The following is a 120,256-nucleotide window of genomic DNA, read 5'->3' as shown; positions in this document are numbered from 1 at the left end:
ATTTCACCGTGGCAGAATACTGATGTGAGCTGGCGGTTCTGTTGTCTGGACTTGTTTCGTTTTACCTCCTTTCTTTAGCAGTGATGCATTTGCATAGTTTTTCAGGCTTACAGCAACAGTAGGAAAAGATGAGGTTGAAACCCAGTTAAAGCCACCCAAATACATTCCAGGCTTGTATTTTTCAGTGCTCAGACCCTGTGACTGTGCTCTGTACAGCCGGATTGCAGACTGTACCTTCTGTGATGGAAGACAAGTTTTCAGCACTGATAATAGCACTTTCATCTGCAGAAGTCACAGTCAGAAAGGGACAAAGCAAAGTGATGTGCAACTCAGATGCCCAGCACCGGCATGAACAGGGTTGTGCTATTTCATCTTTCTGAGTTTTACAGTGAAATTTAGGTGCAAGCAGGTAAGGAATCAAGGCAAGAGACACAGGCCAAGGTTTCTGAATATAGGTGTGAGCAGCCTACAAAGTTGCTTTAAAATATCTCTTTGTTCCCCAGGTCACTTGATTGTCAGGATAATGTGAGTATAAATTGAAGCAGCTGCACAATTCCCAGCAATACCTATGCAGGCTGTATTCTTCCATGGGAGTGCCAACCAGGAGGTGGTTTGGGAGACATTTTAGTTGGTGGCTTCACTCTGCTTGGAGATTCCCACACTTGCAACAAAGGAGTTTTGAACTTGCTCCATGTTTTCAGAGCACTGTGGTGAAGCTCAGTGATGCAGGACTGAGGATTTAGATCTCTTGCTTTCATAAAAATCTGTTTATAATCAGTAATGTTCAGTCTGAGCGGCTACTAATGTGGTTTCTGAAGGCTGACAGCTCAACTTAAAGAATAGAAGAAAGCGTTGAAGGAGTTCATACCATGTCAAAATACCTGCAGGATTTACCTTAAATGATCTTATGTCTGAGCATGTGCATGTGTGTATACATAAATATGTATTAGTATCCAATAGCAAGGTAGTGAAGAAAGAGAGAACCCATCTCAGGTTTTCTTAACTCTTCATCAAGAAATACAGAAAATACAGAGTGGTTTATTTAATAGGTTTGGATTTTTGGGAGGTTGTAGGTTTCTTGGTTGGTTTTTGGTTGTGTTGGGTTGGGTTGGGGTTTTTTTCTGTTGTTGAGGGAGAATGCAAACTGGAAAATACAACTAAAGCCATAATTGAAGAGAGATGCACAAATAAATATTACAGGCAAATGAGAGCGAAAGGGATAGAATACTAATGAGCATAGAATTCATGTGAATCCTGTGTCATCTACATAAGGGTAAACCAGGTTTATGTTAAGTTAGTGCCTATTTCCTATATCAGAGCTATATGGCTTTACTATAGATTGTACATTAAAAGATGTTTTCCTTATAGTATCAAGACCTGAAGCTTTCTTTTCTTGAAGCAAATTCATAGAATCGAAGTGTCACGCAATGGTTGGGGTTGCTTAAGCAGCGTCAGCTAGCACAGGTTGACCAGGGCTGCGTCCAGCTGAGTTTTGAATATCTCCAAGGGTGGAGACTCCACAACCTCTCTGGCTAACCTGTGCCAGTGTTCGATCACTCCCACAGTAAAAAAAGTGTGTTCTTTCGTTCAGATGGAATTTCATGTGTTTCAATTTGTGCTTACCGCCTCTTCTCCTGTCTCTGGGCACTACTGAGAAGAGCCAGCTTCCCTTTTCCTTATTCCCTCCCATCAGGTATTTGTACACATGGGTAAGATCACCCTGCACCTCCTTTTCTCTAGGGTGAACAGTCCCAGCTCTCCTGTACTAGAGAGTCCAGAACTGGACACAGCACTTCAGGTGTGGCCTCTCCAGGGCTGAGCAGAGGGAAAGGATCGCTTCCCTTGCCCAATGCTCCTCCTGCTGCAGTCCAGGATGCTGTTGGCATGCTGCTTTCTGGGCGCAGTGCTGCATGCCTGCATTCCCACCTGCCTGGGAGGACTGAGTCCACCAGATCACTTGAGCCCAGGAGTTGAGGCTATGCCGAGCAGGTGGCTGCACTAAAGCCAGCATCAGTATGGTGATGCTGTTATATGTTTATATGTTTGTATGTTCAGCTAACTAAATAGTAGCTATTAACTTTCAAAACTAGTTTTCTAAGCTTTATCTCTTAGGTCAGAACAGGATGTAACACCCTACTACCCTGCCATTGACACAAGGGAGCAGAGGTGACTAGTTTAGGTGGGATACCTCGTGCTCAGGTAATAGAGCTAGCTAAGAGTAAGACAACTCCCTGACCTCCTACCTCACACACCCACATACACACACAGAGAGACACAGTGGTTTGGCAATGTAATTAGCACTGAACCAAGCACATTTGTCAGACCCATACCTCTTCCCAAGCCTGCAGAGCTGGGCAGCAACACAGTACTGCTGTGGCTGTACTTGCTCAAGGTAAGGCTGGGCACTGCTGCATTGACTTCAGTGTCAGCCCGTATGGTTGGGGTGACAGTGACAACAGTGACCTTTGGGACACTGTTGTTTCCCACGGGCATACCACACCGTTCAGGAAACTTTTGCAGCTGCTCTTCTGGGCTTCAAGTGGGTCAAGTCACTCAGGTTGCAAAATGGGCTGCACAACAAACTGCATGCCTCATCACACCTTCACCAGGGAGTATTTCCGTGAGCGCCATTCATTGCCAACTACACAGACCACTTTAGCATTTAGGATGGAGTCTGCTTTTAGGACGTGTCTATCAAGACCAACATCAACTCCAGGAATGTAGACATAGACATGTCTGAGAAAGCAAGCAGCAAGTTATGGTTGTTTTCAAGCCTCTTCTGAGGCAAGAGGAGGCCTCAGGGGCACGTCTCAAAGTGTAAAAGAGTGACCAGATTAAAGGAGATTTAAAGCACAGATTAAAGGAGCCCTTATTAGAGTACACATTAGAAGAAGTAGGACAACTAGAACATTTTCTCAGGATGCGTTCAGAACCACACAGGAATCATTTCAAAGAGCAGTGGCTTATGACTAAAAGAGACAGTTTAAAGTGTTTTTGGACATCATATGTCTCTCATCTTTACCACAGGTTTAGCCTTGCGTGGGCAAACAGTCCAATTCCAGCAGAAGGGGGATTTAAGCTCTGATTAAACAATGCTATTTGAATGCTGGCAGTTTGAAGCAATGGTACAATGCTAGATTTTTATGCTCTGACTCTTAGGACCCCTCTTCTCCACCCATTTTGTGTTGAAAGTCCACTGGAGCTAACCTGCACACATTGGCTGGGTGGGAGCATGACCTGTGGTCAAATAATACTACTGGTTCCAGTGCTTATTTTTCTAAGCAATCTTATTGTCTCCAGTTGGGCTATTTCCACTGATAAAGACCATTCTTGTAGTACAGGAACGTACTATTAGACTTTTTTATGTGTAACTGACAAGTGGGTGGCCTTTTAGCTGGCGATATCCCTAAAGGGTTATGTAGCTGTATGACTAGGATAAGATTTACGTGAAGAAACTTACACATTCAAGCTGATTTCGCCTTTAAACTTAAATGTCAGAGTTCCCTGTCTCTGAAATATCTAACTCCCACTGATTCCAGTGAAATAGATACTAATTACCCTTTGAGGATCTAAACCTGGAGCGTAACAGAAGGCAAAATATAACTCACCGAAATGCATAATAGAAAAATAATTATGGTATTATAAAAGTAACCTGTAGTGCTGCTGTTGTGAATAATCTGCACTTAGATGTTTCCTTTAGAAGGATTTGCAAGATTTATAAATCTCGTTCTACAACGTTGTAGACTTCAAATCTGACATAGACCGTGTCCTTTAAATTGCAACAACCACATAAGTTTCCTTTAAATTGGTTCAACTTGCAAGAATAGGTATGATTTTTTCAAGAGGCTCTGTTTTCTCCCCTATGTATTTGATAATGTAAGCTACAGAATCACGCAGCTGTTCCTATAAGACTATCCTTCTGCAAAGTTCTAAACCCAGGCTCTCAAATCAGCTTACCGCAGTGTCTGTTCGAGACAACAAGCTATATGGTCTGTCACTAGCAGCAAGATACGTATCAAGCCTTGATGTTAGCTACCATCTGTGGGCAACATCAAGAAAAATTCACAATAGTCAGCATTTAGCTCTGTGACAGGAAATGCCAGCTGTGAGGCTACTCCCAAAATCCAGCTGGGTTTGGCCCACTAAGTCAGATTTTCATTTGTAGGTCCAAACCACTGCAGTTCTAAACAGCCAGTTTAAACCTGCAGGTAGACATTGAACTATCCGGTTGCCTAGATGACACATAACATCTTTCGTGTGCTTTTGAGTGACATGCTTTTAGATGTACTGAACCCAGCTAGCCTTACCTTGGGTTCAACGGAGCCTAACAGGTTTTCAGGTGCCTTGTGGTCTCACTTTGTGAAATGAAAGCATTCAGGTAGCTTTCCACACTGTTCATCATACATTTCATATCACTTATCAACTTGCTCAAGGCTATATATTATAATCCTTGGAAAGATTGATATGCCTCATATTCCTCAGAATCTCCTCAGGCCACCCAGGTAAAATTTAGATGGTAAATGGAGATTGGTCAGAGTCACTGCAGTGCCATCTAGTGCTGCTCTACTGATCCTTGCGTTCCCTGTACAGCATTTCCAAGGACATTGTTCTGGATTCGTTACTTCCAGCTCTAAACACTCCGAAATCCTGAAAATGCAACTAACTTCCTTGGGAACATTTTTTTTCCAGGCAAGTGATAGTATAGATTATATACATTTCTGTAACAGACTTCCCAGCTATGCAGTAACATTGGCTCTGAGCAGCGTGACTGGGAACTGGAGATTATCTTGCAAAGAGCATGTGTTCCCCTATCTTTAAAATGTGGAATAGGAATGCAGAAGTTGCCTAGAGAAGGGGCCTGATGCCTTCCAGTGTGGCCAGTCTGGGTGCGGGGCTAGAGAGCAGCAGCAAGGGAGGGGAGGTATCCTCGGTTGCAAAGATGATTCTGAAGCATCAAGCTAAACAGTGAATAAACTTTTCCCTGTATATATGGGGTGCTGTCTCTGTTGAAAAATCCACAGGGATTAGCACACTCCAGGACATGAAAAAGACTTCCTATGCAATTCTGTTAACTAAAATGCACCTGGTTCATGTAGCAATTGCCCCTGGTCTCCTGTGTTCCCAGACTAGGAGCTCTACAGGACTTTGGTACGGACATGGGCCAGCTGCCCTAAAAGTAACTGTAGTTGAAAACCAGTTACCTAAGCAGCAGTGCCTGGCTTTTTGCAGCCTGAAGGAAGGCAGTGTGCCTTGAGACACCTAACGTACTGAAGTACTTTTAAAGTACTACTACAAAGACAGTCCCAGTGAGAATCCAGTGGGAAACAGGCACTTGGGGGCTTGTGAAAATCCCACTGGGTTCCTGCCTACATCTGCAGAAGCTTTTAAATCTGACCTCACCGCCTTGTGGTCAAGTAAAGGTGCTTTGCTAAATGTGACACTGATTTTCTGTGCTGTCCTGCAATGTAATGTGTGATTACAAGGAGCTGCTGTGGCCAGATGTTCCATGTGTCTCCCTAGGTGGCTTATTTAAAGTGCTGGCAGTACAACCAGTCCAGAACCCAGTGGGCCTAACAACTATATCTGTCTTCTTGGAGAGCTATAATGGAGAAGTGTTTACCTGAAGTGGTTTGAGGCCATGCCCATGATAACAACTTGGGGGTGAAAAAATTCAGATATATAGGAGGTTCCACTTAGACCAGTGAACTCCGTTCTATTTCTTTCCTCTCACAATCATTGTAGTTCAAGAACTATACTGGGCTTGCTCTTGAAAAGCCCTACTGACGGCCCCAGCATTCACATTTTCATCTCACCTTTAATGCTGATCTAAAATGACACTCTGTTCCTGAAACGAACACATTCATCTCAATACACAAGCTGCAAATTGAACAATAAATTCTTGCCTTACATACTTAGTGTAGAATTAGCTTGAGGTAAGATAGGAAGATTTACTTTTTGCCACAAACTTCCACACACTTGATAGAAGTGTCTAGACCTTATCTAGTTTGAGTGAATTCATGTCTGTTTAATAAGCACAATGCTGCCAACAACTTTATAGAAAGCCCCACGTTTTTTTTCCTCTGGAATGTCTCCAAGCAAGTCACACTCTTAAAAAGAAATGGTTTTGGCCCTCATCCTGCATCATTCATACACAAGACTTGTGGATGTGTCAAGTTTCAGATGCTGTGAAGAGCCTCATTGAGTTAAATGGAGCTGCTCACGGAATAAAACGTTCAGTATCTGTACAGATTTCACCAGGTTTAGGACTTCCATTTGAAATCAATTTATATGTTATTAACCTTCATTTTGAAAGGACCCCTCCCCACTGTTCAGTTTGAGCGTGTCCAACGCTTTCTGTAGCTGTTCTAGGACTACCCCAGCCTGAATTTGCTGGAACATCTTATGGGATCCTGCAAACTGTGCAGGAGGAAACTGCAGGTAGGACACCCACCATCTGTATCTTCTGCAGGTCAACAGGGCAATACATGAGCCTTTGGACAATATTAATAGAGTTAGTGACAGAAGAATTTGACCCAATAAGGTGTCTAAAATGCACTCAGCAGGAGTAAGGATGTCCCCTGTGAGTGCCAATAACTTTAATTAGTTAAAGAGTTTCTAGGTGCTGCTCCAGACAAAAACAATCAATGCGGTTTGCGAGTGACAGAACGGTGCCATCGCCCTGAGTCTGCACAAGAGCATTCCAGAGTCTCCTCTGCTGCCCAACACCTTCCCAAATCGCAAAGGAGTGAAAAACGCTGATGTGAGAAGGCAGTTTTCAGAACCTAATGTCTTCCTGAAGTCCTTGAGGTGACTGCCTAAGCTATTTCAGAGGTGTTCGCTGCCTATCTTGGATAGTGCTCAAGTCAGAGAACTGAAAGCAATGATTTATAATCACCATCTGACTGCCACCCGTTTGGAACATATCACAGGAACTGTGGGAAAGGCTGATACAGTTTAATTTAGGGATATTCTTACTGAGTTTTACTTTCCACTCTATGTTAGCTCTGATAAGAGTCTCAATTTTAGAACTGTGCTAAATGTGTCTTAGCGGTAACGTTTACCAAATGTGCAAGTGAACTGTCTGGGTTTCACTCTCTTTTAGAGGTCAGGATTACATTCCCATTGTACCTCAAGAACATTTCACGCATTTTGTGAGTACAGTGTGTTAAACATGAGCTGATCGACAGTGTCACAGCTAAAGACACTACACGACAGTCTCATTCTTCTACATGTCAAATAGATGTTCTGCTCTGGTGTACTTCTACCTGGTTATGAGATTTAGATATAACAGGCGTAGATCAGTTTTTCACTGTCAGGCAATAAATGTAACTTAAGGAACAATATAGATACAGAAGCCTTTAAATATAAATATCTATACAGGAGTTGTACAGAGGGTGTCAACATGTGACTTCTGAAGATACAGTGACATTTGGCTTCACGTTTTTACTACATGTGATCTGATATTTGGCATATAAAGTTCTCCTCTGTGATACTGTGCCTACTGCTAAACCTTTGACCTGGTCTGATGAGACTCTGGACCAGCAGTATCTGTCCCTTCCTTCCTGGATGCTACTTATATGTGGTATCAAGCAACAGAGTAGGGAACCCATCAGTGCTCCAATGCAAGCCCTTTCCAAAGAACAGGTACCAGTGTGAATAAATCCTCTCTCCACTCAACCGGATGAATGAAGGTAACTAACCACTGACCTCTGTATTAACCATGTCTTTCTGTAAGTAAGAGTCGCATAATGGGGGTGTGTGCATGTGCATGAAGGGAGAGGTCAGAACACACTGTTACAGAAGATACTGGTGTTGGATGTTAGAAAGTGATGCGGTGAAGCCCTGAGGTTTAAGAGGGTGAAGAAAAGGAGGAGCGAGTGTGTAGGAAGGAGGCTGCAAAGAGGAGGGCAAGAGTGAAAATCAAGATGGGCAGGGAGAGTGAGTGAATAAACTGAAGGAGAAGCAGCAAACAGCAGCAATGGACCAGATAAATGGAGGCTGGTGCAGACATGTCCCCTGGACCACAGATTTTGAAGCTCAGGGCATGGCTGCATCCAAGAGGAGCAGGTCCTTCCCAGCTGCTGCTCTGTATCACTTTAGACAATGGGAGAAAGGAAGGTGTTTGAAGGCTATGGCTTTTATTCCCTTAAATCAGCCTTGAATGGCTGCTTTGAGGAAGAATGAGATTTTCAGCTGCTGAGAGAGAGAGAGAAAGGAACAACACAGGAGATAGGAGTGGAGCCTCCATGTCACTTGTGATTTTATTTCGGGCTGCCTGCCAACACCTATTGTATTTTTTTTTCTGGTTACTGTTGGATAATATTAAGATATGTGTCAAGTTGTGACCTGTTAAAGGTGTTCAGACATAGGCAGAGAAAAGACTTTGACACTCCGCAGTTTAAATACTCGATATGGCCACCAGCTGTCTATGAGTGCAGTGGAGCATCCAGCTGGAGCAGAGTGGGGTGGAAATGGTCTCTCATAAACACAGGTGAGAGCAAACTGCAAACTGAGCTGTGCAGAAGGCTGTAAGTGTGAATGTCACCTGCACATTGAAAGAAAATACATGTATAATGAACCTCGTCAGCCTTAAGACTTCAAACTCTCACCCCAGACGATTCTTTATCCCTTATCCCATCATCTGTAAGAGTGAAGCAATTGGTGAATGCTCACAGGATGCTGTCACTGAGGGCTCCAGTGCAAAGGTGCTGCAGCACCCATCTCTCTGAGGCATGGGGTCCTCTATCAGCTTTCGCTACTACAGCAGCAGGGTCCCAGAATCAGTGCTCTAAAGCAGCTCAGCTGGCCAGCCTGTGGGGCAAGGGAAGGATGGAGGGAGTTATTTTACCCATTCATTCTCTGCTCCCTGCTGTCAAGCAATAGTGCATGGGCAAGTTGGCTTTCATAACTCAATACAGATGATCAGATAGTTAGTAAGAGTTTGCTTGGAAAAGAACTGACATGATTGCCAGCTCTGGAACCAGGCTCGTGAAGAGTATCCCATTTCTAACACACCCATCTCTCAGTGGCACCATTTCCCTTCCTCTCTATTTAATAGATTCATTTTCATTCTTTATTAGCATTCCTTTAGCTTTACACAGTTCACTGCTGTAACTCCAAATAATCTCCATCTGGAATATCACTTTGTCTCTCTTTTTTCATATTACTGGGAACTCATTTAGTTTTGTCAGCGTTTCAGTTTAACTCTGCCTTCAGGGTTTCATTATTTAAAAAAATAGATTTTGGTGGTTACTGGAAGGTTTCTGATTGCATTAGCTTCTCTTTCTGATTTAAAGGTACCACATGCTAACAGTTAGCAGGTCTGTGTTGTGTCACAGCAGAGATTTCACAGCTTTTTCAACAACCACCTTATAATACGCTTATAAGAAACTTCTTTTCTATCCTCCTAATGCTTGCAGTACACTTGTGATGGATACTATCAAGATAGTGAATTTAGATACGAACTTTCACAGCTGTTCAGTTGTGTTCCCAAACCTTTACCTTTACTTGTCTTTCTGTATTTTGGTTTCATTCTATTTTTTCCCTTTTATCCCTACAAACATAGGAAGTGGATTAGAACAGACTTGCCTCTTAATGTGCAGCCAGCAGTGCAGTTCTCTCATTGTCAGGAAGATGCTCGTTCCTATTAGTGTTCAAACTGTGTTTTCAGAATGTATACAAAGACGGTCATATCTTTTTGCAGTATACTCTGAACTTGCATTGCTGATTAAGGGGGCTTACAAAGTACTGCAGGAATTCATTACACTATGAATGAAGACAACTGATCTTTTCATTTTCCCTTCAATTTCCCTTCAAACTGAATGCACTTGAAATCTCTGACTTTCTCAGCCATCCTTTCACACAGTATAGAATTATGTTGCTATTGAAGCAGGTTAATACCTCCTGGTGCAGCACGACAGCTCTCTCTGATCTGAGGGATTATATGTAGATCTCTCTTAACATTTTTCCCCTTCCTTGGGCCTAAAGTTTGGCAGATTCATACTCTGCTCAGAGCGGTTTCTGTAATATGACCGAAATAGGTTTTATGATGAAGTGAGCCAAGAAAAGGGCTTAGAAATGATTCTTTTCTATCCACTTAGCACTGCTGCATGATTTGAGATTGTCTCGCAGAAAAATAAATGCTCAGTTTGCTGATGTGCCTTCTGTGATCTGCAGTAAGTATTGTTAAAATGGAGAAGTTTCAAGAGAAGTTTTCACTCTCCTCAGTTTTCAATAGTCTCCCCTTATCCAGCACTGTAGATCTCATTCTGGGCTTCTCCATGTAACTTAAGGAAATTCTGCCCCAATACATGGAGCTTTCCTTCAGCAAGAGGGACTCCAAGGGAAACCTTCCTTCTTTCCTATGCTTCTGCAAGTCACTCAGTTCACACAATGAAGTTCCCTTCTTTTGGGAGGCAAGAGCTCTTGGGCTTACCCTAAGGGCTGCAAGGAAATCGGAGAGGGCTGGCTTGCGGACCCGTAGGCATTTGCAATTTCAAAAGCCAGGATGGGATTCTTTCTACTGGTAGTGGTGGGCTTGATTTGTGAAACCCACCTGCCTCTGCTATGTTAGAGTAAGACAAGATGATCTGCGATGACTCGTTCTGGCTGCAGGGCTTATAAATAAATGAAGAGATGAAGAGGCAGAGAGAAAGAGCTCATGTTCTTGGGGAGCTCTCTTACACATAAGGAATAGTGAATACGTCCATATACACAAGAACTTAAGAGAGGCCTAAAAGACCTTCAAATTATCATTTCCCAAAATCCATGCACTTTGTGTTCTACTCTTCTTTAAAGTAAAGGTTTTCCACGGAATTCACCTACAGTTTGAACACACCTGACACCTCTATTGCTACAAGCAGGAGAGCTGAAAAGATCTAGTACTTTGTGTAGTAATTGCCTTCTGCTCCTGACAGAGCAGTACTGACGCAGCACTGTATCAGCACTGACACTGTGGGTGAGGGATTCCCATGTGTCATTCGCTCTGTTGCAACACATTGGCCTACCTCTGAAATTCTCTTCACCCCTTATTGACTGATCTCATCAATATGCTACCATAAAGAGACACTGAAAACCAGCTGCAGCTTCGGGCATGATATGTGGGCTTGCTAGAAAGATTTACTCTTTGTGTGAGGTATTTACTAATTAAAGTTGGTTTAGAAAACATACGAGTTGTGTTATTTCTGTTTAAAATTGCACTGATTTCAAGAAAGCATCTTTTTATAGCTTCTGGGCTCTTAAGGAACATAAGTTTTCCATAAAATAAGGCTTTATTTTTCAGAAAGAGTCGGTTTTCCTCCACATGCCAAAAGCTAAGACATTTGAGAATGAGAAAAACTTTCTATATTTTCATTGGCAAAGAATTCCCATTTCTTATGATATACGGCTTTACAGCTTTGTAAGGTGATCTGAGCCTCTATTATTGCTAACATTTATTTTGCTTCAGAGGAAAAATCAGCAGGGAAGAATACGGGGCTTTGCAAGAGACCAGAGAGCATTATAAGTACCTTAATTATTCTGGCACTTTTCATATTCCTTCAGATAAATTTGTCTTAGTGTTACAGCTCCATTACAGTTAAATGCCAGTCAGCTCTCCAGTGTCCTAACGTGATTTTCAGGCTTAGAATGGCACCATATGAAACTGTCTCTCAGCACACCATATATTTTTGCAATAAAGCTCATTGTTTAGAGAATTGTTTAACCTTATCTGTTCTTAATCATTTCCCTTTCATTAAAACAGACAAAAATCCAAGCCATTATTTGATGTCTGTTTAACTGACATATACATTTAATAGTTCTTTTTAGATGTACAGACTCTTGAGAATGACTTGGTGGCAATGTTTCAAGTGCACTGTTGTTGAATATGCCCAAAGCTTGCCTCCCATGTATTGTTCAGTCAGTTTCTGCAATGTGCTGATTCTGTGTGTGCTCCATCCCTCCTCTCCTTGCCTGTCCACACAATAAACTGAAGGCTCTTGGTCATGCAGTAACAGGGGCACTGGGGCAGTTTTTGCATGCAGCCACATGAGCATCTGGCCTTTATGTCATGTAAAGCAATTTCCACCTTGGACAGCTTAGGATCTAGGGCAAAGCTATGAATAAAATAGGAAGGTTCCATAAAAGAAATGAGCCTAGAGGCCCAGCTCTCACCTCCTTGACATTCATTCCGTAGCTACCAGCAAAGTCAGTCTTTCATACCGATTCAGGAGGGGCCAAAACAAAGCTCTGAGCCTGCAGAAGACTCCATATTTCTGCAGTAAACAATTCAACTGTCTCCAGTTCTCTTCCCTGTTGTCCTGCCCTGCACAACCTGTTATCCCCCTACCCCTCCTGCTCCCACTCTGTTCCTTCAGTAGGTCCTGCAATTTTGCATAGGTCCTTCTTTTTCCCTGAAGGAGAGAAGGAACTTTCTGTGACAAAAAGTGGATGCATGTGTTAAAAAAAGACAAGCCTGGTCATAAAGAAGCCATTCAATGCCTTATTTATGGACAAAATTTCATTGCACACTCAAAATCCACTTAGTTTCACTTAGAGGAGAACCCCACAAGTTGGATGTAGCGCGTGTGACTTGAGGCACAAGTAGACAAACCCGAGACTTGCTACTTCTGTCTTCTTCCCTCTATACATTGCTGTGTGAATCAGGGAATAGGGATGTGAAAGTCAGTTTTACAGAGTGAGTTTCCAGAGAAATGAAGGATGCAGAATTAGCTGTTCCTGGATACATCCATGGCTTTGAAGCTTGATCTCAAACCCGCTTTCAAGGTCAAAGTTGCTGTTTGTCCACAAGCTGACCAGAAGCCACTACACACTCAGACTGACTTGCTTTGCACTACAAAATGCAGTTTCATCCACAATTCAAGGAACTGCATACTAGATGTGTGTATGCCATATGCATCAATCTAGCTAAACTCTCAGCCTTCCCTGATACTACTATTCCAGGCATGTCCACCCAGTGCAACCATACTTATATCTGAGCACATCTAATGCCTCTTCTGGAAGGTAGAGAGAGAGCCTGGCTCCTCTGCTCCTGTTTCATTGGAAGGCACAGCCCATCAGAGTTTCTAAACACTGCATAGCAGTACATCTGTCTTTTCAGTTCCATCCTGAAGGTCAGTTCTGGGTAAGATTTTTCAGCTCTTACATATAAAAAAGCCAGATTTATCTTTTTTCTCAAGAGTTACATCCTCTTCTAGGACAAGGCTTGTCACAGTGTGTACCATAGTTCAAAGAACATTTGAGACATCACAAGGCATGCGGTCTTGCCTAATTCTTGGCTTTTTATTCCCCTAAGGCCAGCCGAGGTGGAAGGTTCTCAGCCCACAGAGGCTGGAGGAAGAAAATGAGGACAGATTGGGATCCCAGGGGGAAGGTGCTACAGCAAGTACCAGGGTGTACCCAAATTAGGTATTCCCAAGACAGCATTTGTCAAGTGTGACAAAACCCACCAAGCACAGAGGATGCTGTGTTACACAGGACATGAGGCTCGATGGAAAGCACAGAAAAGGTTGTGAAAGAACTGACCAAGCCTTTGGGTAATGGATGCTTCCCTGTGTCCATTTTTTCTAGTCCATACAGCAGAGAACCGAGAACCAACTCCTGAACTTCGAATAGATCCCTTCTGGTCCTAACTAATTTTTGCCAGCTATAATCGTGTTGGGTGGACAACTTGTAATAAAGTATATAAAAGATAACATGCAGCTACAATCAACCCTCTGTAATACTTCTGTATTTATTATTTTCACTCATGAACATTCAGATTGCCCGCACCATCCACAAAGCTATCCTAAATTCACTGAACGCAAACACTTCCCAGACAATTTGTGGGGTGAGGGGGAAGGCTACAGACATCTGTGGTTATGGTAACGGGAGTTAAGGACATTGCTCTGACTTCAGTTTCCTGATGACAGGAGTGGAAAACAATTACCATTTTCCCAACTGCATTCTGAGTTTATTGTCTTGGGAACATTCCTTGCAGATGACAGAAAGGGAAGAAAGTATCCTACCAGATGTACTTTTAGCTCTTCCACTACTTCTCTCTCCTGCCAATTTGGAAGCCTGTTTATTTGGTTTATTAATTATTACAGCTTACTATTGAAAATACCATACAGCAGGACTGGAACAGCTACCCACTTCGCTACCGTGTTCAGCTCTTATCTGACAAGGTTATCATTTAAAGAGCATAGGCACATACAACTTTCAAGACGCAATATGGCAATAAACTTCTCTTTTTAGTATTGGCTATAAAATCTGCAGGCTGACTGACAATTATAAACACCTTAGGAAGTGAGGTAAAAAATCCCTTTTAATAATGGATTCTGATATCTATATTCTGTGTTGGAGGCATGGCCTCTCTAGCAGGAAATGTGTAAGCAAATAAATGGAACCATATGAAATGTTTCATTCTTAAGACTCCATTGCATCTTCCTCTTACAAAAAGAACACTCACCATTAGTAACACACGCACACTTCTGTTTCTGCATCAGACAGAAAAAGCTTGCTATTGTCTTTCAGATATCTGGGCAGCTGGAGAACTTTGCAAGCACTTTACAATAAAGTGTAAATCCTGCCCCTGCACTCCCTCCATGGCACAATTCAGTGAGGAATGTACCACAGGACCTGACATTCTGCATTGGTCTGCACTTTAAAAATACATGGGATATAAACATCGAAACAGGTTCACTGCATTTAGTTTTCACTGGCTCTTCACTGACACCAAGGCACTACCTTGATTAACCCCCATGTCACGCCATTATCTGTGTGTGATACCATACAGAGTACACGTGCATGCTTCCAAATTAGCTCGGATTACCTTTGTTCGAATGAGAATGAGCGCAGCGATCCAGGATGGAAGTGAGAAATGCATGGAGGAAGGCAGCACAGTCCTCGTCCAAGACAAGTCCCAGGTTGGTAGTCAGCCACAATGGGGTTCCTGCCTCTACTGCAATTTGCACATGCAGAGGCAGCCAAGGAATGCAAGCTCTAGGCAGGGGGGAAGGGGGGGGAAGTAGGCATATCATTAAATTGATGGGAGAGGTCATATATATCTGTCACTGTGCCTGAGGCTTTCCTGAATTTTGACAGCATTAAGGGGACTTTAGAGATCTATAGCTGGAAGGGATTTCCTGGTATCATTTACACCATTCCCCATACACCAGAATGGCGTATATCAAGCTATTCCTGACAGATGCTTGGTTTTTAACAGCTCCCAGTGAAGGTGATTCTGCAACGACCGTGACCAGCATCCCCTCCTGCTACTGCACTGTCCTTCCTAACGAGGAATGCTTTTCTAATTGCTAATCCAAATCTCTCTGGATACAAATTAAGGTATCAATTCTTAACTTTGTGCCTGCACTGGACATAGCCAACACTTGAATCAACTTCATGACAACTGCAGACATACAGAGCAGACTGCTGTATTTCCCCTACCCTCAGTTCCCTCTTTCTTGTTCAGCCTAACTTCCTCCCGTCCTTTCGCAGAGCTCAGGATTTCAGAACTGTCTCTCATCTTGATTGCTTTCCTCTCAGCTCTCTCGGGTTTGGGGCCAAGCAGACCCCCAAAATTACCCTCTTTGGCTTTACACATCCTTGTTATTAACACTTCCTAGAAAACTCTTTGTGTTTTGCAGTTCTGCCACATAACTGACTCATGCTCAGCGTGTGACCCATGTAACGCTGATTTCTTCTCTGCAGCAAGGACTGTGGTGAGCCCTGTGTAGGGATCTTGAGCTGGTCATGTTCTGACAGCTGTGAGGAAGGAGAGCCTCAGGGCCTGTATCCACCAGGCACAGCCAGACTAGACACAACTCAAGTAAAGCGCTGTCAATTAGTTTGCACAGAGCCCTTGGTGCAATCAGTCCCAAAGAAGGGCTTGATTCTGCCCCTGGCTTTATGGTCTTTGCATTCATCAGATCATTTAAATCAGGAAAAATGGACTGAAACAAATGTAAATGGAGTACACAGGCAGAGGGCAGTGGGGAGCAGATGCCAAGCACATCTAGGTCGGTTTACATACATACAGAGCATGAGTCTCCGAACTGTCATGCCTACTACCTTTACCCTCAGTATGCAGAAGAAAGAACAGAGAAGAGAGTTCAAGCCAGTAATGGTGTGCTTTTTGTCAGATGTCTTCTTCTCACCTTGCTTCTACCTCCAACTTAGTAGAGGATTCATCTCACCTACCTGATCTAAAACTGGTGTTGTGTCTGAGCCCCTTTTGGTCCCCTCTGTAGTCTGGGAAAGGGAGAACTACCTTCTCAGCTCAGGATTCACCCCATTCCAACATAAATGCCAGAGAAACAAGGCATAAATCACCTCCAGAACATGCTGCCTCTCTCCCATGACCAGCGAGGGATTGACCAGGACAGCCTTAGGTCAGGTGTCCAGGTCTTAAACATCCATGGAAACGCAATCACAATTATTTCCTTAATGATGGGCCAGGCTTTCTAATCCTGCTGACTACTTTTCCAGTAAAGCACTCATAATCTGTTCCATGCATAACCAAACTCAGTCTATGTATGAGAATCCATAAAGTTCAGTTTAAACACTGAATATCCCCTCTGTTCTCTGTTTTCCACACATCCCCTGCCTCTAGCTCTAGTTATCTACAGCAGATTGTCTTTTCCCAGCTATTGCTGGCAATACCTCAATAACCAGCAGCTGGGTCACATTCATGGCATCACAAGAACAAGTCAAAGCTATCAGGTCAGCTGCTATCTCCTCTCCCTGGCTTTCATTAGGCCTGGCATAAACTGACAAAGGGACATCGTATTTTTTGCCTGACCACATTTCTCCTAGCATGCGGAAGGAAGCGTTATTTGCTATCACAGCAATTTTTCCCTTTCACACTTGGCTAACCACACTGCACATTTCACACAGATCTTTGCACTCAGCTGCTGCAAGCGATGGTCCCGAGGTACCAGAAACTTTGCTGTCTCAGCTCTGTTAGAAGCCATAAAACCCTCTGCTAAAACAAACGCTGCGGTGGCGAACGCATGAAATGCAAACTGTTGACAGAAAAGCTTTGCTGGTAGATTTCTGCTGAGCAGCACATGTAATTATACAGTACATATATATGTAATTGTGGTTCTGCTTCTGCAGAACTTCATGCAAGAGCTGGAAGGCCAACATCATTCCCTAGAAAGAGGGCTAATCAGCAGCTAAATGTGGGAGGGCTGCTGGTATGGTTGGGTCAGAAACTGGCACGAACTTAGAACAGGAGACGAAAATGATTTTCTCCATCCAAGCTGTGCTTGGATTTATCTAACACCACACTTTATTCCATGAAAAGTACTGTACATTTGCCAGTAGCAGACATACAGATGTCCACTTCTGACACTGATCTATTCGTTCCAGTGTAGCATCATGGGAGAGACAAGGGATAGGAAATCACGAGCATGGAACATATTTCCATATCCTGGTCTATTTGTAGTTTGTACCTGGAAAAATGTAATTGTGTGAAATTAATTAGCTGATGGTCCAGAGCACCACTTTTAGTATGGCTGAAACCTTCTGTAGTGGTGTTTCATGCTCAATGGTCTACATTTTTAGACACTAGATGGTGCCAAGGATCCACAGATAAAGAAAAACTGATCTTAAACCTACCCGTTCAGTTTAATGACAATACTGGCGTAGTTTGGTCTCTGTGTAGTTCTGTGAATGAATCCAGAATCTGCTGTTAAAGTATCTCATTACCCAGAAATCGACAGGAAAAAAAAACCCGTAGAAGCCAGCTGTAACCCAAGTAAAATAGCAGGGGATTTCGTGCTGGAGTCTACAGAGAGGACAGCAATTCAGAAATGAATGACATTTCAATACTGTGGCAAGCAGATCGTCATTTGAGTCCTAGCCTCAGTTTTGGCTTGAGTATCCAAACCTTGGAGGTTGGCTTAAGCTGTAGCATATGAAGGGAAACTCTGAAGAAAGGCATTTCAAGTAAAAACATTGGTTGTTCTTACTAGATATAAAAGAACGAACTGACCCGGTTTGTAACTTAGGTATGGACACTGACTGCAAGGTTAAACAATGCAAATGGCAGCAAACTGTACCTACATAATAACAATGGTGATAAAAATCTTTAACTTCCAGATTTAGTGCTTCCTTGAATAGAAAATGTCATATTTCCTCATCTGATACTGGTCTCAGCATATGATCAGACTCTAGGGAATGGGACAAAATTACCTTAACTTTAAAGCAGAAATGCATGACATCCAATGTGCAGTGCTTTGCTTATGAAACAAACGTAACTCCATAACCTCCCGTGCAGTTCCCCTGCAGATTAGCAGAGTGCACTGTGTTAGTTAGAGTCCATGCGTAGATCTGGCTCCTACAATGGGGTCATTTTCAATCTTATTTCGACACAGTTGCACTTTGTAAAAGTTAGATTAAATATTCTTAAAGAAAGAGAGGGCCAGTAACAGAAGATGAATCTATTACCCAGTCATTAGGGACTTTGGTTAAAAACCCTGTTCTGAGAATCAGCCACCTCAAGGTTCAAGTCATGTCCGTCAAGTCATGCTCAGACAGCTGCTCAGACACAATTGCTGTGACACCACTCCTGGAAATCCAAGGAAGTGAAGGGTAGGTAGGCAAGCACTGCTGACACTTGACTACAATGCATGTGATCTAGGGATGAGCACAAACTGAAGACTAGTAGTAGCATGTGTGGGGGCCAAATGCAGCCTGGTTGCCCAGACACTGAGTAGTCCTGCCTTAAGCATTCCTTAGCAGGCAGAGTCTCACTTCCTAACATTGTAATTGTAGATCATCTGCTGAAGTCTGATTAGCTTCAAAAGGCTAACTTCAATTTCTTGGTGTCCTTACAAAACCACCTGTGCAGCACCAACTCAAGCCCAAAGCCAGGTATCTGCAAACTAACTGATACTGCTGCAATGCTCAATAAGCAACCCTTCCCCACTAGCACGCAAGACATCAAATAAATGGTTTTAATTTAACCCCTCTTGACTGACGAGAAAAGGAAAAATAACATATCCACTAGATATGCCTGAATAGTACATAATGCACAAGACAAACACATCACTCCCAATATGAGGCTGGGGACAGACCCATCATAATTCTCCTCCAAAAGCTATCATGAACAGCTGAGATAAACAGCTGCTTCTCACAGTTTGATATTCAGGCGCAAAAGGGATGAACGGGCGGATGCATCAGCCTGTAGAAAGGATGCTCATTCTCTGAACTTGGCAAGCAGCTTACAAAATTAAAGCCATTTTTTGATACAGACCAAACCAGTATTTTCAACCTACAATACAGAACTATTATAGAGCATTAAAATGGCCACGGGTGTCAGAACTTACTAACTTTCTTTTCCAACTTAAAACTAAACTTGTTACGGGATACAGATCATGCCAGAATTCTCACCTCCAGAGTAAGAACAAAATGCAGGCTAAGGAATGATGAGATATTGAATCAGACCACAGCTCATCCACCAGTTTATAACCATTAACAAAGTTCATAAGTTAACCATATCTGAATTTTTCATTGAAAAAAAAACAGCAAATCTTAACATTTACATGCTCCAGGAGTAAATTACAAGGTTATCTATCACGAAGTTATAAGGTCTAACCTATTAAACTTCAAAGTGTGAGGCATCGTCAGCCAGAAGATGTTAAGAACAAATAAGATCTGAAAGTACAGCAAATGATCTGAACAAAAAACAGATTTGGGTAAATTAGTATGAGGAAAATACACACTGTTTCACTCTATTAAGATGAATGGCATTTTGCCTGGAGTATGAGTCATGGAGAACATTATATTCTGAGTGAAAGACATGGCTAGGCAAGAAGGAAAGGAGAACAGTAATCTGGAGGATAAACTGCAGGAAGAAATAAGTAGGAATACAGTGAAGTGATAGCAACACTGCATGAAGAACTGCTTTAAGACTAAAAGCTGAATTGTATCTTATCACCTTGAAAGCCATTCAAGTTAAATGGCTCAAGGATTGTGCTGAGGGAATGAATCAGATCTCAAAGCCCAGCACACAGTGCATGAGAGTGTAGAACAAAGCATTCTCAATCTGGGAGACCCAGCTCTGGTAAGAATTTTCAGTAGAGGTTAGATGAATCACAGTCTGAACTCTCATGAGTCACTGCAACACCTTCATTAACACTTGTAGACCCAAATAAACATTTACAATCCCAACTGAAACTCCCAGCTCTCCCACAGGGCAATGAGGGATTAGCAGATACAGCCTGGTCCAAAACAAAGCTTTGAAGAAAGTGATATGTGAGAACAGCCAGAGACTCCAAATTGAAACATTAATCACTGCTTCTATAAAGAATCCCCAGAATTAGTGATGCCGTTTCCATTCCTGTGGTCACATGTAGACATTTTATTGGTACTTAAGGCATTTTGGCAAAGTGACAGTAGCAGTGCTAACATCCATCCCCACACACAGCAGTTATCTCAGCTTGTGGTGGCAGCAGTTCCCATTTGCTCTTTTTTTGGTGGACTAGGGTCACTCAGACCTCATCTGGACTGGAACCATACAGTATTACTGTAGTCACCACCAGTAACTGTTCCAAAGTAAGGACACCAGAAAAACACAAAAGCATGGCAGGACTGAAAGGGGGGAAGCTGCAGGCACATCTGAGTGACAGCAGGACAAAGCAGACAAGCTGCCAGGGCACAATGACTACATTTTCTCTGTACTGTTTGACAAATGCAGTCCTATGCAGTGTCATTAAGAGAATCCAGCCTTAATAAATGTCATTTGTGTAGAGCATTTGCAGGCCCTGGTTTGACACATCTCTTACTGACATTACCTAAGTCCTGCTTTCAGTCATTTTCTATTGAATGTGCTGATACAGACTGCAGCCAGAGCTGCAGATACTACGTCCACAGGACTCTAGGAAAAATATTTCTTGCAGCAATAACCTGGTCAAAAGATGCACCTAGTGTTTTTTTACACATCATATAGACTAAAAATAGGCTTGATAATTTGAGTTTGATTTGCTGCTACATTTAGATCTACTCATTTATGCTTATAGCAACAACGCAATTCCCACACACACTCATTTCTATATGCTTTGCCTAGATTTTTGTATTGCTGTATTGCTGTGCACATGCCCTCTGAATTTTGGCTTAGCAATGTATGAAGTTTATCACCTAGGAGCTCTCTTGAAGCTATCAGTTTTATTCAGATTCCATTCAGATTTTACACTTACGGCTAGACTGATTTATCCCTGGCAGTGTTCAAGGCCAGGCTGGATGGGGCTTGGAGCAACCTGTTCTAGTGGAAGGTGTCCCTGTCCATGGAACTGGATGAGCTTTAAGGTCCCTTCCAACCCAAACTTTTCTATGATACTGTCTGGCTTGATGCAATGCCCAGTGAAGTCAATGGAAAGTTTCTATTGACCTAAAAGGAAGGTGATTGAGGCCCTTTTGTGTGCATGGTTTGATCTGACATTAAAGTCCTTTTCTTCCATTAGGTTCCCCATATTTAAATTGGGTTAGGGACTGACACAAGGTACTGAACTGTTTCCTGAGGGTCCGGCCCAGCTCCCATTGAAATCAGCAGAAGCCGTTTCATTTACTGTGGTGGAAGCTGAGCTAGAGCTCAACATCAGAACTACATTTATTCCAGGATTTATTCCAGAAAGTGAAAACCTAATGTTAAAACCATATGGTTTTGCCCTTTCTGGGTATTGAGTTGGAGACAGGGTAATATACCACTGCTGTTCACAACTGCATGAACTTCATGAAATGCAATCCATTGATTTAAGTTTCCAGAGTTCTGTGAAACTCTCAGCTTGCATCTTAAAAAAAGAACAAAAAGAAAGAAGTTAAATGCTCTTAAGACTGCAGAGAAAAGTGAAAAACCATAAATCTTAAGAGCTCAATAATAGGAAGGCCAAGTCCTTCTTCCCAGAATGATTTGTGGTAAAACGCTATGATTTTTAAATCAGCTTCATAGTTTGAAATCCTGATTCACTTTGAAATGCTTGGTATTGTTAATGTCTCTGTCTCACTGTGATGGATAATCACTCCCTGTGCCGTGACATTTCCCAAAGACTCCCAACAGAGTCAGCACTCCATCATGCCAGAGGCTGTCCCAAAAGCCAGGATTTAAAAAGGGGACAAGTCATGTAGCATGTCAGCAAAAGTGATTTTACCATAAGCTAACAGGCAAATGGATTAAAACATGCTGCTTAAACTAGAACACCACAGCCTGCCATGATCCTTGTATAAAATCAAACTGGAAGGGATTTAGAAGACCTGCAAAAATATCTAATCCATCAGGTTATTTTTTAACTAGAGGGAAACCTGTGTCATATACAGAATACAATATATCTGCCAAACATTTATCTATGCAAATGACTATACATATATGAACAGCTATATGAAATTCCAAGGCTCTGTTACTGGTACAAAAATGATTACTGACAGCACCACCTAACTCTGCTGCTCATCCACTGTATTCAAATTTCTTCAAGACAGAAACTATTGCAAAAGCAACTACATAACATACCGCTCATAAAATGTCTAAGTGCTTTACCGGCTCTGCATACCTAGTTATCTTATGCTACTCTGCTGTTCATAAACACACTGTTTGCTGCCTTAACAGGAATGGATTTGTGTTATCACCTGTGAATTTCCCCATGCACTCTGATCCATAAGGGGCATGCAGACTCTCCCACCAAATCAGCAGAATACAGATGAAATTTCAAGGAACTTCTTGTGTGTTACTTATTATTCTGTATCTGTCTGATTAACACCCAATCTACAAGTCATAATACAGTACTTTAGGTTCATCTTTGCTGGAAAACCTCGATACAACACTAGTAAGAACATGAACTTTTGCTTATGGCATGTAGCCTGTTTTGTGATAAGGGGATTTTCATTAGTATTTTCAGCTCAGAAGTTCAGAAGAAGTAACAGTCAACATGTTAGAAATCCACTCCAGCTGGTTTCACTGGCTGACATGATGACACATGGACAAAGTATGGCAGTACTATCTAAATATCCATCCATTACTTACTTTCATTTTCTGCACATCTCTCCCTACCATCTATACTCTAAAAGGCATCTGGTTTTATTTCTCAAGCTAAGCAGGGAATGAGAACGGAACGTGAGCTAAATTCACAGAGGGCATATAAAAGTTCAGTCTGAATGTTCCACTGAAACCCCAAGAACAGCTAGACATGAGTCAGGATGGATTGCTCTTCCCCTTGTGGGTTGGTAGGTCCTCCACATCTGTCTTTCGAACTGCTCTGCTCTAAGCACTTTCTTATGTTCTTCTTCATAAGGTGAAGCAGGAAGCTGTTTGGGTGTTAGGAAGGGGTCCTCCTGTAGGACTGAATGTGCTTATGGTTACTTGGTTAGAGTTTTGGGGTTGCTTTTTATGGAGCTGGTGGAACTTCCCCACTGTGGAGTAGTAACACTATTCCTGTTTTCTAAGTTTTATGAGATAGGAAAATTCTTTGTACCCAGCTTTAATCCTGTGTGGGTGGATCCAGGGCTGGAGGGGAACTTTGGGAGAACGAGAACAGTTTTGTTTTCCATAGTATGCCAACCAATTAAAACAAGAGCTTTGAGAAACCATTGTTAAAAGGATTATATTGAGTAAATGATAAAGCATCACATGCCAAAGAATAAAAAGGTATGGAGATTAAGATATAGCAAAGAGCATATCTACATCCATTCATACAAGAAAACATATGCAAGTAAACATAAATACAACTCTTACTGAGATAACAATCCTAGGTATATTTACCGTATCTTTTCTGGTGTATTACTTGTCATGATATTAATGATCTGCAGCACTGATTTTTGACTGCTCTCTAGACAATGATGCAGACAGATATATTATGTAGGACATTGTTATTTCAGACACTGCACAAACACAACGGTGACGTACCCTGCCTCAAAATGTTTTCTGTCTAAAAGATGTACTAGAATTACTGAAACGTAAGACTACAGGAGTTCAGGACATACTATCATCCAATGCCATGCACTAAAGCCAGCTGAAGTCTGTTCAGATAAAAACCACAAAGGTACTGGTCTATTTTCTTGAAAAGCTGCAGTGAAGGCAGTGAAGCATCCCTATACTACTTATTTTAGCACTCCATACAACCAAATGCTGAAAACAAATGAGCCTAATTTGCTGCAAGGAAGATATATGTTTAAAGTATGAAATATGTTACTGTTGTAAGGATGAAGAACAGCTGAGCACTACATAACATCCATTCATGCACTGGAAAATTGCTAAAATATCTACCTATAACCTTGTCTTTTTTCATGTGAACAAATTCCCTAAGCTTTGCTTTAAACTGTGCTTTCTGAAATCTGCCATCAGGATAAAGTTTTCCAACTGAGTCTTTGAAAGGATCAAGTAGAGCAGGATAATTACTTCCCTTGTTTAAAATACGACAGTCCTACTTATTCATCCCTGAATGACGCTGTTTAGTTGACTCATCTGTAGTTTGTAAAATATTTCTGTTCCAACATGCTTTCCTGCTGTACTGCTACATAGGTGTTTATTTTCTTTATATACATCTACAGTGTCTCCATTCCTTGCTAGGATAGTTGTCCTCTTAAAGAGGAAAATTACACTTGTTCATCTAATGACAGATTGGGTGGGTAGACATGTATCAGTGCCTTATCTCAGCTTTTACATACTCATTCTTTGGTGTTTTATGCCAAACCTCTCCAGGCTGATGAGCCTGTAATTTCTGACTTCACATCGGAGCTGAATGCAGACCACTTCTATTTTCCGGACTTTGTAGATACCTACAGGATGATTGCCAATGGTTCAGAGGTTCATTTCCACTAATTGCTCAAGTAAAAGGAAAATCAATAATGCCACATTTCAGATGGATGTCACTATCAGACAGCAACTGCCAATTATGTACTGCGTGATCCAGAGCCACTGCTACACCTAAAAAAGTTGTCTCAAGTTAACAGCTATGAACAGATTTTATCTTGTTCTGACTTGGCCCATACACAGACGTGGAACCCGCTTCCCTGCACACCAAGCGGGGAAGCCTGCCTTGTGCTTGCTGCTGTGAGCACAGCTCATGATGCTACTGGGAGCACAAGATTGATTTTGTGATAGCACGGGTTAAAATGCAAATTGGCATTAGGGAGGTGACAATGTGGATGGTTGGAGTGGCAAGATACATGAATCAAGACGTGGGAAAAACAGGCTTTTTATCATTGCTCAAAGGCAGCCTCAGGTGGGTGTGGGATGCAGAGGTGACTGGACCAGGGAAGCATGGGGCCTGTGGGTGCCAGGCAATGTGCAGCCAAGGCGAGAGGCAGGCTGCTGTGCTGTGCCACGCCGTGCTGAGCTGCACTGGGCCACAATGCCCCTGCTCATGCCATACTGGACTGTGCCATGTGATGCTGCGCTGGCATGTCCTGTACCAGGAGAGGCCATACCCAGCTGTGACAGATCATGGCATGCTGGCTCCTTCTATGCTATATGGGGTTGACAGCTGGGGGATGCCTGGGAGAGGCAGGGATATCCCAGGAATGTTAAACTGTGCTTCATGCAAAGGCATCTATGGGGTAGCATCACCCTTCCTCAGCAGCTGGCGAGCCTGTCCAGCTGGCACCATGTGTTCTTACCTCCACTGCTTTTTGCTCTCCCATTGGTGACTGAGCATTCCTCCTCTAGAGTTCCCTCTTCCTAATTTCTCCATCCTAGACAGTATTAGAAGAAAGTGCTACCCGTAATGGGAAATTAGTTGCTGAGAGTGTTTGGATTCTCCTGTCTGAAACTGCTGCAGATAAATAGAGCCAGGTTTCACTCAGTCAGGTCTGCACCATCTAATGAAGTTTTGAGAGAGCTCCCTTGCTGGTCAAACTGCTGTAAAGAGGGGTCTTTTTCCCTGTGAGAAGGTCCTAAACTTAAGGACATCCTGTTCTAGCAGGGCTGCAGAGGAGGGTTCTCAGAGACAGCTCCTGAGTTGGTTTTACTGTCAGATGCAAATTGGACTTAGCCATCTGGGGCTGCTGCTGCCATCACCTTGGTGATCCTCTAGCGCTCAGCAAGACATTCAGACCAGCTATAGCCCCATCGTGTAATGGAGCAGGAAGGCCCCTAGGCAGTCACTGTCATTTCCTAGCTATGAACCTCTTCAGGACCTGCCTCCCACAGCTCGTGAAATGTGCCCTACAGGTCTGAGCTGTAAGATCTTAGCACATGCCTCCCAAGGCCAGTTCCTGACACAAAGGATGCAGCCAGAGGCTGGCTGGTTTCCTCTTTCCTGAACAGCACTGTATTCCTACTTCTTGGGAAATCATTTTTACTTAATGAGATACCCTCTTGCTATAAAGGCCTGTTTGAACTCAGGGGTCTGACATGTCAGACGCATAAAGAATGTTTCTGATGGAAAAAAAGATGCTTCTTTTTCTAACTGCCTGAGGGTTTTATTTCCCTTCCTCCTGTGTTAATAACATGGATGAGAAACAATCTGAACTTTACTCCCACAGATTACATTTGTATGCTTTAAAAATGTTTATTTTCCTTTGGAAATCTACTGCACACATGAGTTCTGCTATTGCTATTGTTATTTTTTGGTTTAAGTTCTGGACATTCACATAGCAGTAGGTTAGAAAGTCCTTCTATTGAAGGTACGTCAAGGATCAGCCTTTTAGTGGGGACCTTTCACGAGTCAGTATTTAAAGACCTATTAAAACAGCTATCTTCATGCAAAGAGAAAAATCAGCAGGTAGGTACAAAGGTATTTGTCATAAATTGAATGAAAATAAGAACAAACACCAACATACACAATTTTATCTTCCCTTATGAGAATCTATTCCAGACCAACCTTTTAATACGCTTCCCCTGCAATTAAGCATGATAATTTGATACTAAACCCAAAGGCCAGATCTTGAGAGTGTTTACATGCATATATTAACTCTGCTCACCTGGAACCTGCCTGCACTGACATGATTAAAGTGATGCTGATGCCAAAGTGTTCACTGAACAGGGGGATGCCCAAAGGAGGCTGGACCCCATAGGAAGCCCATGCTTGAGTGGGTTTGCTGGCAGGAGCTGTGACCCCATGGGGGACCCACGCTGGAGCAGTCTATGAAGAACTGCAGCCTATGGAAAGGTCCCACACTGGAAAGGTTTATGGAGGACTGTCTCTTGTGGGAGGGACCCCACAGTGGAGCAGGGGAAGAGTGTGAGGAGTCCTCTCCTGAGGAGGAAGGAGCAGCAGAGGCAACATCTGATGCACTGACCACAGCCCCCATTCCCCATCCCCCTGTGCCGCTAAAGGAGAGGAAACTGGAAGTAAAGTGGAGTCCAGGAAGAAGAGAGGGGTGGAGGGAAGGTGTTCTTAAGATTTGGTTTGATTCCTCACTACCCTACTCTGATTGGTAATAAATTAAACTCATTTCCCCAAGCTGAGCCTGTTTTGCCCGTGACGGTAACTGGTGAGTGATCCCTCCCTGTCCTTGTCCCCTGAGCTTTTGCATTATATTCCCTGTCCGGCTGAGGAGGGGCAGTGATAGAGCAGCTTTGGTGAGCACTTGGTGTCCAGTGAGCAACTGGTCAACCCACCACAGCAATCAGTCAAACACACAGTTAAACAAATCTAGCTAAATCCTAGAAATACATCCTGCTGGGACTGGGACTGAAATTGGTCAGAACTCAGACCTCAGTGAAATCTCAGCAACATTCAGACCTAGGTGAACAGTTCAAGACTGGAAATACACCTGAGTCATGGATACGAACCTAGAGCAGAATCCTCACTTTCTTGAATGGATGGAAAAAGGAAAGGGCAGGTCTGGATGCAAACCCCACTTCCCCTTAGAACTACTTCAGAGTAACCCCACAGGTTAATACAGCTTCCTTCATTAAAGCCATTTTTCAAGGGTTGGAATGTAAACCTGCATTTCCCATTTGGCAAATTTCTCTTTGGCTCTTTGGGCTGTACAGCTCATTTGCTGCATTACAACCACAAAGCCCTTCAGAGCAGAGTTTTCTGCTGTAAAGTCAGGTATTTCCTTTCCAGTAAAAGCTCATCTCTGTTCTTTTAAGCACACTCAGTGATGCTGTCTTGATGAGTCATGATGTAATAATGAACACCATGGATATTGACAGGTTTTCCCTTTATATGCACCACTTACTATTTTTCTAAGCTAGTGATTCTCCAGCTGTTTCATGGAGAAGACCTGCTTTTCAGTCTTGGATGTTGTGTTGAAAAAAATGGAATGAAACAGGAGACTATAGTAAAGAGAAATAAAGGAGGAAAAAATGCTGTGAGTTCTTAATGCCCAGAACAGCAAATACTCATTTCCAAAGGAATATGTAAACCAGTAGCTTTTTAAGAAGGTAGTCTGAGAAGCAAGCAATGTGAAAGTAGTTGTATACGTGGCATAAAGCAGTCCAGAGCTGATCATTCTAGATACTCACCAAAAGTGATAGAGTTACATTTACTTCTGTAGCTAGCTGATAGCCTAGTAAAGGGTAAAGCTGCTGCTTAACTTTAGGCATTCCTAATTCTCACTGAAGTGAGTAACTGTAGCAGGAGTATTGATCATGGAACACTATGCAAGCTACACCAAGGAAGTATTTGTATGCAAAGTCAGACATTCTTAATCCAAATTTTACATGCACTGGCTTTATCTTGAGATCCTTCCACAACTTCATGTATTTACTACTATGACATTTAAACAAACCCGGTGATTTTTAATTCTCTCCAGTAGAACTTCCTTTTGTTTCCCTGAGCCATACACTTTGTCATACGCTTAGCTAATGAACATGCTGCTTATCTAAAGCTGTTTCTGTTTCCGGCCCCACTACTTACTCCACGTGAATTCTTGGCAGCTTGAATCGCTTGGAATGTGCAAAACATACCTGCCTCTTTTCCTCTTTACCAAAAAATCCTGCTTGCGATCCAGGCACGCGTAAACTGTGCCTCAAAGACGAGTGCTTAATAATTTGAATCACTACTGGTTTAATCGTGATTTAATTTGGCAAATGGATAGTGCTGACTTGAACAGCTTGTCATTTTCCATTCCAGTGTTTTTGTCACTTCCCAAAAAGTTTGATTCTCACTGATTAGTAATCTAGTGCTCATTCGCAACAGAACATACCCTCTACATTAAATTGCTGCTTCTTTTTCCTAATCAGTAAGACACGTTCTCTGTGTACCCAAGTGCTTATTTAATATGACATGTATTTATTCAGATTTCCAATGTTTATATTCTATGATGCTAGAAAAAGATAGCTGATATTACTTAGAGTTGATTTCTTTCTGATTCCTGATTAGTGTTAAGCTATGTTTAGGTGCAAATTGGAGCTCGAATATAATATAAACACTCAGAACATTAAAGTAGTGTTTTACTAGCTGAAAAAAATCAGGTTAATTCCTAGCTAGACGAATGAAAAGGCTTTTCAAAACAAAATTTCCATTTAAACTGTCATGAACTGAATGGTTATTCCTGGGCATTCCATCCTGCACAATGTTAAAGGCAATTTTATTCTGAAACTGGTGGAAACTGAGCTGCTCAGCTGTAAAGCACCTGTAGAGGTGCATTGGTTACCTCTACAACCACCATGCATTGTGTGTCTGACTTACTGATGACCTTTTCAGACTTGCAGATACAGCAGTGAATTTCCTATTGGCATTAATGGGAAGACATGCAAGCTTGAAGACCACAGCTCAAAAGCTCAGTGTTTATGATTTCCTATTTGCGTTTATACTGCCGTGACCATGGGCAGTCCTTACTTTGTTTAGACTTCACCTTTCCTTCTCGGATCGGTCCCACAAGTCATTCAGTACTTGCACCCCTTCTTTTTGCAGGTATGCACAAGTACTTAGGAAGAAAGTGGTTACACCACACAGGTTTGCAAGGTAACTGGATGTATACAGACAACCAAACTGTGGAATACTACAGTTAGCTAAGGTGCAAGAGGAAAGTCTCATTTTCAGAGCTGACACTGTGTGGTAGTGAACCACGCAAAGGGCCAGAGTCACAGCAAAGACTGAAGCACTGATACTGTGGTTGTGCCTCCTTTGAGCCATGAAAAAACTGGCAGATGGCTCTGCAGTGTCTCCCAACCTGAAGAAGTGTAAAGACCTCAAGGGAGCAGCTGCAAGGTACAGAGGTGAAGCTCCACCTCCATCCCAAGTTCTGGGAATATCTTCCCTTCTCATAGGAAGCAAGAGTCTTCTACAGACAACAGGAACAGTGCCAATGATAGACTGGCTGTGGTTTGTTTATACCAGTAACAAACATTATGACATTGATCTCAAAGTAATATTTTTTTTTGAGGAAATTAGGGTTTACATAGTATGATTTTATTATATATAATATATATACAGTTTATATATATTATATATACAGTTGCAGCTATTATAGTTTTTATATAGCCGTTTTATAGTGCTGCTTTTTCCTGGCAGGACTGTTTCATGCCACAGAAATGCTGTTTCTGACAGCATTTCCCAATCACACTTCTTGAAAGCTTGCACACTAAACATTTGCCATCATCTACAAGCAGAAAGAGATTGGCAAGAGTGTGTTCGCTGTGAGAGGTACTTAATTGAGGAATTGGCACCTCCCCCTGAACTGAAATAGCCTCATGGGCATGCTGCAAGTATTTTCCTATTGCCCAGGCTTCTCTGTGGGGAGGGAGGGACTTGACAAGGCACTAAGGTCTGTATGAAGGGTAGATTCTGCTATCTGTTTAGTTAAGATCCAACCACCAAGTGTACGCATTTTACTGGCAGCTGCTGGTGGTCCTGCTGGTCATTTGCTAGGTTTGCCAGATTAGTTTTGTAAGGAAAACAGGGATACCTGTAACTTTCAGACTGGTGCCTCTTTCTGGATAGAAAAAGAGATTTCTCACAAGCGAGGAGCTCTCGCTGAGGCTATCAAACAATAGGCACTCCTACACTCGAGAAAATGGTCCGCATACCAAAGAGCCAAAAATAGTATAAATGTTTGCCAGTGACCCTTCTATATTCCTACTGTACTTTGAACTGCAACGAATGTACTGTGATATTGCAAGATTCATTCTAATTGTGATAGCAAGGCTAACAATGCACTGGGAATAGATCACGCTGGTAAAATACAATCTCTTTGTCTTGGCTGACAGATATCTCACAGAAAAAGCAGAGTTTTTCTTACACTGACCTTAGGAGGTTGTAACTACATTTATAAACTACATGGATGAAAATAAGTGGGTGCTGGTGTTACTCTGTCCTGACAAAGACTGGAATAAATGAGTTCACCATCAACAAATGGCTGAACCACAGAATGTGAGGCATGTGCTTCACTGGCTTATGCTAGTATGGTTGGGAGACCTCAATGCCTTCTCTGAATGCCCCCAAGAACTGCCATAGCAGCCACACAATTTACACTGCAGTAGCAGAGAGAATTCTACACAGGTAATACTGTAATGGTAACTAGTATTAAGATACTGTATGTAGGCCTGGATGTCTGTCTAATATTTTAATCGGACTACATGTGGTGGTGTACAATTATTTATATTCGCTAATAGTCAGGATAAAAGCTTTTTACATACTCAGAGTTTTAATGCTGCCAGCCCAGTACTCCTCATTAGCACTACACATACTGGCTTTCCAAAGCATTCAAGAAACACCTCTAGCACAAGAGCTCCCTTACTTACTGGGTGTTAGAATCTGATGGCTGTACCTGGAGCACAGTAGGACTATCTCAATGTTACTTCACAAGTACTGGCAGTAACAGCAGGGTTTGCAAGATCCCGCTTTTCCTTCTCTAGTTTAAGAGCAGTTTACGGAACAGATTGCTCTTACAGCCACTGAAGGTCTGAAACTTGCTGGGGTGCCCACAGTTCTAGAAGGAAAAGAATTCCTGGTGTTTAATCATAGTGCCGCCTATTAAAAACTCAGGGAAAGCTACACAGTCCCCCATTTATCACTGTCATCGGGGAGATTTTAGGGGCGATTTTGAACAGCTCCCAAAGCTCATTTTGTAATGACCCAGATGCCACGACCTTGGTAAAGTCATTTGTAGCTAGCTCAAAAGGGACATCACTCTTCATTGTCAGGCCAACTCACATGCAACGGGATCTTCAGCCTTGAGATGGGCACTGCAGCTTTCCTGCACAAAAGCCTGTGTGCTGTTGAGAGCTAAAGGATGAGATCTTTAAAACTGGAATAATCTCAGTGAGAAGCTATTCAAGCTGTGTTAAAGTCTTAACGCTTAAAGGTTGCTAGGTATCAGATTCCCAAGATGAAGAAGGACATGTCTTCAGTCAGCCTTTCACCATGAGCTCCATTTTAGAGATAAAAGACTTAACTATGATTCTAAGTTAGGAAAGATACTCACGTGAACTTTTATCCAGACTTAAAATACTTCAGAATATTAAACCAAGTTTGAACATCGAACAATTCACTTTGTGGACACATAATGAGCATGGTATTGCTCGTGTTGACAAACAGCAGGACAGTCACCAGCATCAATTCTGCAGTCTTGCAAGAAGATCCAAAATCCAAGGAAGAACTTTCTCATGCTGATCAGGAATTAAACGGAAATGGATCCCAAATCACATTTTGCCAGCACTAACAGCAAAAACAATCACCAGACACTGATTACCATATGTGGTATGTTTGTGTTATGCTTCCAGAATCTCTACAAGAGGAACAGCTGTTTCACAGCTTCGTTCTCACTTCTCATTAGCACCGTGCAGTCTCTTCAAATTCTTGCTTAAGGGTAATAGTATTTAATTCATAGCTACCTAACAAAAAACAGACAAGATGTTCTCTCACTGTAGCAATAATGGCACTATAAAATAGAACCAGAGAATCACTGAATAGTTAGGGTTGGAAAGGACCTTAAGATCATCCAGTTCCAACCCCTCTGCCATGGGCAAGGACACCTCACACTAAACAGTGTCATCCAAGGCTCTGTCCAACCTGGCCTTGAACACCGCCAGGGATGGAGCATTCACAGCTTCCCTGGGCTGGAACCTACAATGAACTACTTATCCCCACACAAGAAATCCAAACCAAACCAATTTGTTCCAACTATTAACAAAGCTTAGAGAAGACAAACCTAACTATATATTTCCAAAGACACTCAAGCATTACTCGGATCTCAGTAAGAGCAGAATGAACAGACACCCTTGAGGATCCAGACCCCTAATCCTTGATCCTGAGGATTCTGTCCCATTTCAAAGGATCCTGTGGGTTATTTTCCAAAAGATGCCTTCATCAGCAAATCCAAAAAAGAAAATCCCAGCAAACAATCCCACCAGAAAAACGTGTCTCCCCAGCCAGCACTGCCCCTATGAACAGCCAGAAGAGCCAAGATTGGTGTAATCTAATACACTGTCCTCTATCCTTTCTGTCTGTCAGAAGTAGGGTATCAGCTAAAATTCCTGGCTGGCATGCAAGACAAGCATGCCACAGTGCTTTAGGATCTGCTGTCCAGTAATCCGTCCTTTGGAATTCATAGCCCACTGGAAACAGCAAGGCAATTACGTGCCCATTCCTAAAAGTCACTAGCAGAAAGTGGTTAAGTGGACTACAATGAAATACGGATACGTGGCTGCAGAGAGCCATTCTCATCCAGAAATGCCTTTTGCCTCTGCACAGATGCTTCTACATCATGAAATCAAGACTCTTAAATACACAGAAATGTTAAGGGGCCTTCTGCAAGATTCAAAGAAGAGGACAAAGCTGTAGTTGTTTAGCCCTCAAAAAGTATTTTTAATCCTTTTAATCTCAAACAATTTCCTACAACAGACTGGACAAGGGTTGAATGATACACAGTACCATGCAATGATAAACTGAGCCATGTATATATATAACAGTAAGTCAGTACTGCATTATGAACCTGCTTCAATATACGGAAAATGATCAATCGTCACTGAACAGGCTGCCCCACTCCTCCTGAAGGCAGTTTATTTATCACTGGTTGGAAATCTCAGCTCAGAAGCCCTGATTGCTGGTTTTTGAATACAGAACTAACAAGGTAACGCAGAACAACAAGGTTTCTTAAGCTCTGTGGGATCAAACAATCTGTCTAGACCTTTATGCACAGGGAAAAGACCAGCTGCTATTGTATTGCTGTTTACCTGCTAGTGGCAAGCTGAGTTTTTATTAAAGCTTTATTGGAAATAACAGTAAAGCAGATAGTGATGGTATATAAAAATTGCCACTTGTTCTAATATGCCACAATTTGTACCTTATTCATACTGTGCAGTACCTTACTCCACAACTTGAACACCCATTCTCGATGAAATTGATTCTATAAGAACTAGGTCCCCAACTACCTTTAAATATTTGCACCTCTGAACCAAACTAGGAGCAACACTTGAAGATGCTATTCTACACCAAGAAGAGTGGCAAAATCTAACTGTAAACCTGAATTTGAATTAAAAGTTTCTCTTCTGTATATATGTTTTTTCTAACAGATTATTGATTTAATGCCTGCTCTTTCTTCAGCATTCTTGCTTTTACCAGTTTTATAAATATTACATTTTTCACATGCAAATGTAGTTTGAGATATAGTTGTGTGTTCCTCCATGCACTGCAATCCTGTTGATCCAACTTCTTGAGAAGATGGATATGCCTTAATCTGTAGCAGAACTGGGGTAATATCGTAACCCACAGGTGTCCAAATGAGAACAAGTCAAACTGACAGTTTATGTACGAAATGTTCAATAAATATTACATTTCCTGCCTAACTTAAATCAACACTGAAAGATGAACAATGATCCAGAGAAAGTGTTTACATAAATAAAACAGCTGTACGGCTCAGAGTATTAAGTACTGATTGGGAAGCTTATATACACACACAGGCACAGACGTAAAATGTTAATGGAAAACTGAATGGACCTCAAACGGAAAAAATCCCATATGAAAACTATGCTCTAATTGTTTTCCAGACTAATTCCTTAAAGGGAATAATTCATTAAGGGTTTTTTTGTGACAAACCCTTGTCCTAGTCTGCAATGGTAATACAAGCATCAGAAGTATCACACAGACAACAGACACACATAGACAAGACATCTCCTAGCAATCTACCTATGCCAACTCCAACCTGAGACCATTTCCTCAGCAGCCTTGGACAGCTCAGCTGAATGGTTATTTATCTACTTTGGGTGGCACAGTGAAGGAAAATTAATGCTGAATGCTCAATGACACAAGTGTGTGCTTGTGCTCTACACACTTTTACTGTTGCTAGTACTACAATTTCCTCCCTTGGTCTAAGCACTGATTTTTCATTACAAATATAAAGGCAGGAATAGAGCCAGAGCATGTGGCACTTAACGGTGGAGCAGCCTTTATAAAATTGCATTTCACAGCTAGCATGTGACAGATGCACTTGTCAAAATCTGGCTAACCCATATATTCACCTCCAAAATCTTCATGACCTTGCCATAGAGTCTTATGTTGAAAGGACTTGAAACTTTATTTACTTCAATAAATTCAGCTTTTAAAAACTTGTCCCTGGTCCCCAGCTGCTTCTGAAACAACAAACCCAAACCAAATCCAACCTTCAGAAATCTTTTATAGAGTAAGAAGACATGGTGATTGCAAACTGGGTTAAATCCTTAGTATCTGCATGAGCATTTGTTTTTAATTTAGCTAAGGTAAACAACTTTAAAAGTTTCATCTTTTATAGTGAACATATGCAAGTCTTTAAAAACTGTTGGGTTTTTTCCTTCATATACCATAATACCTAGTTGCCTATTTTTATCTCAGTGCTGCACTTACTCAACATACAGCAACAACATATGCTTCTATGTCAGCCAGGTGCAGAGGGGTAGTTGTAAGAAGAAAAGTAGATAAAACAAAGAAATGGGGGTATTATCAGCAAAATCTTCAGAAATTATTTACTTTCAGTGTTCTTTATAGGATTTTCCTTGCACAGGTCACTATTTGTAATAGTTTGGAACCTGTGGCAGACGTTAAATTGGAAAACTTTGACTCTTAAAGCATGAATTCTGCTCCCTCACTAGCAGACACTTATTTTCTTAGCTACTGTCAAGATAAGCATACGGAGCCTCTCTGTTTAGAGCCTCCACAACAGTACTGCAGGATGCTACATGGAGTTAGTGCACAATGCCCCCTTCTTCCTCTTCACTGCAGCCCTACCAAACCTATGTAAACCCATACTGATCTACTTAGCTGTCCACGATCCCTAATCTAGGCTCAGAAACGTGCTGGTTCCATGAGTTTCTGAATTTAGATTTCACGTGTTCTGATGAGAGGGGCCGCAATCGATGTTACTAGTATCTCGTTATCCAAACAAGGATCTATTTTAAGCTTAAAGCAACTAATCTCGCAGTTCACTGCTTCAGGTTCTCTTCATATGCAGGCTGACATGACTGGATACACAAAATGCCTGAGCTTTGACAGATTTTTGTGAAATCCTAATCATTAGGGATTACCTGAAAACAAACAAAATATCAAATCTGGAAATCAGCAGAGTAACTCCTCCCTTAAATCACTTTTGCTTACTTCCCATCCTTTAGGAAACACTGATTTTGGAAGCCATAGAAGGAAGCTATTCATCACTGAAATGTCATGTCATCACTCCTTCAAAAGCCTTCAACAGAAAGGCAGAGATTTAAGATGTCAGAGTAAAGTCTTTGCTTAATCCAATTAGCATTTAAATATTTTAATCAATAAAAGATGACAGCTGGACTGGGCTAGATGCCAGCTCCCTGAGAGCCCATGCCTTTCAACAGAGTCTCAGTCGCACTAACGTGTTACTGAACAGCAGTAAAAATATCACAGAGTCATAGAATCAAACAAGTTGGAAAGGACCTTTAAGATCATCAAGTCCAACCATTCCCCAGCACTGCCAAGGCCCACCACTAACCCATGTCACTGAGGGCCTCGAACAGTAAATGGTCATAGCACTACCTGGGAGCTGTATAAACTTAAAGCCTTTACCTTCTGTGGCAGCAAAAGAAGTAACAGAAAATTAACAAGGAATGTTTCCTGAAGGCTAGAGTGATAGTGATACATTTAAGATGCCTGGGATGAGGTTCATTAGCCAGTAGAAAATGGCAACTGTGAGTTCTGTATGTTTGTGTGTGATCTGAAACAGTGAACAATACTGATATTTAAGCATCAGAACCATGATGAGGCAGAAAAAAAATAACAAAATAAAACCTCAGTATTTGTTTTCTCAGCACCATTTAGCAAACAAGCATATAGTAAGCGCATTTGCTGGAAGTGCTTGTGCTTAATGAATCACTCACATTGCAAAGTTCAGTCTGCATCTTTCAGTGCAGACACAGAAAGGAAGAAACAGTCATTTCTTTAGGCCATCAATTCTGTGGTGCCTGAAAAATCTACCTGCAATTTATCACAAACGAATGGCAGCAAGGCAAAAAAAAAAAAAGACAGTAAGGAACAGAAGCGTCTTTGTGAACCATTAAGAAAGGAATCTTTACCAGCAATACCCCCATGCAGAACACTCCACTCTGCTCTTCTTTCAGCTTCTTGGCAAGATTTCAAACAAGTTCTTCCAGGTTCCTTCAACATATCTGCTCCTGTTGCCCTTAGTGGGCTCCTTGTCAACAGAGAGCTCATGTTTTCTGCAGGCACTAGTCAGACATGATGAACACATGCATACCTCATGCAAGTCCTGCAAAGTGAACTATACCCAGCCACCCCCCCGCCCCAAGTTGATGAAAAATCAGTTTCTGATTAATTTCAGATGATAAAGAATGATAACTTCTGCCATAAAAGCACAAGTGTGGGAGGAAGACAAGCCACTCAAAACCAACTGGTCTTCACATGAGGCACATTTACAGTCCTCACTAGAAGAAACATTTGGCTTTGTCATTAGTAATCTCCTGACTCGGAGAACAAACATTTTTGCTGAATAGCAAACCTCAGCTGTGATGCAGCAATGTATTCATTCTCTCATGATATTCAGGGAGAGATTTCCTATCACCAGTATTCCATTTTGCACCTTGATCTGGTAAAATACTGTAAGCAAAAGTGATACCTGCATGATCCCACACTGAAGCAGTGCTTGCTGAGCAGATAGTCAAGCAACTGGTAAGGCAGAGACTGGGCAGCAACGCTGCCAGAAACACTCATGGATTCTCCAGCATCCAAAGCAAATGATAGAGGGCCCCATCTTTAGGCCACATATACTTACAGGAGACCAGGAAGCCCAGCTTCAATCCAGGGAAAACAATTTCTTGTCTGAAGGGTTTTTAAAGACTTTATTAGCCCCAGAATCTTACTCTCACTGCAGAGGCCCTGTCACTAAGTTTTGCCATAGCAGATGTAAAGAGCCATAGCTCCAGCTCTTGGCTTACTGCCTTTCAGTGAATAATGAATCTCTCATGCTGGGGATTCTTCCTGCAGCTGGGAAACTTCCAGCTCTGTATTAGAAAAATATATCAACATGGTTCATTGCACCACTTCAAGCAGCCCTTTACTTCAGTCTGTTGTTTTCTCATGTTTTGCACATAGCTCTTATGTCCACTGACAACACAAAGGCACAAAGTCATTCTTGCCCAGAATTTGTCAAGCAGATTTGCAGAGGTCTAAGTAAGTGTCTCTGGGTAGAGCAATGTTCAGAACTGGAAAATCTGTGCAATCTGAGGCACTGCGGAGAGATGAGCTGATGATAGGACTGATGCCAGAACAAGCATGTAGGTGCGACAGACTTACCATCTGAAACCTCTAGTTCTTTTCTTTTGCTAAATATTTTGGTGCAAGTCTGGGACATTCTCAAGAAAAACTGAATGCAAAGTGGTCAGTGACATCCCTGTGTATGACAAAGTCTTTCTTGCTATCCTTCTGATAACGAACAGAGTAAACCTAAGAGGGGAAAAATCCTGCCCTATTTCTACACGTGAACAATCAAAGTAGTCCTAATGCCTTGGAAGAGTATTGCTGTATGACTGTCCCGAATGGTCCTTCCTCCAGCTTCCAGCACAAGGTTTAACAAAAAAAAACCAACCAACCAAAATCAACCAAATAAAAAACACCTAACAAAACAAAAACAACAACATGAATATGAGAACACCCTGACACAAGGACCCTTCAATAGCCCCTGTTCAAGTTTCGTATGATAAGCTGCTACAGACACAGTAACATTTTTATAGTTAATCTGTTCTTTTCTCTTTATAATCTGCATCAAAATGTTGCTTATACTTAGCTCAGTAATAGCTCTGGCCAGTGAACATGCAGAAACAGCAAGTACAGTATAGGAACTCAGCACTACTGAGGAAAATTCTAATTCTATTAAATTTGGCAGCACAAATGTCTTATGTAACCTGCGATTTAGAGGACAGTCTGATCATCTGTCTCATCTGGGAACATTAACGTGTTCTTTTCAGTACATTAAACAAAACCGGCAACTTTCCATTGCAGCAGAGTTTGTTTTTCACTGCACAATGTCTCAGGAAAGGCATCCCATGCAAGCAAAACAATTTTAGTTATCAACAAAAATGACTTTATATGACAATTCAATATACTGAAGGAGTATCCAAGTTTAAAAGCTTACTTTAAGTGCTTCTTTACCAACATTGCCTTGAACTGTGGTGCATCTCAGAGGAGCAAGAGAGGGCTTGTGATCCAAATCTAAAGCAGTGAGTCTCCAAAGCAATGCTTGGGAAATAGGTTTTTCTGAAATGTGACTGTTGCATCAGCAAATTTTACAGATTTTGGGAACTGAAACTCTCATAAAGCTAAGAAGGTTTGAGAGCTACAGATGGAAGCTCCCAAGCACATACAAACCACTCAACAAACCACTGTTTGTATGCACTATTAAACAGAACAAACCCCCAAAGTGCCCTCCTTTTCCAATAGAAATACATTCTAACATGCAAGAGCAGCTGCCCAGTAACAGGATACAGGTACATACAAGCTCCAGTCACAAAACATTTTTGAACAAAGGACTGTATTATTTAAATCCCTGTTGTTCCTAAATCATTTCCAAAATGAGGTAAGAGTTCGTTCAGTGCCAGTATTTACAGAGCGCATTAAACATTCAATTCGTGCCACATATTCAAGGTTACAAAGTCATGCAGCTGAAATACAGATACTGGCAAGTTTTATGAAGACAAGAAGTTTCATTCAGAGAACAGCAAAAATCAATCTTATAGAACACACCCACAAAAGGGTGAAGAATTCAGAGAACATGGGAGTATCTGCCACCTGACACTGCTGACATATTGCTGCAAAACTTCAAGTCAATTACAGACATTTTCTTCTCATCCATACAAAGGATGTACCACAGAGATGTACACTAATAGTAGAATTCCTTAATGTGTTTGGAAACGAGTGGCCAGCATCATACAGAAGTAACACTGTAGCCTACCAGCTAGCTAATCCACATACCTCCAATTGTTAAGGTACGCGAAGCCTTTAAAATAAAAAGCAGCAGCATTCCTCTCTTCTTGGGGACCCAGCTCACTCCATTACCCTGACACAGCTTCTTAGTAAATATCAAGTGCTGAAAAGAATTACCATTTTAGCAACTGCAGGATGTCAAGATGTCAGCACGTTCAGCACAAGAAACTTTGGTGACAAATGCTCAATAATGGATAGTTAAGGGTGACAGGAAATGTCAGGCAACCCTTTAGAGGGCTACTTACAGCATAATCACAGCATGGCAGGAGCTAAGAGAGTAACTATATGCTCAGCATTCTTTATTTTCTTCCACTTACAGAAAGAACAGTGATTTTTCAGACTCCATTAGTCATGCAGTTCTCTCAGTAGCTGATTTGAGAATAAAAGAAAACCTAAACCAGAGTATCTATTAACAGGGAAATTCCCATTAATAGGTTTTTTGTTACAGTTGAAAGGAAGTTGCAGAAGCACAAGAGATTGCCAAGAGGAGATTGCTGGGAGGAGACACACTTAAATAGGTCTATGAATTATGAGTACCATTCTTTTCCCTTAAAATGCATGCACAGTCAACACTTATTACTCTGCATAACAGAAACTGCTTTCTTATGCAGAAACTAACCGAAGGATAAAAGAAATGCAGAGTCACAATGAATCCCTCATGCTCAGAAGCTCGCTTCAAATCTTACATCAAACCAATGCTGAAGAGATCTTGACCTTTCAGATTTGACATGCGCATAGGCAATTACATCACAGAATTCAAGAGCCAGTATCAAACCAAATACTTAAAAGCTGGACGAACCTAGGAAATGATAAGACTGAAAGCTGGCATTAGAAATTGATGCTCATTATTTTATTGCCTTGGCCCAACAGATGCTGTACGTAAAGCCTCCTTAGAGGCTAACAAGGGAACAGCTAATCAGTCTTACTGCCAAAGTAAGAACTGGCAGAGTAACACACTAGATTTCAGTAGTTTAACAATTTGTGATCTAACCAGCCCTACTGGAGGCTGGAAAAAAAGGAAAAAATCAACGGGACGACTGCATTTATTTAAAGGGGAGGATGCAATAGTTTGGGATGAGAGGAATTATAAATACCTGTAAGCATAGAAGTAAATGAAGATACTACTTTAATGAGGTGATACAAGCTTGTATTTTATATACATCTATAAAATATTACTATTAGACAAGCAAAGACTCAAGATACATCCAAAGAATCAAACTGTAAAACTTCCAAGATCTGTGTCATGACAGCTTCAACCTATCCACAAGGATCTTCTCCTTCAGTTTGAACTGTATCAGTTGCTGAAAACCATTACCTTTAAACATCAGTTAACATTAGTGCTAGAACAAGAAAAAAACCCCAAATATTATGTACATTTTTAGGCCACCAGACTGTGTTTACTTCTCATCTCATTCCAACTGCATTACCTTCCAGCAAGTAATAGTCACAAATGATTTCAGAGAAAAAATACTGTACAAAGACACAGAAGTTGAAGTCTATAAAAAGACTAGTCAAAACAATTAAACAGAAGTTTGCTTGTAGTTCTTTGTATCCAAGACCTTCTTGCCACACATTGAGCAGATGCCTACAAGCACACAAAAGGGGTGTAAATTACTTTAAAATCATTCAAGTTTTCCTTCAAAATCATTCAAGTTTTCCTTCAGAACTACAGTTGCCGTGTTTTTGTAAAGATGCTTTAAAATCTTATTTATATATGAGATCCCATTGTCAGTATCTGTGTTTTCTCACCAGATATTGCTAATTCAGAAGTAATGATATGACTTTTCATACAAATTAACATTTACAGCATACGCATAATACCATCACTTAAAAAAAAGCAGCTCTATTTTGAGAGCATTATGATTCACAAAACTGCCCCAAAGACTCTGCAATTTGCTGGAATACTGGGAGACAGCCAGGAAAGGCTCCCATCTGGTAAACAAGTAGAAATAGTCCATTATTTAACTTTGGAAGTCCTGGAGTCAAACTGAGGCCTGAGACAGCCAGAAAGTAGCGAGCCTATGAAAATACAGTTACCACCATACTGACTGCTAAATTCAAGATTAAGAGGTGGGGAGCTTCAGACAATTGAGAAAGTTGAGAAGAAAAGAGTTTCATAAAATTAAGCTATTTTTAAAGTAGCAAAAGTGACAATGGACACTAAGAACACTCAAGAGCTGAAGTGAAGGTGCCGATATCTCAGATGGCTTTGACCTAAACTCAAAGAGTGGCAACTCAGAAGAATAAAGCAGCAAAAAGTACACTAGTTCAGCAGAGGCAGAGGGGTGGGTTGCCTCTTCTTCTGAAGCACCTAAAGAAAGGTGCTAAATCTTTTCCCTTGTAGGGTCACTTCTCATTTTACAAGACCATTCATCAGCAGACAAAAAAAATGTCAAGTGTTAACTTTCTCCAAATCGTATGTTTTCATATATTGACATCATGTGTCTCACTAAGAGCCCATTAGGAAAGAGAACAGGGAACATGCCCTGGGATTTACTTCAGAGAGCAAAATCTAGCCCACAGGCTGTTCAGTTCTAAATTGAGAAGTAATTAAGTTTAGATTGCCTCTCAATTTCAGAGATGCAACAGTTGACGCATTAAGCCATATGACTGCGTTTGCTCCAAAAACCATGCCATAACCACGTCATTGATGGTCATGACTAGAGCCTCAAGCACTTGGGAGCTCTGAATTTTATGAAGAAACCAGATTCAAGCTGGAAGGATACACAAGCAAAGACAAAATGCTGAAGCCCACCGAAACCAGACGTAAGTTTAAGAAACATAACAAGGTTCTACCACATGGGATTCAAGCAGCCATCTGATGAGCAGCTAGCAGCTAGAAAAGGCAACCCTCCTACAGCAGGCTGCTAAACCACTGACATAGTGACACAGTACACATTTATTGAACAATTAATCTCATAAATAAAACCTACTACTAGTAAGCTGTAGCTCTACATTTAACAACTGGTTCATCCCCTGCCAGTGTGCTGTGTAGATTCCTTGGTATTAATAATGTGACTGAGTTCATGTTGCTTCCCCCCCCCCCCTCCCCACCAGAAATTACAAGGTTGAGTCCTTTCCTTTACCTTCTCAAAAATCACAAAACTTGTGGAAGTTCTATGTCCTTAAGGCTCTCCATCAAATTGGCTTGTAATTGATTTTTTTTTTCCCTCAGGAGTTTTTAAGTTTTTTAACAATACTGAAGATTTATAATTAATATGGGAGTCAGAAAGCTTCCAAGTATAAGCAGAATTTCAGGGAAGTCATTCACACATAACTCATATGTACAGAAAAAAATTATATATTATGTACTGCAGGGCTCAATGTCTTGGTTTATAGGAATCATGAGTATTATTACTCTTGATTTTTCAGTTTCACCTTAAGCCAAGCTTGACTTACAATGCATCAAGCACATTCACAACTGGACCATAGACCAGACTCCTTTTAGAGAAATGAGCCTTTCAATGGCCTATGTTAAGCCACTGAACGTGCAATACAACACGCAGACACAAACCCATGAGCATGATTTGCCTTCAGAGACACTTTCTTAACTGCTTTTTTAACTTATTATTTATCTTTGCCTTTTATTCCCTAGGTATTCTACTTAAGATAGCCTACTGCTTTACCAATATCAGAAATTGGCTTTGTGATGGGTTTGCAGTTTGGGATTTTTGGGGGGGGGGTGTGGATCTGGGGTGTTTGGCTGAGGAATTTTTGGTTTGTTTTAGGAGACCACTATTTAGAGGTTTAAATACAGCTATTGTAAAAATGAGAGAGGGGAAAAAGAGAGCAGAAAAGGGACAGTAACAAGTAATTAAGTAATTGAGTTTTACATAATCTATTTTTTTTAAACTAAGGAGAATCTAACTTGCTAGATAACAGTTTTCTATGTAATTGCCAAGATTAAGCTTACACTTATTCTTCTCATTCTACTGATTTAGATACCAGAAACATTCTAAAAGAAACAGAACCATAGAATGACTTAGGCTGGAAAAGATCTCCAGCAGTCTCTACTCCTGCCCTTGCCTCACCCAAAATACAGCCAGCTTGGATAAGGCTGGCTCAGGGCTTTTCAAGTCAAGCTCTACGTATCTCATGTAGAGATTCCACAAGCTATGAGGGTCACTGGGATTACAATATTTGACCACAATCCCAGTGAAAACTGCTTTCCTTATAATTAATAAGGATTTTCCACATTCTAACCTGTGTACGCTGTCTCTTACACTATTACTGCACACCTCAGAAGAGTCTGAGTCCACCTTCTCTAAGCCTTCCTATTAGTAGTTGAAGATAGCAACTGAATCTCAGCTTTCTCTTTGCGAGGCAAAACCAACTCAAGAGTTTTCCAACAGCTCCCTAATTTCAAATCAAACTGGGGTAATTTGGTACTCTGTGAAACTCACCTTTTTTATAGGCACATCCTTGACAATAGTGAGACCCTGGCTGATGCACAGAACTCTTACAAATCCGACAGATTGCAAATTTGTTCTTTCCGTAAGGATCAAACCTGGGGAAAAGGACAAGTAGTTTATATATACACCTTGAAATAAAGTATTTCTTCCTCCTCATCCTCAAAATCCTAAGCCAGAGGGCACAGACAGAAACTCCAACAAGGATTACTTCCAACGTGCCTTTCAATTAAGATACTATTTTGAACTTAAACATCTTCAAGCACCTTGCCCCCTTACATAACAAAACACCCTCCAGACATCAAGAAAATGCTCAAGAGGTTGCACCAGCCACCTTAGCACAGAAAATAAGTCTTTCTGGCTCCTCTGCTAACAAAAGCATCAAACCATAGCAATGTCAGGAAGAACTGCAGCAAAACAGTTCTCCATGCTCTATGATTCAGCAGAAAGTACTCATGAAATACACATGGGCATACTTTTGCCAAGTGATCAAATGTCACAATCCCTACATTTTTCCTTTTTTTAAAAAAAAAAAAGTGGATTTTGGACAAGTTTTGAGCAGTTGCCAAAAAATGCAGGGTACAGGCCTCAGTTACAGAAAACTGTCTTTTAGCCAAGCATAGTATTAAATACTAACCTTGCCTTTTTTGATGTCAGTGCCTTGTTTTCATTTAACTTGCGGCCACCGCTTTCTACAGACAGAATAAAGCCATAAAACAGTAAATTCCCCTGTTCCAAGCATACAGTTTACAGCTTTTACATCTCTACAAATAAAGTCAGGAGAAGAGATAAAGCATCCAGCACAGCATTAAAGCACAGGACAACAAAACAGTTTACATCGTACCTGCATATCATCATTCCACACAGGAAAAAAACACACACAAATTCAATACTGAAGAGCTCAGAATAAATAAGTTCCCAACGAACAGAACACAGAATTGTTTGGGTTGGAGGGAACCTTAAGGATCACCCAGTTCCAGCCCTCTGCTTTGGGCAGGGACTAAATCAGAACGGAAGGAAAACTACGGAAGTTAGAAATTAACCCAATTACTTCGTATTTTACCCTTACGATCATAAGACAACTCAAGATGCCCAACTAACTTTAAGATACCGAAAAAACAAGCGTTAAACACCCCACCACCCCCCCTCAAAGTTACCTGTCGTGTTTCTCGCACCATCTTTCCACGTATCGGGAGTAATTACAGTACCGAGCTTCTTCTCACCTACCCAGGGAAGGATTACAAAGGAAAACAATATACCTATACGGCATTAACACCCGCACCAATCGCTGCCTACAGGAGAACGACAGCTCCCGACACCCCTAGAACCGCCACCTAAAGCCCACCCTGTACAGCCCGGGACCCATGGTTGCCCAGCCGAACCCGAGCCCACCTCGGGCTCAGCAGACCCCCACTGACGGCCCGCCCGCCGCACTCACACTTCTCACACACCATGGCGGCCTCCCCACCACCACCACCACAACAACAACGGCAACACCACAACCCCGCTTCCGGGTCTTCCCCGGAACTGACGTTTCTATAGCGCCGGTTTCCGGCGCCGGGCGGCCCCGCGGCGGCAGCGCTGTGGTAAGAGGCGGGCCGGTAGCTCCCCTCTTTTGCCCCTCGCTGTCCCGGAGCAGGTGCTGCTGAGCGGGGCTTGTCAGCGGGCAGCACCGCCGCCTCCTGCCGGAAGAGGGAGCGGCCCGGCCCGGGCGCTGAGGCGGTTTCCCTTGCGTGGGGCACGGGGGTGGCGGGTGCCGGGGCAGGCCGCCTGTTCCGTGTGGTAAACCCGTAACACTCTTCTGCCCTAAAGTAATCACTTTGATCCCCAAATTAAGCTGAGAGCTCTGCCTTGTCTATGGCGACAAGGCAAAACCTTACCGTGTGGTGCCTGTGCTGCGTTTGAGTACCAGGACGCGCTTGCTGTCTTGCAGGGGGCCCGCTAACCGGTATCACGATGAAAGAAGTAGAAATAAGGAGGCTCTTTGCTGCCAACCTCCTCTGCGTGTTCTCGGTTATTCTGACAGCGGTTGTTCCGGCTTTCCTCTGGGACGGATTCACGGTCTTGGGAACACACCTCGCGTGGCTGTGTATTTGTTCTGTTTGCGTCGGTACCGTTAATGTAATCTTGCACTTAGTCCTTAAGACAAATCGTTCTCCTAAGAGAAGTTCGCTTGCTCACAAGGTAAGATTTTTCATGTTAAATTCCTACCAGATGGTATGGAGGGGAAGCAAATGCTGTCACTGTAATAATCAAATCAGAAAGAAAGGTCAATTTTTGCAGGTGAATTCTTGTTTTCCATGAATGAGCTGAGCGTAGCACCCTTTGAAATGAGTTCTCCAATGTTTTCATGATGTTATACTTTCTCTACCTGTTCAGGCAAGCGATTCTGTGCCTTTCCTTTTCCTTGCTAATATATTGTCCGTAATTCCAGCCATTGATCTTACAACAGTTTATATGGTGGCAAAACCTGGTGTAATTGAATGGGTGCAGAACTCATTTCAGAGCCTAGGCCTGACCTTCAGCCTGATGAAGGAATGCATTTCTCATGTATACTTTTAAGTTTGTAATAATTTTACAGGGAGAGAAGTAGTTTTTAGAATTTGAGACCCAAAAAAGAGGCCGGCTTATTGCAATTTAAACAAAGTTGGTACATTTTTAAAAGCTATGTGGAAAACTATTAAAATGGCTGCATTTCCTGGCATGATGAAACTTGCATGCAGAATCTAAATCTGGGATAAACTCTTCTAGTTACAGTTTGTAATGGGGGCATTAGACATATGAATCCTGATGAAATAGGTTTGATCAGAGTGAATTTGCAGCAGCAGCACACAACTTGTTCAGGAGTCGGGGAATACACCTGCATTTTGTAATCAGGACAGCCTTGCACTCCCAACTTTCTGAATCGTGCTCCGAGAGGGTGAGTCTTCAACATTTAAGCAAACACCCCTGAAAACAGCATCTTTGTAGGCAGAGCCTCTGTTTGGCTGTCCGAGGGGTGATGTGAAATACACAAAATCACCATGGAAAATAAGTATTTTAACCATCTGTGATTTACGAAGGAAGCAGGTTTTGTGTTCTAGGTGAGCTTTCACCCCAGCCTAGCATAAGGAATAAATATTTGTTAAAAAGTGTTTAAGGAAAATCATAGGTTTCCACTGATGACCTGATCAGAACAGATCTAACCAGAACTGTTTGCCAAGTGAGTATGCTTCTAGATGGTATAGTGAGTACCCAGAAACTATGGTTTAAATTCATCGAAAATTAAATGTGTTTTGCAGATTTATAGAAAATTGTGGACGTTTCTCAAATGGATTTAGAATTTAAGAAACCAAGTTCAAAATGTAGTTTTTATTTGGTGTAAATTTTAAGTATTACTTTTGATTCTGAATGTGGCTGTTTCTTTTTAATGTTACATATTTTCTTTCTTTTAAATATTGCTTTTACTTTCTGCGAAAGATGTCTTTGAATGAATGGAGTTAACACTCAGATGTAAAACAAGTGTAAAAATACCCAATAAAACTATCTCTGTTTATCTTGTCATTTCTAGTTACACTTTTTTATGTTTATAATAATAGGGTACGTCAAAAAAAAATTTAAATGGAGTGTAATCATTTCTAATTGATTATTTGAAGTATCAGACATTGGGAAAACTGTTTCAACACAGGCCATGCTATTATCATGCTTCACTGTGGCTGAAGTTAAAGAAGTGGGTAGAGTACAATGCTGTTGATAAGATGTAGACCATGTAGATTACTTATGTTCTCTTTTCTTTTGCAACATTATTCTGATATCTTATTGCTCTTTTTTAGATATCCAGATTTCTAAAATGCTGTATGTACTTTTTCATGTCTTGCATAGTATTTCATGCCATTATTGTTCTCTATGGAGCACCTCTCCTAGGGTAAGTCAGAAAACCCTATTTTTCTCTAAGCTTTTTAAGAGTCAGTTCTCCTTGCAGATATTGGTAGCAGTACTTTTATAGTTCCTGGTACGTTGGAGGTTAAAGGATCAGCTCCTGGCTGGGGGAAGAAGGGTAGCTGGTTTGGTTTGGAGGGGGGGTTGCTGGTTGGGTGTCTTTTGGGGGTTGGGTTTTGTTTGGGTTTTGGTTTTGTTTGTTGGGTTTTTTTGTTGGGTTTTTTATTTATAGAAGCTGGCTTTTACAATTTCTGTGTATTTGGAGATGTGTTGTTCAAGGCAGTTACATGCAACTGCTTTTACTTTAATATTACCCATTAAGCATACAGGTGCAGCCATTTTTCCAAGTTTCATTTAGTCATTTTCCCCAGAAGACTCTAAAACACTCATCTTGCATATCTTTCATCCTTTGGTATTAGTGTTTTATTCTGAAGGAGATGCTTAGTTACTGACTAACAATGGCATCACATAGTTTGGTTTCATGGCTGCTTCTGCAATGTGAAACGAGAAAAACAAATGGAATAATGAAGTAAATATCCATGTATACTTCAGAACTAATGTTTTGCATGAGGTACACCCATGGGATTTTTAGGTATTTAAAATAATTACTGCATCTCAGTCTTGGTTGAGATAACAAATGGATACCGGAATTTTTTCCATCTTTCTTTACTGTTCTACAGAGTAATAAGAAAATCCTTTATTCTTCTACATGAGGCTTAAGAAATCATGCATACTTTCACAAATTGACTTTTAGGGAAAAACAAAAGCCACCCCTTTACTTTGGAATTCTCAGAATATCAGTAACTGCCTCACTTAATTTTGTAATATTCCTTCTTTGTAGGTCAGTGACTGAGACGTTTTTGTTTTCAGTTCTCCTCTCTACCTTTACGACTTTACAATGCTTGTGTATGCTGGGACCAAACATCCAAGCATGGATACGGGTATTTAGTAAAAATGGGTAAGTTCTATTCTAAAGTTTCTCATCTTACCCAAAAAAAGAAATGGACAGAATTGAGGTAAACAATAGATCACAGAATTTATGTTTTTTAAAGAAAGGAAAACTTCCTGAATTTATGAGTGGTTCTTATATTTGTAATTACAGGCTTATGAAAGCTTTTCTGACAAAGAAAAGGGCAGGGGGGTTGGAACTGAGTGATCTTTAAGGTCCCTTCCAACCCAAACCATTCTAGGTTTCTGTATGTGTTTGAAGAAAGTAAAGTTCCAAACACATGTTTTGCTGGTATAAAACCATTCTGGAGTCCAGTATGATGGTTCTCAATTAAAGTGGAGACCTGAGACTGAGCTGTACAGGGAGAATCTTGCAGATGATCCAATAGTACCTTTGTAAATACAACTTTTGAAGTAGGAATAACAAGCCAAAGCAAACTATTTTAATGGTATTTTAAATGTGACTGTAAGAGTGAAAATAATATATAATTTACTGTGGTCTTCAGTATGTAATCTTTACCCATGCTCGTCTTCAGATTTCTAAGAAAGCTGTTTCAGTGTCGGAGGTTCCAAGCATTAATTTTTTTCAAGAGTATGTTTAGAGTAAAATGAGCCTTTTTACCTCACTTTCACCTCAGTGATGCCCATGACATTAGCATGTATCCTGGATAATGTATTTTTCAGATGTATTTTGTCTCTTCTACCTTTTCTGCACTAGCTACATACCAGGATTGTTGAAAGACTGGGATGCTGAAGCATAAAAAAGCCCCACACATGCTTTGAGGTTTAATAATAAGATGTTAGCATTTGTTCACTTTTAATAGTTTGTAAGGATGACCTCTTATCTCAAAAGAAAGTGAAGAGTTGTATAATGCTGCTGACCTCTGGAGTTACCTTTGGTTTCAACTTCTGTAGAGGAGGATACAAGTAGATATTTTGTAGTAGTTTCAGGTAGTAACTTTTGGTTTATGTCAGTTCTCATCTTGCTGAAAAAGATCTTGAATCCTTATTGAAGTCATTTATGCTTGTTTTTTTTTATTTTCCAGTGGAAGGGTTGAATAGACTTTAATAAAAGCATGGAGTTGTTTAGCCAAAACAAATCATTGCTGATTCACTTAGCCATCTTTGGAGGTTTTGCGGTTGGAAATAATAGTTGAATTGAAGTAACAGATGTGTGACAGCAGTCTGTCTTTGTACCAGGTTAGTTTTTTGAATGCCTGATGATTTTTGTCTTTCCTAGTCTAGATCTCCATCTTATTTCAGCACAGTTATTGCATAGGAAACAGTAGTCTTGATTTAACGTTTTTGTTGTGACAGTTTGTACATACCTCTTACTAATGAGCTATGTGACATCTGAGTAAAATGTCTGTTTAACAATTATGTTTATTTAGACTATCCTTCGAATAAAAATACACTGCAAAGAAATACTGTAGCAGGTTTGGAATTTTTTTTATCGATTTTAGCAAGATTTTAGCTCTTTTAAAAATAATCCTGTGTGGTTTTTTATTTAGGCTTATGAATGAGTTAGAATATCTTGCATTTAGTGTCTAATATAACCACGTGGAATGAGGTGGAACTGGTTGAATGGAGGAAAAGGATGGTTAGGTAATATCAACAAATTCAGCAAATTGAATTTCACTGGAACAGCAAGCTGGAAAATCTGATTAAGCATATAGCTTAGTATGAAAAAGGAGTTTGTTTTAAACAATCTGAATACACTTTAAACAATTAACCACTGTCATCTATATTTGTCTATGCAATATTTATCAGCTCAAAACCTGCTTGTGCAATTGCTTTTGCAGAAAGACAGATAAACTTGCTTTTTCTAGATGTCTTTATCTTGATGGATCAAGTATAAATAAGTAAAAGAGGCTAATTCCCTAGCTATTGCTCTGCTTTCTGTTACGTTTTAGATGATCTAGTGTGAAAATACTGATGTGTCTAATGTCTTGTCATATGACTATTCACAAAGTTACATTCCAGTAAGTTTCATGTAGTCTATTGCATTGTAATAGCTGTGGTACAACTGAGTCAGTCGGACTTAAATATGTGGGCATAAACTTGCAAAGTGCTTATTATTTCTGCAGAGATGCTTAGCTTTCTCTGTTTCTGCTTGCAGCATGTGGAAGTGCAGTCACTGCTAGTAAAATCAGTTCTATTAAGTTTACTACAAGACGAGTCTTTAAGTGTGCATGCCTCTATGAGATGGGCGATATGTGCCTTCTAATGATAGCATGTAAACTGTGACACTGCAGGTTTAACTGTTTATATAATAAAGATTTGGTTATTTGCAGGTGGAGGGGGAGGTATTGTTTGGTTGGTTTGGGTTTTTTTTTATATACATGAAACAGAATTGCAGCTCAGACAGAAAATCACATATGCTCCACATTTTGATGAACCAAATGTATTTCTTTTGGGGTTTTCTTTATTTTTACTTCATGGATTTTGAGCAATTTTTCTTACCTTTATAGTCTGTGTACACATAGAATGTGTGAGGAAAGTTAGTCTGTTTATTCTACATCGTATCAATACCAAGTAGCCTGTAAATAAGCCTCTCTCCACTAATTCTGGGTTTGGGGATGGGTGGGCCCATGCCACCTCTCTCTGGACTCTGTATTCTGGCGTCTAGTGTTGTGACCAGTGTCATGACACTGATCATATTGATCATACGCTGTCATGTGCTGCTGTAAGCAGATAGAGGGAAATAGAAGCTACAGAAAGGGTTATCAGCACTGAGGGAAGCAGGTGTCTATTCTTTAAATGGCTTTTCAGTAACTATTGGCTGAATAGCCTCATGCGTAAAAGCCTTTTATGAAATCAGCTTTCAATTGCTGATTTTTGTTGTTCCTTTTGAAGACTGTTTATTTCAAATCACTGAGTAATTCCATTGAATTTTATGATGGCAATTATAAGATGTCACCTGGGTAGGAAGTAGGTTTTATTTGGAGTTTGCCTGAAAATAGTGTAATCCCATAACTTCAGGGCTCCATCTAGTTGTCATTTCACCTATTCTGTCACTTGTTTGTGAACTGCATACTCATACTTGGAAATCTCTTTTGTGAAGTTAGGCAGCATCAAATACTAAGTTCTCCTTAGTATTTCAGTCCTGCTGCAGTCCAAATTTCCAGATCTTCTCTATTCAGGAGCTGTTTTAATAAATTCTTTTAGCTAACCTCTTAATTCAAACATTATTTAAGCAGTACTTAATGTATTGTATTGTTTAAAGGGGTTAAATAATTACTTTAGACTTTAAAAGGCCTTTGTGTTGCTAGTGAACATTTCTTACCGTAAATACTACTAGTTTTGCCTGCAGAATGGTCTTAGTTGTAGTTTATTCATAGTTAAATAAATAAAGCTATAACATTCAGTTTGTAAATGTTGCTGCGGTTATTAGCCTCATGCAAATGAGGCATTTATGTGATGAGTTAATAATGGGTTAAAGACTACCTGTAAAAATCCCAATAGGTGACATTACATGAAGAAAAGAGTAATCAAAACGTTGTTCTTGGGGATAATGTTGGAGGACAAGTCAAGTTGTATTTGAGTAGCCAGTTCCATGCTGCAGAGTGGTTGGATTAGCAGTGCAAATAGTTACCAAACTACCAATGGCTTCTTCACTTGGGCACTGTGCCTTGCATGTTCTGTTGTTTTGCTTTTGGACTCAGTCTGATATATCTCCATATGGTGCAGCAGTATGTGTGTAGGTTTACCAGATAAAATGTCTTGTGGGGTGTAAATCTACCTCGGTCAGTCCTCAGTATATTCTGCTGGCTCTTTCACTGCTTTAAGGCTGCAGTGGATGTTCTCTTGACCTGGTTATTCAGCTTCTGAAAATAATTTATAAAAGTTTCAATGTGTAGATTCTTGAACAGTTTTGAGTTAAATCAGGACCTTTCCCTTTGGGAGGGGGGAAAAATCTCAAACTGGTCGTATTGTGAATTGAAATGGAGTAGTTTAAGTAAAGGGATGAGGTTATTGTAGAAGAAACAGTTCTGCTCAAAATGTCAATGTTACACCATAAATACTATAATCTGTATGACCTTTATTTTGCAAACAATGAAAAATGTTTGCTTCACACTTGTGAGCCCTTTGGTCAGTAGCAAATGCAGCCATGAGGTAGGTGTACTCAGAAGCAGTCAGAAGTTTTACAGTCATCAAAACAAGGTGTAGGGTTAAAGCTTTCATGCCATACAACCTGAACAGCACATGTGCAATTCAGTTTACTATCCAACAGCTCTTCTAGTCACAAAACCACTGTTTTTATACTTCTGTTAGCTAAAGCTAAATTTACATTTACAGTCTGAGATGTAGCAAACTTAAGATTCCAGTCTCTTAACTTCCTGATTTGGAGCAGGGATTTCAACCCAATTCTCCTGTCTCAGAACTGTCCCCTATTTTGTTCTCAACTTCTGCTGTTGTTTCTTAATTGGTACCAAGTACTCAAACGTCCATGGTTTGAGAAAAGCAGAGCAATCACTTGGAAGACTGATGACAGGCAATAAGTGTTTCTCTATTAAACAGAAACCTGACTTTTCCTAAACTTTTGGAGTCAGTAGTGGTAGTAGGCTGTATTGAGAACTGAAGTCGCTAACATCTCTTACGATACATGTCATGATTGGCAGTGCAAGAGTTCTTTGGGGTGCAGTAATGTGTGGTATAGAAAGATTGTGTTTATAGCTAAAACATGCAACTGACATTGTATGTATAGTTTGTATCTTTTAGGAGGAACCTGAATGCTATTTATGGAATACATGCATTTTTATATCTGTAGTCTCAAAAATCTTGGGAGAAATCAGATCTGCTGCTGCTGAAACCTTGTAACGCACTGTTTTTACAGAGCTATGTCCATCTGGGAAAGCAGTTTGCAAATTACTACTGTGTGCAGTATACTTGGAGCTTGGTTTGGAGCATTTCCTATTCCTCTTGATTGGGATCGGCCTTGGCAGGTTAGTATGTACACCTTTATCATAAATACAACAATGTTAATGTTCTGGATATGCATGCCACGCTATTGCTCTGAAACTGTACAGGTATGTTGGACTTGCTCATAAGCTGGGTTGTGCCAAATGTTTTATGTTGTTGGAAGCATCTGTGCTTGCAGTGTTAGGATGTGAGGATGTAAAACGCAAAATTTGTACCTCCATTTTCATAGGTTCTTTGTTATAGATTTATGAGTGTCTGTTGCATGCAAATTTTTGCATGAAATAAAGCTGGTAAGTATTTTGATAAGGAGAAACTAGACAAGCTGGAAGAGAAATGTGACATGATGAAGATGGCTCCAAGTTTGCCTTCAGTCTGGCAGCTTTTATCGTTTATGGGTAGAGAAGGAAAGATGCTTTCTTAGTGTTTTAGTTCCACTCTGTCTTCCATCAAAGCACTTAACAGAATGCATTTTAAATGGATTTGGATTGATTTGTGGAAATGGTGGGGCCAAAGCGCTGTACTAAACACTTCTGATTTCAAAGGCAGGCAAACATCAGCTTTGTAGCTGTGCAATAAAAAAATGTGAAGTTGGCATTGCAGACCCTCTCTTTATAAATCCAAATGTCTGTGTTCTTAATATTTTTGTTGGCATGAAGAAATTATTCCATTAAACGTAACTGAAGTCTGCAGTTGCCATAAAATGATGACACTAGTAACACTTCTTCCTAAACGTCCTCAGAGGATATTCCTCAGGTTACCAGACTCCTACACTCTCAGCTGAGTAGCATCTACCAGGCCTTAAGCAGATGGTTTCAAAGATTCTTCAAGAAATCAACACAACAGGCAACACGCTTTTCTCTCTGTATTGTAGAGACATTGTGGCTTACAGCTGCAACAGAAACGTGTTTCCTATGAGTAGCAAACGTTTATACCATCAGCCTTCTTTGTAACAGTGTAGTAAGATAGTAAAATTTTATTTAAAAGAATAATAGACTAGGTTGATACTTTAAATAATCAAGTTTTCTTCCCTAAAAACACTTGGTTTTACAAGAGTAAAATCTGTATGTTTCACCATCAGTCTGGCATAGGTGTGTGTTGACAGTAGTTAATTGCTGATGGACATGAATGTAACCCAAAAGTCAAGGGATTCATTGAAGTGCAGTCTCATATCTTGTGAAGTCTTACGTACTTTCCTGGTCTAGTGAGGCAAGCACTTTTTCCTTGCTCAGTTAGGATTTTAAAGGGGCACATCACATCTGGCCAGTTTTACTTTATTCCCAAAATAAGCCTTGCTACTACTGCTGTGTATAAAAATTTCACCTTTTATGCACCAATGATATAAGGAAAACTGAATTACTGTGTCTTTAGGCTCTGATTAACAAAACAAGGACACCAATAGATTAAGACAGATACTTTTAAGTAAAGTTTTTACTTTATTTGTCCATCCTCCCATAGTAGGAGACACAAATCTGGTAATGGCCTGGCAGCTGTTTCTGTTTGAAAACTCTGCCAAGTCAATAAAAGCCAGACACGACTGATGAAAGTTAAGCTCCATAATCTGTATTTAGACACCTAAAAAGAGATTATCTGACTCCTCAGAACAGCAAAGCATCTGCAGAAACCTCAGATACCATAACTTGTCACTTGCTGTTTCTGGGCATGAATGTTCCCTAAGGAGTTCAGGCAGCAGCAGAAACCGTATGTCTGCATTTCCCTTTCCCTTCATCATTTCCACTCCCATTTCTGACATACTCCTATACCAAAGTTGGCAGAGGAGAGTTTCTGTCAGTTTGTGCATCAAAGCAATTTTCCTCTGCCTACATCCAGAGCATTTGCTGTTGTGTTCTTGCCATTAAGTTCCTCTTATTTTTCCCCATCCCCACTTCTCTGATTTTTACCTTGTAGGGTTTAAACCAGTGGGGTGCAGGAAGAAATCATATTTTCCATTTTGGATCTGAACTGCTTGATCATTACTTTAATCATCACATGGGCAGTTCAAGAGCAGCCATAGAGAAGTTTCAGTCCAGCGGCCTACCACTTCAACAGTCTTTGAAAGCGGCATTTTTGAAGATCTGCTGTATAAGGGGAAATGAAAGAAGTTCTTGATAAAACATGATGTAGTTTTTAAAGTCAAATTATGTCAGCAAAGCAACACAGTGAAGCATCATAATGGGAGCACATCTTCAAGGCAGAAGTGAACCTCTTGTTAAGCAGCTTATTAGAGATCCTGTTCACAACTGTCTGAAGTTTTCAATCACCTGTTGGTAATTTAATATTTTTGTGAAGGTGATCTCTTAAATATTGGTTACAGGACACAGAGGAAGGAGTTAAAAAAGATGTCCTGGTCATGCATTCTCAATAGATGCCCAGGATGCACTGCTTTGCAGTTCAGCCAAGCTGAGAGATACATGAATAAGGTTCTCTGGAAACACTAAACTGCAACAGATGACGTGAGTCTTTTGTCTTTCTCTCCCCATTGAGTAGTATGGATTCAACAACACTGGTACTGAGTTGCACATAATAGCTCTGCATTGCTGTCTCTGAAATCTTCAAAGGCAAGAGAAATTCCTGTTGTTCTTCAGAAGTTCACTGGGCATTAGCAGTGCAACCCTTTTTTATGAGAGTATTCCTTTTGGAATGATTAGAAACTCATAGTAGATTCTTTGACTGTGGCAATGAAAGAGGAGAGGAGCTTTCTGTGTTGTCTTCAGGCTAAGACAGGAAAGAAGAACGGCCCTCAAAGAATTCTGCTTTTGTCACAGATTTGCTTAGTTTGTGAAGGGAGTCTTTAGTGCAGATTGCCTATCTACTGACTGATGTATTGAAGATAAAAATACCTGTAAGTAATGCATATACAGGAGGATGTTCTCTATTAAAAAAATACATTTATATATCTAAAAAATTCCCCCAGAAGACATGGTTGTTCAGTGTTTTGTATAGAACCTAATCCATCTGATATGCTTACAGTAACACCTACAGATTAAATCCCAAGCAAGGTGGGTTTAAAAGTAATCAGAACTTAGTCAAAATCAAATTATTTCTAGGCATCTGCATGAATAAAGTATTAAGCTGTCATGCTTCTGACATGAACTGTGTCTCGTTTTAGCCTGAAAGCAGAGAGCTTGAGGCTGATCCAAACCTATAGGTTTGGATCCACCCTTCTCAGATACAGAAAGGCACTCAAAAGGAATAGGTTAGTCTTTGGATTCAGGACCAGCTTTTGCGATAGGTTTCATCCGTGGTTGTTTTCTTATTTCAGAGTTTCTGTTGTACACAGATTTTATTATTTTTTTCTTTAATCTGTAGTAGAAATGGTTCTGCTCTAGAACAGAAAATGTGGTTTAAATCTTATATGGGCAAGACTAAAGTGGTATTATCATACCAGAGAGCAGCGTTAAGGCCTTTACACCCCCTTGTTGCAAAATCTGGTTGTGATGTTTCTGTTGGTTATGGTTAGTGTTTGTAGTGCAACCATGTATTGTGGAAACGCAACTGCATTTTTACCTTTAGCTTCAGACAATTCATTATTTAAGGAGTGTTGTAGACAAGGCAAAATTGCTCCTACAAGAATTGGGTTAACAGTAGTGGAGAAATACCGTGTGATAAAGCAAACCAAAGGGTTGCTGCTGCTGCTGCCCTTGTGTTGGTAGCCCTGAAATGTCAAAAGTTGGCAAAAACATGTGACATCCAGCAGATGCGAAAATGCCCTAAATTTAGAGTGAAAAATGTGATTAGACTCTGTTAGAACAATCTACTATAACCTATTGCATGAACAGTTAAGCACTGTCTTGTATTTTTTTTCTTGATCAGGATGTAGCACTTCAGCAGATCTAGCGTCTACCTTTTGAACTGCAGGCAATGTCAGAGTGTCTACAGTCTACTTTTAGATTTACTGCAGTCCAGTTCAGAGGGTGGAGTGAGTAAAGCCACTTCTGTGATGAGATCAGTCTTGCTCACAGAAATGGCTTCAAATTAAAATGGCCTCTAGTCACACACCTGAAGCAAACAAGAGGTTAAAGGAAAGAAAGAGTAGCAAGGATGCTGGAGTTCCAGTAGAGTATTGAATAAAGCTGCCTGTACTTTTCTGTAAGGCACCTGTTGTCTGAATCACCACGCTGGCAGTAGGAATTGTCACCTACGGCAGTTCTTATGGTGTCACTTGGTTGCTGCTCTGTGGCTGTAAAAGAAGCAGCAATTGAGGGCAACATTGAGTTCATTTTTTCCTAATCTGTCTCCCAGCCCTTAGCTGCGTGTACTGGGACCAGCATTTTTTCCTGCAGTCTTAATAGAAGAACTGAAAAATTATATTGTAGTGATCCCTTTACATCATGGTCGAGATATATTTGTAAGCTGAGAAGTCTGCAGTACCATTACCTATATCTTATCTAATCAGAAAATCAGATGTCAGCATGTCTTGTATATCTTCCACTGTAATTTGTTTTTACTTCAAATGACTCCGGACTCTTGCAGAGTAAACTTGGTATGATGTTCTCCATCAGGAGCTCCAAGTCATGTTCTGATGGCTTAAAACCAAAATGCTGCTTCATTCTGAGTTACTCGTAAACCACAGAGGACATACTGGTTCTTTACACATACCTCGTGGGACGTGCAACAAAACTGTGATAAATACAGGTGTCTCAGAAAATCTTCACTTTATTTTCCATGTTTATGTTTGAAAAATACTGCGTACAGGGAATATTCAGATTCACCAAGTGGGCCTGTCTGCAGTTAAAGATAATAGTGTAAAATGCATTTATTTCTTTTTATCATACAGCTTTTTATGCTAGGTAGATATTAATAGCTGAATACTTTTTTGGAATAAAATTACATTAAGTATCTGAGTAATGTTGCAGAATGGAAATGAAAAATACATAGAGCATTTCTGTTAAAAGCATAAAATATATTGCTGAAAGTCAGCTGGTATCCCAATGATTCCCTCTTTTTCATTAGTAGTGTTGTTCTTAAAGCACCTTTTTACCACAATTCAGCCATGCCTCTTGCCCCTCTGCTATTTTATTTTGTACCTATGCAAAACAGTTGGTCAGGCAGGCCTACTCTATGGCCGCTCCTGGTTATAGGTCTGCAGAACTATAACCTGCAGAACTTTGTCTGCACCTATCTCAGAGAAAGGTAGAGATAGTTGCCTTATGGGCAGACAAAAAAGAACACCCCAAACTTTTCAAGACTCCCTGTGCAAGATGGGTTTCAGTTTTCTGGTAGGATAATTTTGTCAAAGTTTTGAGATTAGAACTGTTTTAGATAGCAAAATAGTTTACAACACTTAGTTATGATCACTTAAGGCTATTCTAGATGATGTTCAAAAGGTTTAAGAGTTGTACATCCATCTCTAGTTCCCTTCAGCCCTCTGATGTACAGTGGTTATGTAAGGGTTATAGTCAGGACAGTTCTAATAAAGAAACAGAAAATAACTTCATTTGTTACAGTTACTCAGTTTTTTCAGATTGCTTATTTCAAGTTGATGGTGTTCTTTTAGTAACCACATGTGATTAGGATCCTGGCTTCATGTGTCATCTGAGAAGTGGCACCTTAAAGCACACCACCACTGAAACAGAACAGCATCATTTAGGTGTTTCTAGACATGTCATTACACATCCTTTCTCTGCTCAGCCCAAGGTAATTTAGTTGCAGAACAAGGTGGTATAATTAAAGATCAAAACCTTATCAGCACACTTTATATGCAGTGTATTCCAGACATCCCATTTGTTACTGCCAGCTGAATTTTGGAAACCGTGAAGTTTCTGGGTTCATTGACTGTTTTGATAACAAACTTTAGAACCAGGTTCCTGGGTTTACTGTGTGCCTGCCCACCCATCCATCTGTCTTTTTGCAGCATAATTGTGATCTGTAGTACCTGATCTGATAAAAAGTGACTTTGAAGCAATATTCTGCCTACAGTGTTTTTATATTCATTAGGTGAAAGGGAAATTGATTTATGCCCTCTTTGTACTGGAAACATAGTAGGTAGTGCTGATATAACTCCAATGAGTAGATTGACTGCCACGTAATTGAGTTGATATGAATGTAAGTATTAGCCTAGATACCTCTCGGACATTTGTAACCTGAAAAATCATCTGGAGAATCTTGGGTACAGTTCTTGGTGCTTACTGAAACAGGACTGTAAAGTTTCATATTAGTGTGTTATTAACACAGCTCATAGTTTCCTTCTCGTATCTGCTTTTGGAGCTACCACCTACTGTGAATTTTTTGTTGCAAAAGAAGTTGCTATACGAGTAGAAGCGATAATATCCAGTGTTTGATTTCAGTTCCTTTTTAACACAGGTAGAAGCTTGTCCCACTTTCATGTGGTTATCATTGTTTATTTAATGATATGTTTCCTTGATGTAAACCTTAAGGGTGAAATCAAAGGCAGTTACACTTGCTGTAATTTTATAACGCAAATCCACAAAATCACCTTCTAGTTACAAATGCCAGCCTACAGGAAACCCCCTCACACTTTCTTCTCCTCGGCATGTGCTTGTCAACACACATTCTGCACAATGCCATAAGACATTTTTAGTTAACATGTGCATGCAACCAGAATAGATTGAAGGCATGTACTGATTTTTTTAAAGACAGTACAGACTAAACAATCGGGAATTTAAGGCATGTTAGAAACGGGGAGGGAAAGTCATTGTGCTCATTTATTCAGTTTTAAAATGAAACAGAAAATACAACGTAGCTTTCTCGTTGACAGTCAGAAATGGATCTTTTGAAATAGTAAGCATACAAAAAAGAATGGCATTTAGGAATATGAGAAGAACACTCATCTGAAGAATGGGACCAGGTTACTAAACTCACAAAATATATAGTATTTGCATTTGTATCATTAAAGTTCCAGCTGTCAGCTGCTTACTTTGTGTGATCTAAAACTTCATTAGGGTGTTGCTGCTCTGGCCCCTAAGAATCTGGCCTTTATGTTCTTATCAATGTCTATGTAATTCCCACTGCATGGGATGCAATTTACAGACTTGTAATAGATGACAACGCTGTCATGCAGTCAGAATTCTGATTTAACTAGCTACATGAATAGTACAGCAGAGCTAGATAACCTTGTTGGGATCCTGCAACATGCTCTGCTTTCCATGCAGTATGTTAAGCACTCTCACATCAGTTCACAGGTGTTCTAAAGAGCACTGAGGAAATGTGTACTGAAAGGTTGGCAATTGGTATTTTGAGTCCTTATTCTTAAAATGAATTCTGATAGACACTAGAAACCTTGCAGTTCTGCACTGTCTTATTTAGCAAGCCTAAAGAAACCTCTGTTAAGTTCTAGTACTGCTGCCAGATGAAATGACCAAACAAAAACTAAACAAATAGCAGAAGTCAGGATCGTCTTCCATAAACCCCTGGCCCATGCTCTGTCCCTTAAAATGTAAGTTTAGTTCTTGGTAAGCATACAGATGGAGATTTGTTTTTGTCAAGTTGCTGTTCAGACTCCTAGTAATCATACGCAGGTTGGTAAAATTGCCCTTTTCCACATGCATCTGACATGTAAACTGAGTCATACTAGGCTGTGAGGATGGGAGCTGATGCTTCCCAGCTGCTGGGACAGACAAAGCATTTCACGACAGTTTCCTAAAGAACGTTCTGTCGTGTCTCCTGCATTCCCCGCACTCTTCTCTCCAGATCAATCTTCTTCCCTCCCTGCTTTCTCCCCCCTCAAAGTGTGCAGTCAGGCAGTGTTGCCTAACATTGTATTCCCCTGTTGCTGACCCAGCCTAGACATGACATCAGTACTGGGATGGGGTATGTCAGCTTCCTCATGGCAGAAGGGAGCATAAAGTAGGAGAAACTGAGCTGAATAGTTCTCAGGGGATGAAAGGGGTGTATTACAAGTTGCATACTTTGAATAAGCAGAATGGAATCCCTTAGAACAGGCAGATGCGTATTAGGTTTTTATCACTTAGAAGCAGTTCATTCCAAGTCAGGGAAGCTAAACCAAGTTTAAGAGATAATATGAAAGGCAGGGCAAAAGCAGACCAATCAAGCAAGTCAAATTAATTTAAAAAGGTCCAGCTGGAAGTGATTTGGTCTCAGAAAAATGAGGCCAGCAGCTAATGCAGAATAAAGCAAACCGCTTTCATAGACAAAAGGCATATCCAAGGGCTGTTACTTTAGTGCAGCTGATGTGCTTAAGAGCCACATCTTAATGTGTCTTTGACAACTTGCAGCTTTATATCGCCTGGCTATATGTAGCCTGAAGGCCAGCAGTCAAGAAAGAGGTGCAGAACTAGGATCATTATGTGTTGGTTGTTTTTTGCCCTGCCTTAAGGGTTAGCAAACATAGCATTAGGATAGCAATGTTCTGAAGTCCCGGCTTTTAACCCCTGTGCTTAGGGAGTTTTCAAAAGGCCCATCAAACTGCTGTTGGAACTACTTTAAGCCATCTGACCAGCATAATGAGTACCTGGCCTAGTACGCTTCTGTTCTGCACCCCTAAAAGTGATGAGATGGTGTATTTTTTATGTCTCATTCACAGACAGCGAGATGGAGTGGTTTATGGTTTCTTCCCTTTGCCCCCTATCTATCTTTGCCAGCTGCCATTGCTGAGGTTTGGATTTCAGAGTTCAGAGATTCAGGTGTTAAATGAAACAGCCTGAAACTTCTGTAATGTAACATTGATTTTTCAAAAGCAAAAAGTGAATGTTTTGGAAGACAGAGGCATAATTAGTATTGAGAGTTACATAACTATTGAAAAACCAGTGTGTTTGTGTTGCAGTTCAGTCAGGTAAGAGAAGCTACAACAATCATCAGAGATCCTTTTAATCATACCAACAATCGTCCACTATACACAATATAGCAAAACATACAGGGTCAACAGGTTATCAGGGATATTGACTCTAGTTAAGAGAGCATGAAAAATTCAGAGTCCCACGCCTACCTATACTTCTGAAAAGCAAACAGGCAACTACAGTTTCACCTAATGTAGGTAAGATTTAATGCAGGATCATTGATCGCTCAGAGATTTTGATGTCAAAAGACCACTGAGTTATGAAGCCTCTGTCTATAGTTTTGTGGCTGTTTGACTGGTATTTGATTTCATCAGCAGAGAAAAAAGTACGACTCCTGTTCCAGCTGAATGGTACTGAGTGAGCAGCTGGGGTTGCATGGACATCTTTTATTGTTTTGTCCTTTAGATGTGTGTAATATGCAAAACGCTAGAAATAACTTAATTACATTTCATTTAAAAGTTGAAAAGATCCACCTGAAATGTAAGTTTAGCCAAGGCCACAAACTCACATGAGTTTTAAATATACATAATATCTTACCATGTCAAAGCATCTCAAGGCTTTTAATAGAAGATCTACAATATCACTGTTAATGAAAACAAGCAAGTCTTTGGTTTGAGAGGCAACAGCCAAAATACTCAGCAACAAAAACAAGTAGCACAGACAGAATGTCCAGAAATAAGAATGAAACAAGGTCAATAAAGAGTACCTAAGGCACCTTGTTTATAGTCATCTTTGCTACACTCCTTAAGACCTCCAAATAACGTATAAAATTGCAAATGCTAGGGAATGTGAAGATGAAACAGCTGAGGACAAAATAAGTTACTCTTATTCCTAGTTAAAATTGCCATGATCAGAGGATGTGAATAAATGCATTTTCCCACAATAGTGAAGAGAAGAATCAGAGCTAGGAAAATGAATGGAGGAACCAGTACCATTAAGAGTAAACTCATTTGATATTCATGAATTGCAGGCTTGGCCGGACACCAAGACGTGGATATTTTCTTTAATGTCTACTTCATGTCTCAGTCTCAAGTACTACAGAAGGTGGAAACCACCCTTTAGTCAAAATTAAAATAGGGGAGTGCAGTCTGCGCTTGCTTCAGGAATATGCACTGGACAGCAGGAAGTGCAAAACTGTCCTTGCAAAAACAACATGCAAAGGGGAATTTTGAAGAGGGTGGGAATTTAGTTTATTCGACTGCTTTAATTGCTTAGCTGAGATTTCCATCAAATGCAGTCTGTAGGTGACAGGTAATATAAGCTACATCTCAGGACAGACTGGGTAAGTCTTGTTCTGGCCACTCCTCCCTGCAAATCAATACCAGTTAAAAAAAGGGGGGGTAGGGGAAAAAAAACCCGTTACTTTGCACTAGATGGTTTGTGAGACTGAGTCAGCTGTATTAAGTATAAGAACAGCTCCCTGTTCTTACACTAGGAAGAAGAGAGTTTTAATTCTAAGCTCTAGAACGTAAGTGGCTTACTACATGTTTGCTGAAGTGGGTGCAAGATGGTGAGTTTCCAAATTTGTGTTCCCTCCCTGCTGCTAGCCAGGGGGAGATTCAGCCCTTTGCCTACTCTTCAAGACAAAAAAACATAAAGAAAACCCCTCTATCCATCTCAGTCTCTGGCCTGTTTGAATAGCAGTTCATCCATACACACCTCTAAAGGTTTCAGAACACCATGAGAGATTGGAAGGAGAAATCGCCAAGACATCTGTGGGTTTCCAGATGTACACAGCAGAACAGGAAGTCGGGTTAGCTGAACGCTTCAGGGGGGATATAAAGACTTCTACATTTTTTCACATAGTTTTGGGAATATCGAACTAAACTCTGCAATAGCCAGAAGCCTGGTTACATTTTAATGCATATTGGTTAAAAACTGTACAACAGCATTTAGTGTTCATGAAGATGATTGTTACCCTTTTGGCATTTTTAGGAAAGCACGCCGAGCTTTAGAGTAAGACTCTACTGTCTTTCACTACCTAGGTTTTGTGCTCACCAAGTACAAAAGAACCACAGACATTTTCCTCATTGTCTGCTTTTACCTTGTGTTCTCCCCTCAGGTATGGCCCATTTCCTGTTCCTTCGGAGCTACCTTTGGCTATGTCGCTGGTCTGATTATTGCACCTCTGTGGATACACTGGAACCGGAAGCAGCTTACATACAAAAGCAGATAACTGGAGCAAAGAGAGACAAGGTATTTCTTTGTGCAGATCCCATACAGACTGTGCAAAAATTGGGGGGGGGGGGGGGGGGGGGGGTGTTTATAAGATATATATATTTATGTATAGTCAAAGCAGAAGACTGTCCAAATTCATTTAGAGTATTTTAGGCCAAGCATCTCCACTCGATAAAATCACATAGACGCCATTTCAGCATGGTGCAGTTTTTGCTTCCTCTAGACTATGTAACCCTGAGAGATTGTACCTTCCAGTCTGAATAAAATACTTGTAACAGATACGGTGGCTTCTTATTACAAGTTTGTTGAGTCTGATTTTATTCCTCTGGATTTCACTAGTTGTAGAAGGCAGAACCATCGTTTTAGCTTTCAAACCTGTAACAACTTTGCCGTGTACTTAATGCATTGTGTTTAAATTCAGTAGAATTTCACAGTAAGCCTGGCCATTGTCAAATGTGGTTCACGTGATCAAACAGCAGTTTATGCATCTTGAGCCTATTCTCTTCTTCACTGTGTGTTTCTTTGGAGTTAGAATGGCTATAATAGCTTCATCAAAAACGGTCTTCAGTCCTTTCTGCGTTAAAGCTGAACACTCCACATAGCAGTAGGCTCCTATCTGTCAAGAAAATAAGTTAATTCAACAACAGTACATTTCAGCTGTTCAGTTTTAAGTGTGCACTTCTGCGTATCTCTTTTTCTCTAGTGACATCACAATGTTTGGCTGTGATCTAGAAAAGCTACCTGCATGTGCATCCCCCTGTAGAAGAAAAGATTTGTCTTTTGGTCAAAGATCTGGAATGCATTTATGTTGGGTTTGTTTACAAAGGAAGAGTATTAAATAAGCTCTTTGGCCTGGCACTGGAGTCCTAAGGTATTTTTCGATAACTAAACAGCAAAAAAGAATTACAGAATTATGACCAATTTATGTTTCAAAAATAAGACTGTAAGTAAGCATCTTTATGTGCATTATCCACACAGTGTGTTAAAACGGTAGTACAGCATGCTCAAATAATTGCTTTAAGATGATTTCAACATTTTGCTAGAGGAGGAGAGGTCCCTTCCAACCTCAACAACTCTGTGATTTTAATTCACTCTTGACCGATGCTTGTGTAGTATTTACAAGTGTCTACAAAGAAACATAGAACCACTACTACCAGGGAAGTGCTATTACACAGGTCTGCTTGTTAGCTGTGTTCAGCAGTGTAAGTAAATATTGTTAACTGGTAACCTGTCAGAAGGTTTTCATACATTGAAGTAGTAAAGAAAAAGGCAGTTGGTAATAGGGTTTTTTTGCTTCTTTGCTACCTGCTTTCAGCTAGGAGCTTACCTCTTTAGCCAACTTCTGTCCTTGCTCCACAGATATGGGCTTCTCTTTCATGTCATTCAGTCTTGCCAGAGTTTTTGGGTCATCACGAAGATCAATCTAGCAAGGAAGGTAGCAGTCATGTTGGGATACTTTTCCTAAACAAAAGTCAGCAGGCTATATAATACCCTCTTTTAGAAGCAAAAGCATATATTTAATGGAGTATTGTATGTATACAGATGGAGTCATGCATGATTCAGATCATGGACCCTTCCTGATCCAAAAAGTCCTGAAAGTTTAAGCTGTGAACTACCACCTTTAATCCAGACGGAACAAATATATATTCTGTAATTCAGCTCTTTGATAAGATGTGATCATCTTGGAATGCCAGAAGGTACATCCAGCAGTGGCAGAAGGCTTTAACCCAAAGATAATATCAACATGTGTAATTGAAGCCCTGTCCACTGGTCACAAGAAGCAGGAGGAAATTGTCTCACTTCTTCCTTTGCTCCTTTGCTTCAGCAAATATTGTATATGACCAACAACTGTAGACCCATGTACATGGGTATAAATAGACATATATATAAATATTCCTTAAATCCTCTGACTTTCTAGAAAGTCCCAAGGAGAGATGGAGCCAATTTTGCCACTCTGTTTACACTGAATGTATTTTTAACAAAATGCTGGTAGCCCATTAGAGAACACCACAAATCCAGGGTTTCTGCCACTTGCTAGGGTTGTTCTTCCAAAGCCAGAAGCCTGTTGGCCCTGAATTTCCAGCCCAAAGAAAAGGCAGCATACAATGATCTGAATTGTTTAAATAAAGTATAACAGAACCAGATATACCTGTGTTCCTACTAGTAAAAAGGGAACATTAGGTGCATATTCCTTCAACTCCGGTACCCACTCTTCCTTCACATTTTGAAATGAAGCAGGGTTTACCACTGAGAAGCAGATAAGGAAGACATCGGTCATAGGATAAGATAAAGGTCTCAGACGATCATAGTCTTCCTAGGAAAGAAAAAGTCTGTTATCTGCAATATTAAATGGTATTTTGTTAATTTTAACAGTTAGGTATAGAAACTCTGTTCAGTATTTCAGAAATGTTGAGGCAAACTTTCTGAATGCTTGCAACTCTTCTAGGTTAATCAGCGTGGTTGTTAGAGGGAAATGACATAAATATATTGAAAAGCAGTGTGAGTATTAACTTACTTCTGTACCAGAATATACAGAAGACTACCCCTTCAGAAGTTTTAAGTTAAAAAAAAGACTTACGGTTCAAACATATTCAAAGGTTAGCACTTCTTTGACCAAAGAGGAATAAGCAGATGTGACTGCTAAAAAGCCATGCAGATAATACAAAGCTAGACTAGATTAAGGCTAATTAATGCAGTTGAGTCTTCTCCTTTGGATCGTATGTAGAGGTGGTATTTAAGGCCCTCTTAAGAATTTTCTTTCTGTCTCTTAGAAACTTTGCTGTCCTGTTGCTAGTGACTGGGCAAAGTAAGGATCAGAGCGACCTTTTTTATCCAGACTGCTTTCTGTAAGCAAGACCAGCGAAAAGCGGGAAGGAACACTATTAGGGAACACTCAGGATCAAGAACACCATCAGGGGAATATTAATGCCCTTTGGTGGGGGGAAGTTAGTGTGAAAAGTTCTTACTTGGGTCATTTAGAGCCATAACATCTAAAGCCACCGGTCCTACAGCCAGGGCATACAGTACAATACCTAGGAGCATTGTCCCATTGTAAACCAGTTCTCTCTAGCAAGAAAGAAAGTGAATTGCCAGTCAACCAATGCTTTACAATTCCTACCTTTGGCTTTTTTGTTTGGCTGGTTGGTTTTTAACACAGATAAGTAAGACTGAGCTGGTTTTATGCCATCTCTCCCACCATAAACACCAATTTATTATGGCTGCTGCAGCAGCCTCCCTCCTCCCCATGTAAGCTCCCCATCTTAATTAAATCTCACAAATATTGGAACAATTTGTTCATTAAAGGTAGAGACAGAAACAGAATTCAACTCCATGGTTGAATCAAGCCAGAAAATCAAATTTTCGTTTCCTTGGCAACAGTCACATTACCAGGTTATTAACCTATAGTGGCACCCTCAAAACAGCCCTTCATTGACTGATAGGTTTTTAAAGATGGTGTCACTAGCATTTCAGAAGACACATGAAAACCTCCTCAGAACAGTTTCTGCTAGGCCCATCTTTTCATTTGAGAGTCAACAGCTATGGGAAGAGGGCCGTTATCCTCATCATGAAATGGAGGAATGACAAGCACTGGAGGAGATTCTGCACTAGCAGGGGGGTGACCATTGGCCAGTACTCTTTTAGTGTCAATCTACATGGTAACTCGTATTTGGAATCAGTATTCTCATGTGCCACTGTGGTTGTACGCTCTCCTGCCAGTCTTGGATGCTTTCCAGTTTTGTCAGTAGGCTAGAGCATACGTGGCTGTAAGCATGGGCTCCCAGTTTCACAACCACAGTAACTGACACTACTGGGAAACCACAGCATTTGACTGGCCTATCTGGAGATCAGTTGTTCCTGCTAGTGTCAGCCTCCTATCCTGATGCAAAAGAAAAAACCCAGGAACCTTGTCTTTTCCGCATCTGTGGAATTCATGATAAAAGGCAGAAATAACTTTAAGAGCATCACAACAGCAACTTGAAACTATTCAGCGTTCAGTTCTCTTTTTAGGCATGTATTTTACGTTTCACTTCTACTCCTGAATATAGTTAGGTACTGATCAGGGTTGCCACTCTGTTTTCTGGGTGGAGATTGAAATCCTAAAAGCAGCTTCCCAACTGCAAATTACACTGGTCCCTGGAGTACAAAATCTGCATGCAAGAACACAGAGGCAGATCTGTCAGCTGCTCTTGAATTCAGCTCTGCTAAATCACACACGGGGTATTACTGAATAGGTTTTCTTTAAAGAAAAGATCTAGTTTAAAGTCATAATTCATTCCTGCTACTAAAGAGCTGCCTTTACTACATTCAACATTTTCTAAAGTCCTCACATCTGGGCTACAATAACAAGAATACTGTCTGCATTAAATGCTGGAATGGAGAAGACACTTCACTGTCACCAGAAATTACTCTTAGTCCATTGGCCTTAAAATACCTCTTCAGTTAATCCATTTGAAATTGCAGATGGACTTTTTATTCATGGCAAATACTAATCAGTTTCTCATCTCAAAGCTTGGTTTACTTCATTTTACTTTATGTTTGTATGGTTTACTTCAAAACTTTTGTATTTATCTTTTTTAATCCCATTGGATATAAATCCTCGTCCATTTAGCCACATCTTGGTCCTGCTCCTTACTGCCCACATATTCCTCAGCAATCATCTGGGAGTGAGCAGCGTTACTGCTTTTTAAGGCACGTGCATTGCTGAACTCCTTTCCTGCCCTTGCAGCTATTTATATATCTGCCTTCTGATTTATACCCTGTCCCATCTGCACTGGGCAAATTGTGGGTCTGTCCCCTGTAATTAAGAAGTTCAACTGCAGGCAAGTACAGTGTGACTGGATACATCATGTGCCACGGCCAAAGAAGTACGTGGTATTCACTACGGTGACTTCACGCTTACTTAAATTAACAGAGAATTTGGCTGTCCTCACCAGTCCTGCTGCTTGAAACAAGCCAGTGCTGCCAGGCTCGCCTTTAAACCTTTGTCTGTGCTATGAAAATTAGGTGCATATTGATGCTAATAATGGCAGGTAATTCTAATAAAGCCTCCCACCACGTCATCAGACTGGTCCTGGGTCTGCTTAAGAAAAAGCCTGGCTTCACTGTTACCAGCATCTAGCAGGCCACCTGTGCTTAAAGACTCCTCCTGCTCCCCAACAGCCCCTCAGAAACAGCAATCAGACCTAAAACTTCCTGTGATGTACTGGGCCTAAATAACCGCTGCATGGGTAGAAGACTGAAGAAACAAATGCATTTAGACCGAATATTAGAGAAGCCTGGAAAAATCAGACTGCTTCAACTGTATTTGCTGACTCTAGTATGAGGGAAATGAATGTGGCTAATTCTCAAATTAAATGCAGTGGCAAACCCTAATTATACTAGCCAGTGAACAGAAATCCCAGTTTGGGTGCCTGTACACACCATCCTGTGCAGCAATTAAGACTTCCAGCCTAATTGGGGGAGGCACTGCCTGTATATGTAGGCATTAAAGATATCTAAAGAATTTTACTGGACTATTTTAAGAACGTGAACAAGATGGGCAAGAAGACCACGAAGGATCAAAATGTGCATCACAAGTGTCAAAACCTCCAGGCTATAATGGGGAAATGGCTCATTCTCCAATATACTGTGGACTTTAAAACAGAACTGTTCACCGTTTGCTGAAGCAAACGAATACAGATAGAAAAACATGCTGAAAATACAAGAGCTGTAATAACTTTAAACCAACTGCATGCAAGTATGTTGGCTTAATTAATGCTATATAGAGTTGTGATTCCTCTGCGGCAGGACCATGCATCATTCACCTAGTGTCTCTCTGGTAACCCAGCACAGCTGCCAATACAGAACAGACATAGGCAAGGAGATGAGATGGAGGAGCTACTGGCTTGGCTTAGCTTCTCAACTACAAACTGGGAAGGACTCCTTGGGGTTATTTTTTGGTTTCACTTTGAAAAGAGCAGGATTGAAATTGATACTTTTACATTTTCCTTTTCTTGTAAATATGAGGGCTTGCATCTTTAAGCAAATAGGAGAAAACAAATGCTGGTGTGTCATTAATGTTGTGCAGGGGCCCTGAGCAAGGTGTGTCATGCTCATCTATAGGTATTTTTAATATATATTATTTATAACGTAATGTAACATAACATTATAACATAATGTTCCATTCTGATGGAACAAAGTAATTAATGATTTTATGTGGTTTGCAGCTTAGGAACAGGATTTCGATGATAGTCCTCCAGTTACATCATACTGACATACTCTTATAAACAAAAGGAGAAGCCTATTTCTGTTCTGATAAGCTACAAAGTGGATGGCAGCGTACAAAGCTTGGCCCACTGGAAGAAAACTGGAGCTCAACAACTCCAGGTTTGTGATCTCTGTGTTAGCAACCATCTGTTGCTTTCACAGCTTACAACAGCAATCGTAAGAGGAGGTTCTCACTCCCAACCATCTGTTTTTAGAGGGGAAGCCAAAAATAGACATCAGGCAGAGTTGCTAGAGGAATCCAACCTTCACACAGTGAAGGGTAATCCCTGCTGCTGCTCAGAGGGTCTCAGTGAGGCTCACGTGTGCAACTAGCTGGTTTCTGCAGAGCAAAACCCCAGCTGTAAGTCCAAGTTTTAACTCATTTCAGAGCAGGCCATGGTAACCACAGTCAAAAGTCCTCTCTCAGTATGAATTGCCATGCTTTCATTTTTGAAGTGCATTTCAAAGCTATCCTTCATGACTGCATTTTTCATAGTTTTCCTCCCTGAAAAAGAATTTCCATTTCAGAAGGCCCCTGGAATATTCTGGACAATGTGAGAAGTGAACCGTAATAATGACTGCTGTGTCTGACACCTGCCCCAGGGACTATCAGCTCCCAGTTACCCCGTGGCCCCATCCTCCCGCCTGCCCCAGATTATTTGGCATTAAAGGCTCATGTGCAGCTTTGCCATAAGCACCAGGGAGAGCCTTTGAGCACAACAGCCCATTCCAGCAGCACACCATGAAGCAGCCTTCATTCACCCTGCTGACTCACCCTGTGGTTTCTGATTCTACGAGATGCTTGGTGATGCTTGGTGGAGGAGCAGAGAGAGGGAAGTGGTCTGTCCTGACCCATGCCAAGCACAAATTGCTTCCCTGGCTAAAAACCTCTCCAAATTGCTTCAGTCTGGTCTGTGTAACACTGCAACCCTTTGCAAGGACGGAGGTTGGAGCATCCTGGCGCTGCTTCTCACACCGCTCCACTAATGCCAGGACCATTTGGCAAGCTGCAATTCGGACTGACACAGCATTGCCATAAAACGTCTGCTTGTCCAGTTCTGCAGCCCAAGCCCTATTTGTTACTGTTTGTACCTTCTGAACACAAACCAAGATGTGCTGATTATTCCCTGGGGTAAAGTGCACTACAGACCCTCCATCTCTTCACAGGCTTCTGGGGATGCAGCTTGTGTTGCTGAAGGCAGCAGCACTATCCTGTTGTGGTTCAATCACACAGGTTTCCCAGGGAGCACAGAAAGCTGCTGATTTGGGCCCAGCATCTATCTTTTATAGAAAAGGCTGCAAGAATGCAGGGTGAGTGCTCGTCCATTGTATTCTAAAAATGAAGTAAGCTGTTCTAAATCCACCTCTAAATCCCTGCGAGGAGTGCTGTTCAGAGGAGGTATGAATTATACATTGGAAAAGCCCAGGGTTTATGAATTATCTTTTCTTTTGACAAAACTTTCCTTCTGGGATCCTTGAGGACTGCAGCTGCTTACACTCCTGACAAGCTTTTCTGTATGGAGAGAAATAGCTAGCTGGAAGATGGAGCCTGGTAAGATGGATTTTAGAGATGAGAAGGACAGAGTATCTCTTCAGTTATACACAAAATTGCCTTTGAGTGATCAGAACTGATCCCTGCCTTAATGTGGGATTAAATACTTCCCAAATCCTACATTGTGCCATGCGGCGATGCTAAACTTTTCCTAGGCAGCCTCAACAGAACGCTCCCTCTCTCCCTCACCACAGGAACTTCAACTTGCTGGCTTCCTCGTGCTTTCCTGAAAGTGGAAGTCCCTGACTTTCCTCTGTAAGGCTTTTTAGTGTCTGCAACAACAGAACATGGATTCAACCAGCTGCAAGCAGTATCAGCAAGCACAGCTGCACATAAATACTTTATACCAGTTGTTCATCCACTATGGAGCCCCTGGAGTAACAGCCATGGACAAACCCTTTCACTCCTTACCTATGACACTCCTCCATAGCCTTGACATACTTATGAGGAATCACAAGGCTACGGAGCGTTCCTGCACTGGTTCCTTTCTTACCATCAGTGGCCTTACGAACAGCACTGTTCCCACACAGGATTCCCACTTTCTCCAGGAAATGGATTCACCCTAGTTTGGGTGTCTGCAGCCATGAACAACCAGGCTTTTTCATTCTTTCCGATACGGGCAATGAAAGGAAAAACATCAAACTTATCCTGGCACAGGCGTCTGATCGGACCCTCTGCAGATCCTGCTCTTCGGAAAGATGGGCTCTTTCACTTTATTTTTACAGAAGAACATGGCCATCAATAAATCTGTTCTCACAGGGAAAACAGACTATGGAATAGAGATGGTTGAATATAGTTACCCATAGATCATACATGACTTTTCATTTACTAGCTATATAAATCCTGCCCAGACAAGAAAGACTGATCAGTTAGGTGTCCCATTCACTTTCACTTTTTACAGATAAGCCCCAAAAGCACACTCTTCAGTGCAGTGCTGAGCAGCAGCTTTGTAAGACAGAAGACTAAGCCTTCACCCTGACTCCTCGGGCTTAATTCCCATCACACAGCTTCTCAGGAGTCGAAGTGCCAGAGCACCAGTGCCATCACGTGTGCCCTGAATAAACACATCACAGTGAAAGAGTTCCTGGAATTAAAGGAGTTCCTAAGAGTCTTCTGCACCTCATTTTATGTCAAGTCCTGATTTGTTAGGGGTAACAGTTTCCATTCAAGAACATGGTAAAACACTCCATGATTTCACTGCGGCAAAGTTGAAAAACTGCCTGTGTTTTTAGTTCCTCAAGTGAGGAATATGTAATCCAGCTCACTTCCCCTCACTGGGCTATCTCTTGGTCATAACTACAGATGCATCCCAGATCACACCTGGCATCCATCCCTTACTGACTCTACCACTGCATCCCAACCGGATATCAGACCAAGAAGGAACTAGCATTAAGTCCTACAGATGATCTTTTAGCATTCATGGCTATACCTAATTTAGAGCACGAACTGCCTGAGGCACTTTCAGCCTGTGTTTTATTCATCCAAGGCAATGCGCTCGCTTAGGATGCTGACAGATGTTCCTTTGCTCTGGATAATAATGCAGCCACCTGCATTTTCATACGCGCACCAGGAGTGCCAGCCATCACAAAGGCTTGCTGCATGTGCCACAACATGGATGCAGCACAGAGCACGATAAAACGAGGCTGAGGACAGTGGCCACTAACGTGTCAAATGACACACAACTCCTTCAGCACGGCTGGAAGTGTCATGTGGCCTTTAGACACATTTGTCTTAACACAAATCATCCAGTCACCAGTCCAAACCAAAGCACTGCTTATGAAAGCACAGACCAGAGCAATAAAAAGATACCATTCCCCTCCTCTCTGCCCTCATTTTGCATTGTTTCTAATGAGAGAAGGGGCTAATTTGGAAGTCGTGAAGCTCTGTCCCAGTTGGAGTAATGTTGGAGTTTACAGTTCACAGTAAAACTGCAGTATTTGGAATCAGTGTGCTTTATATTGCTTCCTAAAGCCCAGGTTCCTGGAGAAAAAAATCACATCCTTTTTACCTTTAAATGAAAGAGAAATTTCTGGTACCCCGCAGATACACACAAAACTTGAACACATGAAGCACAAAGGCTTAAAGAAAACCCACATCCAGAAAAAGGCTCAAACCATTTAGGTTCTTAGGTAGTGGTGTCTGTGGATAGGAAAAGCTGACTCACCACTATGAAAGCCAGGGACTGGCAACACCTCAGTACTGCTCAAGTTTTATGTCTACTTTGTCCATGTGTTCTCAATCAAGGAACTGGAATGAAGCTTACTGAAATCAGCCATCGGGTGCCTGCTAACACAGAGCTTTGGATCAGACTCTAACGCACATTGTAAGCCCTCTGGATCGCAGGTCTGCGCTGTGGAGGCAGTACTCTAAATGTGATTTAGTTTGCTTTAAGAGGTAGTTTGGAGGCTGAATCAAGAGTTAGGCTATCCGTGAAAAGATGCAGTTTTTTATACTTTTCTTATTTACCAGCATATAAAGAGCTTTTTGCAAAGGAAGTGGATTTCAGTCACGAAGTCTGACTGTGGACCTGCCAAGAATTCCCAGGGTCTCACAGGCTCTCTGTCAGAAGCTAACTGTAGAGCTCACGCCACCTTACCCGGCTATCCCATTCTATCACTCTTGCCTCCAGCAGGACAGCTGTGGGTTGCATGGTACTCGAATGAGTGCAGGTGCACACACCGCCTTAAAATGAAGTCAGAAAGTAAGAGGATGTGCAGTAACATTGTGCTAATTGCTTTTATTGAGTATTGCCTTTTTAGCTGCTGCTGTTTGGATAGCATTGAAAGATGTCACTGTACTGTGAAGAAATGATAGTAAAATACAGAGAAAACTCGGTCACAAACTAAAGGGTATCTTCTGACTCTTAATCCGGGAAAAGGGATTTTTATTGGACCATTGGATGAGGCCTTGGGTGATATGGTTTAGTGTGAGGTGTCCCTTCCCATGGCAGGAGGGTTGGAACTTGATGATTTTAAGGTCCTTTCCAATCCTAACTATTCTATGATTCCATGATAATACCAATGTTTAGCGTAACCAATGCATAACTAATGTTTAGCAAGAGTCTGTGTCAGTAGTCTTCATGAAAATGTGCTTTTAACATATCAAAACCTGAAGTTTCAGAGAACCTCTCAAGCTTTGGGTTCTTTACATTGGCCTGCCATTAACTTACTGATAATTCCATAAAGACACACTGGATCTACAGTTTGAAACACATTCCTTGCATTTGGTTTTACCGTAACACAGTGATGCTATTCAGAGGTGCTATGGGCCTTTTGACACTGAAAATGAAACACAACTGTCCTGAGTTCCCAACATGCGTTTCATGGATGCAGCACCTGCCACCTCGAGGCTCCCCACCTGGTGACAGCAATGCTCACCTGCCTTTCTAGGAAAGCAGTGATGCTTTCAGAGTGTGAGTCACAGCTCACAGCAAGGGAGGTGTGTGAATGGGAGCTTTGCACTGGGGTTAGTGTTGCTGGAAGGCCATTTTTAAAAGCAAACCTGAAGGAGCGAGTCCCTTTTCATATAAAGGGAGAGCCCATCTTTGCGTCAACACTTGTCTAGAGCAAGCGGTGCCAAATGGAAGCCCATCCAAGACCACACTTGTCTCAGCATAAGAGATTGCAAGCTCAGGGACTTCACCTCCATCTTTTGCACTGAAGAACTTAAATTTCAGAGGGAGAAAACAGGCACGGCTTTGTTTTATCTACTCACATCCACTTGTGGCTGAGGAGCGCTAAACCTACGTGGCCAGCACCATCCTGAAGCAGAGAGAGGCTGAGCTATTCATAGGCCAGCACGGCAGCTGGAGCTGGATTGCAGCAGACTCATGAGCTCACAGCTCCCCAGTGCCAGCTCGGCTGGGACAGTATGCAGGGAGTGAGGGAAAATGCATGTGAGAGAAGGGAGGCACGGCGGGGGCAGAAAGGGGACGGGATGTCAACTGCTAACATTTCATTCTCAGGTCTGCCAAGATCACGTTAGAGGTTTTGGTGCAGGACACAGACGTGGTACCTGTTCGTTCAGGGCTACCAACCAAAGCTGAGACAAACAGCCAGCAAGGAGCACAAATACTCCCTCTATGCCTTATTTATAGCAACCACAGCAAGCCTGGTGACCATCCATTCTAATAACCACACCTCCACCACCTCTTTCCTGTTAGCACATTCAGTTACAACCATTTGACACCTTGCCTTAACACAGGCACAGATCTTGCTAATGCTGGAGTCAGCTTCACACACCTCAGCAGCCTGACCAACTTGAATACAAAACTGCTTGCAACACCAGGGCCTCCACTGCAACCAAAACATCAGCGTATCTGAATTAAGTGGCTGCTGCTGCAACCACAGTAGCCATTGGTATCTGAGCTGAGAGGAGCCAAGAAGAGGCTTATTCTGGCTCTTGTGCTTAGCGTGTTCTGTGGCTACTGTTTTGGTGATGGTTGAGAAGGCACTGCGAGCTTTATTGTACCAGACCTACAGCTTGTCCTGCTCATATTAGGGTGTTTAAGGCAGAGAAACAGAAGTGGAAAGCCAAGGAACAGTTTACCTCAGCATTGTCCAACCAGACCAGGCCAGTATCACAACACTGAGTGATGCTGAGGGATACCAATGTTATTATGAGGCACTGCACCATAGCAAGATTCACTCTGCTCCTTCTGTACCCTGCTCTGCACTACTCAGACACTGGCTTGGTGCCAAACCTGCACCAAACAGCCACGCTATGCCTCAGCATCTCTCTTCCCAGGGCAGCTGAAGCAGCACAGGCTCTGTTCCTGCATCCCCTGCATCCTACCTGACAGTTCTTCACAGCAAAGACACGCAGCAGAGCAAGACTTCCACGTGCATGTGGTCGGCACATATGGAAGGAAAGGGACACCATCAATGAAACCCCGCAGACTGAGAGGAGGATGGACCCCAACTGCCATTTTAAGCAGCAGTCTTCAATACGGAGTGAAATCCCCGAGAGGTAACTCCTGTGGGCCCTCCCACTTACCCCTATCATTTGGGACGTGGCAAGGGGACATGCAGCACACCTCTTCGTTAGTGCTTACAGACATTGCTCCATTGGGAGAGCTGGCAGCATTACTTTGGGTGTTACAGAAGATCAAAATGATCATCACTTGTCACCAGCTCAGAAGCCCTCTAACACGGTGCAGTTAACAGACCCCCATGAAGGCACCGTTCTCTTCCCAGGCTGATTTTGCCCCATACCCCTGCTCAACGAAGAGCAGCAGTGACACGCAGTTAACTCTCAGAGCAGCAGTGACACGCAGTTAACTCTCAGAGCAGCAGTGACACGCAGTTAACTCTCAGAGCAAGAGAGGCTACTGCAGAGCCAAAGTCATCCAAGCACCAGTATCACAACCACGTCACATTCTAACTGCAGCGCATCGATGCTCCCAGCTCGAGGTGATGTACATAGTTCTTCCTGTGGAAACCAGGGTGCACTCCAAGCCCAGCCAGTCTCAGCCCAAGTCTCTGTGCAGCAGCAAGGCCAAAAGGAGCTGCCGGCTCCACCTCTGGGAGGAATTGCTGGAGGAATGTCCTCTTGGACACCATAGGCACCGGATTCCCACCCGTCTCCCTGGCGCAGGAGCTGCTTCCACAGCTGCACACCCAAATGAGCTCCGGGTGCCTCCCCTGCCCAGCAGCTGTACTGGCTGTTTGAACCAGGGCCGAAGTACTTGCAGCCAGAGGGAAGCCTGCCTGAGCTCACACACACACCCCCAAAAGGGGAAGGTCTGTCTACATAGAAACTGAAGTTTGTGGCCTGCTACTGGCATTTTTCCTGCTATATATAACCTGGGGGGAAAAATAGGACTTGATAGATTTATTCTCAACCTACTTTAAACTCACAAGGATATGATACATTATGTCATCAGTTGCTACATGTGATGCTGTGTGTGTTGTGAAGAAGCGAGCTAGAAATGAGTACTGGATGCTATGAACCTGAAAGCTTGCAACTCCTCTGCCAAACAGAAGTCTGTCACAAGTTGCTAAACACATAACCACGCCAAGTTACAGAGACCCACAGGCTGATTAAGTCAGTGTTTCAGGGCAATGAGCCTGCTGTACACCAGCTATGGACCAATAGGTCTTTAATCCTTGCTCTGCTATGGGCTTCCTGCACGGATTTGGAGTAGGTCACTGCTTACCCTCCATTTACCCTCTAACTCCTCGCCCCCCAAAATGAGATCTGTAGATTGTACCTATGCTTTGGGAGTATAAACACGCTGAAGACTGTGAACTGCTTAGATACCACAGTGCTCACACGCTGCCAAGTTGTGATAAAACAATACTATCAGGCCAGTATTTCACAGTACAACTATTTGGGGAGGAACAGAATTAGAGATGAAAGCACTGATGTGTGCTGGCACAGAAATCCCGACTCTGAATCCGAGCCGTACGGCAGTCTGTGCAAGCAGCAGGCATGCACCAAATGCAGCACGGTTTCCTCAACACAGAGAAGGCACCATCAGCTCAAGTCTCTTCTGCTCTTTACTACACGTATTGAAGCTTTAAAGAGAGCTTTCTGTTATCACACGCTCCCTGACAAAGCAGCTTTTAGCTGAATGGAATTGCTGGACTGGCATCTTCACACAGACTTCCGCCTTGGTTGTGCCGGATGTTGGGATGGGGCTCCCGTGGGCAGATGTCCACCAGTGCGCCAAACATGCTGGAGTGGGATGGAGATAACGGTAGAGATTTTATCAGTACCACGGGTCTGACTAAAACAGGAGCTTTGCCAAGGCCAGGTATATTTGTAACGGTAGCCTCATTAAAACACCTGACATGAGCTGAGGCTCCTCGGAATTAGGCCAGCAGGATCTGGTCCTGGGCACATCAGGAACTGCTCCGTGATTCAAACTTAAAGATTCCAGCTTCTCGGAATTTGGGGAAAGAAAAAAAAAGAAAAAGGGAAGAAAAATCTCAGCCCAACTTTTTACATGTCTGGATATACAATTTCACACTGAAAAAACTTTCTTAGCCTAACAGGCAGGAATACCTTCACTTGATGTTTGTTGTAAACGGGCCAGTTCAACCTGCTGGCTTTTGAGGAGGCCAAAAGTCACTCGGTTTTGTCCTCAGCACACTCAGGAAGCGGGGGGATACCACAAAGCCACCTTACTTATGGTTACACAGCGCTAGCAACACACACTCCCGTTAACAGCAACAAGCCAGCACAAGCAGTTTGAGACGGCACCCACCACCAAGCCATGCACGTGTGCAGTAGTGCTGGGGTGGCTTTCACATGTTCCAATGCTCTTTATGAAAAAAGGGATTAAAAGAGTTGCATATTAACCAAACGCTTTCTATGCCGGGGCACTCAGTCCTCATTCTGTAACCTACTTAAGCAGTGTTTGACAAGCTGTGTTTTGAAGCAGTTACTACTGACAAACAGGGCTATGACAACAGTAAGAAATGCACTTGGCATAACTTCGACCAGTTTGTGTTTATGTCAGGGAGATGACAACCATGAAGCCAGACTTTGGGAAGTCTCAGCCTGGAAATAGGGCTGTTTGCTGTAATTCTCATGGAATTAACTTTGTTGCTGATTTCAGGCCTAACCAAGGTATCAAGGGCTGGTTAAATGCTTCTTCCCTTACTCCAGGCTGTTTGCAGACCTAAAAGGCCTCACTCACTTAGGCAGCAGCTGTTTAATTAAGCACAGGAGTAACATGGTTTAAAGAAATGGCCCCAGCCTATGCGAGTCCGGTGCCATCATGTTACCAGTGGCTCTGTACAAGAAGGAAGCGCGTCTGAGGTCATGTGAGAGCAGAACACATGCTCACGCTGCAAGGAGAAGTTTAAACACAAGGGATACACAACTTTACCCAAACCCACGCAGCGTTTCTGCCCGAGCCCTGCACCTCCCAGGCACAAACTATTTCGTTTCCAACGAGGCATCTCCGGGCTCTCATTCTTGAACCCAGGGGCCCCGTGCCGCGCAAGTTAAGCTGAGTAACGGAGCCCTTTAGAAACCGCTACACCGGCGACCCCCCGAACACCAAGCAGCTGATCAGTCACTGAAGTAACTTAAGATACATGCAGACACGGCACCTTTCAAAACAGGCTGTAATGATCTCAACCTGAATCACTCCCACTGTCTGGCACAGCAAAAGAAACCGGGGTTATCTCAACGGCGGTGGCTGACAGTTACATGTTATGATTTTCTACCTCTAAACTGAACAACTCTGTTCGGCTATTGAAGAGCTGGGAAGTGCCAGCAAGGCGAGCGGCAGCACTCGGGGCTCTACCCGGCCTGACGCGTTGGAACAGCGAGTTCCCTCCTCCGAACGCCGGCACCGAGGCCGGGGGTGATGCCGGTCCCGGGCCGGTTGCGTCGCCTCCCCTAGCGCCAGCCGCTGCCCCCGGCCGCAGCCCCCCCCCGGAGCCGGGCACCCACCGCTAACAATAAGGCGGGTGCCCGCCCTCGGAACACGGCGCTGGATCGATGGGTTTGTTCTAAACCCGGTTTGCATAAAACGCCAACCCCAGCCCCCAAGCCCGCACCTCCGCCTCTGAATCACCCAGCCCGGACCGCAGCCCTGCCAGTAACTTCAGCGGGGGATGGCGGCGGGGCCGGGGGTCCGCGGCAGCGCTCGGCACTCACCTGTCCGGCGGTGTCGTACAGCCCCAGCAGGTACTGCTTGCCCCCGACGGTAACGCTGACTGCGAGGGGGGAGAAACACAGCGGGTGAGGGGGGCAAACCCCGGCCGAGTCCCACCGCCGCAGCGTCGCCTCCCGGCAGGGTAAGGCCGGAGACGGAGGAAGGGAGAGAGGGCGGCAGAGCCGCCGGGTCCCCCCCCCCCCCCCCCCGCCGCTCACCTGCGTAGTGGTCGAAGACGGTGGGCACGTACTCCTCGGGGAAGGCGTCGTTGGCGTAGCTCATCAGCAGGCACGTCTTGCCCACGGCGCCGTCCCCCACCACCACGCACTTGAGCATGACCGCCGCGCTGCCATGGGCCATGGCCGGACACCGCCCTCATGGCCCCGCGGGCGCGCCCCGCCGCGCAGGGCCCCCCGGCATCGGCGCCGCCGCCGCCGCTCAGCGGGCGCCCCCGCCGGCCCCCGCCGGGCGCGGCCCCCCCGCCATCCGCCGCCGCGCTGGGCCCGGCGGGAGCCGCCTTCCCCCCGGCCGCGCAGGGAGAGCGGGGCCGGCCGGAGGCGGGGAGCGGCCCCGCGCTCTGTGCGCGCTGGCGGCGGGGCCGCGCTGCGCGCTGAGCCCGCTGCCCGCAGACGCACGGAGCAGGAGCGCTCCGCGGGTGCCCTGCGCGCAGCTCCTGCCCCGCCGAGGCAGCGGGAGGAGGGTTGATTCCGGGCTCGTTACCCTCCCGTCCCGTCCCGTCCTGTCCGCCCACCGTCGCCCTGTACGTACAAAGGAAACTTCGGTCGCATCCTCCGGCGGTACCCCCGCGGTGTGTCCGTGAGTATGGAAACAGCCAGCGCGGAGATGAAGGATGTTTCATTTTCTGAGCTCAGCTTATCGTATCTGGGTCTGAAATTCAGGAGGGGGCGTATGTTTAAGTGGTTTAAAGAGTCTTCGGCACTCATTTGAAAGGCAAAAGGACCAGAGGACGAGATCTAAAGCGTGAGTACTGCCTGAAAACGGGGTGACATCGTGCTCCCACTAATGTCAGTGGCAAACCCCCCACCATTCCGTGCAGGGGTTTCCAGCTTCACATTGTCAAATGGTGTGGAGTCTGTCAGACAGAACACAGTTGCCTTTCCTAGCCTGTATTTTTTGTGTGTTTAGGCTACAGATCACGACAAAAGGCAGCACGCAGCAGCGTGAGCCACGAGGAGACCTCTTTGTTGTGTGGTTTGTGTTTCTGTTCGACCTGACATGATTGAGGGGGAAAGTAAATGCAGACCCTACACTGCACAAACCTTACCCGAATATCCCATAAAACACGTTTTCAAATCAGGACAGAATAGAAAATTTATTACTTTGCCTGTTTTTCAGCTTTAGACAACCAAACTTTCATGCCTTCAGACCACAGAGGGGGAAAGCGGGACATCCAAGGCTGTTCTGTGATTTCCTACTGATTCATCCCGAGAGCATCCACCCCGACTCATGAGCAGACAGAGGCTGCCCCAGGAGATATTTCCTCAGCCCTTTGGAAGGCACCAGCTCTAGAAGAAAGCTGATTTACCAAGAAATCTTCTGGCAGCCAGCACAGGGCTTGGTGCACAGGTCTCCCAGAGAGCAACTTCTCCTCATGAGCAGGTCTGTGCTGCATGAGCAGCTATTTCAGGGAGGGGAGTTTGGGACTAGATACAGGAGAACTGCTTTACAGCAACCTTACTGATGCTACCTGAGGTTAGAAGTTCCCAGGTACCCTGTGGGAGTTGAAAGCATGCATATGTTCACTGGCCCAGGTTATCCACTCACCTTTCGTAGAATCCCAGACTGGTTTGGGTTGGAAGGGACCTTCAAGCTCATCCAGTTCCAACCCCCTAGCATGGGCAGGGGCACCTTGCACTAGAGCAGGTTGCTCCAAGCCCTGTCCAACCTGGCTTTGAGCACTGCCAGGGACGGGGCAGCCACAGATTTTTTTGGCAACCCACCAATTACACATTGAGGAGCACCCAACACCTGCATCCCTGGAGAGCAGCGTCCCAGGCCATCGCCTGCGCAGTCAATGGGGAGTACTTCCTCCGGTCTGCTGCTTGCTTAATTGCTAGCGTTGCTTCTCCAATCCTGTAATCATCATTTTGAACTTGCACAATCTCAGCCAAATGCTTCTCATCCAGTTTCTCTCAGACAATAGATGGCCAATTAGTCTGCAGTAAGTATTTAGACTGAATGAAGATGGGGAACTGGTAAACTGAAACAGTCGCCTGGCTGATTGCACAGCCACAGGGAATCACGTAGCTGCGGGACCTCGTAGAACCTCACAAAAGCCCCACAGCTCCATGGAATCACCCACCGGGGCTCAGCACTCTTAAGCCACAGTGTATTTCTTACTGCCTGTTTTCACCCTTTGCAGATGTTGTTTTCCAGCAGGCACCCCCAGCAGTGTGATAAGGAGTGGTGTAAGGAGTGAAACGGTCACTGGGTGGTCCTGGAAACTGATTTCTTCTCTTGAACTCTTCTGCATTTCAGCAGCTCCCTACGAATGTGTTAGAGCCTCTGCTGGCATCAACTGACATGGCTCAGCGGAGGAAATCAACTCAGCTGTATCTTTGGTACAATGAATACCTTACCAGGAATCACATCTATCTTTCAGGTAGATGAGCAAGCTGTTCTGTGTAATACACTTCCATTTGTCGGCAGGGCAAATGTAAAGTGTTAAAATAATTACCTACCTATGACAAATATAATTGTAACTATCTTTATTAAAGACACTAAATTGAACCATTTTTCTCTAACTTCTTCTATAGGGTAGTAAAATAAACCAGTGTGAAATGTTAAAAGGAAACTTTTCAGCTTAGTGATGTTTAAAATGTATTTTTAGTTCCCATTGCTTACTATAAAGTTGTCACTAAATGAAAACCAGCTTAATCTAATTTACACACAAAATTAATTCCTAAGAGCAGTTTGTGACTATTTCTAGCTTATGCACTGAACAGTGACTTTAGTATCACATATGAGTGCTAAACAGTCCTTTTTTCTTAGGAAGTTCTTCCCTGTGAGGGTGCTGAGACGCTGGAAGAGGTTGCGGACCGGGCTTGGAGCAACCTGCTCTAGTGGAAGATGTCCCTACCCATGGCAGGGGGTTGGAACTGGATGATATTTAAGGCCCCTTCCAAACCAAGCCGTTCAATGGTTCTCTGATAGGAGGCTCAGCACTCACAGTAATGCAGCTGGACTGCCCTTAGAAATAAGCTCTGTTCCAGATAATTGAGGTCAGTAATGGAGCAAAGCATGTCTAATGAATGGTGGGCACAAGTAGGACACAAATGTAGTGAAACCCCGCAGATGACCATGCAGCTAGACAACAGAAGATAAACATTTCTGGGAAGCAGTTTCTGGGGTAGACAGGCTTCTGAAAGTGAGAGCAGGACCATGAAGTAGAATCCCAAAGTCCTTTATCCGAGTTACCAGCCATGGGAAAATAGAAGGGAAAATGATGGAGCCAGGCTTCAGTAAGCACCAAAAGACCTGTTTGGTCTACGGAACAAGGGAATAAGTGTTGTTAATCATCTAAATTCAGCACATTTGAAGAAGATAAATCTGTCCATGTCAGTTACTAACATGTCTCTGAGGTTAAGTTTACACAATGTGGTTATTTTCATCAGGTGTGCTGCTCTGTGTTGTGACTACACTCCGGTGTTTCATTCTCCAAATCCTCTTGATCACCCTACCAAATAAGCTGGTCACTTTGTCACCGGACTGATGTGCACTGCTAGAGAGTGGCCATGCATCTAACTACAGTGGTGGACATCTTCCCATGTTGGGTGAAATAGCTTCATGGCAATAGCCAATATTTGAAGAAACAGCCCTAAAAATGCCATGTCCCAGGCAAAGGTCAAAGTGATGAGTGAAAAACACTCAAATTAGTCCCACAAAGTCCATCAGAGGATTCCTTTTTTAGGCATCCGTGTTTGTGGAAGATTGGAGCCATGGCTTATGATTCTCTGAAACAACTTTTAGACTTGGGAGGCATACTGAGTCTTTAGGAAAGTCAATGAGAAGGGCAATGTCATCTGAATGCCCTGTTTGCAGCATATTGTCTTTCAGACCAATCAATCTCTTGCGAGTACAAGAGCAGAGCTGTCCCCAAGCAGCAGAAGGTAGCACTCGAATGGGCACAATGGAAGCCTGCTTTCAGTCAGAATGATTTACTGTTGTCACAAATGGTGAGAACACCATTTTTACAACCAAGGAATCTGATGGTTACAGTTTTGCTTCTCTGCCCGAGATTATGTAAGGCAGAGAATGTTTCTGTATCCCAGCTAACGTAAAGGAAACAAATCACACATTTCTAATGTGCCAGAAATGGATAGGCAGTTCAATAGCTGCGGATCCAATTCCTTCTGATTGTCAGTTTCTACTCTATCCCCAGATTTTGTTTAATCATTTAAAAGAGCACTGGTACCAATTTCCTCCCCGTTTAAAGGGTTCTGGCTGCTTGCTTACTTCCCCCATAATGTGTTTCAAGAGCACAGTGGTGTCTCCAAGCAAAGGCAAACAGTATATGAAATCAGAATAAACCAGGATGACCCATTTTAGGTCATCTGCTGTAGTCTTCTGATTGCGAGAGCAATTACTGTACCTGTAGTGGTTCTTTTCTTGGAATGGGGCTGAAAGTCGTGAGCAGGTGAAGCATCACTTGTTCTCTTCAGGGAGCAACCTAGTATGGTCTGCTATACACGAAGCTCCTGCACAGGTCTCTTGAACTGCCTCATCTTATTCTGTTAATGCTATTACAGCTTGTGGCCCTCTATTAACCACCCTAAACAATCTCCTTCCTTTTCACATGGATGTAACTTGAGATGGGAGTGTTTTGTTGGCCGAAGCAAAACCGTGGCCCCAGGACCATGACTGGAGCCCGTTGCTGAGAATGAGGGACACTGTTTTTAAAACAAGGTTGGCACTAGCCACTGGGAAGTGCCACAATCACTCCTCTGGGTGCTGCTTCTTAATACCTGCAGTGCAGGAGCGTTAAAGATGGTCACAGAAAACACACCAGTGGGCCCATTGGCTCTGAAAAGGCAGCTGCTTTGGGGTGATTACTTTTTGAATCCATGTGAATTCCATGAAAATATTTTCAAAAAAGCAAAAAGCCCAAAAGTTCTGGAAGCTTCCAAGCATCCAGGTTTTTTATATTTTTAGAGTAAAACATTTTTATTTCTAAATCTCTCTGGTTTTGATTTAAGTTCGCCTAATGTTAGAGTACAGCGTTACATAAACTAAAAGATGGTAGCCTCAAACATTTCAGTTCACTTCGTTTTTCTGTTAGAATTGTTTTGTCCAGTTGATTTTTTTTAAGGAATTTCAAAGTGTTCAGGTTGCATTCCTGATCAGAAATCCCTAAAACGATCGTGAAAGTGAAGTGTTATCCTCTGCACAGCTGATGCACTCCCTCATGCTCATGGCATGCTCAAGTGCATTCAGAGAGCATGTTCCCTTCTTACTCAGAGTACCTTTTTTAACTTGAAATCTCTTTGACAGTGTTTTCATTAAGGAAGTGCCCAGTTTCCAACATCATGGCCCAAGTATAACCAAGTGCTCAACAGGGAGCTGTGATTCATTTAGAATACATCAGATTTTGCAACGATGCTATATTGCCACACTATCATTAATAATTATTCTAGTGTATCACAATGGAGTCTCATGTCCTTAACTGTTTGAATTGAATAGGAACTGCTCAATTACAGAGTGCGAAACAGTTTCTCTCCTGTGAATGACTACAAAGGAGAGCAAATGAGTGAAGTCAGGGTTAAAAGTGACAGGATCAGGCTGATACAAGCCATGGGTACATGCTGTGCTTTGCAGGTTTCTCTGCCCTAAGGAATAGCTGTGAGTTTGATTGGTTTTCCCAAAATCCATCTCTTAAGATCTTACCTAATCTTTCTCTTGATTTCTCCAGTTTATCTATCTCATGCTGACACCTGTAATACCTCTCAAACTAGTATTTGCTGATGAATTCGTGAGCATGCTATTTAGCAGCTCCTCTTCGGAAAGTAAGGAAGAAATCAAATATAACACTATTGCACTACAGCTGGAAAAGAAGATTCCTTAGGGAGACAGGAAGGAAAAAAGAAAGGGAAAGCCAAAGCAGGGAGAAGGACGCTGCACGAAATAGAAGGAGACAGAAGAGTGAGAAAACTGCCTTTGATGAAGGCTGGATTTGGGTTTGAATTTTCATGTAGTCTGGACTTCTTTCATCAGCTTCTTTGAAGCTGATTCTTGATCTCCTTGATGGAGAGAAGGAAACCCCTAAACTTCATTCATTTGTAAAGCCAAATGCTGAAACAAACTTCTTTCTTGATTTGAGGACATTCCACTCAGGGAAATAGAGCCATTTTTAAACCCATGTCAGTAATCAGCTTCCTAGTGAAGTAAAGTCTAGTGTTATGGGAGGGAAAGAATGGTGATGGATGGGATACTGGGAAACGCAGGTGGATAGCAGAGAACAGAAGTGAATGTGGGGAGCCCTGCAGCACACACACACACACACACCACTCACTCACACTGTAGGACCTGAACCCACCCTGCACTAGGAAGAAAAGGGTAAGTCCTTCTTTGGCTGTCCTCTTCAGTACATTGTCTGTAAATCCGGGATGTGGGGAATGCTGGAAGGGATTCAAAACCAGACCTGAGGACAGAAATCCAGACCTGGGGAATCTAGCATCTGCAGGGGAGGATGGGCTGTAAGCAGCTTGCTGTGAAGCATGAGAAACTCCTTAAGTGCTAATAGCTTCTAAAAAGCTAATGGCTTCACAGGGCTGGAAGAGAAGAGTGTGCTTGACATTTTCTCAGGCAGGGTTATGGATGTCCTGATAGGAAGTGAAGAGCAGGGAGAAGAGGACAGACCCATCATTTTGTTCTCAGGCATTTCTTGTAATTGACATAGAACCATAATTTCTGAGGATTCTCTCATCTCACTCTTGATAACTTCATCTTCCAAATGCTTCAGTGAGTGGTGACAACCCCCTTCCACAAAACAATGGAGAATGCAGGGCTTCAGAGTCACAGGGCTCCCTTCATTTCAGTAGTGCTGTTGTTGCAGTAGTAACTACAAGCACTTAAGGAACTTCTAAGATCTACAGAAAAAACATCCCTATTGAAAACATTACTTTGCTGAAAAGATTTGCTAACATATGGTTAAGATTGCTCACTTGCTTCCTGAAAGTTGAGCTCAGCATAATTCAAACCACTGAGAAACCAGGAAATACAGGGGAGAATGAAGCAATATTAACTCCAACCTTTATAGCAATGCCTCTGTATGTCTGTAATGGAAATAATTCACCTTTTCAGTGAGTGTCTTTCAGAGAACATAGTATGGAACCACTACAGCACAGGCACATATTCTCTGTGGAAAAGTGGGCTGTATTTACAGTGATGCTTCCTTTACATGCATACTCTGACCCAATTTCCTAGAAACAATTCCATAATAAGTAAACGGTATCTTTCCCACTACTCACCAATATTTAGTCATATATATATATATATATATATATATATTATTAAGACCACTGAATATTTTCCCTACTTCACTTTGCACAAGTGCCAGTGGCTAAAACATGTCTCCCAGCACTGATTCAATGCACAGAATGCAGTGATGAAAAGAGGTATGCAGCTATCTCAGGGTATATGAATACAAAAATATATATGTATCTATACTGGGGGCTGTGGGGCTGAGGTCCCACCTGAGAGGTATGGCCTCCCATCTTCCTTACGGTCATAGTTTACTGAAGTCTTGTACCATTTGACAGAACAATACTCAGAACTGCAGTTCCCTCTTCCTACTGCCAGCTCTCCCAAGGGAAAAATAAAGGTTGCCTGAATGTTGCTACTGTATTTCCTGGCTTCCAAAAGTCTGAATTTTGCTGAAGCCAGTATTTTATATGGGCTCAGCCACTGCCAGGAAATCCCAACTCTGCATTAATTAAGGGGTTTTGTCAGTCAGTAACAAGGAAAGATGCTTTAAGGACCTGAAATTCACTCTTTCCTCGATCATCAAAATATGGCTTGAGAAAGCATCTTTGCTATGTGCTGGTTCAGGATGAGTTAAAAACCCTGACGTTAGTGGAGTCCTGAAGTTTTTAGTAAGGACCAGATGCATGAGGGAATGGTAGGTGCTTTGTTTCGCTGGGGTATTGGGATGGTTTGGGTTTGAATATTTTCCTGCTGACTGGCTCGATGGGATTCACCACTGGTTTGCTGTTTTCTGTTTTCCTTTCCCAGGTTCTGTTTTTAATGGCAGTCGGGAAGCACTGAGACAAGGATGAGCAGGCTACTTAAGCAGGTATATATAAAGAAACCAGCTGTTTAAAATGTGTATATAACTGTTGGGAGCTGCAGACACTGCATCAGTTTTTCAGCAGAGCTCAGCTCCTATTGTTTGGGGGGAAAAAAAAAGGTAGTTATCCCAAAATACTCAGTGGATCTCACTGGCACATTTTACAACTGGATTTTCAGGAGTACCCGAGTGGGCTTTTTGTGTGGTACATGACTACCTTTTAAAACTCTGATCCCAGCTGCATATGCATGAAAGACAGAGTGAAGCTGAAGTTTTGACCTAGGATTACAGGCAATCTAACCCTTTAGTCCACAGTCTGCCAAAACTCAGCCATGAACTCATCACTTGCTTTTTCAATTCTACATCTCTAAAATAGGATGGAAGTGCTGTGGACGTCAGTAATGTTGACAGGATAATAGGGGTGAAGGATCAGTGTGTCAGTGGAAATAGGGGATGCACACCTCACCTCCATCACCTGTAAACCACAGCTGTCTCTTAAAGGTGGCTGCAACCTTCCTGACCTTCCAGTTCCATATCCTGAAAACCCTCCTCCTAGGATGGCTGGGAAAAGCTGTGGTAATGAGGGCAAAGAAAAGTTATTTTTAAGGTCAATTCAAGCAATAAAATTTTAAAGGATAACACAAAGAAAGGTTTTCAATTGGAAAACTGGTATCATGCCAACTCCGGAATGACAAATCACCTCCGCAGTTCACCTATTCGTGAATATGCATGGAGTGCACTGCTACCAAATTCACTGCTCCTTACACCCATTAAACCATCATGGGAAAGTGGCAGTTGATGCTGCACAATAGCAAGAGCTCAAGGAGATAAAACGGATGTAGGCTTTACCTTATAGTAATAGGCTTTGACAAGGATTCGGTGGCGGCATGAGTCAGCCCAGTCGCATCAGCTTCTGCGATGTCTGAATTTGGTCAGTGGGTAAATCCAAACAAAGCAGGCCTTGCTTTATTAATAAATTTGACATGGCCTTTGTGCTGTTGAGCAGTGCAGGAGAGGAACAAAAGGATTTCAGGCACAGACAACTCCAGCGTTCCCCTGAGCGAGATTTCTGTGGCAACCAGTGATTAAGTGTGATTGGAGCCAGGCAAAATATTTTCAGAGTGCTGTTTCTTCCCGTGTCAAAATGGGCTTGGTTTTTGAATTCACAAATCCTTAAAGGCAACTGGACTTCTTCTCACGTGTCCCAGTTTGTGCCCCTTCCCTTCCCGGGAACACGTAATACGATCATTGATTCACTGGAATGACTGCCAAAATGCTGGGAGTAATGGTCGTAAATCTTTTCAGTTTGGGGCGTGATGAGTTGTTCTAGATTTGTCTGTTGGCTTCAGACAAATCCCAGTTCCCGTGCTGGTCATCCTGCTTCACATTATCCGAAAAGCCAGTGGAAAATTCTGCTTAACGTTTTCAGACAGGGAACTGCACTCTGTGTTGTCCTCTAAGTGCAAAAGATGAAGAAGTTGCTGCTTCCTGTGTGTGGATCTCTAGTATCTTACTGACCACGAGAAACCCAAAGAGCCAGACAGGAACTCAGAACATACGCATTGGCAGAAATAACAGTGCATAGTAAAGACACCAGAGGAAAGTAATGTAGGCCACCTTCCCCTAAGATAGTAACGCTGCATAGTTAAGAACGACCTTACAGAGTACTCCAAAAGCATAGACAACTTTGACCGAGTTAATAACCTCAAGTCCCTTCCTGGCAGTAGAGCTCGGTGTAACATAGTTAGGTTGCAGTCAGTTTTGTGTGTCCGCATGCATTGGTGCCTCATTAACACCACAAGGACTGCAAAATGGTATCTTCACTAATTTATTTCTCTTGTTGACACACTGATTCAGTAGTTTGTTACATTGTGCACTTCTCAAATGGTGATCTGCAGTAACCAAAACCCTGCAATCTCTTTCGCATCACCTGTACAAACACGGACTCACCCCCAGACAGCTCCACTCCCAGGTTAGGGGCCTGATGCAGCCATCCTTTCAAAGGAGGATGGAAAAGAGTTAAGTGCAAAAAGCACTAGCAGAACCACAGGAGGAGCGCTTATGCTAATGGAAGCTTTTATGCAAGTGCCCTGCCACCTGTCTGACTGACTGCCGGGTGCCAGCCTTTGTTCTCTGCTGGGGTATGCCTAGGAACATTTTAATGGGAAGTGGCCTGGTTTTTAAAGAGCCATCATAATGAGGGAGTATTCTGTTTAAAAACAAACCAAACCAAACGCAACCATGCTGCAGAATACCCATGCAAAGGGAACAAAGCATTTCCAGATGTGACTCTGTATGTGTGTGTTTTCATAGCAAGGTCCTCTTTTCAAGAACCATGTTTTTCTACCATATTGTTTCTATGAAGAACCTGGAGAGGTTTATTCCTCCTCTAAATCCGTGCTCCGGAGTCGTAATTTCGTAAGTGCTGACTTAGTTTGATTATGTTCAAATTTTCACCCTCCTGATTGTGAAGGAAAGGTGAACTGTGATGTTTTAAACACTAGAGTCATCTTCAGCAGGTATAGGGATGTAAGTCTGGGATCTGACTCTCAGTTGCTGATTGTTGGCGTTAGCAGTACTACTAGCCTTAAGAGTAGAGGGCTTAAAAACATTGGCCTAATGCTCATATAAGGGTTTGAGCAGGATATCTTCTTCTATTCTTCCTTCCCCATTCCTTATACTAGTACCAAATTACATATATTGCTTCAGATTTACCAACATTTCCCAATCTGGATTAATTTACATTTGGAGAGAGGGTGTGAATTAAACTGTTATAAAAGGCTTAGATGCAGTGCCAACTTGTTACTATGCTCTTTCAAGCATCAAATGCTTTTTCTATTAAGGAAGCTCTCACAGAATTTCTCGCATCTGGAAATCTCTCTCATTGCACAGCTTATTTATCAGAACCAAAAGAAAACATCCACAAGGACACTCATAACAGTACAACTCTTGGAGACCTTGCTGCAGTTGGAGGCCTTGTATTATGGCCTACAGTAAGATGTTGCCTTTTTCGAGGAGGTTTCAGTGTAAGAAAAATCTGCCACAGGGATGCAGAATGCAAGAGGAGAGTAAGAACCAACAAGGAGAAAAGCAAAGGACAGAAGAGTGCCCACCAAACTTACAGCTGATGCAGTCAGAACTCACAGCCTGCAGCCTGAATTGCGCTTAACAGTCCAAAGTGAGAAGATGATGAGCCTGACACCACTTCTTAATCCATTAAATACTGTGACGATGACTTCAGCTTCCATGCTATGTTTTACGTGACACCTAATAGACAGCTATACCTAGGAGAGAATATGAAGCCCTTCCTTGTTTTCTGCTGGGTTTCTCCTTGAATTTTCTCATATATCAAGTGTCTACAGACATACGATTCTGTTTTCTGCCAAGGGATATGATGTAATTGTTGGTTGCAAACCTCACATTCAAACACATTCTAATTGAAACACTAAAGCAGTGGATGAGGCCGATTCAAATCTGGCTATGTAGAGGATGGTCTCATTCTTGCTGTTATTGATACTTGTATCAGAGCCATGTCAGTCGCTAAGGATTTTGCTAGCAAGTCGTATTCAAGGCCCCTTTTTAAGTTCTTCCTGCCAGCATTCACAGAAATCTATCCCTTATATATTATCTTAATCAGTCTCTGCCGATTTTTGTAGGCTCTGTAAAAATTGCTCAGTGATCACAAATTTCCCGGTGATTGCAATTTCTGTCCTGAAGCATTATTGGCCAACACATCCTAGCACTTTAGTATATTCATCTACTTGGGATCTTTAGCCTGTCCTAACCTTCAGCTCACTGCCACCAGGGTAAGCACACTCCTCCAAGCTAGAGAATACAGGAAGGAGCTTAGAAGCAAGATCTTTGGTTTCTCTCCAATGGGCCTGCAGAAGCGGAAGGGACCCAGAACTTTGAGGGTAATTGTTGGTGATTTATTTTTCTCCTTTGTTCGTCCTTCCCAATCAACAACTACGAGAGCCTTAAAAGTTCTGCATTCCTCCCTTACCACATTTCTTCTGTCATTCTCTCTTTACCAGATTTCTTCTGTCCTTCAGGGCTATGCGATTGATATTGTGGGGTAGCTACAGAGTACGTACCCATCTCCCACATCACCAGTACCAGCGTCAGTGAGCCTAATGCTGTCAGCAAAGATCCTAGTCTCTCTCCCCACCAGTTTCATAGCTTCCCTACTTTTCTCTCTGACTCTCTGCTGTGTGGTGAGAGAGTCATGTATATGCATCAGCTTATAACTCATCAAATGTGACTAATAGTTTTATGGTGCTTAATGCATGAGCTAAACGTACACTGATGTGAACTGAAATGTAAGGAAATCACCAGGCAGCAGGTTTTAAACAAACAGAAAACAATTGCTTTAATATGGTGCTTAATACTGTTGTGGGATTCAGTTGTTGTGGCAGCAAAAACGGGCTTTAAAAAGATTGGGAAGATTTGTGAAGGATGATTCCATCCTTACCTATTAAATGTGATGATCCAAATGCATCCTCTGACTCAGGAAACCGCACAACTTTGCCAAAAGGTGCCTCATTGTTCTAGGAGAAGAAAGTCTTCAGAGAGAAACATTCTGTGAGCACCAACCTTGGCCCCTGTTGATGGTAAGATGTTGAGTTAGCTGACCTTTGGTATGAATGAACGCTGTTATATTTTTCCTTAAAGGTCTGCATTTAGCTAATAAATCTTTTATACTGAGTAATCGTGTGTCATACAGGGGCTCACCTACAAGGACTTGTGCAGTTCTGCTGAGTTTACTACCTGCAACCAACAGGATATTGCTGAACCATATGCAATTAAATATATATATGGATCTAATAGTTGGGGGGTTACCTAGCATACAGACAGTACCCATTCTTCTCTGCCATGGATCACCAAATAAAAATAGAAACTCATAAACAATGGGAATCTGTACACACTGTGCTTGCAATGCTTCTGAGTCTGCAGTACGGAATGCAGGCTACAGAGAGAGAGAAAACACTGGTGTGCTGCTGCACCTCCTGACGTAACTCCCAGCAGAACTGACTATTCTCATAGCCATAAAACAGGCACTGAAAAACAAAATCCTACTTTATCCGGTGATTGCATATCCTATGCAGCCACACTGCAGCTGAGGTGAGGCTCATGCAGTCGGTTTGGAAAGAGAGTCTCAAACACCAGCTCCTCTGAGCAAGAGGCTGCGTTCACTCCTGCTCAGCCTGGCAGGCTCGGAGCAATCCTGGAACACAGAGGTTAAATTTCCCACTCCAAACAATCCCACCTAAGTGACTGCCCTGAAGCTTTTGACGGCGAAAGGATTTGATTAGAATGTGATTTCCATGGTGCATTGCAATATTCGGTGTAAGAGACCACAATGTATGCTTTGTAATTCACGGTCCGTGTTTGCTTAGTCAACTTTTCAGATGGTCCCTATGTACAGAAAGGGTGAAGGCACCAGAAGCAGAGGAGAGGCTTTGCTGAGCAGGTTTGAATGTCATAAATGCACAGTTATGGTTTAGTAATTGTATCGCAGTTGACAGATGCTGCAGCAGTCACATGATTAGAACATAACCTCATCTTTCGGCTTTCTCCCCTCCTCCCCCTGCGATGAGGGCAGTGCTGGCACTAAATAAGCAGAAGGCATTTCCAGAAGGCTAGTTTGTAAGTTACTTAAAGGAGAAGCCTGAATTTGGACACAGAGATGTACTCTGCACCGACTATTAAGCAGCTGCTCAACAGCAGCAGTGAAGCAAAACTCTCTTTTGCCACATGGGAAGCACTCTACAGTTGCTACTAGGGTAAAAACACTGAATCCCAAGTCATATGGGCTCAGATCATCCCTTCCCAAGGAAAAATCTGCAGGAGGGAAGACATGCCTCCGTGACCCGTTCACAGCATTACCCTGCACACAATGGGGCGGCTGCAAGCTCAGATGTCCTCCAGGGATCTGTGAGAGGATGCTGCAGCAATGAGGAGGCCTTCTCTGCCCTGCCACTGCCCCAGAAGCGACTCTGGATGCTCTGGCAGGGTGATTTCACAGAAGGATGGAACAGCCTGGAATGATACATAATTTCCTGGAGATTTTCCAGGGGTACTGAGTGTCCTCCTAAGCCTGTCCACTCCTTTATGAATAGGTTTTGGATCATGCAAGTCCCAGGAGGGTCCTGGGAGGAAGGCATGGGATACAAGGAGGAAATTCTTTCCTGTTAGGGTGGTGAGGCACTGGAATGGGTTGCCCAGGGAGGTTGTGAATGCTCCATCCCTGGCAGTGTTCAAGACCAGGTTGGAGGAGGCCTTAGGTGATATGGTGTAGTGTGAGGTGTCTCTGCCCATGGCAGGGGGGTTGGAACTGGATGATCTTAAGGTCCTTTCCAACCCAAACTATTCTATGATTCTATGATGCTCTCTCAACAGCTGAACACCTTTTTGGCCTGCAGGGGAACCCCACATTGGAAGTTATAAAGGTGCAATCAGCCCCATGGGGATCATTTCCTATCACAGCACTGTTACTCAGGGACCGAAGCTGAGGCTGGCTGAGAGTTAAAAGCCCTGAATTAAAATCCCAGCTTTGGCACTGACCCCCACGGCAAGTTATGCCGTGCATGAAATGACAATAGCAGCTACTTGCTGAGTTATGCTAATGGAAAGTGTTCTGAAAGTGCAGAGGTTTCTATATTATGTAGTTTTCTCAGTAATGCATCTGCAATTTGCAGCTATTCATAGACTACAGACCTGAAACCTGTCAATACAGCTTCAGTGCTGTTCAAAAGATAAGAATTTTCTGTACATCTCTAGATCTTCTTTTCTTTTGTCTGGTGTTGTTTATCTCCTCTTTGGGTTGAAATGTGACACAGTTATTCTAATTTACCAATTGCAGTGGTAATGCTTTGGAGCAGGAAGATCCCAGTTACCCTCGTGAATGCTGACAGTGTATCAGAACAGGATGGGATTTCTGGTTGCAGTCGTGTTTGGGTTTCAGCACCCCGAAAGCCCTTGCTTGAAAAGCTCTGACTGGTTACAGCATCCATGGCTTTGATTATCCCAAAAGAGCATTCCCAAAAAAGCCAGCAGCTCAGTGGCCTGCTGCCTGTGCCCTGCTTTGTCAATGACTTTGCTAAAGACCTTCATAAGATTATTTAGCTTCTCAAATAAAATGAAAACTGAAAACCTGGGGACAAGAAGAGCTCTGTACGTATGAGTTAGGTGTTTAAACGACCATAAGCAAGGGTCTTCTAGTCCTTTGGTGCATGGCCGCCTGGCTGCATCCCCGGCAAGCACAGTGCCTCACTTGAGCGGGGTTCAGGCTCTGCACATCACCGCAGTGTTTTGGCTTTGGTTCCTCTGTCCTTTCCCCCTTCCTAAACTTCTAAGGAAGAAAACCGACTTGTTTCTTGCTGCGTTCTGAGCCGGGTCCGTGACTGACAGACGCCGACGGAGAGGCGCTGGGCACGAGGGCAGGTGGGAGGCCGCGTTCGGCTTTGAGTTCTGTCTAGGACCTGAAAAGCAGCTGCAGTCACTGCATGTGCGCACCCCAAGGAGCTGCCCTGCGGCGGGGCCCACACAGCCCTCACCACAGCCATGGTGCTGCCGGAGACCCAGGCTTTCACATCCGAGGCTCTCTCAGGCAGCGCTTCCAGTCGGGAGGCCTCGCCGCGGCAGAGGGGAAGCCTGCCCGTGTTAAAATGAGCAGGCTTAGCAACACCGCGGGGGTCAGCCCCGCTCCTGCTGCCCCTGGTGCGCCCCTGCAGGGGCAGCCATGTTGGGCGCCACCGGCACGGCGCCATTTTGTCATCCCTGAAGGCTGCCGCCAGGAGGTGGCGGGAGGGACGGGGCGTCCCAATGAGGAAACCACGGCGGCAGCAAAGGACCGCGGCACACACTGCAACACGCCGGCTGCTGAACAGGTAAAATAGTATGGGGATAAATATCACAGGATGGTTTGGGTTGGAAGGGGCCTTAAAGCTCATCCAGTTCCAACCCCCTGCCACACGCAGGGACACCTTCCACTAGAGCAGCTTGCTCCAAGCACCTGTGTCCAACCTGGCCTTGAACACTGCCAGGGATGGGGCAGCCACAGCTGCTCTGAGCATTATTCCTGTTCAGGGTGAGCTTCCACCTAACTCCTGAGCACACATGGCTGAAATGTAGCTCCCAGCATTCCACCAGGATTTAAAATGCTCAGGCACCTTTCTTCACCTAGATCCTGACCTGTTACAATGTGTTCTCTGGTAAAATGCTGAGTTCCAAGTGAATATTTGGGGAAACCCTGTTGACCAGCTCCATCATTCCTCACGTGGTAGCAGTGGTCAGTGGTGACCCCAGAGGCTGCTTGTGGAAGCTGATTTACCCCTGGGTTTGAATGCACCACCAGAGAGCAGGCATGGAGCAGTCCAGGTAACACCGGAGAGAAAGCTCCCGCACCTGAGGGCTTACACAGCCCTTGGAGCTGGATTTGAACGGAATGAGACTGGCTGGGAGGAGGGGGGGTAGCAAAGTGGGGTCAGTCACGGTTGCAGGTATTGACCTGGTTGTCACAGCATCATCCTTTGGGGAGTCCTGCTTTATCCGCCTTCATGCTGAAACTCCTGACAGAATGTTAGAGATTCAGAGCAGCCCTGCAGAGAAGGGCTTGGGGGTGTTGGTCGATGAGAAAATGAACATGAGCCGGCTTCAGTGTGCAATAGCAGCCCAGAAAGCCAACCCTGTCCTGGGCTGCATCAAAAGGAGCGTGACCAGCAGGTCAAAGGAGGTGATCCTGCCCCTCTACTCTGCTCTTGTGAGACCTCACCTGGAGTATTGTGTGCAGTTCTGGTGTCCTCAACATAAAAAGGACACGGAACTGTTGGAACAAGTCCAGAGGAGGCCACGAGGATGGTCAGGGGACTGGAGATAGGCTGAGAAAGTTGGGGCTGTTCAGGCTGGAGAAGAGAAGGCTGCGTGGAGACCTCATTCCAGTATCTGAAGGGGGCCTATAGGGATGCTGTGTGTGGACTCTTCATTAGGGACTGTAGTGACAGGACAAGGGGTAATGGGTTAAAACTTAAACAGGGGAAGTTTAGATTGGATATAAGGAAGAAGTTCTTTACTGTTAGGGTGGTGAGGCACCGGAATGAGTTGCCCAAGGAAGCTGTGAATGCTCCATCCCTGGTGGCGTTCAAGGCCAGGTTGAAGAGCCTTAGGTGACATGGTTTAGTGTGAGGTGTCCCTGCCCATGGCAGGGGGGTTGGAATTGGATGATCTTAAGGTCCTTTCCAACCCTAACTATTCTGTGATTCTATGATTCTGTTATTGAGGACTTTTTGCATCTCGCTGTCCTGTATCACTGAATGAAAAGCTTCAGAAACACTGATCAAAATATCTGCTAGGTTTCTACAGGTTTATGTTATATATTGAAGTGCCCATAAACATTTGAAATTCCAGCTCTTAGTGTTTAGCTCATTTTTTCCCTTAATTTTCTCAGCACTGGTAAATTATGTAGTTATCAAATTATTGTTATTTATTAAATTGCTGTTAGGGCGAAAGGATCAAACAATCTAACACATACTCTCTTGCACTCACTTGACACTTAAAACTAGTTAAAAATCACTTTTAGGAGGCTCTGTGTGAGCTCACATGAGCCATGATCATTTGGGAGTGAAGAAAGCTCATCTTTGCAGGTTTCCAGTAAGCTACATGGCTTGAGTGCAGACTATCCATGGTTTTGTATGACTTATACACCAGACACTCCCCACAGCCAGTCTAGGTGAGGAGCTTAATTTATTGCTGAAGGGCTTCATAATATGCCCCCTTACTAATGTTATGTGTCACTGTAACTGGAATCGTATTCTGGGGGTAGATTAAATGACAGAATTGCAGACAGTTTGTCTAGGGCTTAACAATTTTCTCTTTTGAGAAGAGAACTGGGAATTAAATTAAGCTTCTAAACTCTGCTTTTCTGTTCACAATCTGCTTAATCAAAGCAGGAGATCCTCCTGAACATGTCAATGCCCAAGTTGATGGCAGGAGTCCCTGATAGATTTCTCTTTTAAATTTAGCTCAACCCAGAATAGTAACTCTTACATAACATATACACAGCAAATATGGGACTTGCTATAATTTCAGTGAGAGACCGCAGATTTCCTGCCTTGCAGGATAACTAAAGCAGACAGCATTAGAGTCATGCCTCGTACAAAAACACTTGAGCAAATAAGCTTATTCTTACAAAGCAAAGGATAATGTTTCCCTTAGGTTTCAGAATATAGTTGACAACCAAATGGACTGTGATGGATCCTAGCTCCTCTCGTGTCTCTGTGAGTGGCATTGCAGCCTCTGTTTACCCCCAAACATACAGGTGTGCTAGACTCCATGTTTCTGAGGATAAAGAGGGGCAGCAAGGCAAGAATTTGCATTCCATTGAGGACAGGCCATCGGTGCTACCAGGGAAGAGGAGTTCTTAGACAAATACGATCTCTGCTATCAGTAGAGTATATACTCCTCCATGCAGCCTGTGCCACTGATTTGAGACCTTTAAGGAGTAAACAACAGGAATTAGACCCTTCTGGCATAGTATGTTTGGCAAGGGATCTGGCAGAAGGAATGAAATAGATCTTTAATCCATTTTCACACACACACACTTTCTGTTTTCCCACCTTCTGTTTTCCATAGCTTGATGCTTCTCATAATAGTGAACTGCAGAGCAATTGCAAAGCCCCACGTTATATTTGTGTGTCACAACCGGAGCTCAATCCCTGCCATGTTTCAGGAGTGAATCCATAATGTATCGTGTCCTCTAAGTGCTCTCTCTTTCAGGCTGACAGCCTTTGAGGGCTGTAACTTACTGAGCTGGGTAGGAGTCAACTGCTCTGGTAGGCAGGATGCCAGGGTACTGCAGCCTCCCAGAGTCACTATTATATCAGAGGAATCAGAAAGGACCTTCACTGTGCCTGTGCCTAGTCGGATGGCAGCAGGCATGTGGACTCCTGGACAGGATTTCATTTCACCGGGGTCCACAGATGCAGTGTCTCAGAACTGCTGGCACCTTGCATACAGAGTACAGGCTGGAGAGTAGTTGTTCCTGTGTCATTGGATGAGATTATTTATGCAGAGGAATTTGCTTAGCTAAGAAACTGGGGTGGAAACAAAAAAATGACAAACCAGCAATTGCCCTCACACTTGGAGGCTGATGGGGATCAATCATACTGACCTACAGTCCCTGCCATTTTCTGCCTTGCTTTAAAAATAAGAAACCTACCAGGAAAAGCATTAAGGCATTATTGGATTAGCTTTGATTTTGCAGTCGCCTTGGGAATTTTTGATCTGATAAGAAGCATCCCCTCTGCTGACTTGGTAACGTACCCTTTTCTTGTAGGTGTAAATGATGATGCAGACAAGGCAGTGGGGTCTCAAAACTGGTTCATTACACAGAGGAAAAGTATCAGTTTCATTAGACGGATGATATTGTACCAGTTTAACTGTGTGTCCCTTTAAACCTTGCTTATCCTGCTGGTTTCTCCCAGCCTAGTACAAAGTACATACATACACACACAGTTTCACTGGTTGAACTTAAGCAGTGTGATGTGCTATATTTTTAGCTAAATCATTAAAACCCCTCAAAAAAAAAAGAAGTATATTACCTGTCCCTTAGACCCACAGCAATGCACTGACCCTGCTTTCTTATCTCTGTTAGGAACTAATTTGTGACTATTTTCTGTTTTGATATAAAAGTTTGGGGATTGAACATGGTGTGGTGTCTTTCCTCCTGCTTGCTTCCCTACAGGCCCTGGGTTTTCTGGACCCACAGAAATAGAGGGCAGTAGTAACTGGAAAGGTAGCTTGAATGCCAGGCATTGCTATTCATAGCCATGAAGGTACTCTTCCTGCTCCCACAGAATCCCAGGAGTCACAGCCATCCACAGCTCCTAGATTATCTGCATTTATTCAGTGTCATGATTCAGAGGAGCTTGCCTTTTTGTAGGCAATAGACTGGCAATAAATCCCAGAGTAAGAGGCGGAGGAAGACTCCAAAAATGAAGACTCCAAAAATGAGAAGTGAGATATCTAGCCTATTATGGGTGTATGAAGGTCGTGATGTTGCTGTAGCTGCATGATTTTAAGGATAGTTGGGTATTGGGTGTACTGAATTCCCAGTCATTCGTAGCCTCTATGATGAAAAAAGATGCATTACTAGAAGTTTCACTCCTTTACAAAGAACAGCTGTGGGCTTTAAATGGGAATTCCTGGGTTACATTATTTGGTCAGTCCTTTGGAAGAAGTCAGACTGGAGGATCATAATTGATATAGCTCAATTTAAACTCCCTGAGACACAGATTTTGTTCTGCTAATAACAACAGGGTAACAGTGCTATTGACCTTACTGGGAGCTTAACCTGTGCGTGTCCAGAGAAGACTGCTGTACATCTGTTGGTGTGCAGGCTCCAGCAAAAACTCCAGCATGCCAGGCTTCTGCAGCCTGGGTCATATTCTAGAAGACTGTAGAAAGCCAGTGATTTAGGATATAAATCAACAATAAACTGTATAACCCCAATGTAGAAGTTTAATTTAAAATAGAGAGAACTTGATTAAAAGGGTTAGATTAGAAGCAAGGTTTATAAATAGTCATGTGGAGGACATTTAAATAATACAAATACCTTTTATGAAACAGCATCAGATTCAATAAATATTTAAATAAAATACTTTGCCAAATAACCCTCAGAGAAATCTTGGAGAGTTTAATCAGGTTCTTTCTGGTGCTATAAATCTGCCCTTAGAAACACTTTCAGTTCTCTTACATGTCTTGACAGGGGCCAGATAAACACCTTGGAGTACCCCTGCTGGGTTAAGTTCACCTTTAAGCAGCAAGACATCACAGTGCTCTACTTAGCAGCATCAGAACAGGACTTAAATGATGCATAAATATTGTGCTCTCCAGGAGTTATTTTCACCCTCTCTGTATAAGAAGAAAAACAAGTAGTTGCTCTAATCCTGTGTGGCTTCTGTATTAAAGTAAGCCTTGATACTAATCCCTGGCTATCTGGATTTAAACTGACATATATCCTACAGCTTCAAATACCAGAACATCTGAGTTACCAATGTGCCCTTAAACCCAGAGTGTTTATGTGCTTAATCACACCAAAGGACAGAAAAGTCACTATCTTCCCAGTGTTTCCTTAATACTGCAGTGGGCTTCTTCAAAACCCTTAGCAGTTTTCCTCACATTATTTCCTTTTGCTGCAGTGTTTGTGCTGTTCCCCATTCTGACTTGAAAGAACATGATGAGCAAGGTAAATGTCATGGAGCAACACGTCAAGGCTGATAGCAACTTGCATAACTTCAGTTATACAACTGAGAAAGTGGAGTTTGCACTTGAATGTCACAAAAGGCAGGTGGCTTCACTTTGTGCATGAGCAGATTTTCTCCCCAGTGGAAATACACAGATTCCTAGGGCCTGATCCTAATACAGTTGTCAAGCTTGACCAAAAAGAAATATCAGTAAACGATAAAGCATCCATGTTTCTGATTTATACATATTTATGTGATGATAATGTGTCAGAACAATGCTCTGTAGTGGTAACTTTAGCAGTGAATTTTCCTGTATGTACTGTGCACATTAAATCACATAAATAAGCCACCAGCTTGTATCTCCTAGTGTCCCTGAAAGTGCAGAGGAACTGCATAAGATGCTGCTGCTCTGTTTGAGTGTAAATGACCAAACTAAACTTTGCCTTCTATGCTATACAGGGTAACAGGGTGAATGCTAAAAAAAGCCAGAGCCACTAATGCACTGTGACTTGAAGTTACTTGTGGCTGCCAAAAACTGGTGCTGCCAGATGCATTCATTACATGAAGTCCATGCTTTATAGGCTGCACAGATGTACTTCACTGAAATCAACCAGTGAGGAAGAGAACAGAGCTGAAGCTGCTGAAAGGATGACCAAAGGTCAAGGACTAGTGTCCATAAAGAACAGAAGTGGTACCAAGGCCATTACGTAAGTGCTCCTTGTCAAGGACCAGGAGTTCCTCAGCCAGGCAGTGCTTAAAATATTTATCAGCTCCTTTTTTAGGCATCACAGGAGGCTTCAGCCATGCATTCTTTAGTTACAGGAAAATAAATATTAACTATGTGGGAGATGATGTCCCTACTCCATGCATTGTCACAAGAGGAAGAAGACTATCCTGGAATTTCAAAAGCTGTTGCAGTTATTCTTAGACTGAGGTGGAAATACTTTCTTGAAAAGAAAGATGGACGTTTCTTCCAAAGCTTCATTGGAAACTTCCATTTTTTCTGTTTACAATTCAAGGAATTTTGCTTTTGGAATACTGGAAATCTTTAAAGGGTTCAAAACAAAGCATGTTTAGAGAAAACATTCTTGTCAGGAGGGAAAGTTTTTTTACCAGAAGATGTTTCTCCTCATCTAATTCTTACATTAGTGGCTGGCCGCTATTGAGAGCCATGAAGCAGCCAAATTTCTGTCCTTGCCAAAATCGTAGCAAGTAACTCTGCATTTGAGGAGGTAGAACTCTGTATGCCAGGAAAAAAAAAATACAGGAAACCCAAAGACAATCTGTTATTGTATCAATTCTAAGAGTGTGTATTTCTCGGGACACCTTAGCTGATGATGAGTCCGGTGAATATCTATATGTAAGATGGAATGTGACTGATCTCTAAGGTTATACTTCTACACCTCAGGAATTTCTGGTTAGATACTCATATGAGATTTATTTCTGCTTATCATTAACTGATTATTTGATCCAGTTGCCTGGCAATAAAAGAAATTTATCAACACCAGATATTTCATATGTAAATGGTCTCTGCACTACTGCATTTTTATGGTGTTCGCAGAGAAGCGTGAAAGCAGATGGAGCACTCACTCTTTCAGGCTTTCTTCTCTAAGTTTTCCCCCCAAAAAGTAAGAGTTTCAAGTGCAGTATTTGACCAATTGGCTCTTCAGCATGTCCTGAAATCATCCCAAACTTACAGTCTTCTGATCCAGCATTGTCACTATTTAAGCCCTTCTCATCAAACAGTTATTACTAAGAAAAGAACCAAACTTGTGTTTCTAAGTATAACACAGAGCTAGAGAGAAAACACTGGCTTTAACCATAATGTGTGCCTTTGGGAGCAGCAGCCTGTTTGCCAACATTTGTAGAATTGCTCCAGTTTCATCTTTGTGAAAAATTACAGCCCAGTGAGCACTTTTCTTGATAGTGAAGAGGTGTATGTGTCTTACCCTAAAGTCTGAGGTAAAGAGCGTAAGTTTTAGAAGTTACATGCAGTTTGTGAATGTACCCACAAAGGGAAACTGGGTATTTTTCGCCACCTGTGACTCAAGATTTAATAAACCACCTTATTTCATGCAGAAGTGATCACCTCTCTGTTATGATCCTGAGGCTCCACAGTGCTGCAGAGGTAGAAGGACAGAAGAAGAGAACCAAGCAAAAAATAAGCCATAAAGAATATCTATTAAACTGAAAGCATAGCCTTTCTCAACATCTATTCTTCCATTGACAAACTCTCATACAAAGGTAGGATTTCAGACTTAGGGCCTCCCTGAGAAAGTTGCAACCTGCACAGTGAGAATTGCTGTTGTTATCACGTTCCACAATATTCAGCTCTGAAAACAGCAGCTGCCATAAAACCTACTGCACAATTTTTGTTACTTATTCCTCTCCCTTATGCAGGATGCTACTCAAAGAACAGTGTATGCACCAAAACTGTGTTCAGGACTGCACTAACATTTTTAGTGCTACAAAAGCAGCTGTTTCCCCACCTTCACTAAGCCCAAGTATTCAAAACTCACGACTCAGTTTTCAAAATCACAACGGGCTTAAAACTCATGAAATTTTTCCTTTTAAGTAAATAATAGCCTTAGAACTCTTTAAATTGCCACCTGGTTTCAAGAGCCTTAGAGCTCTTCAAACCGTCATCTGGTTTCTGGGCTTCGTGTCTTGTTCTGCAGTTTTCCGAATTATGAGAGCTGGAAGCTTGAAAATAAAGCCTTTGTTATGCAATCACATGGCTAGTGGCTGTGATTTGCAATAAAATCTTTTAGAGGCAGCAGTACTGCTTTTGATGTGCATATCCAGACTTCACAGTGAAAAAGACTGAAAGAAACCGGGCTTCTGTGGTCTGATGCTGAAGAGGGAGATAACGAATCCTATGCTCAGTTACCCAGGTCCTGCACTTCAGGCTGGAGGGGAATGACTGCAGCCAGGGAAGCAGTATCAGCTGAAGTTACCTTTGGATTCATGCTCGGGAGTCCTGCAGGGGCCGCAACAACTCTAATTGTGAGCCAGAGCCTCCCCAGCGCCAGTGTAATTTGTGCTGTGCCTCTTGAGGTCCTGTGAAACAGAGACCACGGCTTGCGCCTACCAGCTGTGCTCCTGATCCTCCCTGTATGCTGCAGCTGGGAGAAAAGCCAAGGTGGAGCTCCTAAACTAGCTCTTCAGAGAGCAAGGGAGCGCCTGGAGCAGAGGGTACTCTCAGCAGGTTATTTATCTCAGCGTGCTGATGCCAGAACAGATTTCAAGGCAGGAAATACCCAAACAAAATTTGCAGTGTTCTTAGATAAGCTGGTTGAAATGTGCCAATTCTGCATTTTTTTTATATATATATTTTTTTTTTCCTAATGCAAGTTTTATTTTGAAATGGAAACAGGAAAAACAGAAAAGGCTTCCTGAAAGCCAGAAAATTATGAGAAAAGTGATTATCATAATAATATGATTATAAGTGATAAAATTATGATTTAAAAGTTATGATAAAATTATGAGAAAAGAAAATCATGATAAAACATTGCTGAAGAAACATTTTATTTTCAGTTTTGCACACAAGAGCTCAAATTTTGTAGCCCATAATACACACATTTCACATATGGACAAAATCTATAGTTAAAGTGACTTTATCTTTTGTTTAAAAAATTGTGATGAATCCAAAACGTACTGATATTTTACTGTATTTTAAGATAAATGAGCTTTGAATCAGGATCTGTTTTAGAAATGAACAGATTTGGACAGCACATTTAAATGACTTGATGAAGGTTTATAGGAGCCTGTGGTGCTTTTGAGTGAAGCCTCAGAGCCCTTTCTTACACTGCAGGCAGTCTTCATCATTTGCTGCTGCTGTGAGGTGACTGCAGAAAAACAGGCCACCTTTGGACTCCACACAAGGTTTGGGTTTGCTGCTGTAAAGCAACAGGAGGTGCTGAGTCATTCTGGCCTGGTGTCAGAGCAGTGATGCGGGGCTGCAGCACCTAAGGCACAGATTAGCCCCTAGACTTTTGAAGGTTCCTGGAAGAGCATGTGTTTCCCCTGGGAAGGTGTTAATGTCTTGCCATCCAGGTAGGGGTGCCATGAACAGTGGCATGTGATAAAAGAGTTTCAGCAAAATAATTACTTTAATGGTGATGGTTAATTTTAGGTTTTCTGATCTTTATCCTGGTACATGTTCTCTGCCTTATACATATGCTTTCTGATACAAAAGCATGCCATTGAATAATGCCACCAAGCTCTCCCACTCTGCAAGCATCACAGCTCTGCTTAGACAAAACTGAATTTCAGCTTGTGGTTCTGCATCAAAGGTCACAGGGGGGTATCTGAGCACTCATGACAGTGCAATACCATGTTAGGGTAACGATTTTGAAACTTTGGCTTAAATAATTTGTCTGTGGACAAGTATAGGAGCCAGTGGAATAAGCAAAATCCAAGCTCAGGTGCTGTAGTTCTGAGGTCTGTCTACTATCCACCTTAACAAATTTGACATCCAGTAGTTATGATAGGGAGTAAATAGAAAGGTTGAGGTATGTCGGTTCTCTTTTTAAACCTCATTTTAAGGTCAGAAGAAGACTAATCAACCATATTTTAGGACCTTAAAAAGGCCATAGATTCTAAATTGCTCAAATGCATCAGTTATTCATTGCTTGCTAATATCCTTTCACAGACTAAGAGGTATGTGCCGAGTCATGATTATGCTTACTGGCATCTTCACTCTCTAATGAGTAAATTCTGAATATACACATACACACACAGAAGTAACACTTTATCCCTTTTTATCCAAGAGTGAGATCAGGCTCTTTGTTTTCCTGGTAATATATAGATCTCCTATGCAATGCTAATAAAAATTACATATCTTTTTTTTATATTCACTTTGTAGGCATTGTCTTCAATGCTCACTCCAATGTCCACAATGAAAAACCCACACTGATGATCCGTGTTTGAGTGAGTCCCTGTCATTAATTTAAGCCACAATGATGCACACAGCACCCCTCAATTTTGTTTTGTAGTCAACAAGTCTCTCTATTCGCTCAGCAAACTGGTCTTCCTCTGCTTTATTAAAACCACACAGGCTCAGTGATTCAATTTGTGTTCATTCTTATTATCCGATTGGATAGCTACAGTAACTCAGCATCACCCATGGGGATTGCTTAAGAGTTGTCTAAACCAGTGGCTGTAAATGAAGCTAATGATCTAACTTTCCCTTTTAAACTATTTAAATATAAATTGCTTTGAGAACTCTAACAAACACATGAAAACTGAATTCTGGAGGTCACTTAAGACGGTATGGTCTAAGTTTCCAGAAACACTTGGTGTAGGAAATTCTGCGACAGCAAGAAAACAGCAAATGTCAAGGCCAGACCTTACAGGAGGGGAAGCTGATTTTGTTGTAAAATCAGATTGTGAATCAGATGGCACTCATTCACATATGTGCCCTCCCAACCATGTACAAGCACTAGGATGTGTGCATCCAAGCAACCTGCTAAGCAGTCAGGCCCTGGGAGGCATGTGCAAGATTTCAAGCAGTTTGTCTAGTGCGCTGTCACCAAAACATGTGCCCAGGCAGTCTCCCAGCATTCCTTACAATGATGCAGAGGACAAGGACATCAGCTCCTGAATCCTCGCATCGGTGCCCTTTGCAGGCTGGAGACCATGTGCTGGTTTTGCAAGTGCCTTTTTGTATTCTTTTGGAGCTGACAGTGATCAGTCTGTCCATCCTGTCCCACCTCTGTGAGTAATCAGGATTTACTGTCCTTTGTCTCTCAACAAGAAGTTGCACATGTATGTGTGCTAAGTCCTGATGATTTGCTAATCTATGTACCATCAACACAGGCCAGTCCTGTCGTCCTTTTCTGACCTTGTGTCCCCTTCAGTACTTCCACACCCAACAATTCCCGTTCATACCACTCCTAGCATTTCTGTTACAGTTCTCTCCAACAGCACTGCAACTGTAAAGAAATAATTTTCTCATGCCATTAGAGTTTCTGAAGATTGAAGGTATTTCTCCATTTCATATCAGATGAAACTGCAACCTTTCCAGAAACAAAGGTTTCTTTCTTTCTTTCTTGTTTCAGATCAGTGTGCTTAAACTTCCCAGACATCTGAATTTGACCCAGACAATCGAAGTTTTAGGTCACATATCTGGGTCAGAGGGAAAACAGACTGCTAAAGACGATGCAGGTACAGATGAACTGAGTTCTCCATTGCAATATTAATGGGACAGAGTATGTTCCAGGTAGGTCTGGTAAATCTAAGCATGGTAGCAAAAGTACCCTGGTTTACAAGAAAACCTCGTTCAAGATTATATCCTGAGGCCAGAAAGTCAGAGGCTCAAACATGAGTCTCAGACACCCTAGAAGACCATTCTCACCAGCTATCTTGATTTTATTTTCTCAATGCCATATATACTTGTTGATTCAAAACAGAAGTGGCTGCATAAGGAGAAGCTCCCATTGTAGAATCACCTATTGCCTATGGATTAGGACACTCACCTAAAAGATGGAAGACACAGCTTGTCCCTTCTCTAAATCAGGCTGTTTATTCATCTCAAATTAGGTCCCTGTTATAAGACTACAGGCTTCCTGCTGATTTGTGAGGAGGTATAACTTAGCTTTGTCTTGTGAGACCTCATGGATAAATAACCTGTAGAGAGAAACACATCTTTTTAATGTCTTTTAAGGAGCTTCTCTTTTTCTGTGCTTCCTGTCACCTACTTTCAGCCAAGTCATGAGACTTTAAACATATCTTCAAGCATGTAGCATGTTAACTCCAGTTTCTGCCTTCATAAAATATTTACATTTCATAGCTGAAAAGAGAAAGCACCAAATCTCCCTGTTTAGCGAGTGTGAGTGAGTCAATGGTTCTGGACTAACTAATGTCACCAAGAAACAGTTAATTGTCACCAGTTAACTGTTGCCTATTTTAAGTCACGGTTTAACATGACCCTCACATGTCTGAAAGCATTATGTGATCATTTAGAACATGTGGATTCCATTTTTATGTCTGTCATTATTGGCAAATGCACCTTATTTCTGCAGACATCTAGAGACCTTATTGCTCTTACAGGAGAAATGCTTAACATAAAAACCTAAACCGCTAACTCTCTGACCAGTTAAAAAGCACAATTTGCACCTGTGATTAAATGAGCTTTAATTTACATTTATGAGCAATTTTATTTGGTGGCCCACGGTTTCTCTTAAAATCTAATGCCTGGCCTGGAGATAATGAAAAAACCAAGTGCAACTGCACCAATTTTTGTTGTTTTGTGTTCCCCACTCCCCACCCAGCACTTATTCTGCTGTCTGTAGGGAAATGCAGACAGAGTAGGTGGTTATTCACAGACATGTTGTGATAACTGTAGCATATCCCTAATGTCGTACTGCTTGGAGAGTACTTTGCAAGTGGGGCTGTTAGCCAAGACTGGGTAGTTTAGAACAGTCATCCTAATACAGGAGACTGCAGATACAGGAAACTGGAAAGCAGAAGGAAGCAAGCTCTTGAAATTAAAGGAACATACCAAAGATCCACAGTTTTTCAGATTTCTTGGGATTTTTACTGATAACTTCAATTTTACTGGTAAGGGACACATGCCTTTCAGTTTCTCTGGAAAGATTTCACTGCAGACCGTCAGAGTTCTTCCATTTCTCTGTGAGAGCCATATTCCTATGCCACATCACTTTCACACCCACTTCCTTTGTGACATGGAGAATCTGCTTAGCTTCATGTTTTCCTCTCCTGTCCCTTTCCCTCCCAAGAGTAAATCTGCCACAGACTGTACATGCTTTAAAACTATCTCCTTCTCCCAGAACAAGTTACCTTTTCCTTCTCCCAACACAATGGGCAAAAGACTTCCCTTGGTCGAACCGTGATCCTTTTAGTCTCCTGAATTTTTCACATCCGTGTTTTCAAAAGCCACTTCCTGCTCTTTGTCCCTTCTCTTTTGGTCGGATTTTTCCATGACACACCCCCAGCTCTTGCAAGGGCAAGATTATGGGTGCAAGGGCAGCCATACCTTTCTTCTAAGACAGTCCTACTTACATGGAAGAATATTAATGTCAGTGACTCAGACAGTTTTCCCTTTACAGGGAGCTCTATGACACCAGCCATGGTAGCAAATAGCTGATTCACTGTAACATTAACCTTTCCAGGATGCAGCAATTTTATAACCTTATCCAGCATTCATAAATCCCAAATAAACTGCTTTTCCTACCTGCCATTCTTAGTTATTTAAGAGAAACTTTGGCTTCATACAAGCTTATGGAATTGTTTGATGGAGGCCTAAATACAAACATGACTACTGCCTAGAAATATGGGGAAATTACACTGTATGTGCCAAAATGTAAAGCCTAGAATATGTGAGAAAGAACACAATATACAATGCTGCAGTGCTCTGCATTTGGCATCTTTTTATAAAGGTCCAGGGAGGAGGTTTACACAACTATTTCACATGGTGGTTGCTAGCAATGGTGGAAATGACTCAACATTAATGGTACAGAGTCCAGCCCAGAATTTTTCACTGCCATATGTGCTGTGTCAACATGATGAATGACTCACAGAAAGGGAAAATGATAACAAAGAAAATACATGTTAATGTCTGCTGCAGAAAACATGTTGCTTAAAGCTTTTCCCTTTCCCTTCATCTCCCTCCCGCCCAATTTCTTCTATTTAATGTCCCAGGTAAAGGATTGAAATGTGGAGATTCATTTATAGAAACATAAATAGCTAGTATAAAAAATTATGAGATGAAGCTATCCAATAACTCATATGTAATAAAACTGCATGTAAACAGATGCTATTCCATGGGAATTCTTTTCCCTATGGTAAGTTGACAGCTCTTTATGACTCCAGAGGCTCTCATACCTCAGGAGACTATTATTTTCCATTGGGAAAAACTGACTAATGAACTCACTTGTATGAACCTTGTAGCAAATCAATGAAAGGACTAGGATAAACTCCTAAGGTTTACCCAGCATCATGGAAGAAGGCCTGGTTCAGCTTGCTGCTAAGTGGAGGTATCAGAAGTGCTAGAAGGTTGAGGTGCTGGGGCTCTGCTGGGCTCTTCTATTGCTTAAGGGAAGAAGCTGGGTATTTAAGGAAGAGAAAAATGACCTGTGGGGGAAAAGTGAAGACAACAGAGAACCCATTATATACAGATGTATTACCTGCTGTATAAAAATGTTTCCAACCCAAAACTCAGATACAAAATGGGAGAGTGATGGTTCCCAGGTGAGAATATCTGTAAGTGTCTTAGGTCTCCTGAGACCACAGGGTTGGGGTGTGGAACAGAAAGGATTGTGCATCTTTTTCCTTGCTGCAGATGAGCATTCTGAGAGCTGACCTTTGTTATGGGGTCTGTGCTGACACAGGTAGACCAGCACTTTCCCTTTGATAAATTCTTAAAAGCCTATCACTGAGTTTTACCAGTTTTATTTCCTGGGCCAAGATTACAAAAGGAAAGTTCTGCTTATTCACTAGACTGTCTGCATTCACAGTCTGTGCTGAGAGCATGGACAAATAGCTGTGAAGTATGGGACAGTGAGTGAGAGTGAGGACTGATGGAAATTAATAGGCTTTTTCATTTTGCTACTGGCTGAACGGAAATGAAGACTTGTATTCACTGTGGTTAGGAGATAACTTAGGGTTACTGTGGTATTCTTTCAATTCTGCTGTTTGTTCACATTGCCTATTTTTCAGTCACCCTCTTCTTTCACTCAGAGGGAGAAATCTTGATTATTTTGATGCCCTCAGTGAAATACAGCACCACTTCAGGCCTGCTCTAAGTGACAGAGCTGCTTCTGATTATTTTCTCTTCGCCCTAGGATATAAAGAATACTGTATTGCAACACAGGTCACTCCTAAGAAACTTTGACTGGGCACTCACCCAGTGGACAGTTCTTAAAGCAGGCAGGTATAGACCTCTTGTTGCTCTAGGAAACCTTTCTACTTGAGTGTTTGCACTTCAGAGTTCCTGTATCAGCCCAATGGGGCTTTGCGGTCACTGAAAATAAAGCCTTTGGAATAGACTCATGCCAGATGCTCAACCTCTCTACACTTCTGTCTTCCCAGCTTGATATGAAGCTAGGAATACCTGCTAGCTTTTTCCTGAGTGATAGATATGTATCTGGCAAGCACGTTTGCATAGCTGTTGGAGATCCCTGGACAAGTACATTAGAAATGTCATTACTGTTTATGTATTTACTTATTTGCATTATTTATCACCGTGCTATCTAAACACTCTTGGCCCATGTTCATGGTTTAACCCAGCTGGCACCCAGCTGCTTGCTTACTCCCCACTGGTGGGATGGGGGAGAGAATCAGAAGAGTAAAAGTGAGAAAACTCTGTAGGCCAAGTTTAATTGGTAAAGCAAAAGCTGTGCACACATGCAAAGCAAAACAAGGAATTCATTCACTCCTTCCCATTGGCAGGCAGGTGTTCAGCATCTCCAGGAGAGCAGGGCTCCATCATAATGGTTACTTGGGAATTGTTACAGCATAATGGTTACTTGGGAAGACAAAATGCCATCATGCGAACATCCCCCCTTTCTTTTTCTTTCCCCTCTAACCTCCCAGCTTTATATGCTGAGCATGATTCCTCATGGGCATCATGGGCATCAGGAGTCAGCTGTCCTGGCTCTGTCCCCTCCCAACTCCTTGTGCAACCCCAGCCTGCTCACTGGTGAGATGGTATGAGAGGTAAAAAAGGCCTTGACTCTGTGTAAGCACTGCTCAGCAATAAAGACATCCCTGTGTTAGCAGCACTGTTTCCAGCACAAATCCAAAACACAGCCCCATGCCAGCTACTATGAAGAAAATTAACTCTGTCCCAGACGAAGCCAACATTTATGTTTAAGAAAAGAAGATAGGAAAGGACACCCTGCTCAAGCCCAGTACCCCTGCTACTGCAAATATGTATTATATATATTTATATATTATTTTTCTTCTTTTGTCACTAATTGCTAGAGCTCTGACTGGCTAAGTATTCAGTATTCTTCCCCCTCTTCCCCTCCTACTTCCATAGAAAGCCTGTTGCAGGCTATCACTTTTCACTTTCAACGGGGGGGGGGGAGAACTAAACCAACCGATTTTCAACCAAAACATATTTGCAAACTATTTGTACCTTGAGTGCTTATGTACAAAACACTTCACGTTTAGCTCGCAAAGTTCTAGTCCCTTCTCAGGCTTAAGTCACCGGCGGTATTTATGCAAAGCGATCGTATCTGCTCTCAGTCTTTGTTTTGCAAAGGTTTGCAGGTTGTCCATTCTCTTATCTCCCTTTCAAGACTTCTCAGCAGGTGTACTAGTCCCAGTCCACTTGTATTTGAATGTGAGCGACCAGAGCCACATGTAGCACCTCGGATACGGTCTCCTTAATGCGCTTCGACGGCGGCGTGTCATACTGCGAATACCTAGGGCCACACCGCCTTTTCCTCCGCTGCATCAGCGGCAGCTCGCAGCCGGGATCCTTCCTTCTCGGAAAGGCTGACGAGGCTGACAGCGGCTCCGCACCCGGCCACCAGCTCCCCCGGGCGGCTGCTGGCGCTCACGTAGGCTGGGGCCGGTGCGGCGGCCGCGCCTCGGCCGCACGTAGCGGGGCCGCCGGGGCGCCGCGCCGGTCACGTCGGCGGGGCCGAGCCTCTCCTCCGCACCCGCTCCCCCCGCCCCGGCGGCGCCTGGGGGAAACCGGATGGGGTTGCTCTTGCATCGGGCTCCTTCCCCGTCTGCTTTCGGTGTAGTGCCTGCACGTGTCTCGGCTCTGGCCCCCGGACCTGGGCTTGGCTGATCCATCCAACAACCCGCCACCGGGAAACCGGAATCGTGGCAGAAAAGCCTCTGCTTACCGTTCCCAATATCCTTGGGAAATGCACGGAATTTTCACATCAGAAGGGCTGATTTTCACCCAGGAGCTCCTGTACTCCACTGAGCGTAGGGAGGCATTTTGAGCAGAGTAAAGCTTGTTCCTAATGTGTCCTAATATATGAAACAGGTTCCAAAACGGATTTTGTATCAGATGCATTTAGTGACTAGCCATTGCGTGCATTTTATATACAGATAGCCTTCTCTCCTTATATCAAGAGAGCTCTCAAAATAGTGGCGTATGGAAAATAGGACATCATTTGACTTGAAATGGTGAAAAGTATTTTTAAATGACTGCCCACTGTTTTTCCTGCTTTGTTATTCTTATATCCCATAGGGATTGCTTCCCCTCTCTGGAATTCTAATGAAGGCTCTTTCAATCCTCATTTTATGGTTATGCATAGCTTATGTATGCCTAACATGTAATTTCCTCTTTTTTTTATAGGATCCTCATGCCTGTCACCCTAAATCTGCTGCTTAGTTCTTTCCTGTCCTCATGGCTCTGCTCCTCCTTTTAATTTCTTCTCTCCTTTATTGTAGCATCTTTCACCTACATTTCCTGTTACTACACACACTTCCATGACACTTGCCAGCACCTGCCATTGAGCATATTTCATCACCCAGGAAAGTGAATTAACAATGGAGGCGTAGCAGGCTGGTTTCCTGTCCTGAAAGGAATCCTTAATAAAATGTGTAAGTCCTGATGCTTGGGTCTGCTTCAGCTGCCACCACTGTGCAGCTATAAAAGTTGGATAATTAACAGGGTTCCCTTTAAAAAGTGCTCTATTGAGGGGAGATAATAAACCCTTATTCACCCACAAAGATGACATCCCTCAGTGAAAGGAAGCAGAACAGGAGACAGTTCTACAAAGACCACTGCATCAGTGAAGCAGGCTCTAATTTTAAGAAGATAGAAAGCTGCTGTGTATCACGACAGAGGCCAGATTGGGTCCTTTCGACCCCCAGGATTTGAAGAGTAAGGGAAGGCACAGCATGACCTGTGCCTAACCCTGGTCTTGCTTCTGCTGTTTATTGCAGCATCTGTGTTTAGACTTTAATGGATGGATATTGGAGGCATTTCAGACCTCAGCCTAAATGGCTGGACAATACTTTGTGTTTGGAAAAGAATTATAAAACTGTCACAGCTCACCAGTGCTTTAGGGCATGATAACAAGGGACTCCAGAAAGACCTGTTTGGAGAGTTTGGTTAGTTTCTGGTTTTCTTCAGTGGCAGTAATACGACATGTTCTGATTTTTGCTTTCAAACTGTTAACATCCTTCTTGTCTTTGAGTTGACAAAGCACTTACAGAAATCATTTGCTTTAAGCCTGGTCAGGTCCTCTCAATCTCTTACTCAGCAAAGAGTAAGTAAGTAGGGTCCGTACATCTGACCATATGAGAAGTTCTAATAGCCCAGGCATTTGTTTGGGAACAAGCAGGTGTTTGTCCAGTAACAAATTTGGCTTTGTATTATGGCACAAAGTCTAGGCTTTTATCAGTGTCTTTACTGTGTCCCCCAAAATCTGTAGTCTTGAAAATAGCTAAGAAACCTTGCTCCTGCATGCTGCTCAGTACAGGATGCCTGTCCTTTATCCCATCATGTTTCAGCTGCAACTTAGAGAGAAGTCACAGGACTGGACTGCAAAAAAAGATCCCTCATCAGGACATTGTTCCAGGACTAAGACAGAGATAAGGCCACAGGCAATATGAACAACTGACAGCATATCTGTAATTCATGGTAGAGCTCTCTCCCTGCTGTCAATAATCCTCTCATTTAACTAGAGTTACTTCTTACGCCTGGTAAAGTGTAAGAAATCCTTTCTGCACTCCAGTCTTCAATATAACCAGCAGTCTTCTTTATGGCACTCTATTGAAATAGAAGTTATTCTCTCAATAAAGCAAATAATCTGTTTAGATTTGATTTGTTGGGATTTTTGTTGTATTATGTTTGGTTTTTTTTGCAACAAACCAAACCAGTTTGTATGGGGAGGCCAGACTCTGTCAAGAAAACCATGCTTATCATTCCTCTTGCTTCTAGGATTTTAAGAGATCCGCATATTCTGAAGTATTTCTCTTTATCCTCACTTATCCCCAGGAGAGAGAGATTTTAGTAGACAGTGAAGAGCTGTATGGACCAGGAAGTCATGGAAGGGTTGGAAAGAGAGATTGCAGAGATCTTATAAGACACAAAGATTCCCACAAGGGGAATGACAGACACAGTTGAAGATGCAAAGGGATTATACACTTGGACAATGGGTTATCTAGGTTTCACCTTGCAAGCAGCAAATTAGTGGACTGGAACTGCAGCATGGCAGTAACTTTAGTCTTCCTGAGGTGAAGAATACTAACCTAGCTGCAAAGCAAAAGCATCCAGCCAGTAATGCAGATGTCAAATCTATTTATTCTGCATCAAACTCAAGCATAAATCCAGCATAAGATTCCTAATTCACATTCTAGCTGCTGTTGGAGTTCTTCCTCTTTATTAGCGTGTGTCTAGCTGATAACCCAGCCTTGCATGGGTGATAAAGTTTAATGGAAAAGAACCAGTCAAGAACATTTGCAGGATTTATGACTGGTTCTATTTACCAAAATGAGTTTGGGAGTGGGGAATGAGGTTTTGATATACGTTTCTTCTTTTTGCTTGCTCATTTTGAGCCAAAGTCTAAGCTTGCATAATCTAAATAGGTTTACGGTGGTGCCAAGCTGAGGCTCACAGAGAACTTTTAAAAATGAGCAGCATGTTTTATGACTGGAGACAGGTATGAATATTCTTCCAAATGGTTTCTAGGCTCACAGTGGGGCTTTTGTTTAATATAGGCTGAATTAGAAGGACAAGACTAGAACTGACTTGTTTCATTCTCAGATATTTTAGGCAGCTCTGCCATGTAATCTCTTTTATACCCTTCAGCTGGCTCTAGTGAGTATAAAAATAATGAAGAGAGTCTCAGCGAACTGGTTTGGATCCCAGAATAACCTTGCCATGCTCTGTTGATCCCAGCTTTACCTGGAAACTTCAGCCTTCCTTTAAACAGATCTTTTCTAGTATTTTCTTCCCTGATCTATTCTTTAATCCCCTGATCTTCTGTTAGTTTCTCTTTCTCTGCTTCTTTTGCTTAGTGATTCCTATTTATTTATTTATTATTTATTGTTCTGCTTAGCAATCATCTAGAATCAAGGAGTCTGACAGTATTCTCTTTAATCTAGGGTCTGACTGGTCAGTGCTGTCTCAAGTGAGTACAAGATCATGACATTATTTATTAAAAGTAATGGTCTCATTTTTTCCTGGTGGTGGTTTACTTTAAGGCTAATACCTGGAGAAAAGTACAGTGTTAGATGTTCCTGGCAATAGCTGTTACACTCTAGGATAACCTCCTGTGGTAAAGTCAGATCCCTTTTGCTTGGGGCATTTAAGAATCATAGAATACCAGTTTGGAAGGCACCTTAAGGATCAGCTGGTCCAACCTTTAAGCTGGCATTGCACATAACATTGAAGGCAGTTTGTTAGCTCCCAAGAAGCTGACAAAATGTTGTAATACGTATTTGTTTCATTCATTCTTATGCCATACTCAATTAGTTGAATGATTTCTTTTAATAAAGGAAACAATTTATTATCGGTGAAATAGTTTAAAGGACTCATAAGGCATCAGGAGGACAGGATAAGTTCTCCAAAACTGAAATACCAGTGAAAAAGCCAATTGCTCATATCACATCCCTAATCTTTCCCATAAGGTGCCTTTCACTCTTACATCTGAACATTGCGGATTGCGGTCATGAATTCCAGTGAAGGCTGATGTTGGAAAGGAAGACTTAATAGCAAGCAAATAATTCCAGGGATTTTCAATTAGGTATAACAAAGTCAGTACAGTAACAAAGAGCTGATGTTTCGTAATGAAAAAGAACAGCAGCTCCTTTCCTGTGTAGATAAGGAGATTGATTATAAAGCAGTACAAAACCAAAGCGATCTGGTCTTGAGGCACATAGATGTCCTATAATGCTTAAACGGACTGTAGGAAAAACAGAACAGAAATAGATATATACAGAGGAGGATTTAATCAGCTGGGGAAATCCACTTTATTCTTTCTGCCTTCCCCAGAACTGCTCATACAGTGGTGGACAGTTGACCTCTCATCTAAATTACAGCCTGATTCAGGGTGAATATTTCAAGGGCAAGCACTTGGCACTGACACTTGTCATGATCTGCTGAAAGACACTAGAACTGCATGGGAGAATGCCAGTGAACTGCAGGCTGTTGGCATTGCTTAGTTAAGGAAACCATTCAGCTAGTGTGTGATGATGGACACTAAATGTCTCTGAATACCTGGACTGAACTCTTTCTTGTGCTAAAAGCTGCTTTTGTGCTGTATTAGCACAGGCAGGAACAGCAATATTGTGGACATTTTATATCAGCTGCAGATTTTTTCTTTGAGTTCCAGATGGTAAGTTAAATAATACACAGTTTCTAGGAATTGTATGTGAAGTCACTTGAGGTCATTGCTGCTACTCATTTTTTACCCCTTTAGAGACTGGTTTCTGGTTCCTACGCCAGTCACCCAGAAGATACTCTGGGGCTTACATTCAGCACACTGCTCTAAGAGTGAAACACTGATCCATGTAACTGTTGTAAAAACAGCATCATGCTGTATATTAGGTAGCTAGTAGTTGCTTTAAAATCTAGCATGAAAGCTAGGAATCTAACATGTGTGCTCTGGTGTCCCTGAAGAATTATTCTGACTCACACAGGAATTGAATTAGACTAGCATTAAACTTTTTCTTTGTGATTTTTTTTTGTCACTGGTAAATTACAAGTGTTCATGAAATACATATCACAGAAATTCCATACTACTACATATTCCAACTATCTCACAACACTGTTTCATGGATGCATTTTCCTGTTTTCATACTGAGTCATCCCTGGAGCCATTGCATGACCTCAAAGGGCTTCTTGGAACTGATATCAACTGGATAACCCAATACAGGGCAAAGTTATCAGCTGCTGTCTTACTTAAGGTTTAAGTTATAACTCTGCT

General features: G+C 42.4%; 3 protein-coding genes and 1 long non-coding RNA gene across 9 annotated transcripts; 2 read left to right on the top strand and 2 right to left on the bottom strand.

Moving 5' to 3' along the window:
* Nucleotides 1–39,800: 39,800 nt before the first annotated feature.
* Nucleotides 39,801–46,285, bottom strand: CRIPT (CXXC repeat containing interactor of PDZ3 domain). Its single transcript, XM_061475323.1, has 5 exons — nt 46,149–46,285; nt 45,868–45,933; nt 45,348–45,402; nt 44,705–44,808; nt 39,801–41,886 (listed from the first exon to the last, which is right to left on the bottom strand). Exons 1-5 carry the CDS (start codon nt 46,162–46,164, stop codon nt 41,822–41,824), a joined length of 306 nt encoding a protein of 101 aa, XP_061331307.1. The 5' UTR covers nt 46,165–46,285; the 3' UTR covers nt 39,801–41,821.
* PIGF (phosphatidylinositol glycan anchor biosynthesis class F) lies at nt 46,232–67,378 on the top strand. Of its 3 annotated transcripts, none has more exons than XM_061475318.1 (7): nt 46,232–46,296; nt 46,644–46,894; nt 48,523–48,614; nt 49,470–49,586; nt 54,414–54,522; nt 65,315–65,448; nt 66,790–67,378. In XM_061475318.1, the coding sequence occupies exons 2-6, from the start codon at nt 46,667–46,669 to the stop codon at nt 65,426–65,428; spliced, it is 660 nt and encodes a 219-aa protein (XP_061331302.1). In that variant the 5' UTR covers nt 46,232–46,296; nt 46,644–46,666; the 3' UTR covers nt 65,429–65,448; nt 66,790–67,378. The 3 variants fall into 3 exon arrangements, with proteins under 3 accessions (XP_061331302.1, XP_061331303.1, XP_061331301.1); XM_061475319.1 differs by lacking the exon at nt 66,790–67,378 and adding an exon at nt 66,134–66,288; XM_061475317.1 differs by lacking the exon at nt 66,790–67,378 and having other exon boundaries at nt 65,315–65,709.
* RHOQ (ras homolog family member Q) lies at nt 65,719–82,225 on the bottom strand. Of its 2 annotated transcripts, none has more exons than XM_061475321.1 (5): nt 82,061–82,225; nt 81,845–81,903; nt 67,580–67,744; nt 66,758–66,853; nt 65,719–66,046 (listed from the first exon to the last, which is right to left on the bottom strand). In XM_061475321.1, the coding sequence occupies exons 1-5, from the start codon at nt 82,200–82,202 to the stop codon at nt 65,891–65,893; spliced, it is 618 nt and encodes a 205-aa protein (XP_061331305.1). In that variant the 5' UTR covers nt 82,203–82,225; the 3' UTR covers nt 65,719–65,890. The 2 variants fall into 2 exon arrangements, with proteins under 2 accessions (XP_061331305.1, XP_061331304.1); XM_061475320.1 differs by having other exon boundaries at nt 67,580–67,740.
* Nucleotides 82,226–82,566: 341 nt separating this feature from the next.
* Nucleotides 82,567–86,833, top strand: LOC133280510 (uncharacterized). 3 transcript variants are annotated; one of them, XR_009747195.1, is made up of 3 exons: nt 82,573–82,827; nt 84,243–84,465; nt 85,478–86,833. It is a non-coding gene; the product is annotated as an uncharacterized LOC133280510 (long non-coding RNA). The 3 variants fall into 3 exon arrangements; XR_009747197.1 differs by lacking the exon at nt 85,478–86,833 and having other exon boundaries at nt 82,567–82,662; nt 84,243–84,589; XR_009747196.1 differs by lacking the exon at nt 85,478–86,833 and having other exon boundaries at nt 84,243–84,589.
* The last annotated feature ends 33,423 nt before the right edge of the window (nt 86,834–120,256 follow it).

This window comes from Pezoporus flaviventris, unplaced genomic scaffold (genome assembly GCF_033815535.1).
Source record: "Pezoporus flaviventris isolate CSIRO_AGI_PZ_B2104156 unplaced genomic scaffold, CSIRO_AGI_Pfla_v1 ptg000083l, whole genome shotgun sequence".
Taxonomy (NCBI): Eukaryota; Metazoa; Chordata; class Aves; order Psittaciformes; family Psittacidae; genus Pezoporus; species Pezoporus flaviventris.
This window is presented reverse-complemented; position numbering and strand designations above follow the sequence as displayed.

Coding starts and splice junctions, on each gene's coding strand:
- CRIPT (XM_061475323.1), bottom strand. Junction 44,809..45,347: donor CTGACATCAAAAAAGGCAAG/GTTAGTATTTAA, acceptor CCTTTTCCCCAG/GTTTGATCCTTACGGAAAGA. Junction 41,887..44,704: donor AGGATGTGCCTATAAAAAAG/GTGAGTTTCACA, acceptor GTGTGCTTGTAG/GCATCTGCTCAATGTGTGGC.
- PIGF (XM_061475318.1), top strand. CDS start 46,667: ATGAAAGAAGTAGAAATAAGGAGGCTCTTTGCTGCCAACCTCCTCTGC. Junction 46,895..48,522: donor GAAGTTCGCTTGCTCACAAG/GTAAGATTTTTC, acceptor GCTCTTTTTTAG/ATATCCAGATTTCTAAAATG. Junction 48,615..49,469: donor TATGGAGCACCTCTCCTAGG/GTAAGTCAGAAA, acceptor CCTTCTTTGTAG/GTCAGTGACTGAGACGTTTT.
- RHOQ (XM_061475320.1), bottom strand. CDS start 82,221: ATGAGGGCGGTGTCCGGCCATGGCCCATGGCAGCGCGGCGGTCATGCT. Junction 81,904..82,060: donor CGTCTTCGACCACTACGCAG/GTGAGCGGCGGG, acceptor CCCCCCTCGCAG/TCAGCGTTACCGTCGGGGGC. Junction 66,854..67,579: donor TTTTACTAGTAGGAACACAG/GTATATCTGGTT, acceptor CTTCCTTGCTAG/ATTGATCTTCGTGATGACCC.